Source organism: Dermacentor silvarum, chromosome 10, assembly GCF_013339745.2.
Source record: "Dermacentor silvarum isolate Dsil-2018 chromosome 10, BIME_Dsil_1.4, whole genome shotgun sequence".
In the NCBI taxonomy this organism is placed as follows: domain Eukaryota; kingdom Metazoa; phylum Arthropoda; class Arachnida; order Ixodida; family Ixodidae; genus Dermacentor; species Dermacentor silvarum.
Window position 1 is genome coordinate 55391842 of NC_051163.1, and position 144179 is coordinate 55536020.

Consider the following 144179-nt stretch of genomic DNA (forward strand, 5'->3'; position numbering starts at 1 on the left):
TATAATTTCGAATATCCCTCACTTTCTTCTTGCTGATCAGTTTTGACAGTTCAGCGAATTCTATCTGGTCTCGAGTTTGACACTTCATGTTTTGTCGTTTCTTTATTAGGTCCTTTATTACTTGGCAGAGTTTATCCTACTTGTTGCCTTGGTGCCTAAGCTGCCACTTCAATTGCTGCTTCTGAGATCAGCCTAGTTACGGTTTCAATAATTACCTCTATGTTGTCTTCATCTTCCTGTTCTAAAGCTGCATATTTTTTGCGAGCGCCAACCTGAATTCGTCTGCTTTTACCATTAGTGCGTCTATGTTGGCCTGTTTCTTCTTGACTAATTTTACTCTTTGTCTCTTCAAATTGAGAGAAATCCTAGACCTCACTAACCTATGGTCACTGCACTTTACCCTACCTAACACTTCAATATCCTGCACTATGCTGGAATCGGCAGAGAGTATCAAATCCATTTCATTCTTTGCTTCTCCATTAGGGCTTTTCCAGGTCCACTTCCTGTTGTTGCGCTTCCTGAAGAAGGTATTAATATACGGAGCCTATTCCTTTCTGCGAATTCTATCAACATCTCTCCTCTAGCGTTCCCAGAATCCATGCCGTAGTTGCCAATTGCTTGGTGACCATTATTTGACATTATAACGTGAAAAAGATTCAGGAAGCAGTCAAATATTATTGCACCATTTAATCAGTGAGAAAAAAACTTTGCAAATAACAAGGCCAGATGTATGCACTGAAAGATAAGCAGGGCAATATCATCAGCAATTTCAATGACACAGTAAAAGCAGCGGAATAATTCTATACTGACCTGTACAGTGCCCAGAGCCGCCAAGCTACTTTCATTCGAAGTAGTGATGAGAAGATACAGAAGTTACTATAACTAGCGATGAAGTTAGAGGGCCCTTGCAAGACATGACCAGGGTAAAAGCTGCTGGAGAAAACGAAATAACAGTCGATTTAATCAAACATGGAGGAGATATGCTTGAAAAGCTTGCGACCCTTTATATGCAATGCCTCACGACTTGAAGTGTACCAGAGAGCTGTAAAAACACCAACATTATACTTATCCATAAAAAGGGACACGTTCAAAAAAATCAAGAATTATTGACCCATTAGCTTGCTTTCAGTATGGTATAAAATATTCATCAGGAGAATTTCCAATAGTATCAGGGCAACACTTGACTTTAGGTAACCAAGAGAACAGGCTGGCTTCAGGAAGGGATATTCTACGATGGATCATATCGATGTCATCAACCAGGTAATCGAGAAATGTGTGGAGTACAATCAGCCTCTCTATATGGCTTTCATAGATTATGAAATGCATTTGATGCATTAGAGATACCAGCAGTCATAAAGGCATTCCGTTATCAAGGAGTACTGGAGGCATACTTGAATACTTCGGTAAATATCTATAATGATTCCACAGCTATCTTGGTTCTCCACAAAAAAGTAGAAAGTTACGTATTAAGAAAGGAGCCAGGCAAAGAGACACAATCTCTCCAATGCTATTCACTGCATGCTTAGAAGAAGTATTCAAGCTCTTAGACTGGGAAGGCTTAGGAGTGAGCATCAACGGCGAATATCTCAGCAACCTTCGGTTTGCAGATGACATTGTCCTATTCATGAACAATGGGGAGGAATTACAAGAAATGATTGAGGACCTTAACCGAAAAGTGTAAGAGTGGGGTTGAAGATGAATATGCAGAACACAAAGATAATGTTCAATAGCCTGGCAAGGGAACAAGAATTCAGGATCGACAGTAAGCCTCTAGAGTCTGTAAGGGTGTAGTCTGCAAGGAGCACCCTGATCCTGAGAATCAAATTTACAGAATAAAAAAAATCGGTTGAAGTGCATACGACAATCATTACCAAATCCTGACTGGGAGCTTACCACTGTCGTTGAAAAGAAAAGCGTACAATCATTGCATTCTACCTGTACTAACATATAGGGCTGGAAACTTGGAGTTTAACAAAGAATCTCGAGAACGAGTTAAGGACCGCACAAAGAGCGATGGAACGAAAAATGTTAGGCCTAGCGTTAGGCCAAACGGGGATGGCCGATATTGTATTAAGAGGCAAAAATGGAGCTTGGCAGGCCATGTAATGCGTAGGATGGATAACCGGTGGGCCATTAGAGTTATAGAGTGAATACCAAGAGAAGGGAATTGCACTCGAGGACGGCAGAAAACTAGGTAGGGTGATGAAATTAGGAAATTTCCAGGCGCAAGTTGGAATCAGCTAGCGCAATACAGGGGTAATTGGAGATCTCAGGGAGAGGCCTTCGTCCTGCAGTGGACATAAATATAGGCTGATGATGACGTCCTCTGAATTTCCCGTATTTTCGTCCCGTTTTACGCTGTTCAATGCGAAGCATTTCTATGCGAACATTTGCAACTTCTATCTATCTATCTATCTATCTATCTATCTATCTATCTATCTATCTATCTATCTATCTATCTATCTATCTATCTATCTATCTATCTATCTATCTATCTATCTATCTATCTATCTATCTATCTATCTATCTAGCCGCCTACGTCTTGGTGCTCTCATGGTCGTTTCGTTAACTTTGTATTTACCAAAATTGGCATAGTAGGACAAGAGTGTACGGCGAACATAAATGATAGGCTATGACATGAATGTCAAGATATGCATGTCATGTAGGTCATGAAACAGCCGCATAATATGACAGTGACGCAGCGAAAAAACATCAACACCCTTCTTCTTTCTGGGGTTTTACGTGCCAAAACTAGCTCTGATTATGAGGCACGCCGTAGTGGAGGGCTCCGGATTAATTTTGACCACCTGGGGTTCTTTAACGTGCACTACAACGCAAGCGCAAGGGCGTTTTTGCATTTCGCCTCCATAAAACCACTGAAATGGCTTCGGACGTCGGTACTAAGGGAAGGAAACACTAAAGGATGATGATTGAAGGCATAGTCATGAGCACGACTCTGCAAAAATGACAATAACTCAGCGAAAAAAGATTAACACTCAAAACCCACTGAAATGGTTTCGGACGTGGGTACTAAGTGAAGTAAACACTAAAGGATCATGGTAGAAGTCATAGTCATGAGCATGACTCAGCAAAAATGACAATGATTCAGCGAAAAAAAATAAGACTCAAAAACCGATGGAGTGGGTTCGAATGCGATACTAAGAGAAGGAAAAGGCTAAAGGTCGATGGTCGATGTCATAGTCATGAGTATGACTAAGGCGTTCGCCTTAAGGTCTGTTAGGCGTAGCTTAAGGAACTCCTGAGGAATCATGATATGAATGTCATTATATGCGTGTCATGTAGGTTATGAAATAGCCGGCCATGTCTTGGTGCTCTCATGGTTGTTTCGTTAACTTGGTAGGCTCCCCGCACACTGCTTTGCATGACATCGATTCCCACTGGGTATGGGATATGCCGGCTTCGTTTATCGGTTTCCTTCGCGGGAGAACTTCCTAATAACATGGCGCTGTTCTCCTAGTATTCTAACAAAATTATATCCATCTCTCACGGGAGGAAGGCATCGTTTCGTCTGGGCAAACCAACAGCATACGAATTAAATCAGGCGTATGTAGCTTCGATGTAGTGGCCCTGCAGAGCACATACAAGGCAGTCGAAGAAAATAAAATCCAGCAACTCCTATAGGTACTATGCAGCGCGCAGTTCACCCGAAGGGTCCCCTGAAACCAGACCAAAGTCACGCTAGCTGTGCTACTCAGCCGTACTTGAGACGAGCAAACACAATTTTCTGCAGCATATCTGTCCTCTCGAACGCGACCTAGTCTACTGAGCTTTCTGGATTATACTAAAGCTGGAAATATATTTCATCATTAAACGGCACAAGTTCAACCCACTGCGCGATCGATGACTGAGTTTAGTGCTCAAGGGAGGATTGATTTTGTAAGAGGGTAAGTTAGAAAAAAAATAGTTCCGGGTGGAAAGAGGACCTTTTTGGCCTCGACTGGCTATTAAAGTTTCTTATCAATCGCATAGCGTTTTTCTTCTGGTCTCATTATTATGGGGCTCGTGCTTTGCCCAGGGGGCGCTGCGAAAATGGTGCTAAATAGCGCCCTCTGTCTTGAATTGGGGAGTACCAAGCTCGGTCGTCTGCTTCGGAAAGCACGTTTACAATATGGGCCTGCCACTTTCGGTTGTGTTGTACCATGGCCTGCAGCGAATATCAGGCGCCGAAGATCTTTTCAGGGGCGGCACGCTGCGTAAAGGCAAGAAATTATGCAACGCGGAATACGTGTTCGCCGTTCAAGAAATAAGCGGCGAAGATTCAACGCGGTGTCAATCGCAAGTGAAGCGAGTCGCGTACGAAATTGAACTTCAGGTAAGGTTTGCACGCTGCTATATTCTGGCGCACAAACGCAAGGAAATGCTTGCTATAAATGAATTCACAGCAGCGAGAAGCAGACATCATGTGTACGGAAATGCTCGAGCGCACGACGGTACACACCGCGACGGCAGCAGTCTTCCAGCAAGCTGCGAAACGGCGGGCCTCCTGCAATATTTGTTGACTGCATGACGCTAGACAAGTAGTTATGCCTTTGCAGTAGTAGTGACCATCTGTTCCTTTAGCAACTGATAAATAACTGATGCAATGCATATGAGCTCGCAGTAACGTACTACGTGCGAATCGCGCTGCAGCGCCAGCTCGTGCGCTGCTCGCTTGATGTAGCTTTTAATTACAGTGCTCGAACAGCGATGTGCTGTAATCAATACTGCCTTGCTGCGCTGCCTCAACGTGCTGGCTTGAGGTCAAGGATGAGCACATTTAACTCTCAAATCTGTGCTGCTGGTAGTGGGGTAGTGAAGTTATCCCGCGCGCCCGATGCTCCGCTGCGCGAGGCCTTTAAGGAAAACAGTAGAATGTGATGTTGGCATTGAGGCCTTCTCGCTCTTGGCAGCCCACGACGCCGCAGTAGCAGCGGTGACGCTTTTTCGAGGCTGAGCTAGGTCTCTCCGGATCGGCGTCGCCGATTTCTTCTGCTTACAGCATTACGTCCCACGGCACACGGAGAGTCCGTTTTTGTTAAACTATAGGCTGCCGCCAGCACGCAGCGTGGTCTGTGGGAAGCGACGAGCCTTTTCGCACTCGCAACAGGGCAGAAAAAAGTGCGAATCGACGCAAAACTCCGGCTAGAAACGTGCTTCGCCACAGCCAGGGCTGAATACTACCCAAGCTGGTACTACCCAGATGACATTTTTCGCCGCCACCAGGCGCTGCTACTATACCTCAAATTCCAGCGCAAGACGCCCATATTCACGGTAGTGAAGGAAAAGTTTTGCTGCGAGTTTCGACGTTACATAGACAGAGATGAGTGCTGCAGAACCATAGCGTATTTATCACGCTTATATTTAAGCTCAGAGAGTATGAAATGTATTTCATTCCTTGTTTCTGCATTAGGGCTATTTCCAGGTCCACTTCCTGTTGCTACGCTTCTTGAAGAAGGTATTCATTATTCGGAGCTTATTCCTTTCAGAGAATTCTACAAGCTTCTCTCCTCTAGTGTTCCTAGAATTGATGGCGTATTTGCCAATTGCTTATTCACCAGCCTGCCTTTTCCCCACTTTTGCATTGCAGTCGCCGATGACTACAGTATACTGAGTTTGCAACTTTCTCATTGCTAATTCAACATGTTCAAAAAACTGTTCTATTTCTTCATCATCGGCACTGGAGGTTGGGGCGTACGCTTGTACAACCTTCATTCTATACCTCCTATTCAGCTTTATTGCAAGGACAGCTACCCTCTCATTATTGCTGTAGAATTAATCAATGTTGCCCGCTACGTCCTTATGGATTATAAATACTACCCCGTATTTTTTCTCATCTGGAAGACCTCTGTAGCAGAGGACGTGGCCGTTAGTCAGCACTGTATAATCCTAACCAGTTATTCTAATCTCACTATAAGGCCAATACTATCCCAGGCAATTCCTGATAATTCTTCAAACTGGCCTGCTAAGCCTCACTCGAGAGGGTGCGCGTGTTGGATGTTGCCAAGTTCAGTTTCCAGCTCAGTTTCACTTCAGTTTCCTTGCTCATGACTCTTACAAATAACTGATGGGCCTGCAGCTTCATAGAGACGCTTATGCGTACGCACTAAAAGTGATTCAACTTAGCAATATGAGCTGAAATTTAGCTGCAAATCTCATAAATGCTGGCAAGTCGGGATTACCATTCGCCGAGTAGGGCTTTGTCAATTCGTACGCAAGGAGCAGAGTAGGCTGAATGACATAGTTTATTGGCAAAGTTCAAAAAAACGTGGTCGTCTGTTTTCGCTCTTAGAACAAAAATAGCATCGTCCCTCTGTTCGCGATTGGTGTTGTGTCACCGCTATAGACGCCGAAGTATGAAGTCCTCAAACAAGATTCCTCAATAACTCTGTCGCATTGGCCTGTTTATGAATGACTGATGAAAAGATGCCCTCACTTTGGTATCGAGTGAAGAAACGCTGCTGGTAGACTTAAATCAATGGATCCTTAGTTACGGAGTGATCGGGGGCCACTGGTTTGAATACAGTACATTGCGGTACGAATTAGGTACCTTGAAATGGCTGCCTCTGCTTAAGGCATCCTATCAGGCCACTCAAGTTATATGGATCTTATCGCCTCAATTGCTGAAAGCAATATTTCAATTTATTTCCATCAAAAAATCACGCAAGAACTCCTCTGGGGGTTGTCTAAGTATGCGTAAGCGTTATGCCTCTTGCTTATCTTCACGCAGTTCAGGGTCATTATCAACCTTATAAAATTTGATCCCACGATTAAAATTTTATTAAATTATTTGGTTTTACGTGCCAAAATCACAGTCTGATTATAAAGCACGCCGTAGTGGGGCGCTCCGGACATTTGGGCCACCTGGGGTTCTTTAACGTGGACCTATTCCAAGTACACGGGTGTTTTCGCATTTCGCCTCCATCGAAATGCGGTCGCCGTGGCCGGGATTCGATTCCGTGACCTCGTGCTCAGCAGCCCAACACCATAGCCACTGAGCAACCACGGCGGGTGATCCCACGATTATAAACGCTTATCAACCCTTGTCGGTCGTTATCAATCTTATCGGAATAGATACGACACTTATCAACTCATCGTTTGTTTTTAACTTTATCGGACTCGGTAAGATTCTTATCAAATCTTATCGGTCCTAATCAACCTGTTCGGACGTGATCCGACCTTTAACTCTTATCGGTTCTTATCAACTATATCGAACTTGATCCGATCCTTATCAAGCGTTATCGGTGCTTATTAACATATCATAATTGCTCCGACAGTTATAAGCAACTATCGTTATTTAGCACCTTACCCATCCGCGTCAACCATTATCAACTGTGAGTATATAGACCCATATAACCCCTCATATCTCCTTATAATCCTTATCAACTCACTGACTGTTTATATGTGTGTGTTGCGCGACGTGAAGCGCATGAGCCCTCAGAGGTAGGTTGCGCTTCGATCGGTGAACGAACACCCCAACTGCAGGCGTACCCCGTGACCAGCGAAACGCATTGGGGTTGCGGCGTGTTTGGCATTTCATTTTCACAAAAGCGGTATTTCCTGATGGCTACAATAATCCGAATCGGCTCTACTTGTCCTAGATGTGTCTTTTATTCCACTATCACAAACTTTCACCATCACAACATCTTTCAGCAAAGCCTTCGCAGAAACTGTTCTCCTTTCACATTCGTTTTGTAGCGCAGGTACAAAACAGGTGATTCAGACATATTAACCTTATGCAAGGATGAGTGTTTAGCCTTGTGGGTAACTCACCACCGCCAACGTTTTTACTTTCGAATTTACTGTGTCTAATACATTTAATTCTCAATTCGTCTTACGTCACGGACGGATGGATGGGTTTTGTCGTTGTGTAGGCGTATATGTGCTTACGAACTTAATGAAACAAAAATTACATTACAGAAGCATTGATAAGATGTAATAATTGGGCATTCTTTTGAGGCTACTGAAGAGTAATAGTAACAATTACAAGAGAAGCTGTAACACTCATTAAATCACTTATGGATCACTACACCAGATAAATCTGGAGGTCTGTTGAGAGCATTTGGATTCCGTATGTGGCATGGCGAATACATAAACAAATCTTCTCACTGCCTCTGGAAAGCAGATGTCTGTCTTCTGCGAATTCTGTGTTTACATTCTACACATACATTCACTGTAAGAAGAAACGCGATAGCATTCTTCCAAGTATATTTCCGATTTTACGCTTGACGGTTGTCCGATGGCTGTCGTCAAGGCTCCTGGCCTGAGCCCGGTATATTGAAGTTCAGTACAGCTCATACAGTAGGGAAAGTCAGTGACAAACCGCAGTGCTCCCGTACAACATAAGTCCGCAAATTTTTAGGGGTTTTCCTCTGCAGCTAATCACACAATTACAAATTTATATTGCAGTCCACATAATGGAAAAAAAATATTTTCATATTTGGGAGTTTCGCGCAAAGGATGAAGATTTAGCGTTGCGTTTAAACTCCTCAGACGATGTGTCAACTGTACACACACGCGGATGTCACATGTTGGCAACTATACTGCTGGCCAGAAGAAACAGCGCCCCGAACAGCCTACCAGGCTTCTCAGAACGCTGACTTCACAAGGAACATCGCCAGTGATGCGTCGCACCATGATTGCGCCACCACGAGACCGACCGGAAACCGTCCGCGTTAGCCGGCGCCCTCAGAAATAAGAGATAATGTTGGGTTGAGGCTTACTATCCGTTTCTCTATGACCAGCGCTCACACATAGCAGCTCAGCAGGAACGCTATAGCGTGCTTGGAGGTTTGCACAATTTCGTCGTGTAAAACCGAATCATTCATACAGTCCTACAACCACGCGCATCAAATGATTGGAATTGCCTTCCCAAATTTTTAGTAAAATGTTTGACTGTATTAGACACTGCTTTGTAGCATCTTGTATTCTGCCTCTTTATAGATATTATTGTATAATTAAAAACATTGGACTGCTTCTTTGTAGTTAGTTTTTTAGAGCGCAGCTCTTAGGCGCCCGTTCCTGTGGCAAGCATTGGCGTAGGCATTGTCCCTCGCGACCGAGCGAACGAGCACAGCGTAGGATAAGAGCGAACGCCGATCGCAGCGGGAGAGGAAAGACGGCGGTAGCCAAGAGATCGCGAGCAGGTAAGCGGAGGAGGGTGTGGCGAAAGCATGGGAAGAAAAGTGTAGTGCCGCGCAAGACGGGTTTTGCAGAGACGACCGCTACCAGATTAAACCAGAGTAGGGCGTCTTCGTCTGTTCACCGATGGCATGCGGCGAGCATGTCCAACAATACCATATATGGAAGCAAAGCGCTGCATGAGAGGAGGTGTGCCTGCCGCCGCTGCTGTGAATCGCGCCCTCGCCTCACCCACACGCTGCCTCTCGCGATCTCCCGATTAGCGAGGCAGTCGCGCCACACTTTGTTCGCTCCGTTCGCAGCGTGCCGCACAGGACAGATTGTTCGCGCCAGCGAATATATCGCGAATTTGAAAACCCTCATACAGCTGAGCTAAAATTTCGCATTATAGAGTACCGTAATCGTCGGTGCATTTTTTCACATTACTTTGAGACTTTACCTTAAAAGACATGAAGGAAGTTTAATCATTTTTACCATCGCAAGGAAACGTTACGGTTAACCCCCTAATGCTAATTATACACGCAGATGATAGCTGCAGCTTAACCAGAGCAGGCACGGAGGCTTTTCGAGATTGCGTACGTTATCGGCGCTAAATTAAGTGGCTCCAGCGGAAGCAGTCACTCGCCATGTGCTTACTGAGTGTGCAATGTAACATAGATGCAACTCAGGCTTCTACGAGTCTAATGCATTCGTAACAATCTATGTTTAAATATGTTAAATTAGAGATTTTCTTGACTTTGCATGGCGTTATTCCATTTAAAGGTCCGTGTGCTTGCAGCTTACGAAGGACCTAGGTTTACGAAAACTTATGTGGCCCATGCTGTACTCCAATAATCGATTAAAATAATGTAGCTTCAGACGGCACTGTGTTTGGTGCGGTCGTAGGGAGCCTACATGCAAGCGCTGTTATGTAGGCTTCCTATGCGATCGTGCCCTTTGAATTGGAAAGAGGGAAAACATCGCTTGCATGTAAGCTCCCTACTTGACGCCATTTACAACGTTCTCACAACTGATTTTGCGTCTTCCTCTCTCTTTATTATTTGTTTGTAAATGAATCATAAGAACAGTACCAGGGAAACTTGGGCTAGTTTGCGCTGTTTTGTCAAGTATGGACGCTTTCATCGAGGACAGCGAGAACCTACCCTCTGGACTGTGGCGCGAGAGTACAACGGCACGCAGATAGACGGACTCTCCTTTAGAGCACCGGGAACAACACAGGCGGAGGAGGTAGCCATTGCATTAGCAGCATCCGACTATCAATCTAAACATATCATAACCGACTGGCGAAGCGCATGCCGAAATTATGAGGCAGGCTCGGTCACCCCCTTGCTGAGAAAGTACTGCGAACCTGTATGAGGGACATAAATCCCTCCCTTAAACATATCGTATGGACATATCCGACCGTCAATTTCTCCCACCACAAGGCTTCCTTCACGACCAACAAAGACTGGGAGAGTAGTGTACGTGTCTTGAAGAAAGAGTATGTGTGCAAAATCTAGTGGCCTGTAGGTTTACATAATTACATGCCTCTTTACACTTCTTTGACACAAGATATCGCGAATTAGACTGGGAAGGCTTAGGAGTGAGGAGCAACGGCGAATAGCTCAGCAACCTTCGGCTTGCAGATGACATTTAGTCAGCAACAATGGGGCGAATTACAACAAATGATTGAGGTCCTTAACCGAGAAAGTGTAAGAGTGGGGTTGAAGAATATTATGCAGACGACAAAGATAATGTTCAATAGCCTGGAAAGAAAACAAGAAATCTGGATCGCCAGTCAGCCTCTAGAGCCTGTAAGGAGTACGTTTATCTAGGTCAATTACTCACTGGTTACCCTGATCATGACCAAGAGATTAACAGTATCAAGGCTGCCTTACATCCTAGAACTTATGAGCATATGATATCCGACATCAGGGAAGTACACCACTAGGCATAGCATAGTCTTCCAGTGGATTCCTGCTCACTGTGGCATCGTCGGCAACGACATTGCCGACAGGGCTGCCCGGTGTGCCCACGAAGACACCCAGACACGTCCATTAGATTTGGCGAGGATGGACACTGCCAGAGAACTTCGTCTGCTTGCACGCAATAAGTCTGGAGCTTTCTGGAGTTCAAGCGCCTTCAATTGCCGATTGTATAAGTTGGACGCCTTGCTACGGCTACGACTGCCGTCTAGCCTTTCCCGCGGCGCAACAACCTTGCTGTACCGCTTGTGGCTGGTAGTGGTGTTCACGAACGCTCACTAACGTCGTATGGGAATGGCTGAGATCCCGATGTGCGACTCCTGCATGTGAGAGGAAACCATCAAGCACCTATTGTGTACCTGTCCTCCCTACGACGTACAACGCCTCTCTCTCAGGACAACTTTAAACCGACTGGACTCGACACCGTTCTCTGAGTCAAAGATACTTGGACCGTAGCTATACACCCGTCAATGGCACAAAAAGCGATTCAGGCACTATTACACTACTTGAAGTGCACCGGTTGTAGAGACCGCTTAAGTGTCCCTGTACATCGTCCCACGTGTACTTAGTACTCACTCTCTCCCTGGTTTCCTGTTTCTATTCCCTTTCCCTTACCCCTAGTGTAGGGTAGCAAACCGGATGCTCGTCTGGTTGACCTCCCTGCCTTTCCTCTCCTTGCTCTCTCTCTCTCTACAGAAGAATAAAATTGGGTTGGAGTGCATACGGCAGGCATTACCAAATCCTGACTGGGAGCTTACCACTGTGGTTAAAAAAAGGCGTACAATCATTGCATACTACCGGTGCTAACATATGGTGCAGAAACGTGGAGGTTAACAACGAAGCTCGAGAACAAGTTAAGGACCGCACAAAGAGGAATGGAACGAAAATGTTAGGCCTAACGTTAAGAGACAGGAAGAGAGCGGTGTGGATGAGAGAGCAAACGGGGATAGCAGATATTCTACTTGACAGTACGAGGAAAAAAATGGTGCTGTAATGGCCTGTCCAGCTCCGTTTTTTGGGAAAGAAGAATTTTCCTATAATACACACGAATCACGGCCGATCCCGAAAAGTCAGTTCGTGCTCCATCAGCGTGCTCCATCCCCAGCAATGGCACCATCATTATCATCATCAATTTACGTATGAAGACCACGCGTCTCCCAATCAAATAATGCGTAGGATCGATAACCGGTGGACCATTAGAGTTACAGAATGGATACCAAGAGAAGGAAAGCGCAGTCGAGAACGGCAGAAAACTACGTGAGGTGATAAAGTTAGGAAATTTGCAGGCGCCAGTTGGAATCAGCTGCGCAAGACAGGGGTAATTGGAGATCGCTGAGAGAGGTCTTCGTCCTGCAGTGGACATAAATATAGGCTGATGATGATGAACCTGAAAACCTGCGCTCATATTTTAAAATGGAGAGTATCACAATCGTCAGCGAATTTTTTTTAAGAACATGTTTTATTCTGCCTCTTCATAACTAATATTGCATAATTAGAAACAGTGTACGGCTTCTTGTATTTAAAGCTTTGTTGTTTTTGTGATTTTGAATCACTTCCCTCTGTAATGGCTGTTGAACCTTAGGGGATAAAACAAAATAGTTTACGTGCGGACAACGGTTTGCCAGCAGCACATTGAGCGGTCTGTGTGCACTGAATTGGCTTAGTTCTTTTTGTATCCAAAGACACTCCGCCTCTTTATAGACCTCCTAGCCTACGAAGTGCGAGGCGCGCATGCGCTGTCGATAGCACGAGCGCATGAGGGCGGCGGCAGGGACACTTCCGGCGAGAATGTTTCTGAAACGTGTGTATGATTGCTATTCAATAATATCTGTGGTTAAGAGGAAGCTTTAGGTCGGGGTCTCCAAATTGAATATATCGCAACGGAGAAATTGTTTTAGTGACTCGAGCATCGAATGACTAGTTTCTTGGACAGTCCTTCCGGTTCACTTCCAGAGGCAACCGGGGACGAAACAATAAATAAATCAGAAAAAATTAAAAGAATAGTACGAAATTACGAATAGTACGAACAGCACGAAATTCATGGGTTTCTTCATAGATATGATATCAGAGCATAAGGTTACTTACAAGTTGAGTTACTGAAATGACTGGAATAATTATAATTATTTAGAAATTACTGAGAAACCCGAGGACGAAGTTCAACATAAATCAGAAAAAATAGAAAAAAACGTAGTACAATACAAAGTTAATGGCTTTCATTATAGATATTTCATCAAATCATGAGTTAAGTTACAAATGGAGTTACTGAAGTGTCTAGAATAATAGGAATTGATTGTAATTAACGCTGAGGTGCGAGTGCAACTAAGAGACACCTAAGCCAATAATTAGGGTTGCCTACCGTTTTTTACAGCGTTAGCTGTTATGGGCTCATTCCAATAGCCGTTTCGGTTCGCGATGGTGTCCGCGACCGCTGCCACCTCCACCGACGGCGTCCGGCGAACGTAACCGCTTTTACTGGAAATGCGAAAAAAGTACCCGTTTCCTGCCGGGATTTAACCCGCACCTGCTGCTTGGGAGCTAGATACTCTACCACGGAGCCACGCAAGCGCTTGCTATCGGGCGCAGGAAAAAATCCTTTAGAGCAGGCGCAGACGATCCGAGCCTCCGCCAGTATGGTGGTGCCATCTAGTTAAGGCGCCTGCAAACGCAGCGTGGGCGACATGTAAGTTGCAGTTGTAAGGATTGATCGGGCTCAGCAGACTGCTGTGCAGTGAGCATTACAAGCCGCAGCTCGCCGTCGACGCCGGGTGGAAAGTTCAGATCGTTCTAGTCAAAATGAGGCGAACAGACTGCCGCGAAGACCCTGTTGTGCATGGTGCCCAAATTGGAGCTACTCTTGAGCCGCTCCACCAGCTTACGCTGTGACTGAGCTGCGTGTGCCGCGCAGGTCAGTGACTTTTTTTATTGGCTAACATTGGACCAAGTTTGATAAGGTTTGTGGCATAAAAAAACCTCAAGTTCAGTGATCATGTAAGCGGATATTTTTAAAATGCAGTGACAGTTGAGGCGAGAACGCTTTAAAGATTGCACAAATTAAAGAAACTCAGGTTTAAAGTGGGAAACTATAACTCAGCAAAAAAAGAAAAAACTATACATAACCCAAATCTACAAACAGCACCTAATAAAGCATCTTATTTAGGGCGGTCAAAATTTATCGTGTAACATACACCGCTTCGAAACAATCCGTATTTGAGAGTAGGACTTTAGCAAACACTCGGGAATACTCCAACGATTCGTCGTAACTATAAATTCATATATCTTTTTTTTTTCGTTTTAAATGCTCCAACAGATGCAGGTGATCGACAGAACTGTAATAGCTGTTTTAGACGCAGAGTTACGGATTTGTGACCTTCGTGCTCCACTTTGCTTTTTTAAACTGACCTCTTTTCGGAAATTTAGAACAACTTTTCAGGACCTAAATCAAAATTATGATTCATTGAGTCACTAGAATCTAACTTACTCTCTAAAATTCAGCAAAGCTTATTAAAATTGACCAAGTGGTTGTCCAGCCTCATAAAATCATTTCTGCGTTTTACAATTATTTGAACAGGGAAATCGGAGTTAGCCCTAAGCCAACGCCACCTGTTAAGACGTGATACGCATTTTGTTTTTATCTGAAAACGTGCAAAAGGGGGTCCCGCACAATGAATGAGCCAGCTTGAAAACACGCTTTTGTTTGGCATAGAATTCTGACTTGAAACGGGACCGCGAAAGTTTCTTGGGATCGAAGGCTCACTGCTACCAAGACGCCTTCAAAACTGTCCACACAGGCAGCGCAATATGCGGATATTCTTCTCGAATCATTTGGGGCGTCGGTGGCCCACGGCGTGCCGTTATTGTACTACATCCCCTGGTAATATTTTTTGGGGTAATAAAGCCCGAATTGAGGGCCAAAGATGCCCCACGACGCGGTTGACGTTTGTTCGTTGCTTTAGCGCAACTTTTCTAGCGGCTGGAATGCAAAAGTTTAAATTTGAGAGGATTCGTTGATGTTCCCGATGGTACCCTGTGTGCGCTGTAGGACAAATCCTTCGCGCCGCCATTTACAGTTGTTCATTTCTCGGGCCACGGGACTTCATCCGACGTTTGCAGATTTCATAATCCCATCCCTCCCCGTAATCCTCTGCCAGCCTCGACTCCGTTTCGCTTCATAAACAGCGAGGGCTTTATTGCTTATTTTCATTAATCGGTATATTAATTTGGCGATCGCGCAGCTGCTACCAGCGAGAAAGCGCAGTAGTGTGTATGAAATCCGGAACGGCTAGAAAGAGTTCCTAGGAGCTCTTAGCAAAGCTAAACGAAAACGGGCATATTTTGGTAATGCATTTTGCGCCGCTCATTTAGCGTCGAGGCACCCCAGATCGTCTCTCGATCCTTCTTGGCACCTTTCCATCTGCGCGAAACGTTCTTGTCCATTGATTACTTCCCCGATGTAAACAAATCATTCTTTCGGATAATAAGCAAGTGTCTTACAGATAATATACGCGACTTGTGTTTTTTTTTTTTTTTTTTTTTTTTTTTTTTACAGTGAAGCTGTTAAGTGCTCACTCTTCGATGGTCGCGTCCGGCAATGAACATAAGCTCTCATTGGCCGTATGCTGTATGTGCAAGTGAAAGGGCGCGAGGGCGAGGGATGCAAGGCGGAGAGAAAATGAGACTTCCCAGCGGAAGGGGAGCGGTGGGCGAGGAGGGAATCGAGACACCCTAGACTGTGCGTGTGCGTGCCTGCTCTCCCACAGCGGCGCATGCGCGCAGCCCTGCCGGCCTCTGCCGCCTGTGCCGCAGACTCTCTTTGGGCTCTCGCCCACCTCTACCTTAACACTGTCGACAACGGCGCTTAGCCGTACCGTCACGTAGCCAGCGTTTTGACAGCGGTTGTGTGCGGTCACACAAACAACGCGCACAACTGTTGTCGACGGCGGCGGTGTTTTGCCCGCGTTCTCACAAGGAGGATTAAAAAAATGCATTTTTTTAATCCTCCTTGCGTTCTCACCAAACGCGCGCAGCGTTGGTGACGTGTTTATGAAGAACGTGCCAACCTTTGCCGTACACCCTATGGTGGTGTGCCGTAGCGACCATGAGGCCATGGTCCCTGTGGTCACTAAATAAATACAAAGCAACAGATCATATATATTTCTCATTCTTTAATAGTTCAAATAACCAATTACACTATCACATCTTAACAGTTATAATTGGAAATACATAATTCGCACCATAGTACAGCTTCACTGGTCTTTCATCTCCACCCCAGTGGAACGGCTGACAGTTTTTGTGTTAACAAAAATTTAGGGATCACTTGTGGCATGCATTACAATTATACTTCTGGAGATTATTCTCAGAGGCTGACAGTTCTTGTGCGTGAAATCATAATGACTATATGAATAATTAACAAAGGTTCACTAATTCATTTTTACTAATTTCGTTACGACACATATTGCAATTTTCAACTTTTACTCAGTAACTTCGAAAGTCATCTTCATTTGGAAGGAATTTTGCGGGTGATACCAGTTTGGAGATATCCGTTCCCATAGTTCGCAAAAAATGCATGGGTGTTTCAGAAATGTTTAAACATCGGTGCATAAAACGACGTTTTATTTATAAACTAAGCGTGACAGCAGTGCATTTTTACGGCAAGTTTCACAGAACTATCTAAAAACTAAGGAGAGTTTCTAATTTTGTTACAAGTGGATGTGCTTTGACAAATTACTGACTCTCTGACTCTAATTCGTGTATTGAATGTGTGCGCCAAGGTAATTTAGTTAAATATTGAGTACTGACCATTTGTTAACTATACTCGCGGACAACTTTCTCTGGCAATGAAGGGAAAGCTACGGGCGCGTGGTGGTGGTGGTGGTGGAGAAACATTTAATCAGAAAATTACAGAGAGTTGCTCTACAGAAGCACTTGGGTGGTCTCCCTATTCCGGAAGTCCACTGGAAATGATCGCCGCTCGGGCGCGGGCCACCAGGGAGCGTTGAGCGTCCAGGGTAGAGCAGCCAAGCAGGAACTCCTCCCAAGCCTCTCTTGTGGGTAGGGGGAAGGGGGATGAAAAAGGAAGGGGTATGGAGGGGCATACTGCCATCATGTGATAGGTGTCGGCCAGGACCCCACAATGCGCACAGTAGCCGTGTATACCCGGCATGAAATGCTGGGCGGCCGCAGGACACAAGAAGGTGTTAGTCTGCAAGCGTCTCAGAAGTCTTTCATCCGCTTTAGAGAGGCCCCGTGCAGGGTCTGGGTAAAGGCGGCGTGAGCTGCGATAATGCTCTAGAATTGCGCGGTACTGCGTAAGAGCTGAGGTGTCTGGGGTAGACGCAGAGTCGGAGGTGGTAACGGCCCGGGAGGGAGAGACGCAGGCAGCGGCATGCGCCGCTTCGTTACCGGGGAGACCCGCGTGGCCAGGAGACCAGACGATGCGGATGGAGTGAGGCTCAAAGCGCCATGAGGCCGCCCGAAGAAGGTGGGCGGCCAGAGGAGCTATGGTACCCTGGAGGTATCGGGAACAGGCGTAGCGCGAGTCCGTGATAATGACCCTTGAGGTCGGGTGAGAGGCGGCCAAAGCGATGGCCACCTCTTCGGCCTGTGTTGTGTCCGGTGAGCGGAAAGAGAGGCCATCAATGTGGTGGCCCTCGGAGATCACTGCGGCCGTAAAGTGTCCGGAGGGAGTTGGTCCCGAGACATCTACATAGAAGACGCCAGGAGAATTGGAGTACCGAGTGTGAAGAGAGTGTGCTCGGGCTAGGCGTCTGCCTGTGTGTTGAGTGGGATCCATGTTGCGAGGAAGAGGTTCAACCCAAAGTTTGCGCCGCCATAGCTCCGGGACGGAAGCAGGGGGAAGTGGGGTAGAGATCGGGTTCAGTGAGAGCCTATCCAGAAGGCGGCGCCCAGGAGTCGTCTGGGACAGGCGATTGACTTGGTTGACGAGATGGGCCTCCCGCAACTCGTCATACGAGTTGTGTACTCCCAAGGCCGCAAAGCGGCGATTGGAGGTAGCAATGGGAAGGTCTAGTGCTCGCTTGTGAACCGAGCGGAGCAGTGCGTCCAGCTGGTTCTCGTGGTGGCGACGCAAGCGAAGGTAGGGAGTGGCGTAAAGGACTCTGTTGGTCACAAACGCTTGAGCCAAGCGGAGGGAGTGCCAGCCGCGGAGGCCGCCACGTTTGGTGGAGACCCGCCGAATCATACGGCTAACCTGCTCGCTAGTGCGTCGAAGACGGGCAATGGTAGAACCAGGGTTGAGAGTAGAGGAGATGTGGAGGCCTAATATGCGAATTTCTGAGACGACCTGTATCGGGCCAGACGGGAGATATATCTGAGGTGGCGGTAGAGGTGAGATTGAGAGAAGAGATGATTTGGTAGGGGAACATTCTAGGCCACATGATGAGGCATAGGTGTCCACAATAAGTGCCGCGCGCTGCATGCGGTCTTCAATTTGTGCGGGGGAGCCCGAGTTGGTCCAGATGGTAATGTCATCTGCGTATAGAGCGTGGTGTGTGTCCTCTACCTGGGCGAGGAGCGAAGGAAGTTGGAGCATGGCTAGATTGAAGAGGAGCGGTGAGAGGACCGCTCCCTGTGGTGTACCCCGGGTGCCTAGTGGGTACGGACCGTGTTCTGCAGAGTCGATGCGGATGAAGGCGGTGCGATGTGAGAGGAATGCACAGATGTACCTGAAAGCTCTAGATCCGCAATTCATGGTGCAAAGGTTGGTAAGGATACAACTGTGTTTGACATTGTCGAAGGCGCCTCGGAGATCGAGGGCCAGAACGGCTTTGTCATTGTGGCGCATAGTATTAGGTACAATGATGTCGTGCTGGAGTTGGAGAAGGACGTCCTGTGCCGACAGATGTGAGCGAAACCCAAACATCGAGTCAGCGAAGACGCCTTTCCTTTCCAGATATGTGGAGAGACGGTCGCGGACCATGGTCTCCATGAGTTTGCCCGCACAGGAGGTGAGCGAGATGGGGCGCAATGCCTCAATGCTGACGGGCTTACCGGGTTTGGGAATGAATGTGACCACCGAAGTGGTCCATTCCGCGGGGAGGGGTTCTCCCTCCCATACTGTGTTGATTAAATGTAAGAGCGAGAGGTATGCTGAGTCGGGAAGGTTGGCCAGGAGAGTGACCGTAATACCATCCCGGCCTGGGGCAGTACCTCGCTTCATTTTGGCCAGCGCCGCCCGAAGATCGGGAAGCGTGAAGGGGGCGTCGAGTTCGGGGTTGGGGAGCCCGGAGTAGACGTACTCCGGGCCCTTGGGGTCGACGGTACGACACAGATAGCGGTCGCAGAGGTCGTTCGCGAGTTGGCTCGTTTGGCCCTGATAGGCATAGTAGGCGCGACGAAGTTGGCGTTGTGTTTCCCCGCGGGTAGTGGAAGGATCCAGAAGGCTCCTAAAGAGTCGCCACGTACTTTTGGAGCTCATCTGACCTGCTGCCTTCATGCATGTATCGACCCAATTTGTGTCCGCAAGCTGTGCAGAGTAGTCAGCTGCTTCCGCGGTAAGCGCCTGTATGCGGGAGCGAAGCTTACGATTTAGCTTGTATCGTCGCCATCGGCGGGTAAGGCTGTGGCGTGCCTCCCAAAGGTGGAGGAGGTGGGGGTCTACTGCGGGGGCTGAGGTGGAGGTACAAATGCATCGGGTGTATGATTGATGGGTGTGGAGGGCGTATGATGCCCATGCCTGGTAGTCCTGCGGGGATGGGAGCAGGGGGAAAGGCGTGGTGCGAAAAGCTGACCAGTCCGTGATGCGGGCTGCGCCCCGGATTTGGCGCATTTTCTGCGTCGGGAAGGCAATCCGAAGCAGGAAATGATCACTGTCAAGAGTGTCCTCGAGGTTCTCCCACGTAACATGTTTAATGTTTCGTGTGAGCGAGAGGTCCGGGCAGGTATCGCGTGTCACTGAATTTCCCAGGCGTGTGGGATGCGCTGGGTCGGTGAGCAGCGTGAACCCGAAAGTAGAGATAAGCTCCTTAAGCTTGCGGCCCCGAGCCTTTTCATAGTGGTACCCCAGTGTGGGCTAGGAGCATTGAAGTCTCCAACCACCACGAGGGGTTGCCGAGCCGCCGCTTGGAGAGCCCGATAGAAGAGTTCCGCGAAAGTGACCCGTTGAAGGTGCGGGGGACAGTACACGTTGAGAATATAGATTGACTGGGCCCCGCGTTTCTGGGGAAGAACGGAGATCATGCAGTAATCATAGGGAAGGTCAAGGTCTAGATTGACCTGAACAGCCGTATATGATTTGTGAACGAGGAGACTGGTGGTGGTGCCGCCTATATAGGAGCAGTAGCCTGAAAGGGTAGGGTTTGGACCGGCTTCTTGGAGGGCAAGAACGGAAGGGAGAGAGCCCCGAGATTGAAGGAAGAGGAGAAGATGCGAGCGCTTTCGCCTGTTCCCGAAGCCCCTGGAGTTCCACTGGATGATTTCGAATTGGGATGATGGCGAATGTGTAGATGAAGGAGTCGCCATGATGAAAATCCAAAATTTTATGGGTCATCCTCCATGCCCTGCCCCTGGCCTTGCGGAGCAGGAAGGGGGGTGGAAGCCGGATTGAGGGCCGGGGAAGAGGAACCGGCAACTTTGCGTCGACGCGGGGCAGAGCTGCTGCTCGTGGAGGCCGAGCGCGAACGAGATGATCTGGTGCGGAACTGGGTGAGAGCCCAGGCCTGAACCGCCTGAACCACCTCAGCTACAATGTATTGTAGGTGGAAATTTACAAAATCTACAATGTATTAATGGTGGAAATTTGGTACAGGACTACATTTTCTAGACGAGTAATACGGTCCTCGAGCGGCAGGGTGTGGTCTATAGAAAGAGGGCTCTGAGGTGCCTCCGTAACTGATTGAGCAGCCGGCGCCGTGGACGAAGCCGGGGGAGCGGGGGGAGTACGCGGAGTGGGCGTAGCGCGAGGGCTAGGCTGATGGTCGACGGGTTTATCTGGAGCGGCAGTGGGGGGTCCTGCCGGTTTCTGTTGTTGCAGTTGGAGAGTTGCCACCTGCTTAGTGAGAGCTGCGATTTGCCGCTGAAGAAGAGCGTTCTGTTTTCGTAGAGCGGAGAGCTCTGGAGAAGGAGGGGGGGAGGGAGGGAGAGGCTGAGGAGCAGTAATCCCTGCCCAGCTGCTCACCTGAGGTGGCGCCACGACAAGCGGCGGGTAGTGCACTGAGGTGGTCGGCAGTGGGTTCGCCGGGGTCTGGAGACGTGATCCAGGCTTGGGTTGGGAAGCCGCTCGCGTTCCCGGTGACGGGGGTGCAGGTGGCTTCGAGGTCGATCGTGGTGTAGGTTTCCGATATTTCCCTGGACATCCCCGAGCGCCGGTTTCATGCGGACCGGAGCAGAGAAGGCATGTCGGGTTACATTCGTGTTCAGCTAGGCCTTCCGAAGTCACTTGGACTTGAGTGCCACAGCGGGTACAGCGACCGGGAGTGGGTCGCGGGCAGGCCGAGGGTCGATGCCCAATGGTGCCGCAGAGGGAACAGGCCGGGATTGTCTTCTTGTACGGGCGCACGTACGCCACGACACTGTGGTAGAAGATGAAGCGGGGGAGCTTCGTGCCCTCGAAGGTCACCACCGCTGCAGTAGAGTCACCGAGTTTGCGGACCGCCAGGATAGCGCCTTGCGACCATTCTAGTTCTGATTTGATGCGCTGTGGGGTTTCAGCCGGGTTGATGGTGATGACACCCCGGCAGATTTCCCCGGACGCCTTGGCATGGCCCCGAAAAGGGAGCTGCTGGTCTCCCACCGGCAACGATGTCCCCAAGTAGGCGCTGCGCCATAGGTAACGAGGTGACACTGCACACTAGAACGTTTTGGTCCCACACTGGCCACACGTGGAAAGAGGTGGACGAGTGTTCTCCCAGGTATGCACGAATCGCGTCGCCGGCACGATCGGACGGGAGGACCGACTTGAGCTCAAAAGGATTGATTGATGTGTAGTTTTTATTGGCGCAAGGGCCAGATATGGCCAAAGAGCGCCATGTACGTAGTGATGAGTAATCAATGAATGGTTTAACAGATTAAGAAATTAGTTAAGAATGGTGGATAAATGTGGCTGTAAAGGGGCCTAAAATCAATCACTAAGATGTTTAGAATATAAATATACTAAAATTATCGCAATGATTTGTGATGTGCGCTATGATCATAAAATATTTGCGATGAAGAATGGTTAGCAGGACCTGGAGGTGACAACAGCACTAGTACCTCACAGAGCCCTTGGGGGCAAGGACTGGTAGGCACGTGCTTACAATTGTGCTTGTATTGCAGCTGCAACCTCCAAGAGGAGGTCGTGCTACAAGTATCCGGGCCAAATGACTTTTAAAATGTTGGTTTCAGCTAAAAATTTCAGTACTGTTTGAAATTCAAAAAGCGGTTCATTGCTAAGAAAAAATGCAGGGTGTAAAGGTAAGTGATGACGATATGCGAAACGGAAGTACTTTTTCCTCTCTGCTTCTACTTCAGGGCACTCAAGAAGAACATGGAGGACTGTAAGGCTATCGCCACACTTTGTACATGTCGGAGGATCACTTCCATTCAGTAGGAAAGAGTGAGTGCCGTAAGTATGCCCTATTCTTAATCTACAGAGGAGCACTTCCTTGTGTCTTGCTGTTCTCTCAGATATCCAGTTTCCTAATTTTGGTTTTATGGTGTGCAGTTTATTTAATACTTCGTCATCCCACTGGCTTTGCCAATACTTCCTCAACTTATGGCGTAAGAAGGGCTTGAGGTCTGTAGCTGGTATGGGTTTATTTACGTCTGTCTCACTAAAAGTAACTAACGAAGCATTTTCATCAGCAGCTACATTGCCTTTTATTCCTCTGTGGCCAGGTATCCAACATAAGACAATGCTTTGGTTTTGCACATATGCTGAGCATAGTGAGGTGTAGAGCTCATTAAATACAGAGTTTGTGTGTCTTCGGAAGCTCATTAGGGCTTTTACAACACATAATGAGTCTGTGAATATGATAGCCTTATCGAGATTAGTCTGCTTGATATGCTTTACCGCTGAAAGTATTGCGTAAGCTTCAGCTGTGAAAATACTTGTGTTTGGATTTAGAGCACCGGACGTCGAAAACGACGTCCCGAGGGCTGCGTATGCGACACCAGAAGATGACTTCGAGGCATCTGTATAGAATTCTGAGCGGGAATACTTCGCCTGAAGTTCAAGGAAGTGCGAGCGTATGTGTGCCTCAGGCGCACGTTTTGTTATTTCGACAAAAGAGATATCGCACTCTATGGTCTGCCATTCCCACGGCGGTGGCAGGCAAGTGGGAGCCATAAGGGTATTTTCTGCTAGTGGAATACCTATTTCTTCTGCCAATGCTTGCAAGCGTAGGGACAAAGGTGTTCTAATAGCTGGGCGGTTACGATGAAGTGTGGCAGTGGAGAGGTCCTGGATAGTTATATAGCATGGATGCTCAGTATCTGATTTTACCTTCATGTAGTAGGAGAAACTGAGATATGTTCTTTGAAGATGCAGAGACCATTCATTGGACTCAACATAGAGGCTTTGAACGGGGCTTGTCCTAAAGGCACCTGTTGCCAGACGAATACCAAGGTGGTGGACTGGGTCTAGGATTCTTAGGGCACTGCGTGTTGCAGAATGGTACACCACGGCACCGTAGTCAAGGCGCGAACGTATGAGACTCCTATACAAGCTAAGGAGACATCTTCTGTCAGAACCCCAGCTTGTGTGTGACAGAAGCTTCAGCAGATTCATCGTCTTCAGGCACTTCGCTTTCAAATATTTCAAATGGGATATGAATGTTAGTTTAGAGTCTAGAATGACACCTAAAAATTTATGTTCGCGACTCACAGATAGGCGTTCTCCATTTAGATGAATAACGGGGTCTGGTAATATACCTTTCTTATTAGAGAAGAGAACAGCCGTACTTTTCTGAGGGTTTAGTTTAAATCCGTTCTCGTCCGCCCACTTAGACAGCTTATTTAAACCAAGTTGCACTTGTCGCTCGCAGATAGCCAGATTACATGATTTGCAACCGATTTGTACATCATCCACATATACAGAGTAAAACAATGTACGTGGAATGATGGTATGCAGCGAGTTCATTTTTACGACAAAGAGGGTACAGCTTAGCACACCGCCTTGTGGTACACCAGTCTCCTGCGTAAATGGACGGGACAGGGCGTTACCGACTCTAACGCGGAACGTGCGATTGGAAAGATAACTTCGAATAACGTTCAGCATATTGCCTCGGACTCCCATACCAAACAGATCACGGAGAATTCCGAAGCGCCATGTGGTATCGTATGCTTTCTCCATGTCAAGAAATACCGACAGGAAGAACTGATTGTGTACAAAGGCATCACGGATGTTAGCCTCAATGCGAACCAGGTGATCTGTTGAAGATCTACGTTCCCGGAACCCACATTGTAAGGGGTCTAGTATTTTATTAACTTCGAGATAGTGAAGCAGGCGTCGGTTAATCATTTTCTCGAACAGTTTGCATAGGCAACTTGTCAGAGCAATAGGCCTGTAACTGCTGGCCAGGGATGGGTCCTTGCCCTCTTTGAGAATTGGGATTATAATTGCTTCTTTCCAAGAGGAAGGAATGTACCCGGCAGACCACATTGCGTTAAAAAGTGATAATAGTGTTTTCTGGGTTTCAAAGCTTAAGTGTTTTATCATGTCATAAATTATTCGGTCGGTTCCTGGAGCCGAATTATTGCAGCAGTTCAGTGAAGCTTGAAATTCCGCCATGTTGAATGGATGATTGTATGGTTCAGTCTGTCTGCTTTTTTGAACCAGAGGAACTCGTTCTGCTTGTCGCTGATAGCTCAAGAATGTGTCAGAGTAGTGGGAGGAACTGGAAATGTATTCAAAGTGTGCTCCTAAAGTATCAGCTTGTTCTTTAAGCGTGTCTCTCTCGGTGTTGACTAAAGGCAGAGGCTGAGATTGCCGGCCTTTTAATTTTTTGACTCTGTTCCAAGCTTTCCTCTCGTCTCTGTAAGAATTTATACTTGAAATGTATTTTTGCCAGCTGTCCCTTTTGGCACGGCGGCGTGTTCGTCTACCCTGAGCCTTTATTTCCTTGAAGATGATGAGGTTTTCTGTTGTTGGTGAGTCGCGAAGACGACTCCAAGCCTTATTTTGCTTCCTGCGCGCTTCCCTACATTCGTCATTCCACCAGGGAACACGACGTTTTGAAGGCGTCCCATTAGTTTCCGGAATACATATTGACGCTGCATCGACTAGAAATGCTGTTACGTATGCCACTGCGTCATCAATATGGAGTGTACAAATATCATCCCAGGTCAAGTACGTGAGCTCTCTGTATCGCTTCCAGTCGGCTGAGTCTACCTTCCACCTGGGAGCATGTGGAGTGTTTTCATCTTGTTTTGCACAGTTTAAAACAATGGGAAAGTGGTCGCTTCCATAGGGGTTCCTAATAACACTCCACTCCAGATAGGGAACAAGAGTACTTGACACTATGGTAAGATCTATCGAGGAAAATGTTTTGTGTGCAAGACTGTAGAATGTAGGTTCCTTCTTGTTAAGTAAGCAGGCACCCGAGGAAAACAGGAAATTTTCTATTAGGCGCCCTCTCGCATCACAACGACAATCTCCCCAAAGGGTACTATGCGCATTGAAATCTCCTGCAACTATATAGGGCTCAGGAAGTTCATCGATAAAGTTCTGGAGGTCTGTTTTCAATAGTTGAGAACCAGGAGGAATATATAAGGAACTAATTGTAACTAATTTGTTAAATATCACAGCTCTAACTGCGACTGCCTCAAGAGGCGTTTGCAGCTGTAATTGCTGAGCAGCAACTCCCTTGTCGACTATAACTGCTACACCGCCGGACGATGCTGCAGCATCGTCGCGGTCTTTGCGGTAAATGGCATATTTCCGGAGAAAATCTTTATGTCTAGAATTAAGGTGTGTCTCTTGGACACACAGCACCTTTGGGTTAAACTTATGTAGTAGTTCTTTAATGTCATCAAGGTTCCGCAGAAGACCTCTGACATTCCATTGTAATATTTCAGTATTCATGTCTAAATAAAAAGAGGTTTGTGCTGTGTGTCTAAGAAGATTACTTAGCTTACAGAGCCCTTCCCGGGCGCCGTAATGCGGGGTTTGTCTTTCTTGCCGCGGTCCTGAGACTCGCGGCGGTCCTTCGGCGCTGGCTGCGCCGTCTGGCTAGGATTAGTGTCCATTGCCTCTTGAGAGGTGCTGGACATCCGCTCTTGTGAGCGGTGTGGTCGTCGTGAAGACCTCGCCTCAAGAGACGAAGCCTTAGAGCCTATCAACCCGGAGGTCGATGGGCCTTGCATTAGGGACGGCGAAGCAGTGCTGGCTGCTTTCACCAGGGGGGCTGGTGGCACTTCCGCGGCCACACTCTTTGTGGACCGGGCAGCTGCCGGAGTCTGCTGCGGCGCTGCCCCCTTGCGCACCGTATCAGCATACTTTGTGGAATGAAGAAATGATACACGCTTTCGCGCTTCCTGGAATGAGATGTTTTCCTTTACTTTGAGGGTGATTATATCTTTTTCTTTTTGCCACGTCGGGCACGCTCTAGAGTAAGCTGCATGTCCACCGTCACAGTTCGAACAGTGGAGTGCGCCATCACAGTCATCTGAGGGGTGATCGTGGTCACCGCACTTGGCACAGGTTTGTCGGCCTCGGCAACTTTGTGAACCGTGGCCATACCTCTGACACTTGAAACACCTTCGAGGATTCGGTATGTATGGTCGGACACGGACTTTCGTGTATCCTGTTTCTAACGTTTCTGGCAGCACACTGGACGCAAAGGTGACGATCAGATGTTTAGTTGGAATTTCTTTGTTTTCCCGTTTGATTATTATTCTCTTAACTATGGTGACATTCTGCTCCTTCCAGCCCTCTAGGAGCTCTTCCTCGGTCAGGTACAGCAGATCATCGTCGGAAATCACTCCTCTGCTTGTGTTCATGGATCGATGTGGAGTCACTGTGAGGTTCACACCACCAAGTGAGACCAGATTTGGGAGTTTGTCATATTGTTGTTTGTCGCGGACCTCAAGAAGGAGGTCACCGCTCGCCATCTTTGTAACTTTGTAGCCGGGACCAATTGTTTCGGTGAGATTTTTCGCAACAGTGAAAGGTGAAATCATTCTTACGGTCTTTCCAGGGTTTTCACTATGAATGACATGGAATCGTGGGAAGGTTTCTTTGCGTTGAAAGAAGAATTGGGCTGTTTCTTCGGTGCGCCCTCTTTTTGAGAGAGGACGATCAGGTAGTTTAGGGAATGATGCTAATGCCATACAGATTTATTGATTTCGGCAGCGATGGTAGCCGCCCACCATGGAGCCCAACAAGGGGACGGTACAAGGTTTGAAGATTACCTGCACACGCCAGCTATACACCGCCACTATAACCTAATGTACATACCCAAGACTGGATACATTACACACGGTTAACCCTTGCCGCCCGGAAATTTGGAAGTGAGAAGAAGTGAGTAGGAGACAGGACAGATGGAAAAGTGAGAGAAAAAGACAAAAGATGAAGAGGGGGACAGGAAAAGGCGACTGCCGATTTCCTCCAGGAGGGTCAGTCTGGAGGTGCCGTCTATGTGAAGCAGAGGCCGAAGAGGTGTGTTGCCTCCGCTGGGGGGCCTTAAAGGTCCAATCACCCGGCATTGGCTCAACCCCCAGGATCCCCCTTTCCCCAGACACGGCTAAGCCGCGCACGGCTACACGCGGGAGGGTCCAACCCTCTTGTGCTCGGGTCCGTGGTGGAGCTCAAAAGGAGCGCGAGGCTTCAGCACGACGATGTAGTCGTCACGGGAGAGACGAGGAGTATGGCGGGGTCGCCACTTGGGTTGATGCCTCGGCGGGGAAGGTGGTGCGGTGCGCGTTCCGTCTGGAGAGCGGCGCGTGGACGAGCCGGAGGCAGCCACCTGTGGCAGGGTGGCGGCGCGCGACCCCTGGCCCTTGGGCGGAGCCGCGGCCTGGGATTGCTTCCGTTGCCAGAGTTTCACCATGTCGGCTCCGAGGGCATGGCTTGGTCCGAGGAGGTGGTCTCCATCGTCACGACCCGAAGTGAGGTCGGGTCATAGCCCGTAACCGTGGTGGCGTCCGTCATCACGCCGGGAAAACCCGGGCGATGCGGAGCTAGGCCTAACGGAACGTCAAGCCCGGCGGGGAGCCGTCGTGGAGATCAAACACGCAGAAGTTGCCAAAAAATGGGCCCACCTGGGCGCGGGTGGTATCCGGGTGGAGCAGAGAACTTGGCGGTGACGATGAGTCCAGAATTTTGGGACAATGGCGTGAAGCACCGCAATAATCGCAGATTATTGACGGAGCCGATGCGGAGCGCGTCCGCCGTCTTCGAGCGCCACCCGCGTTCCCCGGGCGCGTGGCTGCTGCACATGTGTTACCGCGCCAAGTAGTGCGGCAGCGTTTGACAGTGCTTTTGGTTGCTCAAAACAGACGCTGAATCGACGCAGCTTCCACGTGCGACGGTTTCGCGTTTGCTCGGGCGCGGAAAGGAAAAGCCGCAAAATAAACAAACTTTTACACTCAGTTGTGTGTTCTGTCTTATTTATCTGTTGCTAATACGGTGTTTCTGTCTTCTCTTCCCCAGCCTAAACAAACCTGTATTTAAGCGAGGGACTCTTTTCAGAAGCGCTCTTACTTGTGCGCGCTTAGCCTCCGTAGCTTTCCCTTCATTGCCACAGAAAGTTGTCCACGAGTATAGTCAGTTATGCATTTTCATTCTCAGTGTAAGCAAAAACCGCTTCTGCGAGTAATCCAGCTACATGTGTAGATTTGTGCTCTATGCCGCAGAGAATTTTTCAAAAATTCTGTTGAAAAAAAAACGATGCATGATTTTGTTTAGAGCAGGAAATACCACGGGATGCGTGTTTCTTAACATACAGTGTCGGGACAGTTTCTTCACTATTTACGCTTTTCTTCTGCTGTCATGCTTGCTGAACGTCTGCAATCCACGACTGCGGTAGCGCATTGTTGTGCGCTTTCTGAGGAAGTGCATATATCGGCAGACCTTGTGGAGCGCAGCTGTAACGCGCACGCGTTCCTGGGTTGAGCGTCTGGGTCGGCGTCAGCGTAACCGCGCGAACGCGCTCGTGCCACTGCTCGCACGTTCGTCGTCATCCCCTACCCCAGCTGGCTCCGATGCCGCTCATCATGCCGCCGTTCCCATACTACACCTCCCTCTGCGAAGGCGCTGACGGCACTGGCCCACTGCCAGTCGATGCGGTGATTTCGCTCTGAAATTATTTGCCTCAATATGTCACGAAATGCAAACATGTATCTAGCTGCGCTCAAATTTCGCGTTAGGGAGTATCGGAAACCGTCGGATATCTTTTCAATCGCACGCCAGGATAGAGGAGTAACCGTGCCTCTAACAAACGTGAACATCTCCCCATAGATATTTACATATACTTTAAATAATGGTTCTATAGTGCTGAGAGTAATGTACGTCCCAGTTTGATAAAAAATAAACAAGCACCTGCTATTCTAGTTAAATCTTTAAATTAGATTTTCGGTGCTTACGTGCCAAAACGAATATCTGCTTAAGAGACACGCCGTAGTGGGGGAGTCTGGTATAATTTTGGCCGCCTGAGGTTCTATAACGTGTGCCCAATGCCCGGTATACGAGCGTTTTTGCATTCCGCTCCCATCGGAACGTGACTAGCTATTCAAGTGCAGTCCACTGCTAAAGCAAGCAGAACATAATGGGCGGGCGTCTCTGCGAGAAACAAGAAAGCGCACACGGCCACCATGACTGCGAGGAATGTTTGCTTCTGCACGCGCCAGTGCCTGCTGCTACCTCGGCACGTCGTGCACGTAAGACTCGGTGCCGATGTTTTTGTGCTTCTCACGGAAGAAGCACGACGTGACTTGCACGAGATATGAAACTGCTTGCTGTGGGGAAATGATCAAGATGAATGTAGCACAAGCTTCGTCTCCGCCTGCTGACAAAAAAAAAAAAAAAAAAGAAACGTAAGCTCGGGTACAATTTTTCGCGCCGTTTGTTAGACTCTCTTTGTCATAAACCATCACTGCTTTCCACAGCTGGTTTTGATTTTCTTTCCTATTCTTTTCTTGTCCTATTCTTTTCTTCTTTTCATTTGTATGTTTTTTTTTTTGTTTGCCGTTGCGCTTCCAAGTTTCACTGCTCTCTATTTCACTGAAGCTCATTCTGTTTTGTTTTAGTGCGTTTTCCTATACTAACACACGAATCTTGGCCTAACCCGATAGGTGAGTTCGTGCTACTTAAGGGAACCATCATTATCATCATCAATTTACGTATGAAGACCACGCGTCTCTCATCTGCGCCTGCAGAGTTGGTTCCATTGTCGTGCAGTCATCCACTCTTTTACGTGACATGCATGCAATAGTATGAGTCCGCTTGTTGTTGCGCACAGACGTTGGCTCCTTGCAGTCTGAGCAGTATAACTATATGTATACACCCGAACAAAGTAGGCGCAAAAGCAGACACCATTCGCGTAACAAAAGATTCGTGCGGTTATGGGAGATCCTTGTTACAAACATGGTGCCAACTATTTGGCCGAATACTGTATTATGTCTGTTGAACGAAAGCACACAGTCCGCATAAGACCAGGCAGAGCTGCAGCAATATATTACTGGAAAGAAACGGAAGCCTTTTCGTGAAATCGAGCAATTGGGGGAGAACGTTATCTTCATGTAATTTTCGAACCACCACCGCTAAGAAAGTGAAACTGGCCCAACTTCCTTCACTGCGGGAGCACTATGTCCGTTCGCAATATACGTGCAGTGGATCTAAAGAAGTTGACTTTCCAGTTCCTATTCGTGGTGGAAGTATTAGCGTCTGTAGGAGTGAATGGGGACAAATATTGAAGCCGTGAGTACGGTGTAATTGCAGCGAAACTCGCAAATGCAGAGCTGCAGGTATGTCAATCGTCTTTAGATACGTCGATCGATCAAATGGTGAAATCCCGCTGGCGCGTAATCTTTTCTAGAACGGCGTGTTTGCAGGGGTAAGGAGCAAACTCTTGGTTCCACAGAGATCTCGAGAGAGAGGCTGATAGACTCTTTAATGAAAGCTGCGGAGCCTTGCCTGGCGGCATGGCTAGCGCCGTACTCAAGAAAAATGCGATAAACAAAATGATATACACACTAAACATACGACAGCCACACCACACAATACGTACAAAAATGAAAGTATAGCTTTCAGATAATTCATTCATTCATTCAATATTTCATTATTTCATTCATTCATTCCGGCACTTGAACTTGAAGCTCGTTTTGGTTCATTTACAAAGCAAGGCAAATAATGCAGAGCAAAGCTAAAGAAAAAATGAACCGCTAAAAGAAAAAAGGAGCAAAGCTTTACATATGACCAAGGCCTGCCTAAACAAAAAAAGTTGTCGCAGTTTCACCTGAAAGGCGAAGCATCAATTGCGATAGCAAACTTGTAGAGAGCTATACGGAGTAATGATATTAGCTTTATCAGCTGTATAAACTTGGACATGCAGCAGCATCGGCAACACGCAGAACTGTTGTCGACGCCATCGGCGTTTCAATTGCCCGCGTTCGCTCAAAATGCGTGCGGCGTTGGTGACTGTTGCCGGAGCCTCTGATATAAATAGGCACTGCGTGCCGCAGCTAAACGTCGCCTCCCTTCCCTCCCCCTCCCCCACGGCCTCTGGCTCGTCGGAAGAAGGTGCGTTTGCTCTACATACATGGTGATTGTGAAGGAGAACAGAGACGCCTACTTCTGCAGCCCTTAAGCGAGCACGGTCGCACGCCACCTTAGACCACATCCTCTTTGGCTGCCCTGCCGATCCTCCCCCGCAGGGACAGCCCGCCATCGGAGCATGGGAGGAATGGGAGGCCCTCCTTGCGTCGCAGGACCTGGACATCCAACTTCGCTGCGTGAACAGGGGTGCCAGTGCTATGGCCCTACGTGGCCTGGACACATGCGCGTAAAGTGAGGGCTGTGCGGTGGCCCTGGGCCCTTGAAGGGTCCAAACTCGCTCGCTTAATAAAGTTTTTCCATCCATCCAAGCGAGCACGGCGCAGAACGTGCGTTTGTTCTCCGCCGTGCGTTCGCTCCCCGTGAAAGACGCGCCCCTCGCGCCCTTTCACTCGCACATACAGCGTTCGGCGCGCGGCGACGATTTCTTCTCCAAATGACGTCATACGGAACCTCACGGCGACGGCGACGCCGACGGCAGAAATCTGCTTTTGAGTGTCCATATAATTGCTATCGCAATAAAAATTTCGCAGTTACACCCGAAAGACGAAGCATCGATTGCGATAGCAACCTAGTAGAGAATACGGAGTAATGATAGTACTTTTATCAGCTGTAGAAACTTGGACATGCAGCAGCACCAGCAACGCGCAGAACTGGTGTCGATGCCGTCGCCGTTTTGCCTGCGTTCGCACCGAACGCGCGCGGCGTTTGTGACTGTTGCCAGGGCCTCTGGGGGCGTCTCGGAGGTTTTCGATGAGATCAGACAAGGAAACTCGTCGAGCAGCGTCGGAAGTCTTTGCCACCTTCTCGCCTCGCAACGTATTTATATAAATACGCATTTGGTGTCGCAGCTAAACGTCGCCTCCACTCTATATATTTGCTATCGCAATAAAAAGCAGGGATGTTAACCAAATGTAGTTATGATCCTGGAATAGAATAGAATAGAATACCAGAGCAACCACTCTTACAATGACAGGTTGCCTGGCTAGCCGGAAAAGAAGCAACACCTAAAGACGGGTGTTGGTGTCGCCCTGAAGTTTCCGCACCAGCTTGCCGGGAGGTCAGGAATTAGACAGCGCCTACTAGGGCGTAGTTATAATTGTTTACTAGTATAACCACTGTATTTTATTCTAAAGGAACAACAACAACCAAAACCAAATCCTGCAGGTTTTGACAACTATTCCTACGCCAAAGGGACCCATATACGAGAAAATACATTGGAATCAGGCCACTCATATTAATACAATGTGAGCAGGCTAGTTAGTATACCACACTAAAACAGTGCATCGGTGCATTAGTCACTGACAGAAGAGACAAACGGAAGCTCTAATTTATAACTAACATTTTATTTTCACTTGCACATGGATGGCCATGTGACCCACTTATGTTCCAGCTCGAGATGCAAGAAAAGAAGTTGGTCTTTCACCTTCTCATTTAGAAATCACCATTAATAATACAAATGAACGAAGAAAGAAAGAATTTTCGAGGAACGCTTCAGAAGCTTCAATTCATACTATGTTGATCATATATGTATCTTTATTACGTTCAGGTGTTCTTTGTTATACTTTTTTCCCGTAACTTCAACATGACAATATCTACACCTTAGGAACATATGTTGGCTTGTGGTGGGCTGGTTGGTTTTTATTTACGGTGAATGTCTCAAAGCGCCGAATGCAAAGGGAAATATTAGAGACGTGTGTCTCACCAGCTGATCGTTCTGCTTCGTCCTTATCGTTTTCATAAGTTCACCGTGAATTATGAACAAAGTTTACGTTTCCTATATTCTAGAAGCAAAACATGAACACTGAAGAGGCTATATAGACTGTCGTATTGATTACGCATGGAATTCCTCTAGAATGTTTTCACTTTGTTTTTTGTTGTTGTTTTTTTCATTTCAACTTGTTTTCGCCCGCTATTTGGGTATATGAACTTGTTTTGAGGTCACGTTTATGGAATGCTGGATTAACGAATTCCTCTGGCCACATTCGCAAACGGCATTGTCGTCCAAGTTGGTTTTAGCTAGCTATATGCTCCTAATAATAGAATATTTCAGCCCGAAATTCTCGAGGATAAAAATAACTCTCTAAACTGAAGTTAGGCATTGAGCAATCAGTTACTACCACAAAAAAGAAGTTCCCTGCAGTCGCTTTGAGCAACTACAAGGACTTAGGGATGATAAAGATGGCAGAAATGAGATCCACAAATATTTGATGTGGTGCTGATAAAGGCACCAGCGCAGTTAGACGTTGAGTGTAAGTTACAAGACACCCCTTAATGCCACATCGTTACACATTTTACTCCAAACTGGTGACAATACATAGAATCGCACCAATGAAGTGGTCTGATGGTGATAGCGTCTCCGAAAATGTTCCCTGTCTCAAGTTTTCAGGCATGCATGGAACAGCAAGCTGGGTCACCCGATCAAAAAAAAAAAAAAACGTAAGCCCCATATCCAATAACCCCATATGAACATCAGGGTACCCATGTAAAAACCAATATGTTCCCACGTGTCAAATGGGGCACGTCTCACATAATTCCCACTTAAACATATAGGGGTCACACATAAAAATCCGTATGTTCCCGTGCATCATATGGGGCATCTTCCATATGATCCACCTAAGAAAATATGGGCCTCCTACATAAAATCGCGTATGCACCCATACATTATGTGGGGCAAGTGCTATATGATTATATGAACGTATGGAGATCCCATATAAAAACTCGTCTGTTCACATGTATCATATGGTGGGTGCCAAATATGAATACGGGAACATATGGGTTTTCTTATGGACTCCTCTACGTTCATGTGAAACAATTGTATATGACACCTATGTGTTCTTTTAGATATAGTATTTGAAATTCTCCTTGTCTCGTTGTTTCACTTTTTCGCAGGCGTGTAAAAAGGAGATAGAGGGATTTCAAACACTAACTGATGAGCTGAAATAGGCCCCGAAAAAGTCAGAGCATACACGCAAGCACGCCATCTGCACGTTCTCACTGGTGTTTTGGCATGAATGCTTTTTTCCCGAAAGCTGCAACGACTGCGGATTTACGGCTGCGGGAAGCCACCCGAAACAACCTGCGTAGTCAAACATCACACGTGGCCTTACGTGCGGCATAGGCTCAACTGCCATGGAGTATCGATCTCTAGCTATCACGGAAGTTAGCACAGAGGGAATAGGCCGAAATGCAATCTTTGCTGCTTTCCGGTGTAGATGTCGAGCCAGGATCATCATACAATGTCGTCTTTGCTGAGGGGTAACATGCTCTGTAGATCTACGCTTGCTGCAGCAGCCGATGCAGGAGAAGTTGGGCTAAGGGGTGGTCCTTCTTGGATGATCGACCCGCTTGCATTGACACTAAACTGGTCAACGCGAAACGAGCATGGGGCGAAGCCTATACTAAGTTGTATTCTTCGAACAGCGATCTTAAATACTATTCCTACTCCGGACCTTGGTTATGATTTCGGGTCTCCGCTGTTTGTTCGGTCAGAGTGTCAAATTTGCAAAAGTGATTTTGTTCACGAGTCTTTCGCAACTGACAGGCAAGCGTAGTGGCTGTCTAGCCTAAGCTGTCGTAGTAGGCTAGAACACCAGCCTTCTATTTTAAACTCTACATTTCGCTGTGGCTCGTATCCTCGCGTTTCGCTGTGGCTGGTGACCGCACCGCGAGCTGAGCCGCTGCCTAGCAACCGCCGCAGCTGGCAGCGCCGCTTCCCGCGCCATCTGGCATGACGTCAGAGGAGGAGCCGGTGAAGCCGCGTTGCAACAGCGGAGTCGCTGTGGCTGAAGCCGCACCGCAAACTGAGCTGTTGCCTAGCAACCGCCGCAGCTGGCAGTGCCGCTCGCCGTGCCATCTGGCATGACGTCAGAGGAGGAGCCGGTGAAACCGCGTTGCAACAACAGAGGAGGAGCCGGCGTTGCGTCGTATATATAGAAGGGGCGGCTTGGTGGGATTCGTCGGCAGACATGGAAAGTGAGTCGGAGAGACTGAAAGAAGCCAGCCTTCGTCGTCGAAACGAAACCAAGAGGAGGCAGCGAGCCGAGGAGACGGAGGACGAACGAGCCGCACGCCTTGAGAAGCGTCGTAAGTACGAAGCGACTAGGCGAGTGGATTCAGATGAGGATAGCACCCGAAACGTGTTCAAGTCACTGGACGACAACCCCTTATCCTCCCGCCTCACCGACCATCGGGTCCGTCTTTGTGGCAATTTAGAAACAACAAGACGAAGACTTTCAAAATAAATGCGTTAAACTTTAAAAATGTCTAGTCTTTAATGCAACCATAACTGAACGAGAGGTAACAACCAAAACTAAACACTCAAACCAAGTTGGCGTACCTAACGTTCAATCGCCCACAGTTGGAATTCGCGTCATTGATCTATTCCCCCTACCAAGATTACTTAATCTCTAACTTAGAACGCATACAAAATCGGGCTGCCCGGTTCATTTCTGGAAATTATGACCGCAAGTCTAGCATAACGAAAATTAAACTTGATAATTCACTGCACCCTCTTCAATTTCGTCGTTCCGCTTCCCTTTTATGCTTGCTTCATGGATATATTAACCACACCAGGCCACCTGTCTTACCCTTGGAAACTCCAATGCGCATGTCTCGACGGCTCCATAATCACGTTATCATCAAGCGTATCTTTGGTAAAACGCAAGCGTTTAATTCATCGGCAGTTGCCGCGTGCCATTTCACTTTGGAACGATCTTCCTGACGATATCGCTTCCATTACAGATAGCCGAGCATTCCATAGCCGTCTGCATGAACATTTCATGCCTGCGTTCTAACTGTTAAATACTTGTTGAATACCATATTTACTTGTTTCGGACACATTATCGCCTGTTTTTCTCTTTCCTTGTTGAAATTAATTTTATGTTAAGCATTGTATAACTTGTTTTATTCGATATGTATTCTCAATTAAGAATGAGCATTGTGATTCTAATAAGCAATTTTATTACACACTTTAGCTCATGTTCCTATTTTTCTTTTTGATGCGTGTTATGATGCCTTGTAATTCCACGGTCACTTTGCTATTTACCGCACATATCTATATCAGTTTTACAGTATTTGTCACCATATATGTTATGTTATAATTAACCATGTAACGCCCCCATTACACTATGCTCAGATGAGGAGCCTGTAAGGTACTGTGAATAAATAAATAAATAAATAAATAAATAAATAAATAAATAAATAAATAAATAAATAAATAAATAAATAAATAAATACACGTACGAAGCTAAACGATAAAGATGTAACCGTAGGGAGAACCAAGTTAAATAATAAGATTAACCATACCTTTCGAACGCACACCCAGGCATAACTGAGTTAAGCCACCGCCAATTTTTACGGGCCGGTCTCCCATTTCTTTACCCAAGAAAAACGTGGCAATAACAGAGGGCCCAGATTAACGGTGTCGCTATCATGGATCTATGGATGCCTCGCAAGATGTAGCGGTCATGGTACGAACGAAATTGATAGCTAACCTGCCGACCAACAACCAATAAATGTTTGTCTGTCGCGCTACATTAAAAAGACACGCAGAGTTTTGCAGTGAGGCTGTTAATGCGGACCCTGTGCCATCGTTGTCCGACTTCGCTAAAAAGGGGCCACGTGACCTAGCGGAAGACGTTGAAGGCAATCTCATTTTAATTTTGTCATTACTAGTCAACTATTCATGCTGAAAAGATGATAACATTGAATTTAAACATAAGAGAAGTTGCTACTTGTCCTCTTCTGTTTCAAAATCAAAAGAAATGTTTAAATGAGTTCTCAAAAAGAACTCATTAATGCTGCCCTTAAAGTCGCTGCCTGTAATTCGGCTGGCTTCTCAGTGAAAATGTGTCCAACTGGGTCGTTTGGTCTTTGTTTGCACATGATCGCTAAGCACGAATAGCCTTCCTTGTTGAAAACGTTAGAAGGGATATCCAGGCAAATTTCAAATCGTGCGTGTTAGGGGCAAAATGAAATTTGCTAAGCCATTGTTTTCGGCTTGACAGGCTTATAAACTTTCCCCGCAGCTCTGGGAGGACCAAAACAGGTAGGTATCTATATTTAGAGAAAATAGGGGAAATACAAAAGGATAACATGTGTCGCAAATTTGAAGTGTGTAGAGCTATTACATTGCTTTGGAAATAATTACTGAGTTCACGCTTTCGCAGATCTTTATTTCAGTACATGAGATGTGTAGTTGGTTTTCCCGGTCTGTTCGGCGAAATGTGCGAGATACGTTGCTTATACTTCGTTAGAGTAGGAAGCATGTTACAGTTGACGAACATTAACAATTTAACCTGTGTAAGTTAAAAACAGCCTTTGTAAAAGAATACTTATTCAAGTGTTTGGGAGTGCCATACTGAACTTATCCGCCATGTCTCCAAGGGTTATAAAAGACCTGTGCAGTCCTCAGCGATTGAAACGCGATACTCGGAGAGCATGGCTGCCGGGGACTGTTGAGTAACCGGTGGACTCCGGGGGCATCGAGCTGATGCATTGTGATGTGCGATGAAGGCGAGGAGTTTCGTGACGCATTGTGACGGTATTTCATGGACCAACGAAAGAAAAATTTCAGGTCCTGACGTCACGTTTTTGAGGCAGGAAGTGCAGTCTTGTTGGTGTACCATCTCCCTTTGCGTCTCCAATCAGCTCGCCGGAGGCAGATGGCGGGAGCTTTGAACTTGCATTGCTACGAGCCGCCGGAAGTGTGCGCTGTTGAGGGGTGTCAGAACAAAACCTACAAAACTTCTGTAACAGTTCTAGTGAAGCAGACGCGCCCCTGTGTTTTTCCGTGGCACGTTAAAGAAGACGACGAAGCCCGAAGCCGTGATTACGCGAGTGCCTGCGTTGCTGGCTGACAGTCACAGTCAAATACCCAAAACATTATTTTCAAGCTAACACACCTCACTCCAAACTCAACTTGTCTCGCGAACTGAGTGTGCTTCGAGAAGGGCCTGAGCCGAAAAATCTTATCTCCCTTTTCAGAGGTCTACAGCAGCACCGAGAGCTTCATGAGGGCGGTTGCTATGGAATCAAATACAACATGAAGGTGACATACGGCCATTATCAACTACATATGTGTACCAGTATCCCGAAAGAACTTTACATTCCCCTAAGTTCAGATTTAGTGGCAATCTAGGGCATTTTACGTGAACTTTATTACATGAGTCAATTTCTTGCGACTTTTTTTCAGGAGCGTTGCAGTTATTTACTGAACACACAACTTTTTTTTTACCTCGCGCATAAGTGTTCCATTACGTCAGCCACTATTTGCTTATTTTCCGCTTTGTTTTCCTATTTATTCCGCATGTCTTTACGCGTAATACTTTCGCCCACAAATGGAAAGCACTTGCTTCGAATCTATATATACGTGACCCCTTGCTAAATCAAATTTGAAGGTCTGGAAGACTTGATGTGCTGCAGCACATTTAAAGCAACAAAAAAAAAGATAAAGGCAAATAAGGACGATAGAAAGGGCTTCTTGCGCAGCATTTTGATATAAGAATTGTAAATATACTGGCAATGTAAAGCCACGTTTCAGAGACCTCGAGAACTAATGCGCCACTTACCACTGCTTCGCAGCGCATGTGGCGGTTCACTAGAGACCGCTAAACTGATGTCTGCTCTGGAAACCGCACTACCTTTGCGTCATCATTTTGATCGGTCGCGCCTGCAGGGTTTAAATTATTTCGGCCTCCCTGTGGCGTAATGTGGCGATTTAAGTGCAGTTGGAGTGCTGGGACTTTCTATTATTTATTTATTTCGAGAACTTGCAGCAAGGCATGTGGAAATTAAAATATAATAAAACAAGAGACTAACTCTGCATCGTAAAACAACTGAATAATGACACCGCCAACTTATATATTGGCTCACAGACTTCTTGCCAAAGACGAAAGGAAGCTGGAATGGTCTAGCTTCTTTCCTCTTCTTACCACACAAATCTTACGATTTGTGCGGTAACAAAACCGAAGCGTCAGCTCGATTTGCTTCAGCCATTTGGTTTTAGCTGCGGGGAAGGCGGTCTAGCGTGAGCGCATTCAGCTCACTTTTTAATCACTGGTGTTTCTGTTCAGAACACATATTATATATTTTGTATAATTCTCTGATACCTAAGATCCGTTTAATATGACTAGCAGCGTTTCGAAACTTCCTGCAGTTTACGGTATATATCTAACCGCTTTCACATAGCCATTGACCGAAGTTGTCTAGTCGCTTGGGCCACTGAAGTCAAAGCTGAGGAGTTTCGTTCATATCCTTAGCGTCGTTGCAGGAACAAGATGGGGACCTTCGGAGTCATCAGTACTCCATTTGTACCAAGCACTATTCGCAGGGTATATACGGTAAAGCATGCCGTTGCTCTCAAGCATGGGACTTAGCTGTGTGCACACACTGGAGAGCATTCGAGCTCAAGTACTGTGCACATGTTTGGGCCTACCACGATGCACGTAAACCAATGAAACAACAGCGGAAGCTCGCGCTTGTCGTATTGATGTATACTCTCTCTGCTAGCTAGCCTCTTCGAGTGCCTTCGCTGTTCACCCAACGCACACACCATCATTTGTCATCTCTTCCTTTGTGCGGTAACAAAACCCAGGTTACAGGCTTTTCAAAGAATATATCGTGCCATCAGAACATTCTACCGTCAAGATTTCCTCCCGCCTGTGTTCCCAGAACACTTCAGTGGGTCCTGCCTAAACTTTTCTTTACGCTGCAGATCCCCGGAATTTCCAAAGATGGCATCCGTTCTATACACTGGCCTCAAGCAACTTACACAGTTTAACATTTATGCAGAGTGCACGTCTATATTACCGTGCACGTCTATATTACATATGGATCTGGCACATCGTATGTCTCCGCTTCAGCTTTCATGTGATCCCGCCTCGACGGTTTAAAGTAGACTGCCGCAGAACTTGTTGCAATCCGAGAGGCATATCGATTTCTTTCCAAGGAGCCTCCTCGCATATGGACGATATTCTGTGATTCCAAGCCTGCTCTTCAAACCATTCACTGCATCCTGAGACGGTGCCCGTATTATTCAATAGCTTTGACAATAGCTATTATTCAATAGAAATGACAGAGCATCTCGGCCATGCAAATATAAATAGCCACAATATCACCTTTCAGTGCATACCTGCATATTTTGGCTTGATAGGGAACTGAACAGGCAGACACTGAAGCGAAAGCAACTTTAAATAATGCTTCTGAAGTATGCATTGCTTTGTCACGAACTGACACAAACCCCCTACTTCGTTGTGCAATACGCAACTCTACGTTACAGCATTGGACCCAACCAGATCGACGACACAAGCGAGTGCATAACTGGGACCCAGAAATGAAATTCCCGTATGCTTCACAAGCTCAAAAAAGGCAAACAATCATGGTGCACAGGATTCGCTTTGGTGTCGCATTCGCCAAGCGTTATAGACATCTCGTAGGTTGCAGGGATACTAGCCTAAATTCTGAATACTGTCGGGGGCCAGGAACACTGAACCACACATTTCGCATTTGTACCGCGTACGCGCAAAAACGACATCAACTTGTCTCTCCCATTACGAACGTCGATGATATGCCGCTATCAGACGAGTTTCTTTTGGGTCCTTGGCCTATATTGCAAACAGCGCAGCCTTGATTACAAGTGCCGCCATAGCCTTCTTGAAAGCCACTGGGCTAGGCGCATGGATTCAGAGATGCCACAACGTTGTGAACTTGTATATACGCACATACTTCTCTCATCATCATCATCATCATCATCATCATCATCATCATCATCATCATCATCATTCATCAATCCTTTTCTCCCCGTCCGTTTTACCCCGTGTAGATTGAGTAGCAGGCCACAGCAAGCTATAGCTCGGGCCGATCTCTCTGCCTTTCGGTAGATATTTCTTTCCTCTCTCTGCGCCAGTAGGTAAGTGCTGGCTTCTGTCTCGCCGAGCAGACATCGTAGGTCACTGGATATGTGGCCGAATAGACAAATTCCAGCTGGCTGTTTTGTGGCCCAGTAGACAACATGGATTACTCGGTAAGTGCCACTGGGTATGAGCCCGAACAGACAACATCAGCACTGCCTATGATATAAGTGTGTACCGGTTGTGGCGAAATACCCCAGAATCGATGTGGAAAGATGACACAAGGCGCTGAAGCCTTAGAAATAATAGAGCAATAGCACGCCATGCGCGACGGACACATCCGCGCCAAGCGCGGCCGCTTCACGGGTAGCCGTTGCAACGAAGTTGCATCCAGAATACACGTGGATAACGAGGTTGGCTACGGAACTACAACAGTGCTGCATTGTTTAAGACATGGTATGTCTAGAAGAAGTATTCAAAACATTAGACTGGGAAGGGTTAGGGAGTCAGGATCAACGCCGAATATCTCAACAACCTTCGGTTTCCAGATGACATTGTCCTGTTCAGCTACACGGGGGATGAATTGCAACAAATTATTCAGGACCTTAGCCGAGAAAGCGTGAAAGTGTAAGAGTACGGCTAAAAATTATCATGCAGAAGACAAAGTTAATGGCAGAAGACAAAGTTAAAGGAAACAAATCCATGATCACTAGTCAGCCACTAGGGACTGTGCAGGAGTACGTTTACCTAGGTCAATTAATCACAGGGCACCCTGGTCAGGCGAAGTATATCTACAAAAGAATAAAAATGTGTTGGGGCGCGTACGGCAGGCATTCACAAACCCTGACTGGGAGCTTAGGACTGTCGTTGAAAAGTAAAAGTAAAATCATTGCATTCTACCTGTGCGGAATAGGGGAAGAAACTTCAAGCTTAACAGGTGAGCTTGAGAGCAAATTCAGGACAGCGCAAAGAGCAATGGAACAAAAATTGTTAGGCAAAACGTTAGAAGACAGAAAGAGAGCGGTGTGAATCAGAGAGTGAACGGAGATAGCCTATATTCTAGTTGACATTAATAGGGGAAATGGAGCCATGGGCAGGAATGTAATGCTTAGGGCAGATAACTGGTGGGCCATTAGAGTTACAGAATAGATGCCAAGGGAAGGCAAGCGCAGTCAAGGACGGCAGAAAATGGGGCGGGTTGATTACATCAGGAAATTTGCAGGCGCAAGCTGGAATCAGCTAGCGCATTGGGAGATCGCCGGAGCAACCATAAATGTAATGTGTTGCAGAACCTTAAAGCTTTTGGTTTAATGGTAAGAGCATTTTAAATACTTATTGAACCCACATTCTTTCCTATTTTCATTGTTTATATGAAATTCATGGCAGGTTTCCAGGGTGGTAAATTAAATCGTGCGATCATGTGATAGTAGGCCACAAAAATGCCTATTTTGTCGAATACTACTTACTGCAAGAAAATTTGCCTACGTGTCGGAATGAGCATGCAAACTACTGGGCGCGCGGGGGCAGACAAACGAGCGCACACCAACACAAAGCACGCAAATATGTGCACAAATATGATATTGCGGATTTCGGCCGAAGGTGTAGCATTGAAGGCGAAGAGGAAGGTACAGATCGATTGCTCAAGCATTTCAATCGGTGCTCTAACAATACCTAGTCGCGACATGTTTAGCGCGATGCGACACGCCAGATGACCGCTGTTGCGCAGCAGGTATAGCGACTTGGCAAATAGCAGCTGTGTCACATGTAAGCTAGCACCATGAAGAACAGCGTTACCGGCATTGGACCTCGTTGGTGCCCGACTTTAGAGCGACGTAAAACCGCCGGGTTTTGTCAGTGCCCAAAAGAATAGCTTAGATAGCTTTAGTTCTATGCTTACTGTCTGTTCAGCTCACCCAGTCTATGCACCACAATGTGACATGCACAGAACTGATCAGCAAAAAACGCTGATGTGCGTGCGCACAACGCTCCTGCCTCCAGTAAAGAGATGATTAAGAGGATTGAGGAGTCGACAAACGTGGTGATGATAGCATGAGTCCATCGACCAACAACAACAGACCACCACAAACACGGGTGAAAGAGCGAAACAAAGTTATTCGCTACAAAAAAAATGTTTTCTGTCCTTGTGGAGGCCTCCGAAATATGTTGAGCCCCCGCAACCCTATAGGAGCCCTGGTGGCGCGCGAGAGGCGCCGTACGAATTACCACACTCCAAAGATGCACGTCTGTCTCTAACTACGCTATGCTGACGGGCTAAAATGTGTGTTATTTTGTCATATGGCAAGGGGTGAAGCTGAGTAGGCACTCTGACGACGAAGACTTGATACAAACGACTCCCGAAAACGAAAATCACTGATTAACGCTCAGAGCAGTTCCCTGACGACGAAAACTAGATGGCAACGACTCTAGAAAACATAAATCACAGATTGACGCCTAGAGCAGTTCCCTGACGACGAAAACTAGATGGCTACAACTCCCGAAAACGAAAATCACTGATTGACAATCAGAGCAGTTGCCTGCCGACGAAAACTGGATGCGCACGACTCCCGAAAACGAAAATCATTGACCGACGCACAAATCAAAGCTGGTTTCAAGTTTCTAAATGTCATCACAGTAAGATTAGCTGCAATGCTGTCACATAAGAAGGACGCGTATTACAAAAGAGACAGTTACAGAGGTTTTGCCACCTCAGAATGACAGGAATTATTCCTGCTAATCTCATTTCAATGCTAGTAATTTCAGGTTCTGACTTGGGAATATTTGCTATATCGTTGAGGTGCTCTGTTTCTATCGTTACTTTCTTGGTTGTTGCATTTTGCTGTGCGTCTACCACCAGATTGTTCCTTTGCATTTAGCGTGACGACACTTAATGTGCACTCTCCATCACGACAGGAAAAACGAATCAACTCTATTGTCCTCACCATGTTCAGCTCAAAAAATACCCCGCTGATCTTCTGCACGCCATAACGAAAATGTTCCGGCAGAGGCAATCTTCCACTTCCGGACAAACAGGACGCCCAGGAGCGTTTAGTTGGCTTCGTTTTCAGAGACCACTGCCTGCAGGCCTTTGGTCTCTCGGGACGTTGCTGGCGCACACACACACACACACACAAAGAAAAGGCAGACAGGAGGGCTCTTCTCATCGGGTGCGAGGAGCCACCGTTGTTTTACTGCTCGCTCACTATACTTTGCTACCGCACACGTTATCGCAGCCACCGATCGAGACCAGCCGCGTCGGTGCTGAACGCCAAACAAGGGACGGCTCTAACAGAAAAACATGGTTCTCCTCTCAGCGCCCAGTCCTCAATGAACACCCGGCAACGGCTTTCGTCTGCCGGAGAGGCTAGCCACGCTAATGGGTGGGCCTTCTTGCTTCGAAGAGAAGCAGCAATCGAGGCTTGGAGGACAAACAATGATGAACAACTCTGAGCACACACCAGGGAGACTCCTCGAAAAGACAGAAGTGTCTGAGAGTAATGCGTATTACGTGCAGACACCGTTGGTGAGTCCTTGGCAATCTTCTTGCGAGGGAAAGAGCCGTGTCCGCCCTTTCACCCTTCCCTGCGTCCTACAATTATTGCGATAATCTGGCAAAAGGAGAGGAAGGTCACCTTCTCAGCTTTTTTTTTTACTCTAGTAGGAATGCGCGAATAGTTCTCTGCGAGCTCGCATTGAATACGAATGGAATAGCGCCGTAGGTTAATACGAATCGAATTTCGAATATTTTCGAATCCCTTTCGATCAGTGGGCAGTTGTTTTCATCATTAATATAAAAAGGGCTTCACATCCTAGTGTTAACAAGTTTCTTTTATTATAGTATGCTTTAAAAAGCGCTCTGTAATAAAATCCCAAATGGAGCAATAAGAGTGAATAAGCGGTTTAATTACACTCAGGACTCATGGCGGGTTAGCAGGAAAAGTCGAGTTGAATTCGCATCGAATGAATGACGTATTCTGCTCCACTATGAAAGTTCTCCTGTTTTATGTCTACTACATCCGCCGGGATTAAATTTGTCGCACTTTAGGCTTGATCGCGCAGGTTTGAGGATTTGAAGTATAGGAAAACTATTCAATTGATATTCGTATTTAGCTATACCGACTACTCGGTTCGATAACTGATTCCAATAGGGCAATATTTGATTCGTTATTTTAACGTTTTGAATATTTGCACGCCCATATGCTCTAGTGATCTAAATACGGACTATTTAGATATGTAGTCAGCAGTATATATCACGTAGTTATGAATCCATTAAACTATTTAATGAACTGCCGAACTGGTATAGTAGTTAAGAGCGAGGGATTATGTAGACCAGCGCACGTGCCAGTAATTTAATCAATATTTTGGAAAAGGAGACTAGCGTATAGCCGGAAACGCGGGAATTCCAACTTTCCCTATCAATTCTTCAAGTGTCCCTACATACGTCTCTTCCTCTCGTCTTCACTTTTTTCATCGTTCTTTCTAATGGTGCAATTCGATTCGCTAGATTCGGCACGTGTTGTTTCCACCATATTTTGTTCTGCTGATAATATTTCATCCTTTCTTTAGCGCGTTGTGCTCTTTACACAATATGTAAGGATTCATGAGTAAATAAAGATTTCATCGGCAAGCTTTCCTTTAACCGAAGAGGGGCTATGCACTTGTGGCATTTGGTAACAGACATATTCAGGGTGTACCAGATATCCTGCACCAAGATTTAAAAATTAAAATTAAATTATGGGGTTTTACGTGCTAAAACCGCGATCTCATTATGAGGCACGCCTTAGTGGCGGACTCCGGAAATTTGTACCACTTAGGGTTCTTTAACGTGCACCTAAATCTAAGCACATGGGTGTTTTCGCATTTCGCCCCCATCGAAATGCGGCCGCCGTGACCAGGATTCGATCCCGCGACCTCGTGCTCAGCAGCCCAACACCTTAGCCACTGAGCAACCACGGCGGGTGCACCAAGATTTCAAAAAATATCTTTAAAATTTATTTAACTCGAGAAGTACTGTCTTCATTATCACAGTGTCAATGAAAAAAAATTTTAGAGCAAAACGAAAAACTGCCTATACAGCTTTCTGTCTGAATACGTGCTACATAATGGTGTTTTTCCGAGCATTAAGGAAGCCCGCGAATACACGCAAAGTGCCCCGAGCGGCCAGTCGCGCGGCAATTTTGCGTGCATTCGCGGGCTTCTTTCACGCTCAGAAAAACAATTTTCTATAGCCCGTATTGAGCAACAGAAAGCGGTATCAGGAGTTTCTGATATTTCTATACAATTTTCGTATTGACACTTTTCATTTAATTATAATATTTGGGAAGGTGAATAATTCTTAAAGACTAATTATGTAATTAGACGGAATGGATAAAACAATATCAGCATCTCCAAGCGACGGCAAACATTACTTTGGTTCTGTCCAGGTACGTGGCACATGCATATTTTTAAATCTTGGTGCATGTTAGTTGGGACATCCTGTGTAGTGGCAGCAATGACATAGCTATGCGCTGCTCATGTCTCCCACGTGAAAAAAGATGGTATAACCAGAAGGAAAAGAACACATTGTTGTGCTTCTTACTAAACAAAGAAATTTATTCTAGTGCAGAAAATGTACCGGAAAGAAATTGTTTTCAGTGTTGACAGCGCTCATCATACAAAGCAGCTTTGTTACTCGTATATGAAGCAGTCATATTTACTCATTGCTCACTGTACTTAATGGTATAGTTTTAGAATTGGAGTTCTACATAATGATAATTCTACAGCTATCAATGCTCTAGAGACTGGAAAGATGCATGAAAATGTGTCTTAAGTCTCGCAACATCTTTGGAACATATGCATGACTTCTAACGATGGAAGCATATTTAGCGCCAGCGGACAACGACAGGAAGGAGGCGATAACACCCAATGCGCCAATTTCAACAACCTTATTTCCGCGAAACAGCCGCCATGAAATAGGCGGCATTTTCATGGAAATAAAGTTTTCGAAGCTTGCGCATTGTGCTATCGCCTCCTTCCCGTCCTTGTCCGCTGGCGCTAAATATGCTTTCAGTTTACCAACACGCCCAACATATATGGCTATTCTAACGATGTAGTTTGAAAAATTAATGTTTATTAGAGCGGCTTAGCGCCGATCTGAAATGTGATTATGCTAAAGAGGGCTTTAGAGTTTCCACATCTCAGATTGTTTTTTTTCTTGGCGGTTATGGCTGCTGCACAGGCCTGTGTTAAGCTCCGTGCGTGTTTCTGGTGACACAAAGCGCAGCTACTACAACGCTAACGCCCTAGCAGCACGCGTTCCCGAAAGTTGCCTGGGGCTTTGAGTTGGTTTCCAATAAAGAGAGCGAACGAGAAAACGGAATCCAGAGAAAAGGTCGCGCGTGTGGCTCAGACATCTGACATGTTAGTTAGGAAGGCATCCGGAACGACTTGCGAACAAACAACATAGGCTAATGGAACCAGCTCACGAACTTACTCCTTGAGAAAAAAAATAAGAAAAAAAAATACAGGAAATCATTATATAGCGGAGGGCCCGGCTAAGGAGAGGGAGATAATAAACGGAAGCAGGAGCGCCTAAAGCTTGTTTGGGCTCTACAAAGAGTGAGAGAAAACAAAACTCTATGCACATGCGTGGCACGGGGCTAACTGGTGCGTTGTGAATGCCAACGGTGACAACTCAGAAAATCAGGGAATTCGGCTCTATCGAAAATAGAAAGACAAAAACGGAACAAAGTAACGTTCAGTTAAAGGTAACGGCCCGTTGAAGAAGCGAGTTGACAAACTCAGCACTCACCACGCAGCCAAGTCACTTTGTTCTAGAAATGTTTTTTAGTAGTGGTTACCATATTTTCCCCCATCGAGCAATAGAGTTGTGGACCACATGTGCTGTACGAAATTTTTCGTTTTGCACACAAGAGTGTGCTTGTACACAGCATGCACACAAGAGTGTGCATGCTGTTTTTCAACTGCAAGCTTAAGTGTGACACTGCGTCATGTACCATCTTTCTTTCTTTCTAATTTCTTTCTATGTCCTTTATCAGCCTTTTTTTCGAGCAATTTTTATGAGTTATATTGATTTCGCCCTTAGATAAGCGAAAAGTACCAGGAATCACAGGTTTCCAACGTCTCCACCAAGGCACGTATTCACGAGAAACCTCAAATTTTAGAATTACTCTTAGCAGAATATTCTAGTCAATCCTGATACTGGACATAATTGCGAAGGCTGCTGGTAAACTGATGAAGAGCGCTTACGGATCAGAAGCTTTGTAAATTGAGCCTCTGAACTCCCAGCCAACTCCTTTCTTTAAATGGTCATATTTTTTATCCTATCTGCCTCTCTATCTGACTGTGTCTGGACGTTAGCGTGTGGCAGATACAACGCGCTCAACTATACTCTGACATTGACAAAATACATTACAAAAAAGCCACATTATAGCGAAAACTGTACGACAGTACAAAGCAAAATCATAGAGGCAATCGTAAAAACTTCAAATTCAATCATAGCAACAACCATACGACATTCGAAAGGCCATCGAACGACATTCATAGCACACTCATCACACAAATAGGCCGACACTCAGAACGCTCAAGAAAACCCTCACAGCGATGAAAATAAGAGTGCACAAAAGATAATCGGAACTACCATCACCGCCACAACTATAGCGACAATAAATTCATGGCATCCCATTCAACAAACGCTTCGCTTATTACATACCTTTCACCATGTGCGTTTGATCTGCACTTCATTTAATGCGAATAGCATTCTGGCCATAGGCAGACCAGCTTTCTTTCCGGCTGTCTAGCTTCCTTTACTATCAAGCAACACCTTAACAACGTGGGCCGATCCTGAACATAACACAGTTTAAAAATGTGGGCCGATCGCGAAGGTAGCGCAGTCCTAAATGTGGCCGGTTCAGGTTGATATGCGCCTCTGAGCATGTGCTGCTTGCTCTCCGATGAACCTGTCTTACGTCAACATGGGTGACCATGTATGTGCCACTGGGCACTCGCGGACTTCACGGTGGCCCCGCCATAAGGCGCAAGTGCGTCCAGAGGGAAGCGCGACAGAGCAGCCCAGCTGCAGTACACGCCTCGTATATAAATGCGTTTCCACTATTCGCCTACTTGGATAATCATCGTAGGGCGAGTTCTACCCTAATTTTCAAGCGAAGCTTGTATTTCCTCACAAGTGTCGGTGGTGGTGGTGGTGGTGTCACGTGATACCGCAATAACGCCATATGCTCGTCACTTACTGGGTGATTAACGGTAATAAAATCACATGTGTCACATACCCGCATTGGATACGCGCGTATGAGCCAGGAGGAAACGGGCCAAGTCTTAAGTCGAGGCAAACGCGATGAAACGGCTCATATGGAACATCGAGAGGCTGAAGATGGCCAGCAGGCGGGAGTGGCGGCTTTTTCGGGCGCTGACAAAGGTCACAAGAGGCCACGTAACGGCGCACCGAGGGGGGGCATGTCTGGCCTGTAGAAACGACGGCGGGCGCGTTCGTATGCGCGCGAGACGCCGAGGTGACCCGCTGTTGGCGCATCGTGAAGCTGGGCAAGAACAGCCGAGCAAAGGTGTTCCGGAATCACAAGTAAGCCGTCAAGACCATCAGGAAGCAAACTTAGACGATGTAAAATGTCATCGTGTAGCACACAAAAGTCGAAGCGAGGCATCATGAGCCTGGGAGTGGCGACGGTCGATAATCTTGCGTAGGACCGGGTCCCGGCGTTGTTCAGAAGAAATATTCTTGAAGTCGTAATGCCCAGCGTCCAAGGCGACCCGTGGGATCTTTGAGCTAAGATAGCCAGCAGAGAGCGTGATGGTCAGTGACGACGGTAAACGTTCTGCCATACAGATAAGCGCGAAATTTTGAGACGGCCCAAACAAAACTGAGACACTCTCCGTAATCGAATAATTCAGCTCGGCAGTGGCAAGGAGGCGGCTGGTGCACGTAGTAAGACAGCCCTGACCACTTTGATATTGAGCTAGAAGAGCGCCGATGCCGTGGCCACTGGCGTCTGTACGGCCTTCCGTGGGAGCAGAATCGTCAAAGTGAGCCAACACAGGTGGCGTAGTGAGTAGTGCGATGAGCTGCGAAAAGGCAGACGATTCGTCATGACCCCAAGTAAAAGGAACGTTTTTCTTGAGCAGGCATTTCAGAGGACGTGCTATCTCTGCAAAGTCTTTCACCAAACAACGAAAGTAAGAGCAGAGGACAAAAAAAAAAAAAAACGAGCGGGCGTCTTGCGAAGAATGGGGCGTTGGAAAGTTGGTAACAGCGCGTACTTTGGCAGGCCGCATCAGCAAGATGACCAAGTACGGTGATCTATCGACGTCCGAAGTTGCATATGGAGGAGCTTAGTTGAAGCCGGGCGCTGTGAAACAGCTGCAAAATATCGGATAGTCGTTGGTGATGACTGGGCAGTGTGGGCGCAAAATCTACGACGTCGCCGAGGTAACGTAAACAAGTAGACCACTTGAACCCGCGAAGGAGGAAGAGCATCATTCCTTCAAGTGTTTCTAGCGCATTGCACAACCCAAAGGGTATCACTTTACGCTGGTAGAGCCCATCGGGCGTAATGAAGGCAGTCTTGTCACGATCATGCTCGTCAACGGAAATTTGCCAATAGCCGGACCGAACATCTATGGAGGAAAAGTACCTTGCGCCATGGAGAGAATCGAGCGCATCGTCCATTCGCGGCAAAGGGTAGACGTCCTTCTTAGTTACCTTGTTCGTAATACTGGTGGATCACTCTCGCTAAGTGTAGCTTTTAAGTATAGCAGAAACGGATGGCTTGTACCCTGGGGCGTTCGCCGATGCTAATCCTGTGCACATGCACAAATACCCTCGAAAGGGAAAGGCAGGAGGACGCCTGCGGTAGCTTAATTAGTAAAGCGCCGCACGCTTAATGCGGGATATGTGTGTGCGTTCTCAACTGCGACACGTTATCTTTGCGTCCATTTTAATTTTCCTTTACCTTATCGTTTCAAAAGTTAATTGAATATAGCAATTACTTTTCCGGTGCTTTCTCTGGGACTATTGCCAGTTGTCTGCATGTCGTTATTGCTATTTTTGTTTTTGTGCTTTTCTAATTATTTTGTAATTAGTGTCCCTTATTGCTGTTATGATTAGTCTTTGTGACCTGTCATGTTATCCTTCGTTTCTCCACGTTTCCTATTCTCTCCATACTGAGGAGTGAGCAGGGCATTGTGCTCCTCTTGGCGGTAGTTGCCAGCCTGCCCTATTGCCCTCTCTATCAACTCTATATGGGTGCTCTCTTACTGAAAATAAGAATGACAATATGGTCCTATTCTGCACAAAACACGAGAACATAGCAGTAAGCGCATTAGTGGGCATTGCTGCCTGGCTCTTCCTGATAAAAAAAAACGAAAAAAAAAACGGTGGCGAATGACGTTACCAACGTGGATTTCTTGACAATTTAATCTAAAACGAGCTAAATCCTTTCCTTCACATGCTCGACCTTCGACCTGCTCGTTTCTTGGCCAATGCCCCAGAGAGCGTGCGTGCAAGTATACCACAAGGATCTGCATCTACATTCCAACGGTTATAGTCCCGATCAATCATCTCTGCTAACCTTAATCTGTAAATAAACAAACAATCATCCAGTAACAGTTTTGGTGGGGATGCGGGGTACCGCCACACCGCAACAAGGTTCTCCAACCACCTGATTTTAGCCGAAGCTGCCGCCTTGCTGGATTGCCTCCATTACCGCTGGTGTTCGAGATGTCAAGCGATGAAGGTGAAACCCGGACTACACCATGCAGCTACAGTGGCTTCTCCGGTGCCAGTTTCAGTGGCGGCTGGTTCCTGGCAACACCAGCACCCCCCTATTAGAGCTTCAAATTTCCAGAGGAAATTTCGGCGAGGAGGTAGACGAGTGGATCACCCACCACAAACGGATGAACAACTACTACCATTGAGACGGAGTAAGTCAGCTCTCAAACCTTGTGTTTCTCTTGATGAACATGACGCTCGTGTGGTTCGATAACACGTAGATACGCTTATAACGAGGGATCGCTGCGCGCATTCGACGGGTCAGTGAGGGCTGACGTGTGCTGCTGACGTGCGCAGCAACACCTAGACAACTCAAAGCCTGCTTGCACCGATGGTGCCATCACCACTGTAGTCTGACGCTTCTTGCATGGCAGTTCGATAAGAACACGTCGAGCGACCATGCTTTTCGCAGATAGCACTCGAGTTTAACCTGTTTTCTTCTGTGCTTCTGTGTGTCTTGTGATACGATTTGGCACGATGTCGAACCAAAAGGCAACATGCCCGAACAGCCACGATTCTTGCAGTTGCCCATAATACGTGGCTGGCTGCTTTCTTGTTGGAGCCGCGAGCGATCAGATACCCGTTTTGCGTGCTGCCCCTTTTTCTTTTCTAGTTGCATAGTTACCAGTCCCGACGTCCCCTTGGTAATGAGCACCGCTTTACATATTCGATTAATACTCGTTTTAAATCTAACAGCGCTAGCTGTAAATCTAATCACGACCACGGGTACTTACGAAACCAGTTGCACTAACAAGAGCAAAATAATATCAGGGCTTTAGATTCCGTTGCCGGCCCTCGACAGTTAGAAGCAGGCTTTTATTTGTTGCTTAGGAAGTCAGGACATTATAGCAAATGATTCGAGAGCATTTGAGAAGAGATCGCGGGCCCGGTACCTGAGTAAACATGAAAAGTACTAGTCTAGCATTTTATCACCATCTACGCCACACTCGTGCCATTTTCTCGCAAACAAAAGCGGCTTTGCAATGCGTATCTTCCTATCAGTTGGACTCAATTACAAATGCTTATTTGTTAGTGTATGTATACGCTGCAATGAAATAGCAAGAAGCTGTGCCTTGTACGTTGGCACACGAATGAACGGCAGTCTTGTTCACTTTTGTTTACTCGCCCATATGAAAGCGTAGCGTTCGTTATTTCACAAGAAGCGAAGCATAAAGGCATTAGGCTAAACTCAATCAAACAACTTATATGCTTTTCAAGCCGAAGTATCAATTTTCACGTGTGACAAAACCATGCTCAATTCTCGGCATAGAATGCTTTGGAACACTGCAGTCAGGCAGTGGCAAGAAAGATTCAGCAAAGAGAGGCACCGTTCTTTACTTTTTGTTGAGAAACAGCCGAGAGAAATGATGCCGAGAAGGGCTAACGATGGTGCGGATCGCGGAGCGGACAGCGGCATGATTTCTTTATTTTTTTTAATAATTGACGCTTTATCTATCGATGAGTTCTTAGAAATAACTTCACCTACCTTTGTGAAGTAAGTCTTTCGTATTCCTTTCGTGGTATCGGCGGCTTTCTTCATTCGGGGAGGAAAACATGGTTACATCCGGCTCGTTGGAGTAGTTAGTGTGGCACCCTGGCACGCAACACTTGCATGGAACGACTAGTTGCCGCTCTCGCGTATCACAGAGCAGCAGCAGCACAGACACATAGCAACCGAAACGACGTCGACTGCACACATCACACGCCGAGTATAACACATGTAGGCACGACATGCCACGATCCCAAAACGGCGCGTTCCCACTCCGCCATCTCGTCGCCAATTGCCGGACTAGACGAAGAAGTGACGCACCTGACGTCACGCCGCAATACGAGCAGGTTTTCAGTTATATCTCGGAGCTGTTCACATCAGCCACGGCTTTCTGCCGCGACAACCCGACAACGCCCAGCATCACGTGGACAACGCGTCTATCGCTGTATGTTCGGTCAGTTCCGAAATCCTTGCGAAAAAAAGAAAAAAGCGGAAATATGAGAAACTTCTGAGCAACTCTTGGCTCTTATATAAACGCGTAAATTGCGCCAGTCTCCCGCGGCTACCTCTCTACTATGCTTCAATTGTGGCGTAGCTACACATGCCTTGAAAATTGTGAATGAAAGATTGAAGTTATTACGCAATTACTACGCTCAGCGCGACGCCTATACTCCCGCATCAAATGTTCACTTATCTAAGGGGACGAATACTGAAGAAGGGACGCTCGCAGTGGCTAAGTACTCAACAATAACGTTTCCATCGAAGAAGTCGACCGGTATAAAATAACGTAGCGTAAAAATTACGCCTGCAAATCTACCACAACCCTGTTACACGACAGCGTGCGTCGCAGGATAACGTGATCTTTAAATGTTTTGCGTACAATTGTTGCTCACTAGCCACCGTTCCATTATTCCCGTTGTGGTTAACAGCAGTAACGTGCAGAAGGGCCAATTCATGTGTTCGTGTCAGAGTGAACGAAACTTGCTGCGTTTAAAGTGATGCATAGCCGTTAACTGAAGACCGCTGAAGCATCCGCCAATGTCGTCGCAGGCAGCCGCTTTCCCCGCTGCGACGTCCACATGCCCGGAGGGCAATACACTTTACCCATGTCGCGTCTTGCTCAACGCCTCCTAAATTGCACAAGGCCGGGACTAATGGATCCGTGGCTCCGCGGTAACTTCTATCCCAAGGGATATAGTGACATGAGAAGAGACGCTGTGGCCCTTGACGACACCCTTCTGGGAAATGGGCTGTGCCAGCCCGTTGGTCTGAAGTTACAGCGAGAGGTTCTACGTATGCTGTACTGCTACAGCTGCTCTATACGCCCGATTATGCAAATTTAGTGGACGAGCTTTCCTAGCTTGCACGGCCATTGTCATTTGGTTGTTTACCCTCGCTAAAGAGACCATCTCTCCTGTCTACCGACATAATTCCAGGCACACGCATTTAGGCAGATAACACGAACTCGCGCTTCTGTATTTGGGTCCGGGCGGCGAACAGTGAAAACGTGCAGTAGAGGCAGCGTTTCAGATCCTAGTGAGGCATGTTATTTGGTCCTGCCCACATATTTTAACGTCTCGGTAGACGGCAACGCTAATGTGCATGTTGCTTAGAACGTGGTTTACTAAGAGTTGAGCGTCATCTTCCAGCGAACAAAATTTTCTGTCAAGCTCCTTGGTTCACAGAAACCAGTTGGGATCCCCGCGCTTACTCTCTCTTTTGTTATCACCCGAGAACGCTTTTTGTAATGCACATTTCTCCGAACGTTTCGCATGGCGTAAAGAAATACACATTTCGATACACTTTTGTTCCTTTAGTTATATGAGACTGTCGTGCATTCTTAACTCTAGTCAGCCTCCCACTCACACCCTCAACGACGCACCACCACCAGCTGTTTCCTTCTATAAATACCTCGGGATACACATTAACAATACCTATCTTGGAATATGCATGTTGATTTTGTAATTGAGAATTTCAGCGGCATTCGTGGCGATTTGCGCCGAAATTTCTACTTTATATGTCCCTGCTGAGATCTAATCTCGAGTATGCCAGTTAGGTCTGGGATCCATCCCCGGCTACCTTTATCACACGCTCCCGAAAGCGTCCACAACCATGCCGCCCGTTTTGTTGTATTCAATTACTCACGTGAAGCCAGTGAATCTTCCAAAACATGAATACTTGGTATTTCTTGGTCTCGAAACGCGCCGTATGTGTTCTCGTTTGTGTTTCATAAGATTTATTTTACCAAACCCTACCTTCAATAATAGCTTCTTCTGCCTCCTAGTTTTCATCTCGCAGTGACGACGAATTCAAAGTAGGAGTTCCACACTTTTTTATTTATTTATTTTTTTTTGTCACGAGGAGAAAAACAAATGAACGTTCGCCTTTTTCCCAGTCTTTTTTGCTCGTGTGTCTCAGTCTTCTTTCACCGTCGCCGTCTGGTTGTGCGCGTTACATTTTTTGTCAGGTCTTGCCAACACGCCGAAACAGCCACGTTAGTTATTTATGCCAAGGATAATAAGAAAAAAAAGTGCCCTGTACCGACCTTGAAATACAGGTGTAGTTGGTGCCTCGAGGCTGCTCGAGGCGGAAGCTGTACGGCGCAAATGAGCTGTCGTGAGTGATGATTCTGCGTTCCGAGCAACTTTTTGAAATTAGAAGTGTGCCGTCGTCCTACTAAGTGTTTTTCTTTCTTTCTTCTCTGGCAGATTATTCTTAACACGTGTAATAAAAAAAACGATGAAAGCTTGTATCGGGCGCAGCTCGAGATATAAGGTGCACCAATGCTACTCATCTGCTGGTAAACTAACCGCATCTCATTATTTGTGTCACAAATGAAACTCCCTCTACCTAGATACTAAGGGCGATCGCGGAAATTCTCCGCTTACCATCTGTCCTGCGCCTAATAAACCTAATTTGCGCCTGCCGTTTTTACAGTCACTAACAGATATTAATAGGTTAACGTTCAATGTGATCGGCGGGAAGTGGCAAGAACGATTCGTAAATTGTACATTCATAGGTCAAAAGGCTTACTTTGTTTTCGAATAAAACTCGCCGTGAACATTGTGAAGTTGTTTATTTACTTAAGCCACCTTTTTTTTTTTTCAAAGTAATGTTGGCTTTTTTTTTTCTTGCGGGTTGCGTGCACGTGGTCTGTAAACGATTGTCTTATCGTTGTTTCTTTTATTTTTTATGTTCTCGCGCATGACCATACAAAACTTAATTACGCATGTCCAAATTTACAAATCATCCCATCCAAATGCAGGCACTCACAGATGGTTTCTATAGCCGGACCGAGGGGTATACCAGTATAAATCGCCAGAAGCAGCATTCACTCAAGTGTGTGACTAATAAATCTTATTTAAATCTGTACACCTCCAATAACGGTGAATATCTCAAAATGGTTTTGGACGACCACTTTTCTCTGGCAGCGCCTCCTCTATATTTTTTCAATGTTAGTGCAATTACTCGCTCCGTAATGGGAGCCGCGGTCCGCCTTAGTTCATTGAGTTGCTGCGATGTGGCGCTACCCAGGGTGCGACTGCTTGCGTCACGCGTGCGTCTGAGCCACTGAGCGCGCTCCGCTGCCGTTCCGGAGGGGATGCGGTAGACGCTTCACGCGTCTGTCAGAATTACTTCCTCTGACTTCCGTCGTGAGGCGCCACCCAGAGGGTACTCTCCCCCACGACCGTAAAGCAGGTGCGAGCGCTAGCAACGGGAGAGAGTAGGAAAGGGTAAGCGGAGAGGGTGGTGAACCGTTAGATTAGATTGGCCATATCTGGCTGGCATTTTGGCGCTGAGCCGTGCTCCCTCAAGGGCTGCAGAAGATAGCGCCAACCTTTCCCTTTCCCTCAAGAACCACTTATCGGGCTGGCATTGAAAAAATAGAGAAGACGCTGTATCTGCGAAGGGACTTGTGGCTGAGAATGACGTACAATTGAAGCCAAAGGCATTTAGTTCATCAAATCGCCAATAGATGTTTCTGGTGTACTCACTTGGGGGTTGTGTTCAGAGGTTTGCTCGTACGAATTAAGGTGCCTCTGCAGACGGAGAAAACATTCACACAATTTTAGATGTGCTAAGCACTTCACTGTTTGTGGCGCACACAATTTCTTAGAAGTCGCCATTTACTTTTTATTTATTTCTTGATTGAAGTTATGCACACCCGTCCGTAATTTTTCAAGACGTCTGATTTTCTAAAGATAACTCCAGATTCGCTTTGCAGGGTAGTATACTCGCTAGAAATTGCCTTTCGTGGATTTTCTTTTTGGATTGCATGCAGCAAATCGGTGCAATTCCATTCAAGGAGAACGGTTTCCATAACTCAAAACACGCCCACCTACATGTGGCCTCACGTAAAACTATCCAGGTATCACCCCTGTGTGACGACGTCCTGAATAAATTGACGCTTTCGCATTACAGAAAGCAAAGTCATGGTCGCGAGCTTGTTGAGCACAGTAATTAGCGCATATTTCGAAGGCAAGCACAACGATATTCCAAGCACAATTGATTTGAACGTGTAGCGCATGACTGCAAGCTTCCGCCGAAGAATAGGCGGACAATCGAGCTCCTTTCTCGGCGAACTACGCTTTTGCATAACATTTCTTAGCTTCGAGATGGGCTTATGAAGACCGGGAAAAATTTAGTTTAGGAGCCGCGCCGAGAACCAGCTCCAATATTTCCCGCGACGAATCAATGTATATTATCTTTGTCTACCCGAATAACATTTCAAAATATCGATCTTTGTCCTCAACATGACGTTCACACACTTGGAGCTCATATGTGAGGCATTGTTGCTTTCGGCGTAGCATGTGTTTCCGTATATAAAACTATCTGCGGTCGTGCGAAAAACATAGTGAGCACCAGCAATACTGTGCATCTGGCCGTAGGAGCAGCGGTGGGGAAAACAGGACCCCATAGGAAAGTTTATTTTTTCATTTTTTACGAGACGGGGCCGAAATACTTATGCGCGAAGTGTTTTCACCAAGAAAAACCGCCGCACATCACGCAACACCCACAACATGACGATAGTGGCGACAGACGAAGCACCACCTCAGAAATTAATACAGAAGTGAAAGCTGAAGCGAAACCAGAAGCGGCTAAAACCAAAGACGTGATCGTAACGCCACTAGCTCGCCCGACCACCACTTCGGCCACCTACCGGGCGGAGCTGTGAAACTTAGGTGTGTCTAAGAACGTTGCATCGAAGTGCGGCTGTCACTACCTAATCCAATCTATGGCCTTGAGCTCAGCAGCGCAATGTCATAGACACTGCGTTCCCGCTGCGGGTGGTTGTAATGGCAGTTGTGCAAAGTATGCGTGTGGAACAAATGGGGCGGAGGGGAAGGATCTTTCACAAGGGTCATGCCACGCGAAACATCCCAGACCCTAAACACGGCCATCGCTTATTCTCTGGAAGTAATTTTCTGAGAAAGTACTTAATTTCATAATCGAATAGTACTTTTAGCATATACTGTAGCAACGAACAAAACTGTAAAAAAAATATGGCGGCCGAAATGGCAACAATGTTTATGCAAAATATTTCTGAAAACCCACAATTTTTAGCCTTTTTTATTGAGCCAATTAGACGAGGAAAATTTTTACAAGTGTTAAACTATGATGTCGCACGAAAGTACCACATCAGTAGAAGTACTGAAATAAGATTTCTCATTTTACGTAGTCTCGCAATGATTAAAAAAGTTTACCTCCAACCTGCTTTCGCTTCTTCACGGAAACTTGAAAGAGCGCTTACGTAACCAGAAGAAATGTTAAGAAAATCCTTTGGTGAAACTTCATCCCCGCTATCACCAACTAGCCCATTTTTTTAAAGAGACACGGTTATGGTCACTGTTGAGGTCTGGGTAGTTTCGCGTGCAATGACCATCAACCTAACAAATTGGTCCTGCCGGAATGTTTTTGCAGCTTCTCGCATATTTCTTTTCATTTCGTTCCCGCTGTTGCAGATAGTAAATTAAAAGGCACGCGCTGTATGTAATACTCTTAATCATTTCTGCTTATAGTTTGTACACGTGACCTATGTCTGCGAAAACGTGAAATGAAACGTGTACAATAACGCTGAGATATATTGAGAGTTGTAAAGGATTTCATTCTACAGACGTTATATAAGAAATGGCTTCATTATTTGTGATATCTCAGTTGCACTAAGAGGCCCATTTTGTTTCAGTATATGCATCTTCAAAAAAAAAAAAAAAGTCGCAGCATCGCCCGAAAGGGGAAAGCACAATGTGATAGAGATATATGTAGTTAGCTATACACGAGAAAGCTTCGCAGTTTCATCGAGCGTATAAACCGCACTAAACATTGGCGTAACAAGTTCACCGACGATTACGATACTCCATAATGCGAATTTTTAGCGCAACTGTTTAGGTGTTTTGAATTCGCGGTATACTGTCACAAAGAATCTTAACGAGAGGATACTCTCGGCGGCGGCGCTGAGCCTCTGCTCGGGCAGCTCGCTTTGCAGCAGTGGCAGACGAAGCATTTCCACCGGTTGCGTCACTCATTGTTCGGAAAGAAAGCGTGCACAAGGGAAATCGTGGCTCGCGCGGAGCGCATTCTCTAGCGGCGGCGTGAAGTAGCGCATGCGCAGTGGACCCGAAGCCCACTCCAGCGCTTTGTTTTCATATATGGTATCAGTGTGCGTGCGTGCGCGCGTGTCTTGGTTGTCCTTAGGTAGTCCTATCCCTGAATAGCTGAAGAAAGTCATGAATTTTCCTCTGTAGGGGAGGGGGTACGTATTTTCGATATTGGCAAAGTACTTCGCCAAGCCGCCTCAACTCCATTTCAGTATGCAATGGCCGAACACGGAAACATTTGTCACACGATTGGTAAAAATTGTGTTCGTGTTGCGCGAGCTGAGAGCATTGCATCCTACCTCGTTCAGATTCGATCCTTTAACGAATCGAAGCCCTCGACCACGCAACTTAGCCCACTCCACTTTCGAGTAACTGTTGATTCCATGCACACAGAGCATGATAGGAGCCAAGACTCATTGCTGACCCTAATTGTGTTAGAGTAACACGGTCTTGTGGCAGCTTGCTATAATATGTGCAGTCGTGAAGCATTTGAGTCAGCATCGAAGAAATAATCTGACTCATATTAGAAGAGAGTTCAAAGCAGTGGCCAGTTTTGAATACTGCGGCCAGAGACACGCCGTTTTAATGGTTATATTCAGCAATCTGAAGTCGAGGTTTTGACGGAAGCCCGTCTGGTCGGGAGCTAAAAGAATTCCGACGGCTAAAAGAATACAAAAAGATGTTTCGGCTCCCCTGACGGGAGCCTTGTTCATCATTTAATCATTGTGAATGATTACACATTGATTCCGTTATGAACAAGGCGCCCGTCAGGGAAGGCGAAACGTTTTTTTCTATTCTTTTAGTGCTCCTTCTTTTCACCTTTCATCACTGGATTTAGACGTGCACTACTCTCGTCAAGCTGGAAACAACTACCCGCCGTGTATCCCAGTGGCTATCGGCATTGCGCTGTTGAGCACGAGATCGTGAGTTCAATACTCGCCGCGGCAGTCGCAACTACATGGGTGGTAAATGCGAGAAAAGCTCGTATATTCAGCTTTATAGCGCACGTGAAAGAACCGCAGATGGGCGAAATTATTACAGAGCCCCAACTACGGCATGCGTCATAATAACATCGTGGTTTCGGCATGTGAAGGCCCAGAATTATTTTTTTTAAGCTGCCAACTCCAAAAGTGGGCAGTTTTGCCGGGAATGCTCTAGAAAACAAGGACAGAGTGACAAAGCGTGTGCAGGAAAACAATTAACCCAGAGAAATCATTGAAGAAATTAATTGTTGCGGGACTTGTGGGTCCAGCTCCCATCGGCGGCAAGTTCTGTTCTCTCGGAATTTCATTTTCCTTATTAACTGCACATTTCGTGTAAACACAGTATTTATTTTCCCTTTCTTTGACATCAATGTCTGTTCTCTGCATATATTTGAAACAGCAACAAAAAATCTCCAGTCGCTCGGATCCTCCTGCTCTTTTCCACCGATGACTAAGCGAGGTACACAAAGGCAACAACGCTGCCGTATGTGTGTTAGCGTGTGTACCTCAGTCTCCTTTCTTTACAATGAAAGCTCTCGTGCGGACAGCAAAATGGTTCTTTGGCAGTTAAAGGTGGGTCATCCAACCAGCCAGCCAGCCAATGCTATAGCCCCCCCCCCCCCCCCTATTTAATAGATTTTAAGTACAAAATATCTAAAGTGAAGGTAAACCCGCGCTACAGTCACAGCCATGCCTCCTGCATGCGCTATGGTTCAAACGTTTTTTTTTTTTTTCGTATCTATTTCACTATATTCTAACAGCTGTGGTTATATGCGAAAAAACTGATTTTGCATTCATTTCGAGGTTTCGCTATTCCAAATTGTTTAATATTATTTTCTGTTTGGGTATAGCGCATAACTTTTATTGTAGTCATGAGTGTGAGTGCAATACAAGCGATGACTGCTCATAGGGATTCTGCGGCTCGTTGTTAGCAGTTCTGTCAAAAAAATGGTGTTCAATAAATTCCAGTGCGGAGGTACAAAATGCCTAGAGGCAGCCTGCGAATTTATTATCTCGATTAGGCTAATTTCTTACTCATTAGACCACCACGGTAGCAACCCTTTAAACTGCGGTGTTCTCAAATTAGAGTTAGCTCATTTTAGCGAACATAGCACTCCATGCTGTTTATTTTTCGTTACTCAAATCACCATGGTGCACTCACCAGATACCGTCTGTTTTCAGTTCTTGCTCATTTAATAGTTCCTTAGATGATCGAAAGTCGACCATGTATGGAATGACAACTTTAAAGCTACGTGCATTCGCCTCTTTATTGCATAGAATGGATTTCATTTTACATTGCTTTGAAACAAATAAACACGCACTAGTTGATTCAACTTTATATTAGATTTCTTCGCGAACATTTGTGTTCAATTCGGAAATTTGGCTAGTCGAATACCACCACTCAATCCATTTAATTGCATACACTTTCTCTGCATATGTAGAGAGAGTTGGGCTTTTTCAGGGGCCAGAAGGAACATATCTCTCTTGGAACCACACGTGATGCGTTCGTGCAAAATACGCATTGCACGAGAATCAGCGGAAGTGTAAGGACAACGTATTATAATCCGCGATTTACTTTCGTCGCATTTGGTGTGCTAGAATTAGATACGATACGACACGGCAACGTCCTTTTGTTCTCCATTTGGGTGTTTGCATTTCATGATCTCGTGAGTACTATACATGACATCAAGGCGCCAGGATGATTATTTCATCAGCGGTGGTTCGCACGCTGCTTGTAAGGAGCCATTGATACTCACGAACGCAGCTGTACTGTTGAGTTATTACGCGTGCCGTCGTACACTGCTGGCATTGTACCTTGTTAAATCAGTTGGCCTGTACGCTCGGAAACCGACCTTGAATGCTCAGTCACGGTGGCATTTTCAACGAGTTTGTCTGCTTCACAGGCTTTAGTTCGTTGGAGGATCGTGTTCTCGCAACATATATCGAGAAGAAAAAGACTGGACAGGCTAGCATTAGTTAAGAGGATGTGAATAGCAGAGCGGAGTAGAAAGGGCCGGGGGGGGGGGGGCAGAGATAGACGGATGCCTGATTGTTTTGAGGGGTGACGTCACCTAGTACATGTGAAGCCCGCGCCTCATCTGCATGAGCGAGTTTGTTAGCCACCAGATACCATGCGTAGGGTAGTGTGATGTCTCATTTCACCGTATTGTCACTGTTATCCAGTGTTATCGATTGGCGCGAGATATTGTCACCCATTTTGTAGGCAAAAAGCCTCGCCTAAGCAAATTGCGAACATATGGTTTGCCGTAAATCACTGAATGACACAAATATGGACAGCAGAATAACATACAAGAAGAAATATTGCTGATTTTAATAATCATCTACCATGGCTTCCACATAATTTCTTTTCATTTAAACTTCGACTTGCGCCGCTTACGTTAAGTCATTTCGGACAATATAATTGCTGCCTATAAATATTAGGCTCCGAGATTAGTGGAGCCAGATGTGGTGAGGCACTTTTGGTAAGGGCGGCGAGAAGGTATGAAAAAACGCGACATTGTTTCGAGCTAAATGAAACCGATGACTAGACGTACAACTCATGCGTGAGGGTTGATAAAACGTGAACGCTTATTTTCCTATTTGAGCGTGATTTAACACCTTGGTGATCCACCGGCTTAGTCACGTCGGACACGCGAATATACATTTGATATGGTCCTTTCGGGAGAGGAAGAATTGCCGGAGCATATTTTTGTGAGTTTAACTGGGTGGCTATGAATTTATATGCCCTTAATCACAACATTTGTGTGTATATTGTATACTTAATAGGAAGGTACGAAACAAGTTACTTCTAAATTTAAAACTTATTTCTTTAAGTACGTAAGACGTTCGTTTGCACAGAATGAGAAAACAGCTGAAGCGCTCCGGCTTGAACTGACGCTTGGCTCCAATAATCATACGGCAACCAAATATGTTGGTATACACGAACGAACAGAGAGACAACCAAGAGGCTTCGTTTGTGAACAGCGAGGGCGGGCGATACAACAGCGCTGTGATTGTTTTTCTGTGAATATTTCGTGAAGCCCTCTCAGAAACATGATATAAAAAGACGACAAACACAAATACAGATGGGAGCAAATCAATGGTTAGAAGGAAGAGGCGCAGCTTTTACTTTCTCACGCATTTATGCTCTCTCTCTCTCTTTCTCTCTCTCTCTCTATATATATATATATATATATATATATATATATATGAAGGAGGTAGTTCTCTGCGGATCCGGTGTTCAATAAATTCAAAGAAGTGCAGGCCCATGCAGCAACACCAAAACAACACGTTGGATTTCTACATTGCGAACGGGCTCAGGCTGTGAATCCACGGTGTGAATGCGCAGATAAGCAATTATTACAGGTCGACTGTGGCACGACTGCCAAATTCTATTAAATGAGCTGTTTCAGCCACTCGAAACGAGCGTCATATTTAGAATTCGTTCCAAGTGGATCCGCCTTGCGAACTGCCCGGCTACAATTTGTAAATTGCTATATGTGCTCGTTGTAAGGTAACAATTTAAAACCTAATTAGTGCATTTTTGGTATTTCATCAATTATACATTTCAATTTTACGGGCAAATAATTACCGCCTATTAAAGCAATCTTGCTCAAAATTTTAAATTGTGATACCTGCGACTGCCTATTTTTAAAAATTGCCTAATATTTGCGCAGAATCACCTGGTATACGTTTACTGCAGCCAAAGTTCTCATATTTGAGCAGCAAAGCTTTCTGTCAATAAAATATATCAAAGGCAGCATCTAAGATGCTAGTTTGGCAATATGCTCATGTCAGAAACTTGATCGTGGTCACGCAGAAAGGTCTTCACAGCCTCCTAGCCATTCGACAATACTGTCCATTCGAAGCTGAGCAATTAGGCCTCCACTTCCGGGCATTCCTAAGCAAGCAACAGCTCCGTATGATGCGTTTATGTTTTGTTGTGCAAATGCGTGAAACTCTATGGCACGGAAGCTCGGAGCCATGACGTGGCACGTATAGTCAGCGACACCCCCAGAGCGCAGACGAAAGTGTCCCTCAAAGGGCACATGAACCCATGTGCCAGTGAATCACCTCATCTAGAGCGAACCTCAGCTTTTTTTAACCTTTGTATGAACGTTCCCGGGTTCGTTTTTCTCCGACGCTACCTTGCCCCAAAAGACCTCCCCCTAGTTGGGTATCATTTTCTGCATCAGGTGTGAGCGACGGGATTGGGAACAGATCAATGAATTTGCTCAGCCTTTCTTCGTACATCTTCACAGTGGCGCGTACTCACACTTTAAGGGGCGGGAAGGCAGATAAGTTCCTGCAAGGTCATACTTTGTGCATCAGGTCAGTGAAAAGCTTCATCAAGAATACAATTTTTTGGGTAATGACCTCAATTATTGCTTCTCCATGTCCCTTTCTCCAGCGGCCTTTTTGTTCGGTGAGCTCTCGCATTCGTCCCACCATTTGGGGATTCGGGCAGTTAGAGCGTGCGGTGCATTGCCACGGCGCGCTTATGACTACTGAGCAGCTGGGGTTCCTCATCTTCCTGCCAGTGCGAGGGAAATATTTCGTCAAGCCGGGAAGGATAAACGGCCGGCGAAACACGCTTTCTGGGAAGGCATTCCTTCTGCGTTCATGACTTGTTAATGACTGTAGGGAGCTAAATGCCCACAGGTTCCATGATGAATGCCGGTCAGGGAGCGGCGTTGATTTCCCATTGATTCTTTACTGACTCCAAGCTTTGAAAAAGAAAAAAAAAACAAGTAAATAACTAAATAATATTAAACTTGTGCCGCGGCATCTGTGACCGACGATCACTTCCAGTCTGTCAACCCTGATTGATGTCGATGTGGCAGTTGGACCTCACACCCGCATTAAAAGAGCGACTGCCTTGAATACACTACGAACTCTCCCGACCACTGCCTCCCCTCGTGTACTCGCCGCGCTTCGTGTCTTCCCATGCATGCGAGGTGGTTTAGACACAATCGAAGTACAATTATGCACATTCTCAATTTGCACTTTATTAAGTAAAGAGAAGTATTCAATTGCCAACCTTCGCGGGTTTGGCGAGCCTGCTGGGTCGGTTGACATCTCGGTGGATGTATTTATAGATTTATATACAAAGATGCTGTCTCGTAGGATTGCCCGGTAGCAGGGATGGTGGAAACCTGCACCGGATATTGTGCGTATCCAGCGTGGCCAGAGCGGCGGGTGATGTACATATGCGTGGACTCCAAACAAGCACGCGGTCGTTGTCATGCCGTCGTTGTACTCCCGTTGTCGTCACTTAATCGCCTTGATTCCGTGTGATCACTTCTTCGTGACCATGCGATCGTCATGATTCTACCGTCTTCAGTCTCTACTCCTCCCTTCGTTGTCACTGCAGCTTCATCACGCCAGCGTCCTCAAGACATCATCATCGTCCCATCACCACCATTCCGTCGTCGTCATTTTACCGTCATCACTCCGCCATAATCATGCTGTCGTCATGGCATGGTCATCATGGCGGCGTCGTCATTCAACCGTCATTCTGCAGTCACCGTGATCACATCATGGTCGTATATTCAGCTTCGTCATCCGATTGTCGTCTAGTCGTTTACGTCATGTCACTGTGGTCATGCAGCTGTCGTCATGACATCGTCATTATTGCAGAATCAGCGTTCCATTGTCGTCATGGTGGCGTCGTGATACAATAGTCACTCTATAGTGGTCTTCGTGCCAGCATTATGGTGGATCGTCGCCATTGCAATGTTGTCATGCTGTCGCTATCACACCGTCGTCGTCAGTCCTTCGTCACCATTCATGGCATGCACATGTTCGAGCGCCACAACTATATATTCAGCAAAGCGTTTCGTGATGCAATGGTGTGCAACTTGGTCATGTCCTTTGTACTTTCAAGTGGCCTTTAACGGAGAATAGCGTCCTTCGATCCCCTCCCCCCCCTCCACTCCCCCAAATGAAAGCTTCGCCCAGACAAAGTCCCAGAGCGCGGGGATACGTCAATTATGTTTTGAGTGAATTTCTGGACAAATGGAAAAGAAGCGCATTTGACAGAAACAGTTCACGGTATCGTGCACAACATTAAAAAAAAGAAAATGTAAACCCAATTTTATTCTTCCGAAGACAGGCTCACCTAAAATACAGTAATACGTAAGTGAATTGCAGGATAATACGTTTTTATGTAATGGCCCGTTCGAAAATGAATCTATCGTTTTTGTTAAAAGACAAACCTTCTGTTAGACTGTTTTGCTAGCAGCCATTTGCTGTCTAATCTTATTTTGTACGTCGTGAAATATTTTGTTTTATAACCCACAACAGACCATGGAAGGAACTGTGGTTTTCAAGATCGGATAAGTGTGTGATCGCTGCAGAGCTTTCGGCTCCAATAGCACACGGCGTACATGATGGTGACAGAAGTGAATTGAAATTGCTCACGAATAATGTTCTCGGCGCGTCTCTTACAATCGACAACCACTGCACTGTGATGTGAATGAAACACGCGACCAAAACACCCATCACATGGGTTTTACGTAAAAAGAACTGACAAATGACTTAAAATGCCAACATAACGGCTTCGCGCATTAGCCAAAGGCTTTTTCACAGTATCTGTATTTTGATTCATATAGATTTCACTGCAGACACAGGTTTACTATTGCATTTCCCCTATTTTCCCTAAATTTGATCTAAATGGCATGTCTATTACTGCCAGGGGAACAGGCTGGATTCTGCAAGCTTCCAAGACATGTTCACACTGCTCCGGTGTGCCCGCCTACATAATTTATTGCAGAGGACTCAATTACCTCAACCACATTGACTCTGCCTGCACATTACCTATCACGTCCCTTACTTCCGCCAAAGATGAAGAAGGTGCCTCGTTTTACGTACCGAGCATATTGGGCTAACCTCGCATTATGCGTATGAATACTTAATAAACAAGGGTTTATTAATGAATTCTAACGCCTATATTTCATGACAAAATGGTGAAAGATCACAAAAAATTTCTCTTAAGATGCCTCCCGTTTCTACTGAATATCAACTTTGTATACCCCGCAGAGTTTGCTCGGCACATTTAGAAGCGCAGCTGAGCTGATAACGACATCGTGAGTTTTCGAACACTTGCTTAGACAATGTTTTCCAAAAGTTTTATCTAAGCCACATGCACTTAACTTCGCACACGGGTTTGCGGTATTGGTTCATTCATTTTATCTAAGTTGCATCTTGGTGGCTTGGTATATTACAGGGATGTGTTGTTAGTTTAACTAAAGCTCTGGAGCGATTGAATACGTAATTTATTGCACCTTCCGTAAACAAACAAAACACTTTCATTTGGCCTAAACATAACCAACAGCGTTACGTCTCATTCCCACCAAAATAATTTTTTGCAAATCATCAATTTCAAAGCGACAAAGTCGTTTGAAGCGAAAAGGGGGAAGTTTACGCAATACCACGTACTAACTATTAGTGTCACGCTGGCCAAGCAACCATGTTTGCAGCTTGCACTGACAATAGACGACAGAGCGCCCTCTTTAAATGTTTGTACGAAACTGTGCTGTAATGGACGCTGACCAAAGCAAGTTCGAAGTTTTCGCTTAGACATTGACTGTACCAGTGTCATGTGTTGCACTGAACGTACCATACACTAAAATTTGAGTAAAATGGAAGCAGACGTAAGGGCGACATATTTGTTGATAAAGTTTTTGAGAGAGAAATGAAGGTGCGTGACGCCTGAAGCTGCAAGAATTGACTGGCGGGCCATGTTGTTCTAGATTACAGAAAACCAGCACCATAAGAGGGCTCGGGATAGAATGGAGAACACATACACTACGCTGATGATGATTTGTAGGGTTTATTGGCGCAAGGGCCAGATGTGGCCAAAGAGCGCCAAGTCGATGATACCTGGTTCTCATGATGTATGAGTTAAATGCGGGGAGTATATGAAAAACGGCTGTATAGAGGCCTAAAAACATTCGCTGAAAAGTGTAAAATATACATGTGGGGCAATGTGGCTGTAAAAGGGCCTCAAATTTATTCGCTATAAAGTGCATAAAATACAAGTATAACCATATAAAAAATGACAGTGACTGATCGTGTCTGCGATGACAATAGATGTTTCACGAGATAGCGATGACCAGTAAAATATGTAGTGACTGTAGCACTAGTGCCTCATCAAAGGCCTTGAAGGCAAGGGCTGGGAGGCACGTGCTCTAGAAAATGGTTTCATTGCAGCTACGACCTCCAGGTGGAGGCCGTGCTACAAGTAGCCTGGCCAAATTACATCTAAGGTGTCAGTTTCAGTTAAAAGTTTAATACTGTTTGAAAAGTAAAAAGAGGTTCATTGCTCAGAAAGAATGATGGGTGTAACGGTATGTGTTGGAGATAAGCGGAGGGGAAGTACTTTTTCCTTGCTGCCTCTATTTCAGCGCATTGGATAAGAACATGAATAACTGTAAGCCTGTTGCCGCATTTGGTACATGTCGGAGGTTCGCTTCCCGTCAAAAGGTAGGAGTGAGTGGCATAAGTATGTCCATAGCCTCCTCGATAAACTCGAGGAGGCTATGGTATGTCCTATTCTTAATCTACAAAGAAGCACTTCCTTATATCTTGCTGTTCTTTCAGATATCCAGTTCCCTAATTTTGGTTTGATAATGTGTAGCTTATTCACTACTGCATTATCCCATTGGTCCTGCCAGTACTTCCTCAGTTTATGGCGTAAGAAAGGCTTAAGTTCTGTTGCTGGTATTGGTTTATTCATATCCGTTTCATTAAAAGCGACTGACGTTGCATTTTCGTCAGCAGCTACATTACCTTTTATGCCCCTATGGCCAGGTACCCAACATAGGACGATGTTTTGGTTGTACTTTAAGGCGAAGCATAATTGTGTGTATAGATCATTAAAAACAGGGTTCTTATGTTTTCGAAAACTCGTTAAGGCTCTTACTACGCTTAATGAATCTGTGAAAATGATGGCTTTATTGAGATTTCTTTGCATGATGTGCTTTACAGCTGACAGTATCGCGTACGCTTCAGCCGTGAAAATACTTGTGTTGGGATTTAGAGCACCGGAAGTGGAAAAAAATGGCACAAGAGCTGCATACGCGACATCAGCAGATGATTTGGAAGCATCTGTATAAAACTCTGCACAGCAGTACTTCGCTTGGAGTTCGAGGAAATGTGATCGTATGTGTGCCTCAGGTGCATGTTTCGTTATTTCGACAAAAGAGATATCGCACTCCATGGTCTGCCATTTCCAAGGCGGTGGTAGGCGAGTGGGAGGCATTAGAATATTTTCTGGGAGATGGATGTCTGTTTCGTCTGCCATTGCTTCCAAGCGCAGGCTCAGATGAGTTATAATAAGTGAGCGGTTATGATAAAGTCTGGCAGCGGACAGGTCGCTAACGATGGAATGGCAGGGATGCTCGGTGTCTGATTTTGCCTTAGTGTAGTATGAAAAACTTAAGAATGTTCTGCGCAGATGTAAAGACCATTCATTGGACTCGACGTACAGACTTTCAACAGGGCTCGTTCTAAAGGCGCCTGTTGCCAGTCGTATACCGAGATTGTGGACTGGGTCGAGAATCTTTAGCGCACTCTCAGTTGCGGAATGGTACACCACGGCCCCGTAGTCGAAGGCGTGATTGTACGAGGCTCTTATACAAGCTAAGCAGACACTTCCTGTCACTGCCCCAGGTTATTCGAGAGAGCAGCTTGAGGAGGTTCATAGGTCTTCAGGCACTTTTCTTTAAGAAATTTTAAGTGGGGAATGAAGTTAAGTTTTGTGTCCAGGATAACACCTAAGAATTTCTGTTCATGGCTGACAGTTAGTCTTTCTCCATTACGGTTAAAATCTGGATCTGGACACAGGACACAATCTGGATCTGGAACAGGACACATGTGTTTTTTTGAGGGTTCAATCTAAAACCATTCTCGTCCACCCACTTTGAGAATCTATTCAAGCCAAGCTGTAGCTGCCTCTCGTAAATGCTAAGATTGCACGACCTGAACCCTATCTGTACATCGTCCACATAGACGGAGTAAAAGAGTGTGCGAGGTAATGTGGTGTGTAGAGAGTTCATTTTAACGATAAATAGCGTACAGCTCAGTACTCCTCCCTGCGGTACACCTGTCTCCTGTATGAATGGTCGAGAGTGCACGTTGCCAACTCTAACACGAAATGTCCTGTCAGAGAGATAGCTTTCAATTATTCTCAGCAAGTTGCCGCGAATGCCCATTGCAGAAAGATCCCGAAGGATCCCGAAGCGCCACGTAGTATCATACGCCTTCTCCATGTCAAGAAACACTGATAATACAAGCTGTTTGTGGTCAGAGGCATCCCTGATGTACGTTTCCATGCGCACAAGGTGATCTGTCGTCGATCTGCCTTCTCTGAAACCACATTGATAAGGGTCTAATTTCTTGTTTATTTCTAGATAGTGGACCAGGCGCCTGTTTACCATCTTCTCAAAAACTTTACATAGGCAGCTCGTCAATGCTATAGGCCTATAACTATTTGCCAAAGAAGGGTCCTTACCCTGTTCCAAGAGAGAGAGAGAGAGAGGTTTATTTGAAGAAAGGCAGAGAGGTCGGCTTGAGCGTTAGTTTGCTCTGGCCTGCTACTCTACACTGGGGAAGGGGGGAGGGGATAAAAAGAGCGATGAATGATGATGATAAGATTAGGAGGTGCGTATGTACATGTCCATCCCGTTGAGGTCATACTATAGCCGTGCATGGAGTCCAGTGGCTTGAAGGAAGGCTATAGTCGCTTCGATGACCACAGCTGCGCTGCTGGCGTCAGGCCAAGGACCTAAGACAATTTCGTCAGACATTGGTCTTTTAGTCACTCGCTGAATAGTTGAAATGAGGCTCTGCCGTTCTCGCACGTACGCTGGGCATGAGCAAAATATGTGCTCAAGTGTTTCTGGCACTGGGAAGTGATCGCAGTTGGGACCAGTGTCACTGCAGCCGATGATATGCGTATAACGCCTCGTGAGTGCAACACCAAGACGAATCCGGTGTAGCAGACTTGTTATGCTCCTCTTCAGTTTATGAGGCATGCGAAACTTCATTTCTGGGTCCCATTTGTGCAGTCTCTTGTGTCGTCGATCAGGATTGGTCCAGTACTCAAGTGTAGAGTTCCGCATGACGCACCGAAGCAGGGCATTCGTGTCTGTGCGTGAGAACGCGACGCTTACTTCTGGCGCATTATTTACAGCTATTTTAGCTTCAGCGTCTGCTTGTTCATTTCCTATCACGCCACAGTGTGCAGGTATCCACTGAAAGGTGACGTGGTGACCGCATTTCGAGAAGCTCTGCGATTTCTAGAGCTAAAATATAATAAGGGCCTTGTCTCATAACGCACTCAATGGCTTGAAGAGCGGGTTTGGCGTCGCAAAATAAAGTCCATATGCGAGGAGGCTCTCTTGCAAGGAATCGTATTGCCTCGCGGATAGCAACAAGTTCTGCAGCAGTTGAAGTGGACTTGTGGTCTAATTTAAACCGTCGAGCGATGGACATTTGCAGGATGACAAAGGCTGCGGCGGAGGCACATGGGGTAACAGAGCCATCGGTATACACGTGAGAAGTACCACTGTATGCTGTAAAAATGTGCGATAGGGTAAGTTGCTTAAGGCCAATGGACGAAACACAGGACTTCCTCGTAATCCCAGGGATTTGAAGTTTAACAAGCGGTGTAGTTAGGACCCACGGAGGTGCACTAGGAATGCATGGGGGAGAGAATCTAAACGGCAGAATGTTCTCATGACGCAATATAGTTCTTGAAAAACTGCAGTTTGGTTGTGTGGCAGGGAGTGCTGATAGGGGATGTTGCCTATGTCGGGTCAACAAGCGTAGGTGCACTCGAAGAGGTTCGCAGAGCATATATACGTTGATGGGACAAGCCCGAGCTTCCGCAATGGTTCCATTCGTTGAGGTGCAGCGTGGTAGGCCCAAGCACGTACGCAAACCTTGAGCTTGTATGCTCTCTAACGTCCGCACACAGCTGGGTATCATGTTCGAGAGCACCGGTATGCTGTATCTTATATAGCCTACGAACAGGGCTTGGTACAATTGAAGAAGAGATGATTCCGACGGGCCCCATCTTGCTCCTGCCACCACCCGAAGCACAAGGACAAAACTCTTCAGTTTTGACTTCAGTGCAGTGACGTGCCTTGACCAGGATAGTTCACGGTCGATGGTTACACCAAGGAACTTGTGGTGTGTTACGTAAGGTATCGATGCTCCTTTAACGGCTATCGGATATTTAGTCATTTGTTTGCGCGTGAAGGCAAGCACTGCACATTTTTCAGTTGAAAGTGTGAGGCCTTGACGTCGTAAGTACGTGGCTGTAATAGTCACTGCACGTTGCAAACGCGCACGCAGTTGCGGACGCGTAGCATTGATGAGCAATGTGACATTGATTGGACTTGCGTCTGAGCTTCCCAACACAGTAAAGATTAGCGCGTATGCCGATGACATATGCATATGGGCATCTGGAGCTACCCTGTTTCAAAATGGTAATTATGATGGCCTCCTTCCAAGCAGAGGGAATGTCGCCGGAAAACCAGACAGAATTGTAGAGACAAAGAAGAGTTTTTAGTGTTTCAAACGGCAAATGTTTTAGCATTTCATATAGATTGCGGTCAGAACCTGGAGCAGATCTGTTGCAGCTGTTTAGTGCTGCCTGAAGTTCTGCCATGCAAAAAGGTCTATTGTATGCCTCGCATTTTGTGCCTTTGCGTTCTAATGGTTGTCCTTCTATTTTCCTTTTGTACCTTTGGAATGTTTCAGAGTAGTGCGACGAGCTGGACATCTATTCGAAATGTGCGCCAAGAAAGTTCGCCTGATCTTCCATGCTGTCGCCCTGAGTATTCACCAAAGGCAGGGAGTAAGGCTGTCGACCCTTTATTCTCTTCACTCTGTTCCAGACCTTTGTTTCATCAGTGTAAGAGTTAATGCCCGATATATACTTTCTCCAACTCTCTCTTCTAGCTTGTCTCCGCGTTCTCCGACCCTGGAATTCGACCTGCTTGAAATTGACTAGATTTTCTGCTGTCGCAGAATCCCGAAGTAAACCCCATGCCTTGTTCTGGTTCTTACGCGCTATTCGACACTCATCGTTCCACCACGGAACACGGCGTTTTATGGACAATCCACTTGCTACGGGGATACATTTGGAGGAGGTGTCAAGGAGAAAAACAGTAAAATATTTCACCGCAGCGTCTATACTTAAAGCAGACATGTCGTCCCAGGATAAAGAAGCAAGATTTTTGAACTTTTCCCAGTCAGCTGAGGCAGTTTTCCAGCGGGGGAATTCTGGAGGAGATTCATTAGACATTGGTGTGCATAGAACTACCGGGAAATGGTCGCTCCCGTAAGGGTTTTTAATAACTTTCCATTTAAAGTAAGGTAGAAGAGTAGAAGATGCAATACTAAGGTCTATTGAGGAGTATGTCTTGTTTGCCAGATTATAATACGCGGGTTCCTTCCCATTCAAAAGACATGCGCCTGAAGAAAAAAGGAACTGTTCAATCAAGCGACCTCTCGCGTCGCAGCGCGAGTCGCCCCATAGGTTGTTGTGTGCATTTAAATCTCCAAGCACAAGATACGGTTCAGGTAGCTGATCTCTTAATGTTTGGAATTCTTGTTTGTGAAGCTGAAAATGCGGCGGTATATATAGAGAGCAGATGGTTATCAGTTTATTTAGAAGTACAGCTCGAACAGCCACTGCCTCAAGTGGTGTTTGTAGCTGTAAGTGTTGACAAGCTATAGATTTGTCAGCTATGAGGGCTACGCCTCCCGATGATGCGAAGGCATCATCGCGATCCTTCCGAAAAATGACATAGTGACGAAGGAAGTGTTTATGCTTATATTTCAAATGGGTCTCTTGGACACACAGCACTTTTGGAGTTAGTTCATGGAGGATTTCTTGGACATCATCGAGGTTGCAAAGCAGACCTCTGACATTTCACTGAATAATCAGTGTATCCATAATAAATAAATGTTGTTCTATGTGTCAAAGAGAACAAACTTGGTTTAGCTTACAGGGCCCTTTTGAGGTCCTGTAATTGGAGTTCTGTCTTTTCTAGAGCGGTCGACAGAATCGCGCCGCTCCTTAGGCGCCAACTGCGCCATCTGACTGGGTGTTGTGTCCATGGCCTCTTTCGAGGCACTGGACACGCGCTCTTGCGAGCGGTGTGTTTTCCGCGAAGGCCTTGCCTCGGAAGACAAGGCCTTGGAACCCACCGTCCTGATGGTTGATGGGCTTGTCTTGACCTCTGAGCTGCGCTGACTGGTGCCAGCACTAGCAGAGGCCTCGGCTGTGGTCGAGTTCGGGGGAGGTAGGGCAGCCTTCGCTGCTCCCACCGTGGGGGCGAGTGGCGGTGCCGCGCGCTCGCTACGCGTGGCGCTGGCGGCCGCGAAGTGCCGTTGTGGTACTGCCCCCCGACGTACCACTTCGGCGAAAGATGCGCTCTGTGCAAATGATGGTGAAATGCGTTGCCTTGCTTCTCTGAAAGTTATGTTTTCCTTTACCTTTACCGCAATTATTTCTTTCTCTTTCTTCCAAACTGTGCATGTTCGAGAGTATGCAAGGTGGCCACCATTACAATTGCTGCAACGGGGCTCAGCCTCACAGTCATCTGCAGAGTGATCGTTGATTCCACATTTCGCACAGGTTAGCCGCCCTCGGCAGCTCTGGGAAGCATGACCAAACCTCTGGCATTTAAAACAACGTCGCGGGTTTGGGATATATGGTCGTACTCTGATTTTGATATATCCAGTTTCTAATGTCTCTGGCAACGTGCTAGAGCCAAAGGTGACTATCAGGTGCTTAGTTGGCAGTTCCTTGTTGTCACGTCTGATCTTTATTCTTTGTACACTTATTACGTTTTCATCCTTCCATCCTTCCAAGAGTTCTTCTTCGGTCAAGTCCATCAAGTCAATGTCAGAAATTACGCCTTTGGCCGTATTCATGGTTCGGTGTGCTGTTACACTGACGGAGATGTCTCCAAGTTCTACAAGGTTCTTTAGCTTGTCATGTTGTTTTGTCCTTGAGTTCGAGCAGTAAGTCGCCACTGGCCAGCTTGGTGATTTTATAGCCGCCTCCGATGGTCTCTGTGAGATCACAACGAATGGTGAAATTGTTCTTGCCTTCTTGTCAGGTTTATCACTGTGGACAACGTAAAATTTCGGGAAAGTCCGAGTGCCTTTAAGGAAAAACTGAAATGTAGCATCAGTGCGCCCCCTTTTAGAGGGACGATCGGTTGGGAAGGGGTTGGAAGTTCCCATGAAATGTGCTGTGTATTCAGCGAAGATGCCAGTCACCCACCACCGAGCCCAACAAGGGGACAAGGCAGGGTATGTGGTGAAACAAGCCCTACCATGCCAACCGTACATCGTCGCTATAACCACATATGTTATAACCAAGGTAGGTCATATCACACTACGTTAACCCTCGCCGCCAGGAATGTTGGAAGTTATCAGAAGATAAAAGAAGACAGGAAAGACTAAAAATGGAAGGGAAAGACGAAGGTGTGTTGAGAGGAAGACAGGAAAAGGCGACTGCCGATTTCCCCCGGGTGAGTCAGTCCGGGGGTGCCGTCTACGTGAAGCCGAGGCCAAAGGGGTGTGTTGCCTCCGCCGAGGGGCCGTAAAGGTCCAAAAACCCGGCATTGGCTCAACCCCCAGGATCCCCTTTTCCCCGGACACGGCTAAGCCACGCAAGGCTACGCGTGGGAGGGTCCCACCCCCGTGTGCTCGGGTCCGTGGTGTCGCAACCCACCAAACGCCTGCTTGCGCAGACGGCCCTGCGGGGACATACACTACGCCGCGCCATGTCTGTGTGCTCCATTCTATAACCTACCCGTCTTATGTCGCTAGTTGCCTGTGGTCGGTAGCTGGAAGGATGTTCCACGCCCACTGCCGTGGTCGCGAGTGTCATCGCTACATTCGTGTTTTTACAGCGAAGCTGTTAAGGGCTCAATCTTCGGTGGTCGCGTCCGGCAATAGAACAAAAAAACTATCATTGGCCGCATGCTGTATGTACGAGTGAAAGCGCGCGAGGGCGAGGGAACCGCGCTTCACGGGGAGTGAACGCACGGCGGAGAGCAAACGGGACTTCCCAGTGGAAGGGCAGCAGTGGTCAAGGAGGGCATCAAGGCACCCTAGACGGTGCATGTGCGTGCCCGCTCTCCCACTGCAGCCCATGCGCGCAGCCTTGGCAGCCTCTGCCGCCTGTGCCGCAGACTCTCTCTGGGCTCTCGCCCGCTTTTCCCCTAACAGTGTCGACAACGGCGTTTAGCCGTTCCGTCACGTAGCCAGCGCTTTGACAGCGGTTCTGTGCGGTCACACAAACAACGCGTGCCACTGTTGTCAACGGCGGCGGCGTTTTGCCCGCGTTCGCGCCGTGTTTATTAAGAACGTGCCAACCTTTGCCATACAACCTATGACGGTGTACCGTAGCGACCACAAGGCCATGGTCCCTGTGCTCACTAAATAAATGAAAACCATCAGATCATATATATTTCTCATCGTTCAATAGTTCAAATAATCAATCACACCATCACATCTTAATAATCATAATTGGAAATACATAACTCCCCCCATAGGACCGCTTCGCTGGTCTGCCATCTCCACCCCAATGGAAGAGATGACAGTTTTTGTTCTACGAATATTCGCGACCTATAAGGGGGAAACATAATTCCAAATACGTCTCATTTGCCTAAATGAAACGGTGCTCGACAACAAATCGCAAAATATGTGAAACGGCCTCCTGTATGTTTCGTGATTATATGTGTAACGCCGTTTTATATAAGAAAGAAGTTAAATTCTTAGGTTTTACGTGCCATAACCACGACATGAGTATGAGGCGCCCCGTAGTGGGCTACTCCGGATTATTTTGACAGCCTGGGGCTCTTTAACCTGCCCCCAATGCATGATACAGGGGCGGTTATTGCATTTCGCCCCCTTCGAAATGCAGCCCCTGCGACCAGGATTCGATCCCACACCCTCGGGCTTAGCAACGCAACGCCAAACTCACGCGTGTCCATATAGGCAAGTGTAAAGTATATGCAAGAACTTCCCTCTCATGGCTTCAACCTAAGTGGAAATGGGTTACGAGTCTGTAGATGGGCAGATGCCCGAATCCACATAAAGGTTGATGAAGGGACTGGCAGTGCGTCACACTAGACTGGTAGTGCGTCACACTAGCTTACACTAGCTCACACGTCACACTAGCTCACACTAGCTCACAACAGTGGTTGTGACGCACTACCAGCTTAACTGGTAGTGCGTCACAACAGTGACACGAACGTTGCGGGGTTGGTGACCACCAGCGGCCAATTATCCCGTTCTTTTTCATTTCTTGTTTTCATTTATAATTGCGATAGCAATTATATGGACACTCCAAACGGATTTACGCTGTCGGCGTCATCGTCGCTGTCGCCGTGAGGTTCCGTATAAAGTCCAACGACGGTAAAATCGTCGCCACGCGCCGTATGCTGTATGTGCTAGTGAAAGCGCGCGAGGGACGCGCGCTTTCACGGGGAGCGAACGCAGCGCGCAGAGCAAACGCGACTTCTTCGGTCGCGCGAAGGGCCGTGGGGGGACGGGAGGGAGAGAGGGGAGGCGACGTTAAGCTGCGGCACTAAATGCGTGTCTTGCGATCGGGCGCAAAGGGAACTGGTGACTCAATCTCCCACGCGAAAGGACGAAAGGGGGAAGGCAGTGCGGGAGGGAGCGGTTGCGGCTCCTGCTCTGCGAGCAACTGCGTACTTGTACTTTGCGCGGCGCCGCGAGGTTACCTGGTAATGCGTCACACCCGTGATAACAACGTTGTTAGGTTGGTGACCACCGGCGGCCAATTCTCCCTTTTTTTTTAAAGACGATAGTCTTTCTTGGGGAACTTAAACGCTGAAAATTTGGTCTGTCTGTCTGTCTGTCTGTCACCCGATTCAGCCACCCGGCCAAAGTTGGACCACTTGCTTACCGCCCACACTACTGAAACTGGTACGGCTGTTCATACTTGTGAACGTTATCGATCACAAAGTAAATATTACGCATATATGAGGCGCAACATCACTAGGTAAGTATTAGGAGGTGTGTTCCTTTAATAGAAAATACATAGATACGTAACTCTAAAGACCCAAGTTTCTTAAGCTGCGCTGAAAATGCCATGCTATGCGCCCCGACGAACGACGTTCCCCGACTGCGCCCCGACGAGCGCCCTTTGCCATGGAGGAAGGAAACCCTCTGCACAAGCTCATGTTTCCCGATGTATTGCCAGATGGCGTCCATGCCTCACGCAGCGCCTCCTCAGTTTTATCAATGCCAGCCAGATGCGGCCGATTCAACATAAAGGAAGCGCTGTCTAAGGCAGGGCAAAACATAAATGGCCGCTTGATGAAATAATGCGGTAAAATGAAATCTGTTCAAACAAACCTTCATGCCAGGACGGAAATGGTACGAGAACAGCATCACGGGTGGCCGCGGATCAGACCAGCACTCATGTAGTACGGCCGGCAGAAGACTATCGTCTTTCGACGACATTTGCAGCTAAGCACGCAGATACGCGGGAAATTTTTTTTATTTCCTGTTTTCATTTAATTAGGGCATGAATACTTTCGCTTTTATAATCCCCATCTACAGAGGGGTCTACTGTTAAAGGGAACACGGGAGCACGTGGCGTCTGCTCTGCGCCACCGCCGGCCGGCGGCTGCAACGAGTTTCGCGCAAGCGCAGTGAGCGTAGTGGGCGGTGCTCTTTCGTCGTCTGCTACCGTCTGCTGCCGCGCTTCGTATCGTCGCGGAAAAGCAGCTCGCGTGGTTAGTACTTGAAAGCAGCCACTTTCCTTCAGCTGGGAAAGTGACGGTATTGATCTATAATCAAACAAATGTCACCCTGGACACCAGCAGCAATGACGCGGCTGTCTTTTGTTCGCCTTCCTGATACATACATAAAAAACTAGCCGCTTCAGAAAAGGTTAAGTGTGCACTTCGTTCGCCACTACTCCATGATGGCTCGAGCGCCATACGATGAAAGGCAGCGTATTCTTGAACTGTGGCAAGGGAAGTACAGACAACGCGCTATTGCAAAATTAACGCAGATGCCGCTCAAAACAGTTATTAGATAAAGTCCCTATATAAGAAAAGTACCGCCATCCTTTGATAAACGCCGCTTCTCTCTTTCCCGTATCTCCGATTGGACGATGATAGCTCGCGCTTTTCACTTCTTTATATTTTCTTTTTTTCCGCCTCAGAGCCATGTTGAAAGTCCTCTGCGCAGTCGCAGTCGCCGGCAGCGGCGGCGGCGCGCGCCCGGCCTGAAAGCTTCAACGTGGACTTTCTAAGTGCGCCACCGTCGACTTGGCTTTCGCAAGCAAAAAGTAAAGAAAAAAGTAAGCGCTTTAGGAGAGGAGGCGGCGGAGGAAAGAGTAGATGGCGGTACTTTTCTTATATAGGGACTTTATTATTAGACAGTCGTCAGCGTGTGGGGCTGCATCACAAAGGATGGCCTCGGGCCTCTGGTCAGCTTAGAAAGAAAATTCATGGCCGACAAATACTGCGACGTCATCGAACAAGTTGCCCTCCCTCATGCTGCAAAAGGTGCTTTCCAGCCGCACGACTTTCTGTTCCAGCATGACAACTCCCCTACATGTGCACACCAGAAAAAAAAAAAAAAAAAAAAGCTCGATCACTACTGCAGCGTCACCACGTGGAAGTTCTAGGCTGGCCACCGCAGTCTCTCGCCTTGAACCCCTTAGAAAACGTTTGGGCTACCATGAAGAAGGCTTTAGCAAGTCAACGCCGGCACGGGCTCTCCGCGGACAGCCTTGGAGCGCGGTCAAGGCCGAATGGGGGCGTTTGAAGCAAAATACCTCATTCTGTGAAGCCTTGTATGCAAGTCTTCCTTCTAGAATGAAGGCAGTGCTGGAGGCAAACGGCGACGCAACCAGATATTCAGCGACGCACGGGTTTTTATTTGTTTTGACTCATGGGTTTCTTGAAGCCCAAGAAGATGACGGCAGTTTGTAGGAGCACATTTTACGTCAAGTCCCAATAAAACGGTTATAGCGCTCAGTGTTTTGAAGACGTACCCAAAAATGCCTACCGTAATCAGAACACGATTTGTAAACGTAAACAACCTAAAGCTGTAGAACAATTTGGCGTGCTGCTAATCCTCAACATCCACTCGTAACTAAAATATCTGCAACTGCGGGAGTTCAACACGTTACGCGTACCAATACATTTCTCCATCGAGCTTACCGCTGTGAATTCCACTGAATGATCTTTAACGGCGCTTGTGGATTCTTTGTTTAGCATATATACCCACAGCAGTGACTCCAATAGGCATCAGCGCGCATGAGATGGCCACTATACACGCAGAAATACAGGGGCCAACAATAATAATTGTTGTGCCCCAAATAGACAGTCGGCCAAAAATTGTCATGCTTTCCTTGCGAGTTCAAACCGCAGAAATATCTGCGAAGTAATATTTTGCCCCGTCTCATTCTCGTTCAGCCTTGCAACGGCTAGTTATCCGAGTGTGACCATGCAGCCTCCGGAAAACTTTCAGAACGCATGAACGGATTGCTTTGCGACGATCCGAAGCGCGGCTGCAGACGGTAGCAGACGACTAAATAGCACCACCCACATCGCTCACCGCGCCTGCGCGAAACTAGTCCTAGCCGCCGGCCGGCGGTGCCGCACAGCAGACGCCACGCCCTCCGGTGTTCCCTTTAACAGTGGATCCCTCTGTACAATTATTTTGGCATTTCAATTGAAGAACGTAAATTTCGTTATTCACTTAGTAGCGTGGCAGACTGGGCCATTTTGGTATATGATATGTTGCAAGGATATATAGCGTGAAATAGTTGCAACAGGACAGCAGGTAGTTCTTGTTGCTTCGAGCACTGGATTTTTATCTGACGTTCTTGCTGTCCCAGTTTATAGTAACCTGTATAAACCACCGTATGACAACAATTAAAACGGACACCGACCACGAAATCTTTACAAAAATATCATAGGCAATTGTGAACAAGGCTCTCGCGCGGGAGCCGAGACGTCTTATTATTTATTTTTTAAGCTTTCGTGGTTGGTGTCCGTTTTAATTGTTGCCATGCATATTCCCTACCAGACGGATTTCCGTCCAACTCTTGACTTTAAACCACCGTGTTCATAATAAACCTTAGATTGATGTAAACTATCGTCCCTGTCCCAGGTCCTCCTATATTTAGGCCTACCACTTCAGGCCATGCACTTTGTTTTGGTTTACTTTCTTACCGGTTGGCTTCACGTGGTTAGCAGGTCATTTTTGTCCTAATTGCCATTTATCTCGCTGCGTACAGAGAAAGGACAACGTACAATAAAGCATAAACATTGTCCTATACTTACGATGCCGCTGCAAACAAACGAACATTCCCTTATATACTCGGCTAATCCTCTACGTATGCTGATGTAATAATTAACTCAGCGTATAGCAAAATTTGTACGTGTGGAGCGTGCTGGTTCCTGATCACCTCTGTTGGAAATAACAAAGGAACACACGTTGTTGTTTGTGTCGCGACGAGGCGGAAAGAAAAGCGTCCTTCACCTTCAACAAGCAACAACAAAGAGAACCTTTATTATTAGGAAGCTTATCCGCTCGGGTGGAGCAATTTGAAACAAAGCCATCTTACTTGGTCTTTCCTTGTAAGGTACCTGGTGGCTTGTCCGGCGTCTGGCACTGTTCAGTGGGCCCGATGCGTCCTTGTTTCAGGGCTAGTCTGATGTCCGATAGCCGTGTTGCCTCAGATCTGCAGGCGCCACTTCTGATACCATGTTTGTGTCGCGACGAGGCGGAAAGAAAAGCGTCCTTCACCTTCAACAAGCAACAACAAAGAGAACCTTTATTATCAGGAAGCACCGGCTTTTATAGACCGCATCGCTAGTGCCACAGCGGCGCTGTAACTGCTGACGCTGCCTAAGCTGGCGAGCTATCTTATCACACAGTTGTTAGCACACCTAAAGCGGTCGACTGCTTTTAGACGTTACACTGCTTCCAGCTACCCGCCTTGTAGCCCAGTGGCTATGGCATTGCACGGTTGAGCTCGAGATCGTGAGTTCAATACTCGCCACGGCGGTCGCATTTCCATGGGAATGAAATGAGCTAAACCCCGTAAACTTAACTTTATAGCTGCACGTCAAAGAATCCCAGGTGTGCAAAATTAGTGCAGATCCCCAACTACGGCAAGTGTCATAATGAGATCGTGATTTTCGCTGGTCGATCCCCAGTATGACATTTTTAAGCTGCCGACTACAAGAGTGCTGTGGTGATTGATACTCTTAGTAATTAGGTATGATACGTTTATACTAATTAAGCATTTGACATGAAGACGCAATATCAACTTTAAGTGCGGAGAGGTTATTTAGCAGAGCCGGGAGCATTTACGGAGCATCAGATTGCCACAATTTGTTCTTACGTTTGGTACTTTGCCAGTGCTCTTCAAATAATATGTAGTTTGCAAAGTGCCGATTTAAGCCGTTATATTACGCAAATTTACGACACCATGTTTTATCTCGTTTCGTATGCTGATACAAGGCGTTAATGAAAAAGGGGCTGCACTTTAATTATACCAAGTATTTCAAATAAACTCATTGTGGGTAAGTCGTACGGAGTTTTGCAAATTACTCAGAGAATAATTTTCTAGATTAAAACAATACAATTTATATTTATTTTTCATGTTGCCCCCAAAATTAAGTAGCAATAAATCGTTCAGGTGGCTTAGAAATAAGGCAATACATGCTCGTCTATTCGCAACTTTATTTTCTGTGTAATACATTTAAGGCGGAAAGTAATGACAAGAACTTCGAATAGTTTTGCCGCAATCATAGCAACGTGTTTCTTCAACGATATACGTTCGTCTAAAATGACACCAAGCGCGAAAGCATTGCTAGCGCGAATATTTGCGCTTTCACAACAGGAAAAGAAGACTCAGGCGTAGAAATACTTTCCAGTACATTCCTTGGCACTCAGTTATGTTGCATCTATATGATTCCCGGAATATGCCGTTATGAAACTTGAAGGCGAGCGCTTAAAAAAATCACCGGCGACGTATTCTTTGCCTACAATGGAAAAATATGCAGTTGCATCCAAAACTGTCGAAATAATTGCAGAACGTACAAGTAAACGTCGCATACCAGAAGTTTCAACATATCTTGAATGTAGAGCATATAGTCTCAGAAATCAAACCTACTGAAAAGGAACCTTTCGTGACACGTCTTCCATAAATAATTGGTTACATTACAGTACTGCTACTCTCCCACGAGAACACGGCATTAGAGTAATACGGTATATATATATATATATATATATATATATATATATATATATATATATATATATATATATTTGGTTTATTCAGCCAACTGATTCTGTCGGTGGGCTGACGTTCTTCAAGGGACCGACCTGTATATCCGAACGTAATATGCCGAGCGATGACAAGCAACCATTTGCGGCCATCCGGGAGGTAGTTACCACGGTACAAGAGCCCGTCGCGAATGGAGAAGTGATGTGCTTGGTGACGTAATGCGCGATTGGTAGTGCGTGTTGATGGGGCGGACAGGAAACTCAGCATTGACACAATCCATGGGTATTTCTTCTGCTCCAGAAGAATATCCGTGGCAGCAAGGGAAAACTGGCACTATGGGGCCTTCGGGAGGTAACCTCGTCTGTTGGTGGCGAACGAGACAAGGCATCCGCATGCGAGTGTTTTCGGCCAGAACATTACCATACTTGAAAGCCGTACTCCTGCAGTCGAAGCGCCCATCGAGCAAGACGACCGGATGGTTCTTTTAAGGACGGCAGCCAGCACAGCGAATGGTGATCAGTTCTCACGTCAAATGGGCGGCCATAGAGATAGGGGTCGAATTTGATTATGGCCCAAAATATAGCCAGGCGTTCTTTTTCTGTTGCAGAATAGTTCGATTCAGGTTTAGTGAGTGCACGACTGGCAAAGGCGCCGACGTAATCATCGAAGCCAGCCTTTCTCTGAGTGAGAACGGCACCAAGGCCGACGCCAGTGGCATCCGTGTGGATTTCTGTTGGACCGCTTTTGTCGAAATGGCACAGGATTGGCGGATACGTCAAGAAATGACGGAGTTTCGTAAATGCAGCATCGCAATCCTCTGACCATGCCGAACGGTCGCGGTCACCACGAAGAAGCTAGGTTAAAGATGCTATTATGGGGGCGAAAATGGGGATGAAATGGCGGAAATATGACGCTAACCCAATGAAGCTGCGCAGTTATTTCAAGGTCTTTGGTCGTGGAAACTGGGCAACAGCTTGTAGTTTAGCTGGATTAGGTAGTACGCCTTCTTTTGACACGACATGGCCGAGGATGACATGCTGCCGGGCGGCGAAGCGACACTTCACTTTAAGCTGGAGGCCAGCATCGGCGATGGATTTGAGGACGCGTTCCAGTCGAAGTGGGACGGAAAGTCCGGTGAAAAGCTAACGATGTCGTCCAGATAACACAGTCATATCTGCCATTTGAGGCCGCGCAAGATGTTGTCCATCATTATTTCAAATGTGGCAGGCGCGTTACACAAGACAAATGGCGTCACGGTTTATTCAAATGAACCGTCGGGTGTGCTGAAGGCCGTTTTGGACGGTCTGACTCAGCCACTGGCACTTGCCAGTACCCGGATCGTAAGTCTAAAGATGAGAAGAATTCGGTGCCTTGGAGGCAGTCTAGCGCGTCGTTAATACGGGATAGTGGATAAACCTCCTTGCGGGTGACCTTATTGAGTCGCTCGGTAGTCCACGCAAATGTGAATTGTGCCATCTTTCTTCTTGACCAGCACTACAGGAGAAGCCCAGGGACCGTGCGAAGGTTGTACGACACCGCGTTGGAGCAAGTCACCAACGTACTCAGCGATGACGCATACGCTCAGTTGCGGATACACGATACGGCCTGTGGCGTAAAGGCGCATGGTTGCCGGTGTCGATGTGATGGACAACAGTGGAAGTACGGCCTAAGCGAGATTGCTGTAGGTCGAATCACGTGCGAAAGCGGTCAAAGACATCGACGATCCGGGCGTGCTGATCTGGACTGAGGTTGGGATCAATACACTTGGAAAACGTTGGGTCACACGTCGGCGTGGGAGGAGAAACTAGAAGGGCCATAGCGTCAACCTGAGGAGAAGCCGGCTCATCAGGCACATAATAAAGGAAGCTTGGTTCAATTTCGTCAGCATAACCAAGACACTCATCGTGGAGCAGGCTATCAGGGCAAGGAAACAGGTTCGAGACATGAAGTTCGCTGGAACTTTGTCGAATGGCAAGAAGGGCAACAGGAATCAAGACGGGTTGACGGTGAGCAACAAGCTCAGACGGCGTGAAAAAAACTATATATATATATATAGGAAGTAGTTCTTTGGATCCGGTGTTTAGTCAACTGAAAGAAGTGCAGGCGCAAGTAGTAACGCAAATGGGAACACTTTTATTTCGAGATTGCGTACGGGCTCCGGCGGTCATCCGCAATGTGAATGCAAGCACCCAGAGCTCAACTTATACATTTATTCTCTAAGGGTCAAGAATATCAAAACCAAGAACCGTACGGCGTCATGGATACCAACGCGGGTACATTCAGTAGCGTCCAGAAGGGAGGGGCGTGCGAAATATAAGATGAAAAGACGCAGCCAGTGGAATATGTATAGATCTGTTGAAAGCAATTAAGTATCAAACGCTTAAAAAAAGGCGGAAATATATACGTCTCGTAGTACCTTTTGCACACGCCTTATACTAGTAAAAAACAGAGAGAGAACAACGCCTTCATACAGTTCAGATTATCGCTTAATGGGACCTTATATACGAGAGATAATGTAGTAGATGGTGGACTTTTTGAGTGCATTCTTTCGAAAGATGTTAAGGGCTAATACTACTCGTACTTTCGTCTTTTCTATATATTGATGGGCCTGCCAGTGGTATAATGCTTCCATTCCAACGGCATAAAAGGCCTTTGTTGTAAGATATTAGGCAATTTTGAAAAGTCGCCTGTTGCACGATAGCCAAATTTTATTAGAGGAGCTGTTCCGGCAACTCGAAACGGGTGTCATCTTGAGAATTCGTTGCAAGTGCATCCGCTTTGCGAACTACCCGGCTACAATTTGTAAATCGCCATATGTCCTGGCTGTAAGGTAACAAGTTAAAATTAATTACTGCATTTTTCGTAATTCGTCAATTATGGATTTGAATTTCACGGGGAAATAATCTCCGCTAGTTCCAGCAATCTTGCTCAAAAATTAAAGTTGTGCTATCTACCACTACCTATTTCTTTTATTTGGTTAATATTCTCTCAGAAGCTCCTGGTATGCGTTTCCTCCAGCCTATAGGTGCTCATATTTGAGCAGCAAAGCTTTATATTTATAAAATATACCAAAGACATCATCTAAGAAGCTCGTTCGGCGCACAATATGCCAATGTTACAAACGGGATCGTGGTCACGCAGAAAGGTCTCCACGGCCTCCTAGCCCTTCGACAATACTTTCCATTCTACGCTAGGCATACAGGCCTCCACTTCCGGGCATTCCTAAGCGAGCAACAGTTCCGGATAACCCGTTTATTTTTCGTTGTGCGTATGCATGAAACTGTATGACCTGGAAGCTCGGACTCATGACGTGCCACGTATGGTCAGTGACAGCCCCACAACCCAGACGAAAGTGTCCCTCAAAGGGCACATGAACCCATGTGCCAGTAAATCACCTCATCTAGAGCAAACCTCACCTTTTTTTAACCTTTGTATGAACGTTCCCGGGTTCGTTTTTCTCCGACGCTACCTTGCCCCAAAAGACCTCCCCCTAGTTGGGTATCATTTTCTGCATCAGGTGCGAGCGACGGCATTGTGAACAGATCAATGAATTTGCTCAGCATGTCTTCGTATATTTCCACAGTGGCCCGCATTCACACTTCAGAGGGCGGGAAGGGAGAGAAGTTCCTGCAAGGTCATACTTTGTGCATAAGGCCCGTGAAAAGCTCCTCCAAGAGTACAAACGTTTGGGCAATGACCTCAATTACTGCTTCTCCAAGTTCCCTTCCCTTCTCCAGCAGCCTCTTTGTTCGGTGAGCTCTGGTATTCGTCCTACCATTTCGGGATTCGTGCTGTTAGTGCGTGCGATGCGTGACCACGGCGCGCTTATGGTTGCTGGGCAGCTGGGGTTCCTCATCTTCCTGCCACTACGAGGGAAGTATTTCCTGAAGCGGAGAGGGGTAAACGACAGCCGCAACATCCTTAATAGAAAGGGATTCCTTCTGCGGTGATGACTTGTCAATGACTGTAGGAAGCGAAATGTCCACACGTTCCATGGTGAATGCGGTCGGGGAGCGGCGTTGCTTTTCACACTAATTCTTTTCTAACTTAAATATAGCTTTGAAATAGATAAAAAGGTAAGTAAATATGTAAATAAATAAACAATAATAAAATAGCGCCACGGTATCTGTGGCCGACTGTCACTTCTAGTCTGTCAACGCTGATTTATGTCGATGTGTCAGTTTGACCTCACACCCGCATTAAAACAGCGACTTCGCTAAATACACTACGATGTCTCCCGACCACAGTCTGCCCTCGTGCACTTACCGCGCGTTGCGTCTGCCCTTGCATGCGAGGTTGTTTTAGACACAATCGAAGTGCTATTATGCACATTCTCAATTTACACCATATTAAGTTAGGAGTAGCACTCAATTGCCAATCCTCGCTGGTTTGGCGAGCCTGCTGGGTCGGTTGACATCTCGATGGATGTATTTATGGATTTATATACAAAGGTGCTGTCTCGTAGGAATGTCCGGTACCAGGCATGGTACAAACCGGCACCGGATCTAGTGCGAGTCGAGCCGGGCCAGAGCGGTGGGTGAGCACGTATGCGTGTACTTGAGCTCCAAACAAGCACGCAGTCGGCGTCATGCCGTCATTGTCCTCCCGTGGTCTTCCCTTAAACGCCTTCATTCCGTGTGATCATACCTTCGCGGTCATGCTATCGTCATTGTTCTACCGCCTTCATTCTCTACTCGTCACTGCGTTGTCACTGCATGGTGATCACGCCACCTTCATCAAGCCATGATCATCTTCCCGTCACCACCATTCCGTCGTCGTCATTTTACCGTCATTATACCGCCCTCATCACTCGGCCATAATCATGCTGTGTCACCATTACATGGTGATCACGACAACGCTCGACCGCCATTCTGCAGTCGTCATGATCCCATCGTGGTCGTATATTCTCGCTTCATGATCCGATTGTCGTCGAGTCATTTTCCTCCTGCCACTGTGGTCATGCAGGGGTCGTCATCACATCATCATTATTGCAGAATCACCGTCCCATTGTCGTCATGCAAAAGTCGTCTTCGTGCCATCGTTGCATGATCGTCATTCCCGTGCTGTCATGTAGTCGCTATCGCACCGTCGGCGTCATTCCTTCGTCGCCATACATGCAATGCACATGTTCGAGCACCACAACTTTATATTGAGGAAAGCGTGTCGCAGTTCAAATGTGTGCAACTTGAGCATTTCCTTTGTACTTTCAAATGGCCTTTAACCAAGAACAGCGTTCTACGAACTCCCTCCCCCCCCCCCCCCCGCCCCTCATTCTAATAGCCGTTTCGGTTCGCGATGGTCTCCGCCTCCGCCACCGCTGGTGACCGTAACTGCTACCAACGGAGATGCGAAACAAAAGACCCGGTTCCCGCCTGGATCTATTGCAGGCCCGCTGCGCGGGAGTCGGCTACTTCACCACTGAGCCACGCAAGCGCTTGCTATCAGGCAGCGTAAAAAAGCTCCATAAACGCGCCCTAGGCAGGCACGCAGGCGCAGATGACGAGGTGCGATTCAGACGACGCGCGCAGCCAACGCGGGATCGCGCTGACTGCCGGCATACCGGCGCCATCCAGTTAAGTCGCCGTTAAACGCAGCGTGCCCGCCATGTAAGTTGCATATAGCAATTGCATGCTGCATGTAACTGGACCTGGTTAACTCAAGCAGGTTAGCTGGCTATTTGTCACCAGCCCGATTTGAAGATTCCAGTAAACAATAATCATCAACATCATCATCAACAACAACAGCGTACTGTGCCACGGGTCAAGGAATGTGAGATGTGTGCCACGTATTCTAGATACCGCTTCTGTACACGTTAGTGAAGAAGCGAATCGTAGAGCTACGTGCGGCTACAACCAGGCATCATCGGGCTCAGCAGACTGTTGTGCAGAGAGCATTACAAGACGCAGCTTTACAAGACGGACCGTTCAGATCGTTTTCGTGAAAACGACGCAAACAGACTTTGCCGCGAAGACCCTGCTGTGCGTGGGGCCGAAATTGGAGCTTCTCTTGAGCCGCTCCACCAGCTTACGCTGTGACAGTGCTGCGTGTGCCACGCAGGCCTGAGATTTTTTTTAATGAATTTCTTGACAAATAGAAAAAAACACCGCATATCCACGGGGTGAATGATGATGAGTGGGCGAAGCTCCGGAGAGAATCATCGGTAAACCGTGAATCTTCCGTGTAATTCGCCCAGTCTCGCCGCACTAAATCGAACGATTGACTTCCACTAATGATACGCGCCATATGTGACGTCATTCCTATTTTATAACAGCGCCCTTCATTATAATTGCACCATCTCCCGCTTAAGGCGACGCTAGCACAAACGCGTTAGAAACGTGCAGTACTCTCTAGTAAGGGGGAGATGCCACAGCGTCTTACGCAGCCGTTGACACATGCCGGAACGTGCACCGCGTTTGCCGACGCCATCAGCGTTTATGAATACGGGGGTAAGGCGGAGAGGCCACAGCGTCTTACACCATCTTCTTACACGGGCCGTAACGCGCTAGCACAAACACGTTAGAAACGCGCAGTCTTTCGTTAATGTTGGGTATTTATTGTCATCGTGGTGCGTGTGTCCATGTGCGCTTCGTGGCGTAGTGGTTAGCGCCGCGCGTTCGGAAGCGAGAGGTCCCTGGTTCGATTCCGCGCTACGGACAAAAATTTCGGAATTTTTTTTTCTCATAAAAGTAGACGTGGCTACCTACTACGACTACTACTACTACAGAGGAGGGACAGACCCACACCCTAAGGAGCTTCGCCCCTAAAAATAAAATGTGAAGCCAATTTTCTGCTTCCGAAGGCAGCCTCTCCTGAAAAGTGCAGTAATACGTACTTGACTTTCAAAATAATACGCTTTTCATGCAATGGACCGTTCGAAAATGAATCTATCGTTTTCTGTTAAAAGACATACTTTCTGTAAGAATGTTTTGCTAGAAGCCATTTGCTGTCTCATCTTATTTTATATGTCGTGGAATATTTTGTCTTATAACCCACAACAGACCTTGGAAGCATCGGTGGTTTTCAAGATCGGATAAGTGTGTGATTGCTGCAGAGATTCTGGCTTCAATACGACACTCCCCAGCCGCGACATCAATAGAAATTGCTTGCAAATAATTATCTCGGTGCATCTGTAACAATGGACAACCACTGCATTGTGATGTGAATGAAACACGTGAGCCGAAAATAAATGCAAGATAACGGCTTTGGTCACTCGCCAAAGAGTTTATTGCAAGATGTTCCAAGAGATGTTCACACTGCTCCGGTATGCCCCCCCCCCCCCCCCCTACATAATTTATTGCAGAGGACGCAGTTAAAGGGACACTAAAGAGAAACCGGAAGTTGAGCTTAAAAGGTAGATTATCCTTTCACGATCACAGCCATACCATTCTTACTGCAAACAGATGTTTAATAGGCGAGAAAATAGCGAAAAACTGAAGGATAGGTGCTGACGCCCCTTCGAATTTCCCGCACTACACGTTCTGACGTCGGAGATTACAAATGCAGGCCGGTCGCGATTGGTCGAGAGCGATTTATCGCTGTTAATAAAACGCAAAATGAAATACACCTTAAACGTACATAAACAGCATTTGCCAACTTTTTAAACCGTTTCAAGCGAGTAAGTACAAGTTTAGCACAAAATTAAATAAATTAGAAAAAATGGCATGGCGATACATCCGGTCGCGATAGTTTCGTAGTTTCGTTTTTGGTCAATGCATCGTCGCGCCCGCCTGTTCCGCTCTACGGTGTTTGGTTGCGTGTTGCGTGGCTCAAAAAACGTTGACTTCGCGGGAAACAGCCAGAAAATGCCTCGTGTGTGTAGTGTTGAGGGCTGTATAAATGGCCCAAGGTGCTTGCTCAGGGGAGCGGCAGTGTTGACTCGATTGTGTCCTTTCATGTGGTGTCGCGCGGTGAGCCCCGGCTCCCCGGCGTTCGCAATGGCTCAGTGCTCTGCCGATGATAAAACGGCAAAAGAGCCAGAGAAACCGATGCTGTGCTCTCTGCATTTCTCGCCCTCGGATTATGTGTATAATCCTGCCCTCGAAAAGTATCTTGGCGTGCCCCAGAGGCCAGTCCTTTCTCGAGCAGCTGTTCCCTCAATGCGGCCTTCATCAAACCCCCTTCCGTTGCCCCTGAAGCAGCAAACTGGCGGCTCGGTGAGTGCTGAATGTCATTAAATAAAGCCACGAAATAACCATACCGAGCACGTGCGCAACTTTCTACGCTTGTTCTGTCGGGAACATCGTCGCCTGGCGGACCGGACGCTTCGCCTTCCGTCGACGAAAACGAAGCTCTCCGCCGGCGCGGCCGGCGGCTCACCGCCATCGCACGCGGAAACACCACCGCTCGAGCACGGAGGATCATTTCGCGCTCCGTTTCACTGAATATCGCTGAAATGCAGTCCTGCTTCCCAGGCGAGTTCTTCGTTGCAAGGTTCAGCTGCAGCAACGGTATCCATCGCGGCGAACGCAAACGCAGCGACCATGCATGCAGCCATGATGCATCCAGTGCCTCGGCCGTTTACGCAAGCGGTGACGTATCATGGCGCATTCTGATTCGCCGAGAGCAATGAATTCTGTGACGACACTGCTTCAGCGCCAAATCTGGGGTGAGAGAAATTGAGGAAGAGATATTTGGTCTTTGTTTACGAATTTCTCCGCTTATAACTCATATTTTTGCACCCAACAAAAACTGCATGTATTCCTGAAGGTCCCTCTTTTATTCCAGCTGAACTTCCTGTTTCTCTTTAGTGTTCCTTTAACTCAACCACGTCGACTCTGCCTGCACATAACCCATTACGTGGCCCTCACTTCCGCTAAAGATGAACGAGGCGCCACGTTTTGTGTAGTGAGCATATCGGGCCAGCCTCGCATTATGCGTAGACATACCTAATAAACAAGGGTTGAATAAGGAATTTTAGCGCCTATATTTCATGACGAAATGTTAGATCACCGAAAATTTATATTAAGATGCCTCCCATTTCTACTGAATATCAACTTTGTCTACCGCTGTTTTCTCGGCACATTTAGAAACGCCGCTGATAACGACAGCGTGAATTTTTGAGCACTTGCTTAGACGATGCTTTCCAAAAGCTTTATTCAAGCCACATGCACTTCGCACACGGATTTGCCATATTGGTCCACTCATTTTTGCTAAGTTGCATCTGGTGGCTTAATGTATATGGTAGGGCGGTGTGGTAAATATTCTGCCGCTAGTTTGACTAAATCATATAAGCTCTCGAGCGATTGAGTAAGTAATTTATTGCAGCCTCCGTAAATAACCAACAAACTTTCATTTGGCCTAGACATAACTAATAGCGTTACGTCGCATTTCCACCAATATATTTGTTTTTGCAAGTGATCAATTTAAAAGGCAGAATGTCGTTTGAAGCGTGAAGGGTGAAGTTTACGCAATACCACATAGTAACTACTAGTTTTACGTTGGTCAAGCAACCACGTATGCAGCTTCCATTGACACTACGCGCCACAGTGACTTCTTAAACGTTTTGTACGAAACTGTGCTGTAATGGACGCAGACCAAGGTAATTTCAAAGTTTTTCTCTTAGATATTCATTCTACCAGTGTCATGGATTACACTGAACGTACCATACAATAAAATTTGAATAATATGGAAGCAGACGTAAGGGCGACATATTTGTTGTTAAAGTTTTTAAGAGATAAATGCTGGCACGGTGACGCCTGAAGCTGCAGGAATTGACTGGCGGGCTATTTTGTTCGTGATCACAGAAAGCCAGCGTTATAAGACAGCTTGGGATAGAATAGAGAACACATACACTGCGCTGCGCCGTGTCTGTGTGCTCCATTTTATAACCTACCCGTCTTATGTCGCTGGTTGCCTTTGGTCTGTAGCTCAAAGGATGTTCCACGCCCACTGCCGTGGTCGCGAGTTTCGTTAATTATTACTGCCATCGCTACATTCGCGTTTTTGTTCTATGAATATGCTCACGCTATCAGGGGGAAACGTATTCCCAAATACGTTTCACTTAATTAATGAAACGGCGATCGACATAAAATCGCAAAATATGTGGAACGCCCTCCGGTCTGTTTCGTGATTATATGTGTAACGCCGTTTTATATAACCAAGAAGCTAAATTCTTGGGTTTTACGTGCCAAAACCACGACATGGTTATGAGGCACACCGTAGTGGGCTACTCGGGATTATTTAGACAACCTGGGGTATGCATGGTGCACTGGCATTTTTCGCATTTCGCCCCTATCGAAATGCTGCCGCCGTGGCCTGGGATTCTATCCCGCAACCTCGGGCTTAGCAGCACAACGCCAAATCCACGGTGGGTCGATATAGGCAAGTGGAAAGTATATGCGAGAACTTCCCTCTCATAGCTTCCACCTAAGCGGAAAGAGGTGACAAGTCTGTAGATGGTACTAGGCAGATGCCCGAATACGCACAAAGGTTGATGAAGGGACAGCCGCCATCGCAGCTTAACTGGTATAGTGCGTCACACCCCTGACACGAACGTTGTGGTGTGGGCGACCACTGGCGGACAATTCTCCGTTTTTTTTTTATTTACAGTTTTCGTTTATTAAGGGTATGCAGATTACCGCTGTTATAATCCCCATTTACATTGAATTTGGCATTTCAATTGAAGAACATAATTTCAGTTATTCTTCACTTGGTAGCGTGGCAGACAGGGCCATTTGGTATATGCATATGTTGCAAGGATGCATACCGTGAAATTGTAACATCAGGACAGCAGGGCGTTCTTGTTCTTTCGAGCACTGGATTTTTATCTGGCGTTCTTGCTGTCCCAGTTTCTAGTAACCTGTATAAACCACCATATGTTCACAATAAACTTTATATCGATGTAAACGCTCGTCCCTGTTTGTATTGCACTTCGTTTTGATTTACTTTATTACAGGTTGGCTTCTCGTTTTGAGCAGAACATTTTTGTCCTACTTGCCATTTATCTCAGCTGCGTACAGAAAAAGGACAACGTGCAATAAAGTATAAACGTTGTCCTATACTTACTATGCCGCTGCAAACAATGAACATTCTCGCATAGACTCGGTTAATCCTCTACTTTGGTATGCTGATGTAATAATTAACTCAGCGTATGGCAAAATTCGCACGTGTGGAGCGTGCTGGTTTCTCGATCACCTGTGCTGGAAATACCAAACACACGTTGTTAGCGTACCTAAAGCGGTCGACTGCTTTTAGACGTTACACTACTGCCCACTACCCGCCGTGTATCCCTGTAGATATGGCATTGTGATGTTGAGCTCGAGATCGTCAGTTCAATACTCGCGGCGGCGGTCGCATTTCCATGAGAATGAAATGCGAAAAAGCCCGTAATCTCAACTTTATAGATGCACGTCAAAGAATCCCAGGTTGGCAAAATTAGTTTAGAGTTCCAACTACGGCATGCGTCATGATGAGATCGTGATTTACTCTGGTCGAACCCCAGTATAATTTTTTTAAGCTGCTGACTCCAAAAGTGCCGTGATGATTGATACTTTTCGAGGATGCGCTTGAAAACTACTGATCAAGTGACATGCCGTGGAGCAGAAAACACTTAAGACGGAGAAATAATTGAGGTAATAATTGTTGGTGGACTTGTGGGTTCGGTTCCCACCAGCGTCAAGTTTTCTTATCGTTCACTTTGCTTTTCATTTTCCTTATTATTTGCAAATGTGGATTAAACATATGATTTATTTTCCCTTTTCCGTGACATCATTGTCAGTTTTCTGCATATATTTGCAACTGCAACAAAAATCCACTCGTTCGGATCCTCCTATACTTTTCACTCGAGGACTAAGCAAGGCACACAAAGGCAACTACGCTGCCGTGTCTTAGCCTGCTTACCTTAGTCCCCTTTCTTCAAGTGCATCCCCGCATAAGGCAATTGCAGTTGAGAAACGCATGCACCGTCACTGAACGCTCTGGTGAAGACAGCAGAACGGTACTTTCGCTGTTAAAGGTAGCTTTTTTTCAGGCGTAATGCTTTTCCCGCTGTGAGCGCTGTGCCCACCTGAATAGGAATAACCAGCCAGTCAATGCTCTAGCCCTCCGTCCCCGTTGATAGACTCCTAGTATACCGATATCACCAAGCATTGCGACACTCTCTAATTGGAAACTTGAGCAGAGCAATCTATATATATATATATACATATATATATATATATATATATATATATATATATGTATATATACAAATATATTGCAAAGGAGAGAACCGAGACGACACCCGTGTTCCCTGGGCCGGCTGTTCTATTCTCTGCCTCGTCTTCTTTACCTTACCGCGCCCGCGGTCAGAGCGTGCAAGCCCGAGTGCCTTTTTTTCTCTTCATTACACTCGGCCACGCTGCTGGAGATAGCTCTGTCTGTTTTGACTGCGCATTGGTGATGGCAGATCATCGTATACAAGAGTTGACAACGGAAGTTGTCTTCGTTAAGACCGTCCAGGCCGCAACCAGCTCCTCGCGCGTAGGCACCGGCGATGATTATCTCGTCGCACTTGGAAAAACGGAGCAGGCGGCCTTGAACACTGAAGCACCCACTGCCTCACAAAGCGGGATCGGCCGCACTATTTGCAGTCTCTCACAGGGCAATGGTCCTCCGAAGTGCCAGAACCGGCTGGTCTTGACAAAACATCGCGCGCAGCCGAACTGTCCTCTTGAGAAGCCATACCGTCGGCAGGATATGATTCGCCTGCGATGTGCATTGTGAAAGGCAATCTTGCAAGCTTTTGAAGGCTCGAAGCCGGGGATGGCTGTGTCTGCGCCGAAACCGATTGTCTCTTGTGCGCCTTTTGAGAAGGCCTCTTGTGGCTATTGCGCGTTGATAGTCGCTTGTGCGTCTGCAGTATCTTATCAGCGTATGAATGTCTCCGCATTCGGCCAAGGACATCTGCGAAGTCAGAAGGTGTGGTTGGGAAGGGGTCCGAATTATTTCATGTTTAGGATCCGTGGACAGATTGGTGGGGTTCTTTAGTGGTAGCGCTCCATCATCGGAGCTCGACGAAAACTAGATGATGGTTGATCCTTACCCGCGGCACCGTAATATGATGACGGATCCGCAATACCCAGCGGGAAAGTCTGCCGGTGCTCTTGAACTCGAACCTCGTTTTCAGTGCCCGTCGTTCTGAGCTAAGCCCCGATTATGAGCCCGGCGGCGTCCCGGCAGTGAGCCACAGATGGGCTGGTGGTCCGCCGAATGCTATCTACCACCTGGAGTGGGGCTGATATCGTCGTACGCTGAACCGGCGCACCCATGTGTCCAAGCAAAGGCGAGCTTCCAAACTGCGTGGCTGAATGAGGTGAATGGCATGTTATCTCGGGCTCTGTCAGTGGTGATGTGGTGTAGGATATCGAAGGAGATTCCAAGACCCGTGGCAGAAAAGAATAGCTGGCAATCGGGGTCTAACGCAGGGCATGCCGTGAGCCCATTTGCCAAAACCTTGTCGGGTGCAACTGCAGCGGCGAAATGGCGTTCCTTCCGAGGGTCGCCGGGTTGTCGTCCTAGCAGCTCAGTTGACGTAGTCTGCCATGTGAAGGTAGCAGCGGTGACCTGCTGCGTGTTTGGTGGTTGTGCTGGAGCTGATAATGTCGGGTGGAGATTAGCCGCCCGGTGGTGGGTCGACGCGGGAGCGGTGGTCGCCATGCATGATGATGATGATGATGATTTATTGGCATCCCCTTTGAAACGGGGCGGCGACAAATAGTCACCTAGCCTGCTTGATTTAATCAGGTATACTATACATGTTCTTTATCTAGCATTTTTGTATACCTATCATTATTTTTCTTTTTCAAAAATTTACCTTGTATCGCTGCCTATGATTTTAAGAGATCAGGTCGCATCCATCTTTTCCCTACTTTTTTTCCACCAGTACTCTAATCGTCTCTTGCTGATCTCTACGGCTGATCTGTTTATGTTTCCTTCCACTTTAAACCCAAGCGCTTCTGGGAGTTGCACGTTACCTACGGTTCTCGCTGGGTGAATCCCGTCGCATTCCATTAGGCTGTGCTGAGTGGTCTCTGGATCTTTACTGCAGCATACACATGTCTCATCTAATTCCGAATATTTGTTCCGATATGTTTTCGTCCTTAGGCAACCGGCTCGAGCCTCAAATAGCAAGGCACTGCCCTTTGTGTTATCGTACAGATTTTCCCTTCTAATTTCTTTCTTCTCATTCTTGTAAATCTCCATTGTCCTTTTCGTTTCCATTCTTTGCATCCAATTCACGGTCTCTATTTCTCTCACTTTCTTTCTGATGACCCCTGGTTGTCTATTTACAGTTTCGATTATCCTGTACTTGGTTGCCAACTTCCTTGACCTCTTCCTCCATTCTGTGTCCACGCTTTTCATGTAGAGATACTTGTGCACTTTAGCCGCCCATTTATTTTCATCCATGTTCCTGAGCCTTTCTTCAAAACTAATTTTGCTTTGTGCTTCTCTGACTTCAAAAGAGGCCCAACCCATGTCTCCATGCACTGCCTCATTTGTCGTATTACCGTGTGCTCCCAAAGCCAACCGGCCTACTGATCTTTGGTTAACTTCCAAACCCGCCAATAAATCTGATTTTAAGCATATAATGGCATTTGCGAATGTTAGCGCTGACACCATTACTCCTTTCCAGATTCCACGCACCACCTCATACTTATTGTGGCCCCACAGTGCTCTGTGTCCCGCTGATGGCGACATCTGGTGGGCCGGCGTCAACGGCGGGGCAGCCTGCGACCCTCCCTGTTGAGGCTCTGCTGGGCACACCTGCCGCAGGATCGAAGCGGTACCTATCCAGAGCGTCGTGCGCACGACTGCGGTGATCGGACTCACCGCAGACATAAGGAAGCGGGCTGAAAGCAGCCATCAGAGCTGCACTCCATTCAGGTCGCTACCCTTGCTTGATGCTTGCGTAGTTGTCCTATGCCTTGGCGGCACCGCAAAGTCATTTCGCTGCAACCAGCCATCTTGTGTGGTGTGGCCAGGCATGACGATCACCAAAGGCATTGATATTGTCACGAGCCTCGAGAAGTAGCCCTGAAGGTTTAATGAACGTAGAGCAGCTGGCTCTTGGAAGACGCGACCGTCGGGGCTGGCTCGAGCAGAGAAGGAGCGCGCGGTCTTCTTTCTTCTCTTGGGCTCGACCCACTCTTGCCCTCGACCCACTACCTACAGGTGGCAATATCCCCCCTTCCGAACAAAAGCATCGCCTCGATGCTAAAAAAAATAGGCGTAGAAGACAAAGAAGAGGAAGGCAGGCAAAGCGAAAGTACACAAAAAAAAAGTAGCCGTCACGCCGGCACAGTCAATGAACGAAGAAGCAAGCTCCCAAAGATAAATGAAAAGTAGAAACAAAGAAGGGAATGAGAGAAAAAAAATGAAAACAAAAAAAAAATTACGGACGCGCAATGTACGGCTTCATGCGCACAACATGAACTATGTCTGAGGTCGGTTGTCTTTGTGTCCTACTCCGTGTCTGCGATGTTGTGTCCGGAACAACTTCGTAGTTTACGTCACTGACGCGGCGGAGCACTTTATACGGACCGAAATACCGGCTCAGAAGCTTTTCACAGAGGCCACGACGGCGAACGGGGGTCCACACCCAAACTTGGTCTCCGGGGTTGTAGGACACGTCCCTGTGGCGGATGTTGTAGCGTCGTGCGTCTGCCTGCTGCTGCTGGCCGATATGCAGCCGCGCGAGCTGCCGAGCTTCCTCAGCACGCTCTGCAAATTCCTCGGCGTCAGTTGTCAATTGGTCAGCGTCTTGACACGGCAGCATAGCGTCCAGCATCGTCTGGACTTCGCGACCGTAGAGAAGGCGAAAGGGCGTGAAGCGCGTCGTCTCTTGCACGGCGGTGTTATACGCGAAAGTCACGTAAGGCAAGATCCGATCCCATGTTTTGTGTTGAACGTCGATGTACATTGCGAGCATGTCTGTGACAGTCTTATTCAGTCTCTCGGTAAGTCCGTTGGTCTGCGGATGGTACGCGGTCGTCTTGCGATGCCTGGTGTTGCTCAATTCAAAAACTTCGTCCATAAGCTGCGCTGTGAAAGCTGTCCCTCTGTCGGTTATTACAGTGGAGGGAGCACCGTGACGCAAGACGATGTGGCGCATGAAGAACTGTGCTACCTCTGAGGCCGTGGCTCTTGGGATCGCCTGCGTCTCAGCATAGCGTGTTAAATAATCAGTCGCGACGATCACCCATTTGTTACCGTCTGCCGAGAGAGGAAACGGTCCGAGAATGTCCATGCCGACTTGGTCGAAAGGCGTGTGAGGTGCTTCAATTGGCTGAAGTAAGCCAGCCGGTTTAACGGATGGTGTCTTGCGGCGCTGGCATTCACGGCAGCCTTTAACGTACTGTTTGACGCTTGCTGAAAGCCTGGGCCAATAGTACATTTCGCTTACTCTGGCGAGTGTTCGTGAAAAGCCTAAATGACCAGATGTCGGTTCGTCATGGCAAGCGAAGAGGATGTCGTCGCGCATGTCCCTTGGAACCACCAGGAGGTAAGCACGGCTGGTCGAACGAGCATTCTTCTTATAAAGCACGTTGTCTCGCAGACAGAAGGACGTCAGCGAGCGGGACAGATGGCGTGGTATGGTTGTGTCGCGGCCCTCTAAATGATCGATGATCGGTCTAATCTCAGCGTCGTCACGCTGCCGTCTGCTCAAGTCCGACGAACTAATGGCGCCCAGGAAGCCGTCATCATCCTCTGTTTCCTGACTGGCAGGATCAATGGGTGCGCGGGACAGCGTGTCAGCGTCTTCATGCTTACGGCCAGACTTATAAACGATGGTGATGTCAAATTCCTGTAGCCGCAAGCTCCACCGTGCCAGTCGTCCTGAAGGGTCGCGCATGCTTGCCAACCAACAGAGGGCATGGTGGTCCGTCACTACTTTGAAGGGACGACCATACAGATAGGGGCGAAACTTGATGATCGCCCACACGACCGCGAGGCACTCTTTCTCCGTAGTCGAATAATTCGCCTCGGCACGGGACAGGGAGCGGCTGGCATACGCTATAACTCTTTCCACTCCATCTTGAAGCTGGACGAGCACTGCGCCAAGGCCAATGCTGCTGGCGTCGGTATGCACCTCAGTATCAGCATCATCGTCAAAATGTGCAAGAACGGGTGCTGACTGCAGGCGCTGTCGTAATTCAGCAAAAGCCGCCTGTTGCTCATTATGCCACACAAATGGCGTATCGTCCCTCGTAAGGCGTGTCAGGGGTTCCGCTATCTTCGAAAAGCCTTTAATAAACCGGCGATAGTAGGCGCACAAACCCAGGAAGCGCCGGACGGCCTTCTTATCGGCAGGAGCTGGAAACGCGGCCACAGCGGCAAGCTTGTCGGGATCGGGTCGGACCCCTTTGGCGCTTACTACATGCCCGAGGAACTTGAGCTCTTCGTAACCAAAGTGACACTTTTCGGGCTTAAGTGTGAGGTCTGCCGATCGGATGGCTTCTAGCACACTCCGTAGGCGGTGAAGATGCTGCTCGAACGTTTCAGAGAAGATGACCACATCATCCAGGTACACAAGACAGGTCTGCCACTTCAGTCCAATAAGGACAGTGTCCATCATTCGCTGGAAAGTAGCCGGGGCTGAACACAAGCCAAAAGGAAGCACTCGAAATTCATAGAGCCCATTTGGAGTCACAAAGGCTGTTTTCTCGCGGTCGCGTTCATCTACCTCGATTTGCCAGTACCCGCTTTTTAAATCGAGAGAAGAAAAATAGTGGGCACGCCGTAGTCTATCTAACGAGTCGTCGATACGCGGCAGCGGGTACACGTCCTTTTTAGTCACGTTGTTGAGCTTGCGGTAGTCGACACAGAAGCGTAGCGTTCCGTCTTTCTTTTTGACAAGAACGACCGGAGACGACCACGGGCTGTTAGAAGGTTCGATGACGCCATCGTCAAGCATCTCGCGGACTTGCGTACGTATGGCTTCGCGTTCTTTTGCCGACACGCGGTAAGGCTGCTGGTGTATCGGGCGTGCGTCTTCGTACGTGATGATCCTGTGTTTAGTGATCGAAGTCTGGCGTACCTTGGAAGAATGTGCGAAGCAGGTCCTGAATTCAAGCAAGAGCTTGCGCAGTGCTGTCTGGCTATCGGTGGACAGTTCAGAATTGATGTCGAGATGGCCCAGAGACGTGTCTGCTGTCTCCACTACTTCTGACGTGAAGCAGTTGTTAACGTTTGCTACTGCGTCAGCAAACGCTAACGAAGTGCCGCGGAACAGGTGTCGGTGCTCGTAGCTAAAGTTGGTAACAAGCAATTGCGAATGACCAGCACGAATCTGTATAACACTTCGAGGCACACAAACACCTTGCTTCAGTAGGTGTTCCAAGTTACTTTCGGCCACCGCTTCGCCATCGCGTAAGCCACAGCATGTAACGTCGACGAGGACAGTGGCTCGTGGAGGAAGCGTGACACTGTCTGCCGAAACACGAAGTACGTCGTCGCGCCGTTGGCCGTCTTGCACGTCGATTGCTCGTGCGGCAGAGAAAGTGATACGACGCTCTTGCAGATCGATAATCGCGCCGTACTCCTGCAGGAAGTCAACCCCAAGAATAACGTCGCGGGAGCATTCGCGTAAGACAAGGCAGCTCGCAACGAATGTAGATCCTTGAATCTCAACTCTAGTCGTGCAGGCGCCCAGCGGAGTAACGACGTGGCCGCCAGCCGTCCGAATCTGCGAGTTATGCCAGGGCGTGATCACTTTCTTCAGCTGCGTTGCTATTTTCCTGCTTAGTATGGTGTAGTCTGCGCCGGTGTCCACTAAAGCACTCACGGCATAACCGTCAATGGTCACTGGTATATCGAGCGAAAGCCGGGCGTCTCGTTCAGCTGCAGGTGATGGCGGATCGGTATGTTTCCGTAACTGCGTCCGTCGGAGGTCTTCAGCGCTTCGACCGTCAGCGACCTCGCCCCCAAAGATCGCCTCAGTTAGTTTTCCCGGCGGGGACTGGTCGACCGCTCGGGAGCATAGCGCTGGGGCGGAGGTGAAAATCGTCTGGGAGACGGCGATCGCGACTGCCGCCTGGCAGGCGGTGGCAAGCGCTGCTGAGAGAGGTAGTCCTCAATGTCCCGGGGTCGCTGGCCGTATCGGGGTGGCGGCGAGTATGCGGAAAAGCCGCGAATCCCAAGGCGGCGGTATGGGCACTGGCGGTACAGGTGGTCAGCTTCACCGCAGTGGAAGCACAGAGGCCGATGATCGGGTGTGCGCCAAACATCCGACTTCCGAGGGGGCGGGCGTCTGTCGTCGACGTAGCGAACAGCTTGCTCCGAATGGTGGGCAAATGGAGCGGCATGAACAACCGGCGGCGGTGTATACCCAGCGTCGTAGTACGACATCGGCTGCGCCGACTGAATTGACACCGTAGGAGGTGCACGAACGAACCGCGGTGGAGAGGGAGAAGGGCGCTTCAGGGCTTCCGCGTAGGTCGCACGCGGATATTCAACAGGTACTGCCGCAGCGTTAGCAGGAGGCGAGGTGTCACGGAGCGCCTGGTGCACTTCGTCCTTGATAATGCTCGCTATGGAGCTTACCGTAGGGTGCGGTGTCACGGCGGCCTTTTGCAACTCTTCACGCACGACAGAGCGGATGAGTTCTCGCAGACAGTCACCGTTGCTTCCTAAGGCCGTGAAAATGTCAGCAGCAGACATGCTGTTCGCTTGCCGCTCATACATGTTCGAGCGATGCAGAAGCATCTTTTCCATAGTCACGGCCTCGGACAAGAACTCCGCGACCGTCTGCGGAGGGCTCCGTACGAGGCCAGCGAAGAGTTGCTCCTTGACCCCGCGCATCAGATGACGTAACTTCTTCTCCTCCGTCATTCTTGGATCGGCCCGTCGGAAGAGGCGCGTCATGTCTTCGACGTAAGTGGTCACAGTTTCGTTTGGCAACTGGACGCAGGCCTGAATCGCACGTTCCGCTCGTTCGTGGCGATCAGGACTGGTGTATGTCTCTAAAAGCTGACGACAAAACTCACGCCACGACGTCAGTTGCCCCTCGCGGTTCTGAAACCACGTACGCGCGCCATCCTCCAGGTAGAAGTAGACGTGTCGGAGTTTCTCCGTGTCGTTCCATTCGTTCACGGAGGCCACGCGCTCGTATTCGACCATCCAGTCTTCGACGTCTTCGAACACTGTGCCATGAAACGTCTTCGGGATCCGTGGGCTCTCAAGTGTGTAACGGTTCGACATCGTGCTTCCCGTACCGGTTGGGGCGGTTTGAAGAGAAGCGCTGGTCATACCGGTTGATGTGGTGGGAACTGTAGCGTTGACGACTTCTGGAGACAGTCCCCTGATCCTGCGGCTGGCCCGATGCACGGGAGTGTCGACAGGCACTGGATTAGTAGCGCGGATCCTTGGAGGGGTCTGCAACATCCGTGAAGACGCTTACCCCGCACCTCCACCAGTTTGTCACGAGCCTCGAGAAGTAGCCCTGAAGGTTTAATGAACGTAGAGCAGCTGGCTCTTGGAAGACGCGACCGTCGGGGCTGGCTCGAGCAGAGAAGGAGCGCGCGGTCTTCTTTCTTCTCTTGGGCTCGACCCACTCTTGCCCTCGACCCACTACCTACAGGTGGCAATATTGCGAACCCGAAGGGTGGCGGCGTCTTGAAGGCCGCGAAATGCGAAGCTGGGCGGGCGAAACTGCTTCAGCCGTGTAACGTGCACGTTATCACTGGACTAGGAAGCAGATGGGGCGTCAGAGGCAATCTCGTATCTGACCGGAGTCACGGCACTAGGCACTTGGTATGGGCCTGTGTAGGGAGACCGCAGTTTTTCTGACAAGCAGACCTGACGCGACGGAGACCACAGAAGCCCCAAAGAACCAGGCGGGAAGTGCACGTCTCGGTGTCGCCGGTTGTACGAACGCCTTTGACTCTCCTGGTAGTTCAGATGGCGGTCACGGGAAATTTCCCTTGCGTGGGCAGCGTGGGCAATGGCGTCAAGTGCATAATGACTGGTCGCTGCCGCGTGAACAGGGAGCGTTGTATCGAGGGGCAGTGCTGGTTCTCGGCCGAACAGAAGGAAAAACGGGGAATAACCTGCTGTGTCGTGGCGTGAGGAATTATAAGCAAACGTGACAAACGGTAGAGCGAGATCCTAGTTCGTGTGGTCTGAAGAGACATACTTCGCGAGCACGTCGGTGAGCGAAAGAACGGAGGGTGGTGTCTGGCTCGGCGCCACATGACTCACAGTGGATAAAAAGTCACAGGCCTGCGCGGCACACGCAGCACAGTCACAGCGTAAGCTGGTTGAGTGGCGCAAGAGTAGCTCCAATTTCGGCACCACGACCAACAAGGTCTTAGCGGCAAAGTGTCTTCGCCTCGATTTTGACGAGAACGATCTGAACTGTCCGCCGGGCGTCGGCGTCTACGGCGAGCTGCGGCTTCTAATGCTCTCTGCACAGCAGTCTGCGGAGCCCGATGATGCCTGGTTGTAGCCGCGCACGTAGCTCTACGATTCGCTTCTTCAACAGCGGTTCGTACCTTGCGAGGAGACGCGATAACGTGTACCGAAGAGGTACCCAGAATGCGTGGCGCACATCTGACATCGGGATAGCGTTGATTGCGCGCCTCGTCTGAATCGCATCCCGTCTGAATCGCATCTCGGCGCACGCGGCGGTAGCAGGCACGTTAACTAGATGGCGCCACCATACTGGCGCAGGCTCGGGTCGTCTGCGCCTGCGCGCCTGCCTATATGCGCTCAGGCGCAGAGGCACAGGGCGCGTATAAAGGGAATTTTTCTTCTGCATGATAGCAAGCGCTTGCGTGGCTCAGTGGTAAAGTGTCGGACTCCCACGCAGCGAGCCTGGGCTCGATGCAGGCGGAGAGCGGATACTTTTTTTCGCATTTCCGGCGATAGTGGCTAAGGGGCGGCGGCCGCATCATCGCGACCGGAAAGAGATATTGGAATGAGCCCATAACAGCTTATGATGTAAAAAAGCTTCGCGTGATTATCAACGTAGCGTGTCAACAAACGCGCATACAAATCACAGAACCGAATCTGCCCTACGAGTTTTTATCTGCACTGTTCGCGTGTCGGTGCTGATGGCACGTACTGATTGCGCAATCAGCGGCTCCACTCAATTAGTTGCACTGTTCGAGGCTTGTTGAGCCAACATTTACAGACCAAAAAACTATATCTATAAACGGTGTGCTGAGCGAATGGTGCCATTTTCCAAAACAGACCACGAAATAGCTGTCTGCGAAATTTTGACGGAGAATCATAGCAATCGCTGCGACGTTGCCACGCTGCGACCAAACGGTTGGTCGCAGTCGAAAATTGCAGAATCAGCCCTGCGACTGTGATTTTCGTCGCATGCGACGGAAATCGCACTTCCGGTGCGATGGAAATCGCATAATGTGCAACGGCCTTCAAGCGTAGAAGCATTTCCGGTACAGTTCCTGGCATGCAGCTAAGTTGCATCTATATGATTCCCGGAATATGCCGTTACGAAACTTGAAGGCGACCGCTTATCAAAATCACCGGTGTTGTATTCTTCGCCTATAACGGATAATATGCAGTTTCATCCAAAACTGTTGAAATATTTGCAGGACACGCAACGAGCGAGCGTGTCCTGCAAACGAGGGTACGAGCGAACGTCGCATAACACTCGAAAGGGAAAACAGCGTGAAAAAACACGAGAAGAAGACAAGAAGGGGGACACACACCAGCGCTGGTGTGTGTCCCCCTTCTTGTCTTCTTCTCGTGTTTTTTCACGCTGTTTTCCCTTTCAAGTATGTACCGAGTAGCCCAAACCTCTACGGTCGCATAACAAAACGTTCAACATATAATAAATGTAGAGCATATAGCTTCAGAAATCAAACATACAGGAAATGAACCTTTCATGACACGTATTGCATCATTGGTTAAATTACAATACTGCCACTCTAACTCAAGAGCGCAGTACTAGGGTAATATATATATATATATATATATATATATATATATATATATATATATATATATATAGTAACTGGATGTTATAATGGTCCAAGCGTACTTAGAAAGATGCGAAGCACAACTGCGCAGTTCTATCAGCCTGTCTTCGTATATCTTCACAGTGGCCCGAACTCGACACTTCAAAGGAAGGGAAGGGAGAGACGTTCCTGCAAGGTCATACTTTGTGCATAAGGCCAGTGAAAAGCTCCTCCAAGATTACAGATTTTGGGGCAATGACCTCAATTATTGCTTTTCAAAGTCCCCTTTTCCAGCGGCCTGTGTGTACGGTGAGCTCTGGTATTTCGGGATCCGGGCTGTTAGTGAGTGCGATGCGTGACCATGGCGCGCTTATGGCTGCTGGGCAGCTGGGGTTCCTCATCTTCCTGCCACTACAAGGGAAATATTTCCTGAAGCGGGGAGGGATAAACGACAGCCGCAACACCCTTTATGGGAAGAGATTCCTTCTGCGGTCATGAATTGTCAGTGACTGTAGGGATCTAGATGTCCACACGTTCCACGGTGAATGCTGGTCAGGGAGCGTCGTTGCTTTTCATATTGTTTTTTTACGAAATTGAAATACAGCTTTGAAATAGATAAAAAGATAAGTAAACATGTAAATAAATAAACAATGATAAACTCACTTCTAGTCACTTCTAGTCTGTAAACGGAGATTCATGTCGATGTGTCAGTTTGCCCTCACACCTGCATTAAAACAGCGACTGCGCTGAATACACTACGATCTCTCCCGACCAGTCTGCCCTCGTGCACTCACTGCGCTTTGCGTCTGCGAGGTTGTTTAGACACAATCGAAGTGCTATTATGCATATTCTCAATTTCCACCACATTAAGAGAAGCATTCAATTGCCAACCCTCGTGGGTTTGGCGAGCCTGCTGGGTCGGTTGACATCTCGGTGGAGGTAATTATGGATTTATATACAAAGGTGCTGTCTTGTAGGATTGCCTGGTACCAGGCATGCTACAAACCGGCACCGGATCTAGTGCGAGTCGAGCCGGGCCAGAGCGGCGGGTGATGTACGTATGCGTGTACTTGAGCTCCAAACAAGCACGCGGTCGTCGTCATGCCGTCGTTGTCCGCCCGTGGTCTACACTCAAACGCCTTCATTCCGTGTGATCATTCTTTCGCGGCCATGCTATCGTCATCGTACTACTGCCTTTATTCTCTACTCGTCCCTGCGTTGTCACTGCATCGTGATCACGCCACCGTCATCAAGCCATGATCCTCTTCCCGTCACCACCATTCCGTCGTCGTCATTTTAGCCTCATCATACCGCCTTCATAACTCCGCCATAATGACGCTGTCGTCATTGCATCGTCATCATGCCGGCGTCGTCATTCCAGCGTCATTCTGTATTTGTCGTGATCCCATTGTGGTCGTATATGCTCGCTTCATCATCAGATTGTCGTCGAGTTGTTTTCGTCATGCCACTGTGGTCATGGCATCATCATTGTTGCAGAATCGCCGTCCCATTGTCGTCATGCAATAGTCATCCTATAGTGGTCTTCGTGCCATCATAGCATCGTCGCCATTCCTGTGCTGTCATGCGGTCGCTATCGCACCGTTGTTGTCATTCCATCGTCGTCATGCATGTAATGCACATGGTCGAGCACCAGAACTTTATACTGAGGAAAGCGTTTCGCGGCGCAAAGGTGTGCACCTTGATCATTTCCTTTGCACTTTCAAATGGTCTGTAACCAAGAAGAGCGTCCTAGGAACCCCCCCACCCAGGGAAAGCTTCGCTTAGACAAACTCCCAGAGCGCGGGGATACGTCAGTTATTTTACAGCGTAACCTGTTATCGGTTCATTCCAATAGCCGTTTCGGTTCGCGATGGTGTCTGCCTCAGCCGCCGCCGCTGGTGCCCGTCACCGCTATCACCGGAAATGCGAAACAAAAGACCCGGTTCCCGCCGGCATCTATCCCAGGCCCACTACGTCGGAGTCGGATACTTCACCACTGAGCCACGCAAGCGCTTGCTATCAGGCAGCGGAAAAAAGCTCTATAAACGCGCCCTAGGCAGGCGCGCAGGCGCAGAGCTCGAGCTGCGATTCAGACGACGCGCGTTGTCAACGCAGGATTGCGTTGACTGCTAGTATGCCGGCGCCATCTAGTTAAGACGCCTGCAAACGCAGCGTGTGCGCCATGTAAGTTGCATATAGCAATTGCACGCTGCATGTAACTGGACCTGGTTAACTCAAGCAGGCTGGCCGCCTATTTGTCACCAGCCCATTTTGAAGATTACAGTAAACAATTATCATCATCAACAACAGCAACAACAGCCTACTGTGCCACTGGTCAAGGGATGTGAGATGTGCGCCACGTATTCTGGATACCTCTTCTGTACACGTTATGGCGTCTCCTCGCAAGGTACGAACCGCTGCTGAAGAAGCGAATCGTAGAGCTACGTGCGCGACTACAACCACGCATCAGGCTCAGCAGACTGCTGTACGAAGAGCATTACAAGCCGCAGCTCGCCGTCGACGCCGGGCGGACGGTTCAGATCATTTTCGTGAAAACGAGGTGAAGACACTTTGCCTCGAAGACCCTGCTGAGCGTGGTGCCGAAATTGGAGCTACTCTTGAGCCGCTCCACCAGCTTACGCTGTAACTGTGCTGCGTGTGCCGCGTAGGCCTGAGACTTTTTGAATGAATTTCTTGACAAATGAAAAAAAGTGCAATTGACAGAAATAGTTCACGGTATTGTGCACAAAATTTAAAAAAAATATGAAGCCAATTTTCTTCTTCCGAAGGCAGCCTCTCCTGAAAAGTGCAGTAATACGTACTTGAATTTCTAAATAATACGTTTTTTATGCAATGGCCCCTTCGAAAATTAATCTATCGTTTTTTGTTAAAAGACTCACTTTCTGTAAGAATGCATTGCTAGCAGCCATTTGCTGTCTAATCTTATTTTATATGTCGTGGAATATTTTGTCTTATAACCCACAACAGACCGTGGAAGCAACGGTGGTTTTCAAGATTGGATAAGTGTGTGATTGCTGCAGAGCTTCGAGCTCCAATGCGACACCGTCGAGCATTGACATGAATGGAAATTGCTTGCAAATGATTTTCTCGGTGCATCTGTAACAATGGACAACCACTGCATTGTGGTGTGAATGAAACACGTGACCAAAAAAACCACATAACATTGGTATTACGTAGGAAGAACTGAGAAATGACCTAAAATGCAAGATAACGGCTTTGGTCATTCGCTAAAGGGTTTTTCTCAAGATCTGTATTTGATCCACATGCACTGCACTGCGGACACAGATTCGCTATATAATTTTCCCCATTTTCGCCAAAATTGATCTGGGTGGCACGCCTTTTACTGCCAGTCAAACAAGCTAGATTCTCCAAGCTTCCAAGAGATGTTCATACTGCTCCGGAGTGCCCGCCTACACAATTTATTGCAGAGGACACAATTACCTCAACCAAGTTGACTCTGCCTGCACATAACCCATTACGTGGCCCTCGCTTCCGCCAAAGATGAACGAGGCGCCTCGTTTTGTGTACCGTGCATATCGGGCCAACCTTGCATTATGCGTAGAAATACCTAATAAAGAAGGGTTGAATAATGAAGTATGACACCTATATTTCATGACGAAATGTTAGAAGATCAAAAAGTTCTCTTAAGATGCCTCCCATTTCTACTGAATATCAACTATGTCTACCGCAGTTTTCTTGGCACATTTTTAAACGCAGCTGATAACGACAGCGTGAATTTTTGAGCACTTTCTAAGACGATGTTTTTCCAAAAGCTGTATTTAAGCCACATGCACTTAACCTGCACACGGATTTGCCATATTGGTCCACTCATCTTTGCTAACTTGCGTCTGGTGGTTTGATATATATGTCAGGGCTGTGTAGTAAATTTTGTGGCGCTAGTTTAACTACATCATATGAGCTCTGGAGCGATTGAATGAGTAATTTATTGCAGCCATCGCAAATAACCAACACACGTTCATTTGGCCTAAACATAACCAATAGTAATACGTCGCATTTCTACCAAAATATTTTTTTGCGAATGATCAATTTAAAAGACCCAAGGTCGTTTGAAGCGTGAAGGGTGAAGTTTACGCAATACCACATACTAACTACTAGTATTACGCTGGCCAAGCAATCACGTTTGCAGCTTCCATTGACACTAAGCGCCACAGTGCCCTCTGTAACTTTTTGTACGAAACTGTGCTGTAATGGACGCAGACCAAAGCAATTTCGATGTTTTTCTCTTAGAGATTCATTGTACCAGGCAGCTACCAGTGTAATGTATTACACTCAACGTGCCATGCAATAAAATTTGAATAAAATGGAAGCAGACGTAAGGGCAACGTATTTATTGTTAAAGTTTTTAAGAGATAAATGCAGGTAAGGTGACGCCTGAAGCTGTAGGAATTAACTGGCGGGCTATTTTGTTCGTGATCACAGAAAGCCAGCGTTATAAGACAGCTTGGGATAGAATAGAGAACACATACACTGCGCTGCGCCGTGTCTGTGTGCTCCATTTTATAACCTACCCGTCTTATGTCGCTGGTTGCCTGTGGACTGTAGCTGAACGGATGTTCAACGCCCACTGCCGTGGTCGCGAGTGTCGTTAATTATTAGTGCCATCGCTACATTCGCGTTTTTGTTCTTCGAATATGCTCACGCTATCAGGGGGAAACGTATTTCCAAATACGTTTCACTTACTTAAAGAAACGGTGCTCGACATAATATCGCAACATATGTGGAACGGCCTCCGGTGTGTTTCGTGATTATATGTGTAACGCCGCTTTATATAACCAAGAAGCTAAATTCTTGGGTTTTACGTGCCAAAACCACGACATGGTTATGAGGCACGCCGTTGTGGGCTACTCCGGATTATTTTGACAACCTGGGGTATGCATGGTACACCTGGAATTTTTCGCATTTCGCCCCCATCGAAATGCGGCCGCGGTGACCGGGATTCTATCCCGCAACCTCGGGCTTAGCAGCACAACGCCAAATCCACGGCAGGTCGATATAGGCAAGTGGAAAGTATATGCGAGAACTTCCCTCTCATAGCTTCAACCTAAGCGGAAAGAGTTGACAAGTCTGTAGATGGTACTAGGCAGAGGCCCGAATACGCATAAAGGTTGATGAAGGGACAGCCGCCATCGCAGCTTAACTGGCAGTGCATCACACCCCTGACACGAACGTTGTGGGGTTGGCGACCAGCCGGCGGACAATTCTCCTTTTTTTTCATTTACAGTTTTCATTTATTAAGGGCCATGAAGATTTTCGCTTTTATAATCCCCATTTACATTTAATTTGGCTTTTGAATTGAAGAACCTATTTTTAGTTATTCTTAACTTAGTAGCGTAGCAGACAGGGCCATTCGGTATATGCATATGTTGCAAGGATGCATAGCGTGAAATTGTAACAACGGGACAACAGGACGTTCTTGTTGCTTCGAGCAGTGGATTTTTATCTGGCGTTCTTGGTGTCCCAGTTTCTGGTAACCTGCATAAACGACCGTATGTTCACAATAAACCTTAGATCGATGTAAACGCTCGTCCCTGCTTTGTTTTGCACTTCGTTTTGCTTTACTTTATTACCGGTTGGCTTCACGTTTTGAGCAGAACATTTTTGTCCTACTTGCCATTTATCTCGCTGCGTACAGACAAAGGAGAACGTACAATAAAGCATAAACGATGTCCTATACTTACGATGCCGCAGCAAACAAACAAACATTCTTCTTATATACACGGCTAATCCTCTATACTTAGGTATGCTGATGTAATAATTAACTCAGCGTATGGCAAAACTTCGTACGTGTGGAGCGTGCTGGTTCATCGATCACCTCTGCTGGAAATAACAAGGGAACCCACGTTGTTAGCGCATCTAAAGCGGTCGACTGCTTTTAGACGTTACACTAAATGCTGCCAGCTACCCGCCGTGTATCCCCGTGGATATGGCATTGCGCGGTTGAACTCGGGATCGTGAGTTCAATGCTCGTCGCGGCGTTCACATTTCCATGGGATTGAAACGCGAGAAAGCCCGTAAACTCAACTATATAGATGCACGTCAAAGAACCCCAGGTGGGCAAAGATAGTGCATAACCCCAACTATGGCATGCATGGGTTGAACCCCAGTATAATTTTGTAGCGAAAGCTACACTGGCCGCTTTATCGCCGCTTCGCTGTGGCCGGTGGAAGCAGCGCGAGCTGAGCCGAAAGTCTGTGAGTCATGTCGCGTCGAGCCAAACGCTGCCCTCGGTTCTTTCGCGCACTGGCTCGTTTGCTCGATGTCGCTCCGTCTCAAGCACGAGCGCTGAGCTATAAGTTGCCACTGTGCGTTTCGCAGGCCTTTTTTCAGGATATATTATGTAGTTTGCAAATGGCCGTATAAAGGAGCATATTTCGCAAATTTACTAGACCGTGTTTTATCTCCTTTCGTATGCTGATACTAGGCGCTAAAGAAAAAGGGGCTGCGCTTATGGCATACCGAGCATTTCAAATAAACTTATTGTAGGTAAGTCATAAGGTTTATCACAAATTATTCAGCCAAATTTTTTTCCTGGACTAAAATAATACAATTCATGTTTCTTTTGCATGATGTCCCCAAAAGTTAGTAGCGAAACATCGTTCAGTTGTCTTAGAAATAAGGCATTACATACTCGTCGATTAGCAACTTTATTTTTTTGTGGAATACATTTAAGGTGGAAAGTAACACCAGCAACTTGGAATAGTTTTGCAGCTACCGAATCAACGGGCTTCTTCAACGACATACGTTCGTGGAAAATGACACCAAGCGCGAAAGTATTGCTAGCGCGATTATTTACGCTTTCAAAACAGGAAAAGAAGTCTCAGGCGTAGAAGCATGTCCGGTGCAGTTCATGGCAGGCAGCTAAGTTGCATCTATATGATTCCCGGAATAAGCCGTTACGAAACTTGAAGGCGAACGCTTACCAAAATCACCGTCGTCGTATTGTTCGCCTACAACGGAAAAATATGAAGTTGAATTCAAAACTGTCGAAATACTTGCAGAACGAACGAGCGAACGTCGCATAACAAAACGTTCAACTATATTGAATGTAGAGCATATAGCGTCAGAAGGCAAACTTACAGAAAAGGAACCTTTCAGGACACGTCTCGCATAATTAATGGGGTACATTACAATAGTGCTACTCTCACTCCAGAGCGCAGAAGTAGGGTAATACGGTATATGTATATGTATATATATATATATATATATATATATATATATATAGTAACTAGATGTATCAATGGGCCAAGCGTATTTAGAAAGGTAAGAAGCACATCTGCGCGGCTATATTAGGCTTATTTAGCCAACAGATTCGTTTGTTGGACCAACCTTTATATATATCTATACGAAGGCAGTAGTTCTTCGGATCCCATGCTCAATAAATTGGACGAAGTACAGGCGCAAGTAGACACGCATAAACAAACATTTATTTGCGACATTTCGAATGGGCTCAGGCGGTCATCCACGGTGTGAATGCAAGCACCCAGAGCTCGACTTTTACATTTATTCTCTAAGGGTGAATCATACAAAAACCAGAACCGTATGGCGTTATGCGTCACGCGTACATTCAGTAGCGTCCACAAGGGAGGGGCGTGCGAAATATAAGATGTAAAAAGGCAGCGAGTGCAGTATGTATATATGTGCTGAAAACAATTAAGTGTCAAACATGTTAAAAAAGGCAGTAAGGTATACGTCTCGTAGAAACATTTGCTCACGCCTAATGCTAGTAAAAAAAGAGGGAAAACAACGCAGTCATACAGTTTAGATTATCGCTTAACGAGATCTTATACATTTTTTACTTTTCCATATATTTATGGACCAGCGGTATAAAAGACCTTTCTGCGATGATAATCAACAACTTTGAAAATTCGCCTGTGGCAGTATTGCCAAATTCTAATAAATGAGCTGTTCAGACCACGCGAAACTGGTGTCAAATTGAGAATTCGTTCCAAGTGGATCCGCCTTGCGAACTGCCCGGCTACAATTTGTAAATTGGCACATGTGCTGGCTGTAAGGTAACAGGTTAAAACTTAATTACTGCATTTTTGGTAATTCATCAATTAGGCATTTGAATTTCAGGGGCAAATAATCGCCCCCTATTCCATGCAGCAAACTTGCTCAAAAATTAAAATTGTGCTATCTGCCACTGCCTATTTTTTAATTGGTTAATATTTTCACAGAACCACCTGGTATTCGTTTACTCCAGCCTAAGTGCTCATATTTGAGCAGCACCGTTTCTGTTCCCTAGTTTCTGTTCCCTAAAGACCTCGCCATAGTTGGGTATCATTTTCTGCATCAGGTACGAGCGACGGGATTGTGAACAGATCAATGAATTTGCTCAGCCTGTCTTCGTATATCTCCACAGTGGCCCGCACTCACACTTCAAAGGGTGGGAAGGGAGAGAAGTTCCTGCAAGGACATACTTTGTGCATACGGCCAGTGAAAATCTCCTGCAGGAGTACAGATGTTTGGGCAATGACCTCAATTATTGCTTCTTCATGTCCCCTTCTCCAGCGGCCTGTTTGTTCGGTGAGCTCTCGCATTCGTCGTACCATTTCGGGATTCCGGCTGTTAGCGCGTGCGGTGCGTGACCACGGCGCGCTTATGGTTGCTGAGCAGCTGGGGTTCCTCATCTTCCTGCCAAGGAAATATTTCCTGAAGCGGGGAGGGATAGACGGCAGGCGCAACACCCCTTATGGGAAGGGATTTCTTCTGCGGTCATGACTTATCAAATTCTGTAGGGAGCTAAATGTCCACACGTTTCATGGTGAATGCCGGTCAGGGAGCGGCGTTGCTTTTCACATCGTTTCTTTACTAACTTGAAACACAGCTTTGAAATAGATAAAAAGATAAGTAAATACGTAAATAAATAACCAATAATAAACTTGTGCCGCAGCATCTGTGGCCGACTGTCACTTCTAGTCTGTCAACGTTGATTTATGTCGATGTGTCGGTTTGACCTCACACCCGCATTAAAAGAGCAACTGCGCTGACTACATACACTACGATCTCTCCCGACCACAGTCTGCCCTCGTGTACTCGCCGCGCGTAGAGCCTTCGCGTGCATGCGAGGGGGTTTAGACACAATCCAATTGCTATTATGCACATTCTAAATCTCCACCATATTCAGTAAAGAGGAGCATTCATTGCCAACCATCCCGAGTTTGGCGAGCCTGATGGGTCGGTTGACATCTCATTTGATGTATTCATGGATTTATATAGAAAGTTTCTGTCTTGTGGGATTTCCCGGTAGCAGGCATGGTACAAACCAGCACCGGATCTAGTGCGAGTCGAGCCGGACCAGAGCAGTGGGTGATTTACGTATGCGTGTACTTGAGCTCCAAACAAGTACGCGGTCGTCTTCATGCCGTCGTTGTCCTCCCGTGGTCTTCACTCAAACGCCTTCATTCCGTGTGATCATTCTTTCGCGGCCATGCTATCGTCATGGTTCTGCCGCCTTCATTCTATACTCGTCCCTGCGTTGTCACTGCATCGTGATCTCACCACCGTCATCAAGCCATCATCATGTTCCTGTCACCGTCATTACGTCGTCGTCATTTTACCGTCATCTTACCGCCTTCATAACTCCGCCATAATGATGCTGTCATCATTGCATGGTCATCTTGCCGGCGTCGTCATTCGACCGTTATTCTGCAGTCGTCGTGATCCCATCTTGGTTGTATATTGACACAATGAGGGGGGGGGGCTCCCGCACCGCGGGTTGGTGCGCGCAAAGGTAGGCGCCATGAAAGACGACGAAGCGCGTAGGCTGCACGCTCTTCTTCTGGCCCGCCTTTAAAGAGAAGCGTCTATTTTTTCAAGACTCCGTCTTCGATCTACGTTACATTTTTCAGGTGGAGGTGCTGGGTAACTCAGATTGTTGAGACGATGCGATTTCCAATGTGCCAATGTTAGTAACATCAATGATTTCGCGAAGAAATGCGATTGTCGTTCCTCGTGGTACATGCCGATACTCGTTGCTGAAGTTTGTTAGCAACACGACTGAACATCGGTTTCACACCTGAAGAAGCCCTCTGGCTATGCAAATGTGGCGCTCAAGAAGCAGGCGGATGTTTGCCTCAGCAATTCCTTCGTCGTCGTCCTCCATGTCGCATCGGACAAGGGTAAGTACGCTGCTCTTGGGTGGAAACGTGACGTGAAGCGCGATGTCACGGTCGTTGTCATTACTGTTCGCTATGGCTTGTGTAGTAGCGAAGTTGACTCTAGGCTCTTGCAGGTCGATGAACGCACCGTTCGCTTGAAGGAAATGCATGCAGAGTATAAGGTCCTTTGAACATTCAGGAATTATGACGAAGTCGCCGGTGTACGTGAAACCGCGAATGTTGACTCATGCCGTGCACCGGCCCATTGGAGTTATGAGCTAGGTGCCCTCCTCCAGTACGAATCTGAGTTCCGGCCCATCGCGTCGACACTTTGTTCAGTATACGCGCGAGATTCTGGCTCATAACGGACGTGTCCGCACTCGTGTCGATCAACGCCGTGACTTCGTGGTCATCTATGGTAACTGGTACGTCGCAAGATACTGAAACCGAACTGCACTGATTTCTCTGCGTCTCAATTGCGTCATATCGCGGTCGACGTAGTGGAGGATCTTCAGCATTCGCAACGTCAGCGGCCTCACCTCCGCAGGTCGCTGGACTCAGTTTTCCCGGGAAGCAGGGCTGGGTGAGCGACGCCTTGTTGCACTCGGCGTGAAGAGGGGGCGGGAAGACCTGTGTCGGGCGGTTGACGGTGACCGGGTGTCACGGAATCGTGGGGCAAACGAGGTCCTGGCGTGCGCGATGTAGGCTTCAATCTCCAGGGGGCGTTTGCCATTCGCCATTCAGTGAAAATCCACGGAGCCCAGCTCGGCGGTAAGGACACGCCCTGTAGAGGCGACCGGCTTCACCGCAATGAAAACACAAGGGCCTCCGGTTTGCAGTGCGCCATACGTCGCTCTTGCGGGGTGGTCGTGCTTCAGCCATTAATCGCGTGCGGCGAGGCCTGAAGTCGGCAGTTGCTTGTTCCACGGAGCGCACACCATGAAAGTCCCGGACGTCGCTCATACCGTGAAAAGTCGGGAACAACGAACTTCGCGCAACTTCCGCTGTGGTGTCTCGCTTCGCTCTGGAACTTGGACTGCCTGCCTGATTTCCTCCCGGACGACCCCAGCCAGAGCGAGTCGCGGTACCGATGCCGGAGCCACCTGAAGCTTTTGGAGCTCTTCTCGAACAACAAGCCTAATGAGATCCCGCAAGGCGTCGGTATTGTCAAAAGGTATAGCGAGAGGGTCACGCGATAGGGTCGACACGTCGCGGTTGCACAGCCTTGTTCGCTGCTGCAGTTCCTTTTCCATTGATATGGCTTCCGCGAGAAACTCTACAACAGTCTTTGGTGGGTTGCGTATTAGGCCACCGAATAACTCTTGCTTGACACCGCGCATTAAGTGCCTTAGCTTCTTTTCTTCCGGCATGGGCCGATCCCGCGTCGGAAAAGTCGGCACACATCTTCGACAAACATTGCGACGCATTCGTTCGGCCGCTGTACTCTCGCCTGAATTGCAGATTCAGCTCGCTGCTTGCGATCGGGGCTGGCATAGGTGCTGATTAGCTGTCGTCGGAATTCGTCCCATGTTGATAAGACCGCATCACGGTTCTCAAACCAGGTCCGCGCATAGTCCTTGAGGGCAAAGTAGGCATTGCGTAGCTTGCGCTCCGGAGTCCAGCCGTTGAATTCTGCGACACGCTCAAAGTGATCGAGCCAGTCCTCAACATCCTCGAAGGTGTCTCCATGGAAGGATTTGGGGAATAGCAGCTGGTTAAGGACAACCTCGGTCGGTGCGGTTGATGAAGAAGATCGAACTGATGTACTCATCCGTCTGACTCGGTTGGGTAGAGGCTCGTACCAGGTGGCAGTCCTTGAAGTCGACGGCTTGTCCGTACGTGAACAGGAGTCAGCTCGACCGGACTTCGTACTGGGCTTGTAGACGGGGTTCGATCTGGAAGCTGTAGCATGTAACCAGCCTAAAGAACGGATTCACGTTAACGCTGCTCTGCCAGACCATCAGAAAGACTGTCTACTGAGTCTCGTGAATGAATTTGCCGAGTGTTTTCAACATCGTCCAAAGTACGGCGCACGTCCATTACAAAGCACCGCATTATTACGGACGAATCCGCACGTCCTGTTCGCCAGCATCCTTACAAAGTGTCTCCAGTGCAAAGGGAAGCGATCAAGCAGCAGGTGAAAGAGATGCTCCAAGACGACGTGATCCAGCCGTCCACAAGCCCGTGGGCCTCCCCTGTAGTGTTAGTCAGAAAGAAAGACAACACACTACGTTTCTGTGTAGATTACAGAAAGTTGACCGTGTCACCAAGCGCGATGTTTATCCATTGCCACGCATCGACGATGCATTGGATCGCCTACAACATGCCAAGTTTTTTTCTTCGTTGGATCTTAAATCCGGGTATTGGCAAATCGTAGTTGATGAACAGGATCGTGAAAAAACAGCGTTTGTGACACCTGACGGGTTTTATGAGTTCAAAGTTCTCCCCTTTGGTCTCTGCTCCGCACCTGCCACCTTTCAGCGGATGATGGATACCGTGCTTGCTGAACTCAAATGGCTAACCTGCCTCGTATACTTGGACGACGTCGTCGTGTTTTCGAGCACGTTTGACGAACATCTCGCACGACTCGAGAGCGTCCTCGCTGCGATCCGTACTGCCGATCTCACCATCAAGCCTGAAAAATGCTACTTCGGGTTCCAAGAGCTCAAATTTATTGGCCATGTCGTTGGTCCGAAAGGCGTCCGACCAGACCCCTACAAGTTAGCTACCGTCGCCAAGTTTTCACCACCAACAGAGAAGAAGGCTGTCTAACGCTTCTTTGGTTTGTGCGCCTATTATAGACGCTTCAGTCGAGGGATTCTCGAGAATTGTTCAGCCTCTGACACGGCTTACACGCGGCGATGTGCCTTTCATTTGGGCGGACGAGCAGCAGCAGCCGTTCAATGAATTGCGCAAGCGTTTGGAAGCTGCCCCAATACTTGCTCATTTCGACGAAGACGCAGACACAGAAATCCATACTGACGCCAGCAATGCGGGTCTCGGTGCAGTTCTTGTGCAGTGGCAAGATGGGGCGGAACGCACCACTGCTTATGCAAGCCGCAGTCTCACTAAGGCTGAGAAAAACTACTCAACCACTGAAAAAGAATGCTTAGCGGTTGTGTGGGAAATTAGTAAATTCCGACCCCATTTGTACAGCATACCCTTTAATGCTGTCAGCGATCACCACGCTCTGTGCTGGCTTGCCAACCTCAACGATCCTTCAGGCAGACTAGGCCGTTGGAGCCTACGCTTACATGAGTACGACATTACCGTTGTCTACCGATCAGGAAGGAAGCACAGCGACGCTGACTGTTTGTCACGCGCACCGCTCCCTATGACATCATCGGACCCTCACTATGACTTGCCATTTGTCGGCGTTGTCGACGCCGTAAAAATGGCTGAGCACCAGTACGCTGACCCTGAACTGCTGCCGCTGGTCGAGCACCTTCAAGGAGTTGAAGGTGTTTTACCTCGCTCGCTCTTGCGCGGCTTATCATCGTATTGTTTGGACCGCTTCCGCAGTTTTTCCTGTAAACGACGGTGTTGTGCAAATACGTACTTCCTTGTCGTGCCGTCGGCACTCCGCCAAGACATTTTGCAAGCCTGCCATGATCAGCCATGCGCGGGACACCTGGGGTTTGCTAAGACATTAGCGAGAATACGACAGAAGTATTACTGGCCCCGGCTTTTTTCTTCTGTGCAACGGTACGTAAAGGTCTGCCGCGATGGTAAGCGTCGCAAGAAACCGCCGTTTAAACCGGCTGGCTTTCTCCACCCTGTGGACCCTCGTCAAGCACCATTTCAACAAATAGGAATGGATCTACTGGGGCCATTCCCAGTGACCTCTTAGCGCAACAGATGGATAGTCATCGCTACCGACTACTTAACCCGGTATGCCGAAACCGAAACTATTCCGCAAGCAAACTCGTATAAAGTGGCCAAGTTCTTCGTTCACCACATCGTCCTACGACATGGTGCACCGTCTGTTCTCATCACGGATCACGGTACAGCATTTACAGCCGAATTTATGCAGGACGTTCTCCAGATGACACATACCTCTCACCGCAAGAGCACTAGCCTATCACCCTCAAACCAATGGATTAACTGAACGTCTGAACAGAACGCTGGCTGATATACTCTCCATGTATGTCGACGTAGAGCACAAGATGTGGGACGAGATTTTACCCTATGTGACCTTTGCGTATAACACTGCTGTACAGGAGACTACACAGTTTACGCCGTTCAAACTTGTATACGGGCGCCACGTCACCTCAACACTTGACGCCATGCTACCTGTTTCTGATAATAGCCCGACCAGCGAAAACGTGGAAGACTTTGCACAAAAAGCCGAAGAAGCCCGCGAGCTTGCTCGGCATCGTATCCGGAGCCAACAGCATACCGACACCCTTCAATACAACCAGGGTCGACGCGACGTTCCTTACAATACCGGCGGCTGCTTGTGGGTCTGGACGCCCATACGTCGCCGTGGACTCTCCGAAAGGTTGCTCCGCTGGTATTTCGGTCCCTACAAGGTTACACGCCGCCTCAGTGACGTAACCTACGAAGTCGTCCCCTGCAGTTCTGACCCCGGTTCGCTCCGTCGTCGTCCTGACGCTGAAGTTGTTCATGTAGTGCGCATGAAACCATACTATGCGCGTACGTGAACGCCAAGATGCACCTGAGGAGCTCCATTTATTATCGTGGCTGCAAGAAATTTTTGACGTGACCGAGACGGTCGCTTTTCGCACGGGGGGCAATAGGTGACCCGTAAAATGAGAAATCGCAGGGAATTGTGGCTCGCGCCGCCTGCTAGCAGCTTCCGGTTCGATGGACGACGCGGCGGCATCGGCGGCATGCCCGGCGCACGTGTTTTTCTACACGGTTTCAACTGTCAGTCGTGCGAAGCTTCCCGTCCGCTTTGTCGACCAGCAATGTCGTACCATTCATGCAGCTGATTTCTAGGTTTCAGTTCGCTATGGGCGCGACAATTTCGAGCCAATAAAAGCAAGGATATGCTTTTATTCATAAACGAACTCTGGTTTTTGTTTTGGCAGCCTTTTTGTTTCTTCGAGGTTTAGCTCTATGACATATACCGTTGCTTGGACGCACCGTCACTGACTGCTCTGCCTGCGGGTCAGTCAATTTATCAAGCGTGTAGAAGCATTACTTACAAAATCGGGTGCTGAAGTGATGGCTATAGCCGCCTGGTAAATACTGCCCTGCGATCGTCGCTGCAACCGGTATCGTCATAACGGCGCAGCCAGCGTAATTAGAAAATGAAGTGCTGAAAATGATTGAAAACTGCGCGCTGTCAACGGCATTTCTTGGTCAAAACTCGAGGTTCATTTCGTTTTGTCAACAAAATGGGGAAATGACCATATCTCCGGCATATTACGGCTGCGCATTATTTCTATCTGTATTCAAGGAACTAAGGTGGACTAGTTGGCTACCAGTATTATGTATGTATCTCACTGTGTCCCTTATAAATCTGCGCCGTAAAACCATGTTTCATAATACCTCTATATGTGCATGCGTGTACTGAAATAGTTATTATTGCTTGAGTCAGTGTTAGAGAAATCTGGATAGAATCCCGGCCACGGCGGCCGCATTTCGATGGGGGCGAAATGCGAAAACACCCGTGTGCTTAGATTTAGGTGCACGTTAAAGAACCCCAGGTGGTAAAAATTTCCGGAGTCCTCGACTGCGGCGTGCCTCATAATCAGATTGTGGTTTTGGCACGTAAAACCCCATAATTTAATTTGAGCAGCCAACGGCTGTTCAGCCGGCGCCCCCATCGAAATGCGGCCGCCGTGGCCGGGATGCGATTCCGATTTCTCTAACACTGACTCAAGCAATAATAACTATTTCAGTACACGCATGCACATATAGAGGTATTATGAAACATGGTTTTACGGCGCAGATTTATACGGGACACAGCGAGATACATACATAATACTCGTAGTCAACTAGCCCACCTTAGTTCCTTGAATAAAGATAGAGATAATGCCCAGCCGTAATATGCCGGAGATACGGCCATTTCCCCATCTTGTTGACAAAAAAGCAAGAACTTCTAACAAAACGAGATCATGGTTTTGCTAGGCGCCTGCAACCGGGTAATCTTCGTGTGTGACAAAGGCGGACTGCAAGCGCATCAATAGGCTTCAACGGCGAAGTGGTGGCGGCGGCTGCGCTTCATCGAACCGGAAACAGCGAGCAGACGGCGCATCCCAGAATCCCTCGCTCTATTACGGGTCACCTATTGACACAATGCTGTGGCGCTCACGCACGCGGCGCGCGAAGGTCGGCGCCATGAAAGACGACGAAGTGCGTAGGCTGCAGGCTCTTCTTCTGGCCCGCCTTTAAAGAGAAGCGTCTATTTTTTCAAGACGCCGTCTTCGATCTATGTTACAATATTCTCGCTTCATGATCCGATTGTCGTCGAGTTGTATTCGTTAGGCCGCTGTGGCCTAACGCTGTCGTCATAACATCATCATTGTTGCAGAATCCCGTCCCATTGTCGTCATGCAATAGTCATCCAATAGTGGTCTTTGTGCCATCGTTGCATCGTCACCATTCCCATGCGGTCATGCTGTCGCTATTGCACCGTCGTCATTCGTCACTCCTTCGTCGTCCTGCATGCAATGCATTTGTTCCAGCGCCACACATTTATATTCACCAAAGCGTTTCGCGGTGCCATGGTGTGCAACTTGGTCATGTCCTTTGTACTTTCAAATGGCCTTTAACCAAGAACAGCGCATTCGAAAATTCCCGCAATGAAAGCATTGCTTAGACAAAGTCTCGGAGCGCAAGGATATGTCCGTGATTTTACAGCGTAACCTGTTATGGGCTTATTCGAATAGCCGTTTCTGTTCGCGATGGTGTCCACCGCCACCTCCGCCGCTGGTGACCGTGACCGCTATCACCGGAATGCAAAAAAAAGACCCGATTCCCGCCAGGATCTATCCCAGGCCCGCTGCGCGGGAGTCGAATACTTCGCCACTGAGCCACCCAAGCGCTTGCTATCAGTCAGAGGAAAAAAGATCTATAAACGCGCCCTAGGCAGGCGCGCAGGCGCAGACGACGAGATGCGATTCCGACGACGCGCGTAGACAACGCCGGATCGCGTTGACTGCCAGGAGGCCGGCGCCATCTAGTAAAGGCGCCTGCAAACGCAGCGTGCCTGCCATGTAAGTTGGATTTGGCAATTGCATGCTGCATGTAACTAGACCTTAATTGTTAACTCAAGCAGGCTAGCTGGCCATTTGTCACCAGCCCGTTTTGAAGATTCCGGTAAACAATCACCATCATCATCATCATCAACAACAACAATAACAACAACAACAGCGTGCTGTGCCACGGGTCAAAGGATGTGAGATGTGCGCCACGTATTCTGGATACCTCTTCGGTACACTTTATGGCGTCGCCTGGCAAGGTATGAACCGCTGCTGAAGAAGCGAACCGTAGAGCTACGTGCACGGCTACAACCACGCATCATCGGGCTTAGCAGACTGCTGTGCCGAGAGCTTTACAAGCCGCAGCTCGCCGTCAACGCCGGGCGGACCGTTCAGGTTGTTTTCGTGAAAACGAGGCAAAGAGACTGCCGCGAAGACCCTGCTGTGCGTGGTGCGGAAATTAGAGCTACTCTTGAGCTGCTCCACCAGCTTACGCTGTGACTGTGCTGCTTGTGCCGCGCAGGCCTGAAACTTTTTTGAATGAATTTCTGGACAAATTAGAAAAATTACCAGTGGCTTAGCTCGGCAATGCCAGGATATACATTTCACGCATGGCACTGCTTACTGGTGTCATGTCTTTCATGGGCCACAGTCTTTCATATACGGACGTCGCACACATATCCAAACGAATTGTTTACGAAGTCCGTCTCGAAGGTCCTAGTCGCACTGGCGCTTTCGCTAAGTTTCACCGCATAGTCGGTCAATCGGCGAGCCTTGACGTCATCGACGGCGTCTTGTTGTTGCCGCTGCTGAGATGGTCTGGCTAGGGAGACTACATGCAAGCGCTTGCATGTAGGCTCCCTAGGTCGGGCACGTCGCTCAGCTTCCTGGCGACGCCGCTTTGCTAGACGTTCTTCCCTTGCCCCGGTTTCTCCGCAGCACCTTTAGCCTTCTTCTGTTCGTTCTTCCTACGCTCAACCGCTTATTGCCAGGCAACTACTTCGGGATCCGATTAGTTAAGCTTCTCCGCTCTTCTGGGCCGCTGAGAAGCAATTTCGCTCTCCTTCTCCTTGGCTTTACCACACTCCCAGCGAAAACGATCAAACGCCCAGCGCAAACGCCCGGCGGGCCAGCTGTGCGCCGTGTGACGTCACTGCTCCTCGCGCATGCGCAGCACGGCTATCCAGGAGCCATGCGAAACTGCGCATTTGACAGAAATAGTTCACGGTATCGTGCACAAAATTAAAAAAATAAAATGTGAAGCCAATTTTCTTCTACCGAAGGCAGCCTCTCCTGAAAAGTGCAGTAATACGTACTTGAATTTCAAAATAATACATTTTTTATGCAATGGCCTATTAAAAAATGAATCTATCATTTTTTGTTAAAAGACACACTTTCTGTAAGAATCATTTGCTAATAGCCATTTGCTGTTTAATCTTATTATATGTGTCCAGGAATATTTTGTCTCATAACCCACAACAGATCGTGGAAGCAACGGTGGTTTTCAAGATCCGATAAGTGTGCTATTGCTGCAGAGCTTTCGGCTCCAATGCAGACCAATGTGTGCATGTCTTCTTCAAATTAATTGAAGTTGCTTGCAAAAAATTTGCTCTGTGCGTCTGTAACAAATGAAACACGTGACCAAAAACCCCATATAATATTTGTTTTACGTTGGAAGCACTGAGAAATGATCTCAAATCCAAGATAACGGCTTCGGTCTAGAGAGCCTATATGCAAGCGTTGTTTGCATGTAGGCTCCCTACTTCAGTCACTCGCCTAAGGGTTTTTCGCAAGATCTGTATTTCATCCACATGCATTTCACTGCGGACACAGATTTGCTATATCATTTCCCCCATTTTCGCTGAATTTGATCTGGGTGGCATGCCTTTTACGGCCAGGGAAACAGGCTAGATTCTGCAAGCTTCCAAGTAATGTTCATACTGCTCCGGTGTGCCTGCCTACATAATTCATTGCAGAGAACGCAAATAACTAAACCACGTTGACTCTGCCTGAACATAACCCATTACGTGGCCCTCAGTTCCGCCAAAGATGAACAAGGCGCCTTGTTCTGTGTAGCGAGCATATCAGGCCAACCTCGAATTATATGTAGAAACACCTAATAAACAAGGGTTGAATAATGAATTATAACGCCAATATTTCATGACGAAATGTTAAAAGATCGCCAAAAATTTCTCTTAAGATGCCTCCCGTTTCTAGTGAATATCAACTTTGTCTACCGAAGTTTTTATTTATATAGAACAGAGATGAACAGCCTAACAGTGGCCAAGAAAACAAAGCAAAATGAAAACTGTACAACAGAAAGATGTGCTACATTTGTAGTTAACATGCAGTTCCCTTAAAATTCACAAAACAGCGTAATCAGTTTATTGAGTTAATAACAAAAATGACAGCACTAAACGTGTTTATGGTTCGCCAATATGATCGGTTTACGCTTTATCCAGTAGGTTAGAGAACGTTGAAGAACACACTGTGTTAGTTATTCTTGGGTCCAGTTTATTACATGCTTTCACTGCAACCGGAAAAAGCGCGTACTGAAAAGTGTCATTACTGAACGAGTAATATGTTAGTGTGTACGAGTGTTTGTGGCGTGAGAGTTGAAATTTTGAAAATGATATATACTTAGAAGAGTCTATTTTGAGCCGATTGTGGAGTACCTGGTGTAAGAATTTCAAGCGCGCTCGTTTTGCTCTGGCAAATATTGTTGAAAGGCCCGCTCGAACTAACAAGTTAGTGGGCGAGTCGTTACGGGTGTATTTGTTGTAGATGAATCTGATGGCTTTTCTTTGGACCCTTTCTAGTTTATTTATGTTAGACATTGTGTGCGGAAACCAGACAACGTTGGCATATTGTAGAATTGGGCGTACAAACGTGGTGTAGGCTAACAACCTGGTATGCCACGGTGTGTATCGCAAGCGACGTCGAAGATAAAATAGCTTGCGCAGGGCAGTAGAAGTGACGATATCGATGTGTGAATCCCAATGAAGGTTTGATGTCAGAGTGACACCTAAATATTTGTGCTAGGTTTACTTTACATAAGTTCTTGATGGCAGTATTCTTACTAAAGTTAGGGGGATTCTTTTTTGCTGTAACTGTCATGCAGACTGATTTTTTTTGTTTATGGTCATTTGCCACGTGCTACATCATTCAGCAATTTTTTAGTGAACTATTCAGAATATCGTGGTCTTCCGGGCTGTTAAGTTCTTTGTATATGAAGCAGTCATCTGCAAAAAGTTTAATATTACACTCTACGTTGCAAGTGATGTCGTTAATGAAAATGAGGAATAACAGAGGTCCTAAGACTGATCCCTGGGGGACACCTGATGTGACGGTGACTGTATTGGATGGTGCTTGGTCGTAAACAGTGTATTGCAATCATTGGGATAAAAAGCTTTTGATCCATGCTGTGATTGGTCCCGCCCCAATAATGGCCCTTAGTTTCGAAATAAGCTTGGCGTGGGATACACAGTCGAATGCTTTCGTGAAATCTAAGAGAATAATACCTGTTAGGTCACGATTGTTAATAGTTAGTGCGAGATCGCGTACTACCTCGGCTAACTGGGTGATGGTTGACAAGCAACTTCGGAAACCATGTTGGTGAGGTGTAAGAATGTTTTCGTTTTCTAAGAAGGAGGTTAAGCGTTTCAATACAATGTGTTCCATGATTTTGCAACATGTACTAATGAGGGAAATTGGTCTGTAATTAGAAGGTGTGTCGTCGCCTGATTTGTGAATTGGTACCACTTTGGCTATTTTCCAGTAGTCAGGTAGCTGCGCAGTCGCAAGAGATTTTCTGCGTATAATCCCAAGGTAATGGCTGCACAATTCCGCGTATCGTTTCAAAAACTCGCTTGGAATATTATCGGGGCCGTTTGCTTTTCTGTGGTCAAGGTTGAGTAGAAGATTAAAAATACCGGCGTCCGTTATATTTAGGGGTTCGATAGGTGGATGCGCAGAATAGCTGAGTGTCGAGAGCGCGCCGTTATCGGATATAAACATGGAGTGGAAGTAATCGTTAAACTGATTTGCCTTTGCTGTTTTTTCTTCCAATGATAGCACCGGAGCTGTGGTTGGGGGTGCGCGGAAATGGTTCCAAAACCTCTGCGGGCTGTTTGTGATGAATTGTGGCAGTGTTTCGTTAAAATAGTGTTGTTTTGCTTTAGTCACTTGTGTTTTTAAGTTTCTTATGGCACATTTTATACTACCGTTCTCTGATGAACTGCCCCCCTTTGTTTTGAGGGCGTGCCGTAGTCTTTTTACATTACGCTTAGTGTGAATTACATCGCGGGTAACCCATGGGTTTTCTTTTCGTTTTTAGAGTTTTAAGTGGGATGTAATTTTCTGTGCAGGCTGCAATGATGGATTTAAACCGAAGCCAAAGAGTATTTACATTAGTTAATGTATCGGAAGCCATTCAGAGAAGCTGTAGGAATTCGTGAGCCAGGTGGGTTGTGACGCTTGCGTCGTCTGCCCTATTGAAGTCGAAGATGACTCGTCTAGTCGGCAATTTGGGAACAACAGTGCCTAGTGGTAAGGTACATTTGGGTATATCATGGTCGGAGAAGCCATCTATTACGACTGTTTGGCTTTCAGTGTAGAGGAAACCGATCACTTAAATGTATTAGGTCGAGAATGTTGTGCGCGGTACCCTCAGTGCGCGTTGGTTGACGTACCACTTGGTGAAGATTAAAGTTTAGCATTAGGTCCGTTAGCGCGCCTGAACAAGGGGATGTATAATGCATGGACACCCAGTCAAAGTCCGGGAGGTTAAAGTCGCCGAGTAGAATAACTGGCGAGTTGTGAACGTGGTTTTGCATAAAGCTCTGCAGAGCGATCTGGACAGACTGAGGACTTCGATAAAAACAGCCGGTGAATGTGGGGAAGTCCTTACAGGTAATTCCAATGAAAACGGCCTCAGCGTCTTCGATTGCAGGTAGGGGAGTGAATGGCGTTGTGTTCGTTATCAACAGGGCCACGCCACCACCTCTGCTGAGTCTATCTTTACGGATCACAGAATCGTTGGGAGGCGCGAATTTGCGGTTGAAGATATCGGGGGTAAGCCATGTTTCGGTGATGCCGACAATGTCAGGAGCATGCGCAAGAAGCAGGCTTTCAAAATCTTCTAATTTGTTCAGTATGCTTCTGGCATTCACGTTTAGTATTGTTAGTTCGGTTCTTTTGTTTGACTGCGGGTTTTTGGACGGTTTCTTTCTGCCTTTTTTTGCAAAGGCACTGTTTCACTCTTAGTTTCGTCCCAAATAAATATACTGTCATTAATAAAAAGTTTATCGAAAGAAAGAGAGACCTTGTCCCGATTTTTTCGGTTTGCTTTAGCGCTGTCCCATAACTTCTTTCTGATATCTCGAATTTGTTGGCTAAAATCTTCCCCGATTGAAAGTTTGCTTCCTTTAAGTTTCTTGCAACTACTTAGTATGGGCATTTTCTTACTTGAATCCAAAGACTTGAGGATTACCGGTCGTGTTTTCTCTGCCCTCGTGTTTCCAATACGGTGTATATGTTCAATGGCGACCGGTTCCAGTTCGAGTATATCTTTAATTATGTTGTCGGTGACAGCTGATTCAAAATCCTTGCTGGTCTCGCCTTCTTTTTCTGTCAAGCCGTACACGATGAGGTTCGACCTTCGGCTACGATTCTCAAGGTCATCAACGCGTTCTTCCAATCTTTTTATAACCTGGATTGTTGCCGCAGTTTCTTTTACATAGTGTTCGAGTTTTTGTTCTAGATTGGCAATCGCGTCCAGTTTTTTCTCGATGTCGGCTAGCCTTCTTTTTTTTATGTCGCTAATGCCGGTAGCTATGACTTTCAATTGTTCGAGTATTTGTTTTAAATCGGGGCCTGGGTTTGTCTCGGCGTCCCCGCTCAATATAAGGAACTTTTTTATGACAATGCAAATTCCCGCACATAAGGAAGGCCGGGGGCACGGCAGCACCAACAGAAATAGGTCGCTAGATCGGTAACAGAGGCCGTAACGCCGTCTTACCTGTACAACGAGAGTGAACGGGTTAGCGACAGTCATTGGTGCGGTGCGACCATGCCCAGTGGTCTCGAGAGGTGGTGGAATGCCTTTTGTAGTCCCATAGCACAGAGGCGCTGTCGTCGTCCAGTGAAGCTGCCAGTCATCCCAAGGCACTCCACTGAATCGGTCCGGTACGTCGAAGGTGGCAGTGTCGAGCAGCTGCGCAGGTTGGGCCAGCACAGCGAATCTGGTGCGCACATTCTTCGTTGAAATCAGCAGGCTGATGCAAATCTGTACGACGAGAGTGAACGGGTTATAGCGACCGTCATTGCTGCGCTGCCACCGTGCCCAGTCACATTTCTCGGCACATTTAGAAACGCAGCTGATAACGACAGCTTGAATTTTTGAGAACTTGCTTAGACGATGTTTTCCAAAAACTGTATTGAGGACACATGCACTCAACTTCGCACACGGATTTGCCATATTGGCCCACTCATTTTTGCTTAGTTGCATATTTGTGGCTTGATATATATGGCACGGCTGTGTAGTACATTTTCTGCCGCTGGTTTAACTAAATCATATAAGATCTGGAGCGATTGAATACTTAATTTATTGCAGCCGCCGTAAATAACCGACACACTTTCATTTGACCTAGACATAATCAATAGCATTACGTAGCATTTCCACCAAAATATTTTTTTTTGCAAATGATCAATTTAAAAGGCACAAAGTCGTTTGAAGCGTGAAGCGTGAAGTTTACGCAATACAACATACTATTTGTTTACGCTGGCCAAGCAACCACGTTTGCAGCCTCCATGGACACTAAGCGCGACACTGCCCTCTTAAAATTTTTGTATGAAGCTGTGCTGTAATGGACGCACACCAAGGCAATTTTGAAGTTTTTCTCTTAGAGATTCATTGTACCAGGCAGCTACCAGAGTCATATATTACACTGAACGTACCAAACAATAAAACTTGAGTAAAGTGGAAGCAGACGGAAGGGCGACATATTTGTTGTTAAAGTTTTTAATAAATGTAAGTAGGGTGACTCCTGAAGCTGCAGGAATGGACTGGCGGGCCATTTTGTTCGTGATGACAGAAAACCAGCGCCATAAGACGGCTCGGGATAGAATACAGAACACATACACTGCGCTGTGTGGTGTGCTCCATTCTATGCCTACCCGTCTTATGTGGCTAGTTGCTTGTGGTCAAAGCTTCACCGCGGCAAGAAAGATTTAGCACTATTCTAAAGCGGATCCCAAAGAATTCCACTCTGAGCTTCTTGAATTTTACCTGTCATTCATACAAACGTATTAAAACTGTTCGTTGCAAGATAACTGGATTCGTTTTCGTGACGAGCTGTTAAGACTGCGGGAGAGATACATTCCAAAGAAATGGATCTATGAAACAGCAGACAAGCCATAGTTTAACCGAGTTATTAAGCGATATTTGAATAAAAAGAAACGTTTGTTTCAAAAAGCAACACGGGCACAAAATCAGTTGAGGCTAAGTCAGAATATTTATCGTTTTCTAAAGAATGTGCATTACATATTGAGGCTGCCAAATCTAAGTTTTTCAACCAGGATATTTCGCAATTTCTAAAAATAGATCCAAAAAAATTTGGAAAGCCATTTTTCCCGCGCCTACAAAAGAGTTGCCTGTTTTTCACACTAAGTCTGGTGCTGCAATTGGTGTCCTCGATGTTGCTGATGGGTTTAATTTATTCTTTTGTACTGTATTTAATGACGAAAAGCCCCTAGATGTGTCAACACAGCTTTCTGATAGTTCTCCATTTATGGAATGTATTGCTTTGACAAGTGACGGCACTGTGAAAGGTGAAAGCTATTGAGCGTTTCCCATTGTATTCTAGTCCTGGTCCTGACGGTATTTGTACTAAGCTACTAAAAATGACGAAGCACAATTCCGCTCTTATACTGACACTATTGTTTCAACAATCCCATGGCACCGCCGTAATTCCAGACGACTGGAAATTGGCACATGTGATACCAATATATAAAACCGGCGACAAAAACAAGCTAACGAACTATAGGCCTATATCCCTAACGTCTGTTGTATGCAACTACTTGAACACGTCTTCTCAAATCATGCAGTACATGGCTAGCAACCACATTCTATTTGCAAACCAGCATGGTTTTCAGCGAGGCCGGTCATGTGAATCCCAGCTTCTTGAACTAACTATACAGACATTCATCTCAACATTCACGAACTTACACAAACTGATGGTATGGTATGATGAAACTTTATTACGGTCCCTCGGAACGCGCGTAAGCACGTAGCGGGCCGCTCCCACGTCGGTACAGAAAGCCCGAGCCTCTCTGCTGCTTCGCGGGCCCGATACACAGCCCATTGCTGTGCTTCAAGATCGGGGCTGCTTAGGGCAGCCTCCCATTTGGACGACGTGACATCGTCGCCGTCGTGTAACGCGGGGCACCGCCAGAGCATATGTTCCAAGTCAGCTACGTCTGAGCATAGCTCGCAAACATTGGTCGATTGTATGTCTGGATAGATTTTGTGTAACAGTGCGGGGTTAGGGTATGCCCCGACCTGGAGTAATCTGAGTGTTAACGCCTGTGGTCTGCATAGTTTCCTATGTGGTGGAGGATATCGTCTCCGTCCCATGTAAAAACGTTTCGTAAGTTCGTTATATGAGAAGGGAGGGTCCCGATTGTCCATAACCTCAGCGCCGCGCCACCGGGTAGCTACGCGGTCAAGGACTCCTCGCGCAGCTCTGTGGGCCGACTCGTTGAGGTTGGGCGGGGCGCCCTCAATCTGCCCCATGTGTGCGGGCAACCAGATGATCGTGTGCGACTTGATGTCCTTGTCCCGCAGAATGTACAGGACCTGCTCCGAAACAGTGCCCTTGGCGAAAGCTCGGACAGCCATCCGCGAGTCGCTGTAGATCGTGGTCCTTCTGCCGTCCAGCAGGGTCAAGGCTATGGCCACCTGCTCCGCCACCTCACCCGACTTCGTTCAAACAGTCGCAGAGTTCGTGATTTTCCCGTCGTGATCGATGCCCACCGCTACGAACACCGTCCCGTTGGTGTAACGGGCAGCATCAACAAAACAGCAATCCCGAGCCTGTTCCCGAGCCTTGTCCAGGAGAGCCTTGGCCCTAGCTCGTCTCCGGCCCACGTTGTGTTCGAGATGAACGTTGCGTGGAATCGGAGCGACGACAATGCGTTCCCGCTGTTCCCGAGGGAGACCGCAGAAGCGGGACTCGATTTCCGCCGGAGCAAACCCCAGCTCCCGCAGGATGCTCCTACCCGCTTGGGTGGGGGACAGCCTGGCGTAATGCGCCCTCTCCTGCGCTTCCGCGATCTCTTCCAGCGTGTTGTCCATGCCGAGACACATCAGTTTCTCCGAGTTTGGGTACATGGGGAGGCCGAGGGCACTCTTGATAGACTTCCTGATCAACGTGTCGAGCTTGTCCCTCTCCGATCTTTGCCAATTATGCATGGCCGCCACGTAGGTAAAATGACACATCACAAAGGCGTGCACCAGTCCCACAAGATTGTCCTCTCCAAGACACTGCTGCCAGTAGGCTACAGTTGGCAAGTCTGATGGCATGGTCCGTTTTCTTGGCTAGTTTAGACACCGTCAGGTTATTGGAGCCGTTAGATTCGATCGTCATACCTGGGACCCGGAGGGAGTCCACCCTTGGGATGACACCGCCCTCACTTGTGCGTAGAGTAATGTCGACGTCCTCTACAGGCTTCCAAACCTTCGGTTTGGGCCCCCTTCGCCTGGGCCTGTAAATGAGCAGTTATGATTTCCGAGGGGAACACAGAAGGCTGGTCGGCTTAAGATATTCCTCCGTAATCTCGATGGCTTCCTGCAACGCAGCATCCACCCTTCCGTCACTGCCTCTGATATACACCAAATGGTGAGGTCGTCTGCATATATGGTGTGATTAACACCCTCGACTTCGGAGAGTCTCCTCGACAGACCGATCACGGTTAGGTTAAACAGGGTCGGGGATATGACAGACCCCTGTGGCGTCCCTCTGAAACCCAGCCTAACTGAGTCAGAAACGAGGTCTCCCGCCCTGAGAGTGGCATCTCTGTCCCCAAGGAATGATCGTGTGTAGTCGTGGAAATGCTTGCCCAACCCGAGGCTAGATATCTGGCTCAAGACAAAGGAGTGCAAGATGCTATCAAAGGCCTTCTCCAGGTCTAATCCAGGTATGGCTCTCGTGTCCCTCGTGTTATGGTCAATGACTTAATATTTGATTAGCTTTATGGCATCCTGCGTTGACAGTCCTGCCCTCAAGCCTATCATATTGTGCGGGTAAATATCCCGGTCTTCCAAGTATCGCGAGATCCTGTTTAAGATGGCATGTTCAGCCACCTTGCCAACGCACGAAGTGAGTGAAATCGGTCGGAGATATCGAGACTATGGGTGCTTGCCCGGCTTGGGGATGAGGATGGTAGCAGCCCTCCTCCACATCTCCGGTACTTTTCCGCAGTTCCACATCTGGTTGATAACGTCCGTCAGGTACTGCGCGATATTTTTACATTTTGCTAAAGCCTTTGACCGTGTGGCCCATAAGCACCTGATATATAAAATGAAGCTGATTAAAGTGGAAGAAAAGTACTAAACTGGGTCAAGGAATATTTCGTTACTACGTGCCGAGAACGCAGTAACGAAATAGGCAAATTCATAGTAGTTCATTACCGCTGCAGAAAAGGGTTGCTTCACATATATTCTAACCTGTGCGTTAAATCTCCATAAGTTCCAGCTTCGTCATGGCACCTTCACTTGAAGGTTCATTTGAATTAGTGACGAGTGACAAGATATGAAACCCGGCAGTGTCTTCGTGGATGACATTTCTGAATGTTTATCAACAAAATTTTGAGCCTGCTTTGACCATTGCGCATACCCTCTTTCTGTGTCATCATAATTTCTCATCACACCTTTATGCCCCCGTTCCCTCTCCCCTCGTACAGAGTAGATGGCTACAGCAAGCTAGCTCAGGGTTTCCTCTCTGCCTTCTCCTTCAAATTAGCTCTCTCTGTCTCTTGAACCCCAGAAATCTCACTGTATAATTTTTGATACGCGAAACACGACGCCTAAACACTCCGAGTTAAGCGCTGGAAGCCCAATGTAGAGCACATACTAGCGTTCTTGATATGCTGGAAGGAGGTACAAGTTGTGGATAATTCAGCTAGTCAATTACAAGTTATGTGATTACCACAGTGTACAATGTTTACTCAATTATCATTTCACTGCTTTTATTGCGATAGCAATTATATGGACACTCAAAAGCAGATTTCTGCCGTCGGCGTCGCCGTCGCCGTAGCCGTCGCCGTCGCCGTCGCCGTGAGGTTCCGTATGACGTCAATGGAGATGAAATCGTCGCCGCGCGCCGAACGCTGTATGTGCGAGTGAAATGCGCGAGGGGCGCGCGCTTTCACGGGGAGTGAACGCACGGCGAACAAACGCGCGTTCTGCGCCGTGCTCGCTTAACGGCTGCAGAAGTAAGCGTCTCTTTCCTCCTTTACAATCACCATATATGTAGAGCAAACGCGCCTTCTTCCGACGCGCGAGAGGCCGTGGGGGAGGGGGGGAGGGGGGAAGGGAGAGGGAGGGGGGAGGGGGAGGGAAGGGAGGCGACGTTTAGCTGTGGCACCAAGTGCCTATTTATATCAGAGGCTCCGGCAACAGTCACCAACGCCGCACGCATTTTGAGCGAACGCGGGCAAAACGCCGACGGCGTCGACAATAGTTCTGCGTGTTGCCGGTGCTGCTGCATGTCCAAGTTTATACAGCTGCTAAAGCTAATATCATTACTCCGTATAGCTCTCTACAAATTTGCTATCGCAATTGATGCTTCGCCTTTCAGGTGAAACTGCGACAACTTTTTTCGTGCCAGTATACTCTCCATGCCCATAAATAAACGTGAAGAACTTGTCTAAGCTTTCTTCGATGTCACAAGATTTTTCACAAGACGTGGCAATAAAATATAGGCAGATTTGTAGCAGTTCAATAAACGCTTCACATAGATTTCAGCACGCACGTTGCATCTGCATCATTCCTTGAAATCCACAGAGCCCAACATATAATTTTTGAAACGCGGGACATGATGCCTAAATAATGTGCTGGAAGCCCAGAGCCCATACTAGCGTTCTTGATAGGCTGGAGAGAGTTATGTGTTTTGGATAGTTAAGCAAATCAATTACTACTTATGTGATTACCACACTGATTAATTTTGACTCAGTTATCATTACACTGTTTTCTTTGGACCAATATAAATGTGTAGATGTTGTTTTATGTTCTACGATGTGAAGCGATGTTGCCGCTTCGGGGGGGAATCGAAAAAATAAAAGATATTCCAGGCTCTGCTGCGCTGGGTTTGTTTTGATTTATCCGTCTAAGTAACCGTGTGCTCAGGAGCCTCTGTATCCTAGGGTTTAGTCTCAGCAATGCTTGCTCTGCAGCCTAGAATTACGGTACTAAATACTAACGAATTGTCCTGCTAAACTGATTCCTCTTCTCGTTCCAAATTCAGCGCTTAGTGTTAAATGCATTTCGCTATTATTCGCATTGTCTACAAACATTCTATCTTCAAAGAACAATTTCCAAAATGGTAATTCATCTCGTCCTCATAGGTTTCTATCGGGCACCCGATGTTTCAGTGAATGCTTCTCTGTGGGTACGCATCAGGAATGCTAACGAGAACAGCGACAAAAGAACATCAACAACCACGATGACGACGACAAATTGACATTCATGTGTGTACTCTTGTATTGTAATATTTTCCACTTGTTATTGTTTGCTGAGTAAATAAATTCGGAGTTGTCAGATAGCCGGTTCTGACGTAGCCTACTTTCTCATGTTTCTACGCTTAAAAAAGATAAACGTAGTGGTAATCTTGAGGGCCAGTATTCAAGTAAGGCATGGCGTAGTCTTCGCTAAACAGTACGTGCACCGAGAAATGCGTTCAGCCAGCTACCAGACAGACAGACAAAGAACTTTAATGGAGGTCCTGAGAAGCTCTGTTGCCCCCTCTCAGGGAGGCGATGAAGCCGCGGGCCGCACCCACGTCGGGACGGGGAGACCAAGCTCCAGCGCCGCATCGTGGGCTCTCTGGACAGCCCAAAATTGGCGTGAATGGTCGGAGCTCCGAAGAGCAGAGCTCCACTCCTCTGCAGTGCATCGATGCGGGCCCCTCTGTAACGAGGGGCATCCCCAGAGCATGTGTTCCAAAGTACTACATTGTCCGCAGCTAGGGCAGTCTGGACTAAAGCAGTCTAGATTGATGTAGTGAAATAAATTCAGGTTGGGATATGATCCCGTCTGAAGCATGCGTAGTGTGACAGCTTGAGGTCTGGTTAGTGTCCCGTGTGGGGGAGGGTATAGTCTTCTACCAAGGTAGTAGTGTTTAGTAACCTCGTTGAAGGTGGAGAGAGTGTCACGGAACTCGACGAGCCTAGAATCGACGGAGCCTCGACTTGCAGTGGCGTCAGCGCGGAGGGTTAGTTCGCGCGCTTGGACGTGTGCGATGTCATTGAGGTTGCGGAGGGAGTCGAGTTGGGGTTCGAGATGGGCCGGGAACCACGTGATTGTATGTCGCTGGATGACTTTGCCTTTGAGAATTCGATGAGCTTCCTTGGCGATGGCACCAGAGGCAAATGCCCGAACCGCCGCCCTCGAGTCAGTAAATATTTCAGCTCTCTCATCGTCGAGAAGTGCAAGAGCGACCGCAGCCTGCTCTGCCCTAGCCGGGGTGCTGTCTCTGATAGAGGCCGCACAAGTGACGTGTCCGTCGTGATTGACTACCGTTGCGACGAAGTCCGATGTGTGCTCGTACTGGGCCGCGTCAACGAAAGTGACCGTGTGAGGCGAGGCTTTTATGCTCCGGAGCAATGCCACAGCCCTAGCTTTGCGCCTGCTCGCATTGTGTTGTGGATGCACGTTTTTGGGAAAAGGAGCAACCGTAATGTTGTCCCGTAGGTAATCTGGCATTTCACATGTGCGTTCCATCGCTACAGTGGAGTCGATTCCTAAGACCGCGAGAATCTCCCTCCCAGCAGGGGTGCTAGAGAGTCGTGATACTTGAGCCGTTTCCTGAGCTTCGATGATTTCATCGAGTGTATTATGTACACCTAGTTGAAGAAGGCGGTCCGTGCTGGCGTTTATTGGTACTCCTATCACTTTTTTGATGCTTTTACGGATGAGCGTGTCCAGCTTGTGCCTTTCAGAAGCGTACCACTTGTGCATTGCAGCCACGTAAATTATGTGACTCATTAAGAATGCGTGGAATAGCCGTAGGAGATTGTCCTCCTTTAGACCGCTCGTCTTGTTGGAGATTCTATTGATTAATCCAATCATGCACTCCGTCTTGGTCGTGATTTTTCTGAGCGTCGTGATGTTACCTCCGGTAGACTCGAACATTCCCAGCACCTTTAGGGTGTCGACCCTAGGAATGCTCGCCCCGCTTTTGGTGTGTAGTTCTATGTCAACTTCCTCCAGGGGCTTCCAACCCCTGGGTTCAGGACCTTTGCGGACCGGTCTGTAGAGTAGTAGTTCAGACTTCGTTGTCGAGCATCGTAGGCCTGTGCCATCGAGGAAGGTTTCAGTACGGTCGACTGCTTCTTGTAGGCTCGATTCCACTTGCCCTTCGCTGCCGCCGGTGCACCAGTTGGTGATGTCATCGGCGTATATCGTGTGGTGAACTCTTTCGATTCCCGACAGGGATACCGACAGTTGCCTGAGGGCTAGGTTGAACAACAAGGGCGATAGCACTGCTCCCTGAGGCGTGCCTTTGGGTCCGAGTGAATACCCTTCTGATTTGTGGTCTCCAAGCTTTAACGTGGCTTTGCGGTTCTCCAGGAATGATCTTACGTAACCGTGAAAGGCTTGTCCTAAGTTAAGATCCGAGATGGATTCCAGAATATGTCGGTGTGATATGTTGTCGAAGGCCTTCTCTAGGTCAAGCCCGAGAATTCCCCGCACGTCTCTCGTATCTTGATCTATGATTTGAGTCTTGATTAATTTCATTGCATCTTGTGTCGAGAGGCCTGGTCGGAAGCCCACCATGTTGTAGGGAAGGAGACCGCTCCGTTCGACATGCTTAGAAATCCGATTGTGAATTACGTGTTCCGCTACCTTTCCTACGCATGATGTAAGGGAAATCGGTCTGAGGTTGGATAGGTTTGGAGCTTTGCCGGGCTTCGGAATGAGGATTACCAGAGCCTCTTTCCAACCTCGTGGGACTTCACCTGTTTGCCAGGCCTTGTTGATTTCTTCTGTAAGCCACGCTATGGAGTCCTCGTCAAGGTTTCTTAGAGCCTTATTGGTGATTTGATCAGGCCCTGGCGCGGACCTGGCATTGTGGCAGTGTAGGGCCTCCCTGACCTCGTAGACATTGAAGGGGGCGTCCAACTCTGGGCACGAACCACCCCTATACGTTGGGTAGTCGTCTGGGTTGGCCAAGCCCAGGGGGAGGTACCGACAAGCGAGGTTATCCAGGGCTTTCGACACGTCTTCTTGGCGAGTGGTCTCATGTACGATTCTCTCTAGTACTTTGGTTGGATCTAGCATTGGTTGCGTCGAGTAGGTGCTTGAGGAGATTCCACTTGGCGCCCACTCTCATTTGTCCGTCAACCGAATTGCATATTTCATCCCACTGCTGTTGGCTTAGTACCCGACAGTGCTCCTCAATGGCTTTGTTAAGCTCTGCGATCTTTTTTCTAAGCCGTCGATTGAGCCTTTGCCCTTTCCACCTGTTCAGTAGCGATGTTTTTGCTTCGAGTAGGTGTGCCAGCCGACTATCCACCCGGTCGACTTCGAGGTCGGTCTGTATCTTCCTAGTCACCGCTTTAATATCTGCCCTGAGCTGCTCGGTCCATTGATCCAGGTTAACTATCGTGCTCTGTTGCTCTTGCTGGCAGCGCGTTTTCCCGACTTTTCTAAAGGCTTCCCAGTCAGTAAACACAAATTCACGTAGAGGTTTGCATCCAACCTCTAGGGTTGTGACCAGAATGTTATGATCACTTCCTAGATTCTCGTTGAGATTGGTCCAGGAGGCCGATTTGAAGCCCCTGACGAAGCACAGGTCGGGAGTAGTGTCGCGCGTACAAGAGTTTCCGGTTCTTGTGGGGAACGCCGGATCTGTGAGAAGGAGGAGGTTGTGGTTGGTTGTGACCTGCCACAAGTCTATCCCTTTGAGGCGGGACTGGGGATAGCCCCACGCATGGTGCGGGGCGTTGCAGTCCCCTGCCACCAGTAACGGACACGCCTTGGCCCGGCTCACTGCCTTATTGATGATGTTGGTAAATCTCTGTGTATGATCGTTGGGCGAGCTGTACATGTTGAGGATGAAGATGCTCTCTTTGAGGTACCTCCCAGGAATAATTTCAATGAGCAAATGCTCGACCTTGTTGGAGTTACAGCCAATGTCGTGTACGATAAAAGTGAATTGATTGGCTACCATGGTACTGATGCCTCGTTTTCCTACCTCCTGACATGTGTGTGTTGTATAGCCGGGTATTGACACCGTGTTTATGAGGGTTTCCTGTAGTAGAATGACGTGTGGCTTTTTTACTGTGGACCGAATGAACTGTTGGAGGACATTCCTTTTTGGTTGGAAGCCTCTGCAGTTCCATTGCCATATTTCCATATTATTTTGGTGTACCGCCATGTTGTGTGTTAGTGTTGACACCAGTCTGGTGTCCTTGCATCAGGCACATGTTCGAGACTGCCGTCTCTAGCTTGTCGCACCTGGCCACTAGGGTATGTATTGCTTCTACAACCTTGTCTAATACAGCCTCAAGCTTGTCTAAACGACTGTTGGTTGCGTTTTCGAATTTGTCAAAGCGGCTGGAGAGGACGCTTTTCGGCTGTCCCCCCGCCAGAGATGGTGCTCTCTTTTTGGTTTGACCATTAACCACAGGTTCTGCTACTGGAACTTCTACTGGAGTCACCGGTTCTGCTACTTGAACTTCTATGGGATCCTCGACCACAGGGGTAGGCGGCAGCGCAGATTGACTGGTGCACTCCTCTCCCGTCTTCCGATCGTCTTTTTTGAGTGCGGCTACTTCAGACCGGAGCTGGTCAAGTGCCTGCTTTAGTAATCTGTTTTCCTTTTCTAGTTGTGTGATTCTATTATGCTCTGGAGATGGACCCCCCGTTACCTTTTTTGGTGGGGGCGGCGGGTTCCTGACTCGGTCGGCCCAGCTGGATCCCGGACTGCCGCCGCTGCTGCTGCTGCTGGTGTGCGCCCGAACGCGAGAGCGAGACCGCCCTCTGGAGCCGGATCTGGTTCGCGAAGCCGGGCGTCTCCGGGAAGTCGAGCGCTCCGCCGAGCGCCCGCGGGATCCGCCGCAGGTGCAGACGCGGTCACGTGAACGACTCCGTGACGTGGAACCTCCGCTTAGCACTGACTTCAAGGGAGCCGGCGAATTCGTCAGCCGGACTGTTTGCTTGTTTTGTCGTCGTCTTCTACGGCGTCGACGGACTACGTAGGGCATCTGGTAGCGTTGCTTGCAGGCCTTGTCTGCCGTGATGTGAGGCCCTCCACAGAGGGTGCATTTGGGAGAACATACGTGATTATCTTCGGGGTTGTTCATACCGCACCCCCTGCAGATGACATTTTCCGGTGCCGGACAGACATCGGCTCGATGACCTAGTCTACCACAGACGTAACAGATGTCGGTTTGTCGGCGGTAGAGTGAGCATTTTATCAGGCTTGGGCCGCATTTGATGTAATCGGGCACTTTAAGGCCGTCGAAGAGAATGATGACGGTGCTTGTGTTCTTAATTCGCCGCACATCGAGAGCGCAGGGGTTCTTGGGCTGGATGATGAGGCGCTGTAATTCTTCCTGCTCTATGGCGGGATCGACGCCGTGGATGACCCCCTTGCATGAGTTCTCGGGGGCGGCGAAGTAAGCATTAAGCTCGTAGTTGGCTTCGCCAATGGTGATTGCCTCCACCCCTGCGTACGCCATGGCGTTACTTCTCAAGGGGGTGCTCACGATCATGATGTTTTGCATCATGTTGGGGCATATGATGTCCTCCGTGATATCAATCGCTTGTAGGTTTGCGGCGACGGTTAGGGCTTGGGCGACCCTAAGATGTACCACCTTCTTGATGTCCAGGCCTCCGCGGGGGCGAACAATGACTCGAATGTGCTCCCTTGGCAAGTGGGGCAGCCTCGAAGCAGTAGTGATACGTTTCTTCACACTAGCCGGAGTACGGCTTCGTTTCTCGCCACGTGATGCGGGCGAGGCGCGGTCACCTTGCCTGGGCGCGTTCTTCGTAGCAGACTTGCGCTTGCTGACCGCCGTAGTCCATCCTACGCTGTTTTCAAACTCATCGGAGGAGATGTCCTCCCCTTCCACGGTGATTTGCATGGCCGTCGCCATCGTGACGTGGCCAATCGGCGACGCCGAGCGCGGATCCGCCGGAGAGCGCTAGGCTTAGCGCGCCCACGTCGTGGTCACACTGACAGTCCTCTTGAAAATAGGGAAAAGTCCACCCACCGTAGCAAACTTGGTATCAGCGTGATCCTGAGAACGTTAGGCGTCGAGTGACACCAACTTTTTGACGCTGTGAGCAAAATATCCGGTCGAAAACATGTCAAGAAGCGGGAGGCGAAGTTCCCACGTCCGCACTCATCGGCTTCTTCTTCTTCCTCCAGCCAGCTACCAAAATAAAATATTTACCTGCTTTGACTTGATGTCTGGCTATGAAGAGGGACGGAAAGCATTTTGACGGAAAGTCTCAACGGAAAGCAGTTATGACTTTGCTCCGCTTACTCGCATCAAGGCAGAATATGCCTGCCCGTGTGGTCCTGTGTCAGAAGAATTTATTATACACCTACCCGTATCTGTGATAGATTATTAAACGATAAGAAATATTCATTGACAAGCAAACTAAGACTGAGTTAAAGAAGCAAATTTTAAACAAAGGATAGTGACTGACGGCTTAATTCAACAAGCAACAGCTTTCCTTCGTATCCTCCCCTGCTAATAAGCAATTCCCCATACTGCATCACCATTAGCCCTATTCTACGAGGACAACATTACATTGTTCTTACAAGCTTGTGTGTTCTTCGAACGAGTTAAAACACTTTCACCCTGAGACCCCGTTTTGC